Here is a 144,179-nt window from a genome sequence, read left to right on the forward strand (position 1 = left end):
TATTTGGCTCAATCTCTATACATACGGCTCACTCTCTTTGTACATCTGGTTCACTCTCTGTACATCTGGTTCACTCTTTGTACATTTGGTACACTCTCTGTACATCGGGACTACTCTCCGTACATTTGGCTCACTCTCTGTACATCTGATTCACTCTCTGTACATCTGGCTCAATCTCTGTACATCTGATTCACTCTCTGTACATCTGGCTCACTCTCTGTACATCTGGCTCACTCTCTATACATCTGGTTCACTCTTTGTACATCTGATTCACTCTCTGTACATCTGGCTCACTCTCTGTACATCTGATTCACTCTCTGTACATCTGATTCACTCTCTGTACATCTGGTTCACTCTCTGTACATCTGGTTCACTCTCTGTACATCTGACTCACTCTCTGTACATCTGACTCACTCTCTGTACATCTGACTCACTCTCTGTACATCTGGTTCACTCTCTGTACATCTGATTCACTCTCTGTACATCTGGTTCACTCTCTGTACATCTGGCTCACTCTCTGTACATCTGACTCACTCTCTGTACATCTGACTCACCCTCTGTACATCTGGCTCACTCTTTGTACATCTGACTCACTCTCTGTACATCTGGCTCACTCTCTGTACATCTGGCTCACTCTCTGTACATCTGACTCACTCTCTGTACATCTGGCTCACTCTGTACATCTGACTCACTCTCTGGCTCACTCTCTGTACATCTGGCTCACTCTCTCTGTACATCTGACTCACACTCTGTACATCTGTACACTCTGGTGTACATCTGGCTCACTCCTCTGTGTACATCTGGCTCACTCTCTGTACATCTGGCTCACTCTCTGTGTACATCTGGCTCACTCTCTGTACATCTGGCTCACTCTCTGTGACATCTGGCTCACACATCTGGCTCACTCTCTGTACATCTGGCTCACCTCTGTCTGGCTCACACATCTGGCTCACATCTCTGTACATCTGGCACTCTCTGTACATCTGGCTCACTCTCTGTACATCTGACTCACTCTCTGTACATCTGGCTCACTCTCTGTACATCTGACTCACTCTCTGTACATCTGGCTCACATCTCTGTACATCTGGCTCAATCTCTGTACATCTGGCTCACTCTCTGTACATCTGGCTCACTCTCTGTACATCTGACTCAACTCTCTGTACATCTGGCTCACCTCTGTACATCTGGCACTCACATCTGGCTCACTCTCTGTACATCTGACTCACTCTCTTTGTACATCTGGTTCACTCTCTGTACATCTGGTTCACTCTCTGTACATCTGACTCAATCTCTGTACATTTGGCTCACTCTCTGTACATCTGATTCACTCTCTGTACATCTGGCTCACTCTCTGTACATCTGACTCAATCTCTGTATATTTGGCTCAATCTCTATACATACGGCTCACTCTCTTTGTACATCTGGTTCACTCTCTGTACATCTGGTTCACTCTTTGTACATTTGGTACACTCTCTGTACATCGGGACTACTCTCCGTACATTTGGCTCACTCTCTGTACATCTGATTCACTCTCTGTACATCTGGCTCAATCTCTGTACATCTGATTCACTCTCTGTACATCTGGCTCACTCTCTGTACATCTGGCTCACTCTCTATACATCTGGTTCACTCTTGTACATCTGATTCACTCTCTGTACATCTGGCTCACTCTCTGTACATCTGATTCACTCTCTGTACATCTGGTTCACTCTTTGTACATCTGATTCACTCTCTGTACATCTGGTTCACTCTTTGTACATCTGACTCACTCTCTGTACATCTGGCTCACTCTCTGTACATCTGGCTCACTCTCTCTGTACATCTGACTCACTCTCTGTACATCTGGTTCACTCTCTCTGTACATCTGGCTCACTCTCTGTACATCTGGCTCACTCTCTGTACATCTGACTCACTCTCTGTACATCTGGCTCACTCTCTGTACATCTGGCTCACTCTCTGTACATCTGGCTCACTCTCTGTACATCTGGCTCACTCTCTGTACATCTGGCTACATCTGGTTCACTCTGTACATCTGATTCACTCTCTGTACATCTGGTTCACTCTTTGTACATCTGACTCACTCTCTGTACATCTGGTTCACTCTCTGTACATCTGACTCACTCTCTGTACATCTGACTCACTGACTCTCTGTACATCTGGCTCACTCTCTGTACATCTGGCTGTACATCTGGTTCCCTCTCTGTACATCTGGCTCACTCTCTCTGTACATCTGGCTCACTCTCTCTGTACATCTGGCTCACTCTCTGTACATCTGGCTCACTCTCTGTACATCTGGCTCACTCTCTGTACATCTGACTCACTCTGTACATCTGACTCTCTGTACATCTCTGTACATCTGTACATCTGATTCACTCTCTGTACATCTGATTCACTCTCTGTACATCTGACTCACTCTCTCTGTACATCTGGCTCACTCTCTGTACATCTGACTCACTCTCTGTACATCTGACTCACTCTCTGTACATCTGGCTCACTCTCTGTACATCTGACTCACTCTCTGTACATCTGGCTCACTCTCTGTACATCTGGCTCACTCTCTGTGTACATCTGGCTCACTCTCTGTACATCTGGCACACTCTCTGTGTACATCTGGTTCCCTCTCTGTACATCTGGCTCACTCTCTGTACATCTGGCTCACTCTCTGTACATCTGGCTCACTCTCTGTACATCTGGCTCACACCCTGTACATCTGCTTCACTCTCTGTACATACGGCTCACTCTCTGTACATCTGGCTCACTCTTTGTACATCTGATTCACTCTCTGTACATCTGGCTCACTCTCTGTACATCTGGCTCACTCTCTATACATCTGGTTCACTCTTTGTACATCTGATTCACTCTCTGTACATCTGGCTCACTCTCTGTACATCTGATTCACTCTCTGTACATCTGGTTCACTCTTTGTACATCTGATTCACTCTCTGTACATCTGGTTCACTCTTTGTACATCTGACTCACTCTCTGTACATCTGACTCACTCTCTGTACATCTGACTCACTCTCTGTACATCTGGTTCACTCTTTGTACATCTGATTCACTCTCTGTACATCTGGCTCACTCTCTGTACATCTGGTTCACTCTTTTTCTACATCTGATTCACTCTCTGTACATCTGGCTCACTCTCTGTACATCTGGCTCACTCTCTATACATCTGATTCACTCTCTGTACATCTGATTCACTCTCTGTACATCTGGCTCACTCTCTGTACATCTGACTCACTCTCTGTACATCTGATTCACTCTCTGTACATCTGACTCACTCTCTGTGTACATCTGACTCACTCTCTGTACATCTGACTCACTCTCTGTACATCTGACTCACTCTCTGTACATCTGGCTCACTCTATACATCTGACTCACTCTCTTTACATATAATTCATTCTCTGTACATCTGGCTCACTCTCTATACATCTGGCTCACTCTCTTTACATCTGGCTCACTCTCTATACATCTGACTCACTCTCTTTACATCTGGCTCAATCTCTGTACATCTGGCTCACTCTCTGTACATCTGGCTCACTCTCTATACATCTGACTCACTCTCTATACATCTGACTCACTCGCTTTACATATAATTCATTCTATGTACATCTGGCTCACTCTCTTTACATCTGGCTCACTCTCTATACATCTGGCTCACTCTCTTTACATCTGGTCACTCTCTGTACATCTGACTCACTCTCTGTACATCTGGCTCACTCTCTATACATCTGGCTCACTCTCTGTACATCTGATCTGTACATCTGACTCACTCTCTGTGTACATCTGACTCACTCTCTGTGTACATCTGACTCACTCTCTGTGTACATCTGACGCACTCTCTGTACATCTGACTCACTCTCTATACATCTGACTCACTCTCTTTACATATAATTCATTCTCTGTACATCTGGCTCACTCTCTTTACATCTGGCTCACTCTCTTTACATCGGGCTCACTCTCTATACATCGGGCTCACTCTCTGTACATCTGGCGTCATTCACTGTTCATCTCGCGTCATTTGCTGTACATCAAGCTCATTTTCTGTACGCCAGTAATCTTGAGTCCCTGTCTTTAAGTCAGATACCATCTAACATCGTTACATGTAGAGAAATACTTCTGAATTACTAGTATTATGGATCGATCATGAACCCGCTGTGCCTAAACAGGACATTAATTATACAGTCCGTGTTGGCTGAATGATACACTGGCGTGCAAACCGCGTTCGACCTGACTTACTGCCAAGATCTAGCCTTGTCATACTTTGTTGACACGTCCAACCTGACTTACTGTCGATATTCAGTCTTGTCATACCTTGTTGACACGAAGAAGAAGAAGAAGCAGAAGAAGATTTTATTTATTATTGTGTCACATGCTAATATGCGGTACATAATGACACGTCTGACCTGTAGACAGTGTCCCGGTTACATAACTGGGCGGCCACTATCTCCCTAGCGCTGTTCTGGCAAATATGCCGTTTTAGATCCAAAATAGTTGAACTGATAAGTTAGATATGCGAGATTTGAAAAACTGTTCTCACCACGAATAGAGTTGTTTCGGGTTTATCTTTGTTTAAACACCCTGGTTATTAGCAACAGTATACTTTACGATGGAAGCTTTAGTTTTGACAATAGTGACCGGGTAAGCTTGGGAGGATACTGGAAGTGATGAAGATGATACCTACCACGTTGGTGAACTCCACGAGCACGACCACAAACATATTGGGAATCTTCATGATTGGAATAACATTAATTGCAAACATTTTAACTGTCAAGTTTTAACTCATAATGGAAAGAAATATAATTAGTGAATTGTTAATGTGTCAGACAAATTTCTACAGTCCTGAAATACCTGAAATAAATATTGCCAAGAAAGCCAATGTAAGTCTAGAATATGTGGCAAGTCTGAAAATGAAGAAAGTCTCAGGGCTCCTTTTCATTATATTTTATCTGTTTTTATTATGAACGGTTTTATCTATAAAATATGTTTATCTCAGACACTTAGTCAAAAATAACTAGACAAGGACAGCACATAACCAGTTCAAAGGGAGGTAACTCCCAACTGATGTAAGGCAGTGGGTTAGGGTGAGTGAGTGAGTAAGTTGAGTTTGAAGCCGTTTGAATAGCATTTCAGTTTAAGACTTGTGTTAGCTTAATACTGACGGAAAACTCCAAGTAATACACTTAGCACCAGATACATTTACAGTAATGATTCCCACAATACCATGTCCATGTCCAATCTGGGAATTGAGCTTGTTCACAGGATCCTGGCACGTCAAAGTCAAGCAACTCTGGTCTGCAAATAAGGACTCAAGATCATCCGTAAAACAGAAACAAAGAAAAGGACACGCATGTTCTTTTGAGTTAATGATACTTATTACGACGTTAATAATATTCACGCTAGGCGTTAACAGACAGCGTCTGGGTGAGGTTTGTATTCCATATGTTTGTCTAAATACCTAGGATTGCTGCAAACAACAAACAAACCAAGGAACAGTATGAAGTCAAGGCATAAGCTAACTACACACTTGGCGTCAATACTACATCATTTTCTACGTGTATGAACTCTTCCCCAACACAACTTGACATGTTCATTCGTGCCTAGAGCTATCTTATCTTCGTCCTAATGTAATAGTTGTATAATGAATGCAGCTTGTAGCAATAACGTTACGTAGTCAAAAGCAAACAAATGTTTATCTCAGACACACACAATAGACATGCAGTACACTGGAGCAAACGACGTGTTATCCTGTTAACGTAATCTTTGACTAACGCTCAGTCTCTGGATATATATGATTTTAACTGGTTGGTTGGTTGTTTTTTTGTTTAACGCCGCACTCAGCAATATTCCAACTATATGGCGGCGGTCTGTAAATGATACAGTCTGGACCAGACAATCCAGTGATCAACAGCATGAGCATCGATCTACGTAATTGGGATATGATGATATGTACCAACCAAGTCGGCGAAGCTGACCCCCCGATCCCAGTAGTCGACAAGCATGGGTTACTGAAGATCAATTCTAACCCGGATCTTCACGGTTGATTTTGATAGAAACATATAATTAGTTTTAAATTGAAAAGGAGCCCCAGTGAGATCTAGACCTGAGGAAATCTAGACTTTAGGGCTTTAAGCATTGCAGAGAGGGATGGGCGGAAGGGAGTTACGGGACGATGAGACAGGCTAAGTTAATCTCTAATCTCAGTTCTAGGTGCCATTAACATTCAACGCAATAATGTCAGAATACCACACAAGGCACACGAGTTATAAAGGGAACAGAAGACTTACACATTTATATAGTGGACTGGAACATCTCATCTAAACGGATTTTTGGGTTCGAAGTGTCTGTAAGGATCTAAATGCCGATACAGTTTCGAAAGTATAGTCTGATTGCGGTTTCATTAGGACAGCCAAACCCTGTATCGGTTTCCGATTTCAGCTGGAACCCCATTCTCTTCCGATCTTTCGTAGGAAGATATGACAAGTAACCTCTGTGGGAAGAGAATGCTGGAACCCTTATTCACGGTAAAGCAAAGTAAGGAAGAGAGTTTTTGTGGATGTCAACTTCGTTATTATGAGGCCGCTGGTTTACGCATGAACGAAGTACAAAACTGAAAGTTATTTGAGCAGTACTCAAGTGACATTAGATCGTGATGTATTGGTAGTGGAGGGAAGCCCAAATAATGCTGGTGACAGATATTTACCACTTTGTACACCTGAGGGGTACAAACCTCGAAACAACGCGATTCGAACCCGGAATTCTCGCACCCCTATGAGACAAAACTCCGCACACAAAGGGAGATCCGAGTCAAATATGGTAGAAGTGCTATGCAGAGGTATTCTTATCGGTATAATTATCCACTGCGTTTGTTCCGCTGGGAGTGGAATGTTTATCTAACGTTTTATTACAACCAATTCTCTTTTGAAAATCCTTCGAGAACAATCATACACTACCACAAAGTGCTACTGTAAATGCCCCGGGCACACAACAAGTAGATCGTGAACAGCTGTTATCAACAGTGTGTCAAGTCAACAACACTTAAAACAATGTACTGAGGGGGTACACCTAATGGCACCCAAATTGATTTTTCTCGAATGTGATATCTTTCGTGTTTGTTCAGTGAGTTTAAGACATCTACAGTAGTGCATCACTCTTTGTCAGGTGGAGATACGTTGTTTCATGACTTGAGACTGGGTCTCACCCGAGATGTCTTCACACGACATCTAAACATCATCTGCAGGGTACCACTGAGTGGCCCGGGAACTTACAGCATCACAATTCCAGCGCAGAGCGGTAATTTACAAATCAGCAAGACACTCGTGTCTAGGTGTTATTTATGACAAGGTTATTATAAATACAGCTATGATATGATAACTGCAGCCAAACGTCTGAAAATAGCGCCAGACATCACGCTGGTTCGTCCTTACTACATTATGTAGTCAGACAACTTCAATCACTTCTTGAGACTTTGTTATAGCAGATAACATTATATCACTGCAGACGTGTAATGTAACACTTCCTGCGAGAATCTATTTTGGTTTGACATAGATTGATAGGCAGACACATTAATTTCGCATGTGTGGCATGGGTCCAAGATTCGTTGGGGTAAATATGGTTTTGAAGCAGCATTTGAAGCATATTGTCCATTTGTGGATAAACGAATCCATAACTAGGTTCTCAGTCCAGTCTACTTGAAGTCGCTGTGGAAATGTGTCATTGTCTCGTAGACATCATGGTAATCGTCATTCCTGTTGGGATTCAAGGTCAGCTTATATGACCAGTATCTCACCAAGCCGTTAAAACGGGGATCGGATGGTCTGACTTTGCGATATGGCGTATCGTCCAACGGGGATCGGATAGTCGGACTCTGCGACATGCAAGGCGCACCGTCCAACGGGGATCGGATGGTCTGACTTTGCAGCATGGCGTATCGTCCAACGGGGATCGGATAGTCTGACTTTGCGACATGGCGTATCGTCCAACGGGGATCGGATAGTCTGACTTTGCGACATGGCGTATCGTCCAACGGGGATCGGATGGTCGGACTCTGCGACATGCAAGGCCCACCGTCCAACGGGGATCGGATGGTCTGACTTTGCGACATGGCGTATCGTCCAACGGGGATCGGATGGTCTGACTCTGCGACATGGCGTATCGTCCAACGGGGATCGGATGGTCTGACTTTGCGACATGGCGTATCGTCCAACGGGGATCGGATGGTCTGACTCTGCGACATGGCGTATCGTCCAACGGGGATCGGATGGTCTGACTCTGCGACATGGCGTATCGTCCAACGGGGATCGGATAGTCGGGCTCTCCGACATGGCGTATCGTCCAACGGGGATCGGACGGTCGGACTCTGCGACATGGCGTATCATCCAACAGGGATCGGATGGTCGGACTTTGCGAAATGGCGTATCGTTCACAATGACGAATCAGCGTGAAACAACTGGAATATTGCTGACTGACAATTTAATTCAAGACTGCGTAAAGAAACGTACATAGCACCTCTTATACAAAGTACCATGTATTATTGTTTCATATGAAAAGGAATTCAGACGAAATACATAAAAAAATCCCTCCATAAAGGTATTGCCCCTTTAAAACTTCACACTGTAAGCCAACACCGACTGCCCTTCTTGTTCACAGATTCACAGAAAGGTTGCGTCGACATGGGTGTGAATAAACTGCATGTAACCGCCCGCGGTCCTTGACCTTCCATATATGTAGTCACGTTGCCTGGTTACCTTTGGAACTTGGTAAGATGGCTACATTAGTCGGACATGTCTTATCATAAAGATATGAATAGTCTCACCCAATGTAGAAACATGCCAGGAATTAAACAGCTGACTGAAGCGCATTTCCTTCTTGTTGCGACACAAACCAATTGCACAGCACGATAGACACTGTGTCAAGTAGTCTGACCTTGAACATGTAAGGCATTTACGTAAACATATGCCTATACATGTTTCCTGTTTTTCACACCCGTGACGATTTTGGAAAAGAATATGTCCCTATTGGTGTGCTATTTATCCTCGAATCGACTGAAATGGACAAGGACCCAGATCCACAAAGCGATCTTAGCGCTGCGAGCGTAGTCAGCTAATGTTTAAGTATGGGGGCTACGATCACCTTAGCTTCAGCTCTATCGTGCGATCTCACGGTGCGACTTGTAGTCAGCCAATGTTTAAGTATGGGGGCTACGATCACCTTAGCTTCAGCTCTATCGTGCGATCTCACGGTGCGACTTGTAGTCAGCCAATGTTTAAGTATGGGGGCTACGATCACCTTAGCTTCAGCTCTATCGTGCGATCTCACGGTGCGACTTGTAGTCAGCCAATGTTTAAGTATGGGGGCTACGATCACCTTAGCTTCAGCTCTATCGTGCGATCTCAAGGTGCGATTTGTAGTAACAATTGGTTGTATGCATCACACTTGCAACAACACAACAAATTAATCGTAACGATTAACGATTAATTCCCACTACAAGTTGCAGTCTCTCGACCAATCAAATCGTTTAAAATTGTGTCCACTCCAGAGTAATGTCCCTGTGTTGCTGTTGACGTCATGTCTGAGACAGTCTAAGTAAACTTAGACTCAGTATTATTCGTTACACTGCTGAGTCTAACCAAACTTAGTAGAAGGTCGCGTCACAGAACACAAGTTTGTAAGAGAAAGAACATTGAGATGAAAGTTTATCCTGTTTTGCCTTTACATGTAGGGACCGCCTCCGTGGTGTAGTGGTTAGAGCGGCCGCCCAGAGAGCGGAAGGTCGCGGGTTCGATCCCCGACCGCGTCATACCAAAATACGTTAAGATATGGTACTTGTTGGTCCCTGCCTGGTGCTCGGCATTAATGGGTACAACAAGGACTGGTCGGCTTGGAGTCAGTATACTGTGTTTGAGTGGGGTATTCATGCTTTACTGCGGCATGGTATCTCAGTGAGCTAGCACTATAAAACCAGCTTAAGTATTGACTAGTACAAGCAGCCGCACATACACACGCACACACACGCATGCACGTCGTCATATGAGCGAAATATTTTCAAGCACGACGTTAAACCCAATTTCACCTCACCTCAACTTTACATGTAGGTGTATAATATGAGTGACTGAATGTCGTTTATCGTCACCACGACCTGTAATTTAGCACAGATATATTCATGAAGGGTTTTAAAGCGTGGTTCAATCTATTTCTGTACAGAAATGCGAATTTCCGGTGTGTAGTGATGACATTTTGGTGACAGGTTTACCATGATGACCCGTCCAGTTTCCACAAAAACAGAAACCTCAGGAATTTCGCACTGAAAGAGAAGTATATATTGTACTGCTGAACAATTACATCCATTGGTGAATACAGGCCACAGCAATCGATTAAAAAATGAGGAATTTAAGCTAAGAGTTTCTAAAATATTATTTCTTTATGTTCTTTTCATGATGAAATGTAAAGTGTTTCCATGGCGCTAAACTGTCTTCGGAACCGAACTCTGAGCCAATCGTCCTCAGTGGTCCCCATCTCGCTCCAATTCGCTGCAACCACCGTTGCAATTTCCTGTTAAAGAAATAAATTATCTCATATCCTTAATCTTAATCAATATTATGATTCCTTCTTTTGTTTGTCCCAGAACATTCGTTAATCTTGATAAAAATAATTATTATTGGGTCGTATCTAGATTGGTCTGATTTAGGGTTTTAACTTAGCTTTCGTTGTGTGGATGTTGTAAGCTATGCCAAAATTTAAAAAATCCTCAAAATTTAACCTCAGACAATATTCACTGAACTTGAGAGTCTCTTGCAGCCACCAGTTGTAGTTTTGTCTGATGGGAATGGTTATTATCACAAGGCCGAATACGTTATCTCCAACCTTGCCACGTATATACAATACACGTGGGTCACTTGCGGCCCCTTGATTGTGTATACTGACCGATGGTAGCTATGTGAAATTATCTTGACCACTGTGTCGCACCTTGACCTGATCAGCTGTCCAGTTTCACGTTTCAGGATAGTATACAATGACTCCAGTACTGTCACGTGACAAAGATTTTATCCGAATGGCCTCCAGACTACCGTCAGAAGAGACAAGTTGCTAGGTTTCATAGCAACCAGCTTTTAACAGATCATAATGTAACATGGTTTAAATAAAATTATCTGCCAGTCTCTTAACAGTGTTCTTAACGTGAAAAGAGGATTTGGGGTAACGTCCTAGCTTCCAGAATTAATTGCAGATTCCGTGATAGTATAGACATGAAAGGACACGAGAAATTGGATTCACACGTTGTGCCGTTGTCTGGGATCGAACCCATGCTTTCGGCAAGAGGAATGAATGATGTTACACCTAAACCCCAACCGAGCTGCTGGATATGAATGGAATTGATATTGTAAAGACATCGTATTGTCTGCGTGGTTGGACAGTCACTTATGTCCAACAGCCCACGCTCCGGTACTGAAAGGACAGCGAGAAAAATACTCGACTGGCCAAAGTGACTCTTGAATATGTGTAGCTTGAATATGTTATTCTGTAATGTGTGATATTTGCCTGTGTTGTAGTTTGTTCAGACTGAAAATCCATAGCAAATCGCAAAGGACATAACGTTGAATGTAAACTTCGTGATAAATCGATTAATCACGTCCACTGATTTTACGGTGGGCTAGCCTTAATGTATAATGTTTGCAAACACGGGAATTGGAATAAGTATTGTGAGAATACTTCTTTGAGTGACATTTAGAAGTTGGTGGGATGAACAAGTGAGATGGTTCTATGGACATGCAGCTCCTTTATATGCCACGTTACTGTGTAGACGCTAACATCATTATTAAGCAAGATTGAATACTGTGAGAAAGCAAGGCCAAATATTGACTCCTTACGACATTTAGGACATCCGGGTATCTTCATCCTGGTATCTTCATCCAAAGTGGGAAAAAGCATGAAAATGTGGCTCAAAATGATACTCAGATCCAGCCCTATAGATGTGAAGTAATCTTTGACTTCAAAGTCAATATGCTGGTCTGTTGGAAGGTACACTTACAAGTGCATATTTTGCAAGCACTGAACAGGGTTTTGATAAAAGATCTGCTTCAGAATCCACTATTGGAAATCTGGGAAATGGACAGTCACAGCTAACATTGACAAATGCAAACGGTTATTTCTTTCTCGTTTCAGCAACCTGAACTGTGATAACTTTGCAAAAATTATTTTTGTACCTGTGTACATATGTTCAATATGGCACTTTTCCTCTAAGGCTGAAACTAAAATATATATAATCGACACTATTTATGCTCTGGCGTTGATTTTTATACATTAAATTATTAAAATAACCTTTGACATTTGTCTCAATGCTAGCGGTTAGCTCCAATCCATGTTAGCTCCAATATTTTGTTGACAGTTCATTGGCTGGGTTTAAGACACGTACAGAACAATATGCCACAAACGAACATATTCCACAGATCCTTCGTGACAATTCGTGCACTTCCGGTTTCGGCCAGGGGTAGGTGATGCCGAACGCATTTCATCGGACACATGCATTCCGCCCTTGACACAATGAAGTTCGTGGTAACGCATAGCAGTGACGTCACTGACGCAATGACCCTCAACACGACTGCATTAGTCTGCAGTCAGAAAACGTGTCATTCCCGTCAACAAAACATGGCAATGTTATAGTCACCACCTGTCTGGACCTATCCCTTACCTCTGTAGTCTCAAGGAGAGTGACGTCAATAACACAAAAAAGTTATGTACACTTAAAGGATATGTTCGAGATTGTTTTGATATTTTTATGCATAATGTTTTTACGGATTTTTTATACTTTGTGAACAACCATTTCTGGTCCTGTCCTCAGTTCGGCACTGACCCTACAAACAGACCTGGGATGGTATATGGGCAGTTTTACTTCCAGGCTGACTGAATGTAAACAAAGTTATTTACCAACGTATGTACGGGATCATTTTCCTTACGGAGCATTCATTTGGGAGTTGAAAATGTTTTAAAAAGAATGTTTTTGTCCAGAAATATGTCTAAAAGGAATAGTTTGTTGTCAGTGGAAAAATATAAAGTTTTTTGTGGAATATACCCAAACGTTAAAATGTTTAGTTAGAAATGAATAGATTTCGTGATAGTGCGTTGTTATAGAAACCAACCGTTCACCACCACCATATACACAACACCATACAAGTCACATGGATACTAAAGTCATTCCGGCAGAGCTTTATATCAGCTCATCTTAGACCGCTGACTAACTGGCATCCAACATATCCAAAGTTTGGTAATGCTAGAGAATGAAGTCCCGTCACAAATGATAAAATGATGAAAATGTCCTAACACCACCAGTAAAGGCAATGTTTCTACAGAATTTCCCTTTTTTCACCTCAATATAATTAATCTTACCCTTTTATGTATTCAGAAATATCAGCAGTAATGGTGGATTCGTCTAGACAAGAACACCTGTGTAGCGTGGGCTCTGTGAAACACCAGCCTGTTCTGCACTGATTGTAAACGACTATTGGCTGATGGACAAGTAAAGATAATGTACGATGAAAAGGTTTGTGTTACCTCTGATCCTTATCTGACTTCAGGACTGGAAAAGAAGCAAACCACGAGAATATTTCGAGTGCTTTTATCGAGCATAAGTTTCAGTTTGGCTACACATATGAGAAGCATAGGCGTTGCGGGGAAATTATATGGTTCAGGGACTGTGAGACAGACTTAGGCCAAAGCTGCGGTCTTCCTTCGACAAAACATGGCATATCTGGACTTGCCTCTTTATAGGATAGAATTACTATACACCCACGGGCTTAGCATTCAGTTCAGCCTTGGAGCAAGCCTACTGTAGACACACTGCCAAGAACGATCATCTTGAATTGTTTCGTTTCGGATGCAGTTTCGTTTTTTGTGAAAAACATTCCTGTTTTCTAGTAGTTCCAGTAATATAAACATGGCCGTGACAACCTGGTTTGGTTGTTTGTCCTGGACTGTCAGGTTTCTGCAGGTTTCTGGGTATTCGTTGAGTAACATCCTGGTTATATATGGACATGACACAGAGAAATGAAACACACTTTCCCACGTCGGTCCGCCAAACCGAGGATATTCGTGATTAGGAATGCCCGTAGGTTATGACGTCACCAGGATGCGAGCAGACGACAAACATGAGTTGCTTGCGTTACAGCGATGGTGATGAGATATCAAGGCTGTCAGCCTGGGTAGGGGTGTTTAATGTTGAGCTGTGTAACTCAACGACGTATGGCGTAGCTGGTGCTGTTACAGTTGAGGACTATACACTCAAATTAGGTTTTGTTTCACATGCATGGCTTTGCTCTTTATTTCGCATATCGACAATCATCAATTGAGTTTCTGTGGGCCGATGGAAAATATATGCAGCAGACGATGTTTCCACGTTACATCTGACTTGAGCAATTGGGCAACATGCCGCAGTGAGAAACGTCGGGGAATCCCCGAATACAGGCCGTCTGACCTTCAGCATACTGTTGACAGATCACGCTGACCCAACACAAGCTGGGAAAGGTCAAGCCTTAAATTATCACTGTTCTAAAACACCAATTTCGTAACTTACGTGATACGTCTCACATCCGTCTATCAACATCAATCAGAGAGGAAAAAGCTTGGATCCGACACAGCACGAGTATAGCGCATGTATTGTTGGAACCACACCACACACATGTGTCGCACCATACATGTACAAACAGACCGGTCAAAGACGACTGCATTTTATGGAGGACTTTAGATCCAAACGCAAAACTTGGCGTCTAAACATGTTTAACAGCTAATCGTATTAAGGGTCTAATGTGTTTAACGACTGAACGTATTTTGGGTCTAACGTCTTTAAAGGTTACACGTATTTTCGGGTGGAGTTTAGACTTGTGTGCCAGTATTATCATTTGCTTGATAACGGTGTTAGTAGCTACACCGAAACGTCGCTCATATTATATTAAAGAAGTTGTTTATCCATAGAACTCTCCTCGTTGTTAATTCAGAATTTGTGTTTAAATGGTGATTAGGGGGTGAGATGACATTGTTTATAGTGTTTAACACGTAAACGTGTTTAGATTGAACACTTGTATTCCATGTAGGGTTTTAATACATTCCTAAACATTTTAGATCTAAAGATGTATTTTGTGTATTAAAATTGTAAACACTTTATACTGTATGTTCCTGTCATATAGTAGCTCTATATCCCGTACAGCTTGACATTTTAGACATTTTAGGGCATATCGACATAACCATATGTTCAGCTTGAACACGTTACACGTAAGATGGAAAGGTTGGATTTAAAGGATTATAATGTCTAGTAACTGTAATTTGTAGAATTCTCTCACGTTTAATGTTCATTATTTAATGTCCATCAGAGGAATCCATTTCACAATATATACACCTTTTGTCGTTTTGACATACGAGATACAAACTATCTCATTGTTTCATCACCTCTGATTTTCAGTTATCCATTGATATACTTTTCACCGCCTTTTTACGCCGAATGGAATCTGTTTCGACTGATAATTGACACTGGTTACTGTCTTGCGTTGACGTTGACACACGTAACTATTCGTACCATCGCAAGGATAATCCCTGTGTTCTGCATGAAAAAAAAATCCTCTTCACCGTCTCCTTTATCGACACACTCTGGCCCTATTTTCAGGTCCCGATCCTGGCTTAAACGTTCGCCCAAATTATTATCCCTGGTAATCCAGTAATCGTTATCGTGACTTTCAACATTTCAATAAGACAACTGTTTATGGTAAATGTACGGTAGTTCGAACCTTCTTCATCACTTATAAGGTGAGTGAGTGAGTTAAGTTTTACGCTGCTTTTAGCAATATTCCAGCAATATCACAGCGAGGGACACCAGGAAAGGGTTTCACACATTGTACCCATGTGGGAATCGAACCTGGGTCTTCGGCGTGACGAGCGTATGCTTTAACCACTAGGCTACCGTCCCTCACTGATAAGGAGTTGACATTATACATCGCAGCAAATGTTGGCATCAGTGATGAATTTCATTAGTAGACATTCAAATCAATTGCACTACATGTTGCAATCGACAACTAGCGCTGGCTTCGTGCCTAATGTCCGAGACATCTGTCACACATCAATGATGTTTATCGTTGCGGTGAATGCTGTCAATTACATTTCTACGAAAACACCATTCAAAGTCCAGTCTTTAGTGAAACTAGCCATTGATTCCTGAACAGTCTCCATATTACGTAACGATTTAACTCTCTTTATTCACGCACAGTGAATGTCTTTTTTCTCAACAGGATCTAACATGTTTACTGAATAGATGCACCGGCCATCTTGTTGATACCAAGGCTTCTTTCCATGATGTCAGGCTGGGATTTTCCATCAGCTAATCTTGAAACTTCCCATCTGAAGGGAGAGGGGTGTGACCCAAACAATACAACGTAGATGTTTGACTAGGACAAAGACGGAATATTTGCGACAATAATACATCATTGAAGGAAGCTGTCTGAAGGCGTGTATGGTAGTTAAATAGATTGGCGCTGAAGTACTTACAAAGACGAAAGACAGATAAAATATCTTTTCTTGTGTTTTCGTTGGAACACATTTTGATAGGTCAAATCCTCTTCAGATCTTACTGTTAATAAATTTAAATTAAAACATATTTTGTGTTCTGATCAAGAGAGCCAAGTACCCTCTGAACTTAGGGTCATGTAAGAACCATGTTCATGTGCTGAAGTCCCCGTGTTTCATCATAAGTTCAGCAACATTAAATTTGGCATCAATACAATGTGTGACCCGACACATCAAAACTGACCCCTACTGTATCTTCCAACAAATGTACTTTCCAATGAATCTCTGAACTTCAACACAGAAGTCATAATTCAAATTTCACAACTGGATTTTCTGGTTTATCGATCACTTGATTGTCTGGTTTGCTAACAGTCCGCCGTCACATGCCGGGAGTGCTGCTGCGGAGAATCGGGCTGTAAATACTCTTGTAGCCAAATTGTGGGAATGGTGGGTGCTACCGGTAGGGCAGGACATGCTTACCCTTTTCGCTGATATTTTAGCAATTCATTGATTTATATTTCCACAGCTATTCCCCTTTACAACACATGGAATCTGTTTGTGAAAATAGTCAAGACTCTTTGGTCTCTTGCAATGACGTTTCACATGCCCAGGTCGGGGTGACCTCGCATTCCCACTGTTTAGGCAAATAAAACACAAATTTGTAAGAGTGAGTGTGAGTGAGTTAGTTTTACGCCGCTTTTAGCAATACATGTATTCCAGCAGTGTCACGGCGGGGGACACCAAAAATGGGCTTAACTCATTGTACCCATGTGCGGAATCGAACCTGTGCCTTCGGCGTGACGAGCGAACGCTTTAACAACAAGACTTACCCACCGCCGCCCATTTGTTGAAAACCTGCAAGTGAGTGAGTATTGTTTTACACCGCTTTTAGCAATATCACTTCGGGGGACACCAGAAATTGGCTACACACTAGAAACCTGTAAACATGACACAGAAGTATCTATAGTCATTTTCTTATGAACCATATACTGGTGATGATGTTTGTGTTCCCCTCTGAACTAATCTCTTGCAGCGCATGTAAACTGAATGACACCATGAATAATGTTTTACGCCACGGTTAACAATATTCCAGCTATATCCAGCGGCATGTAGGTAATGGAGACTAACTAGTTACCACATTCCATGGTGCCAGATCACCCCTTCCCTACATCACTCTGCTCATGGGACGCTGGGACGGGTTTGTGCCAGATCATCCCTTCCCTATATCAGTCTGCTCATGGGACGCTGGGACGGGTTTGTGCCAGATCATCCCTTCCCTATATCAGTCTGCTCATGGGACGCTGGGACGGGTTTTGACTCGTAACGACGCTCCGGGTCATATATAACAGAGGAAATACTGAAGTGTGGTTCAATGTCGTCATAAACGGTACTCGGGATCTAATATGACGGCAGGCGAGTTTCGGTGTGAGAGGAAAGTCAGAGTGACCCAGTATAAACTACTCCTTCGACAGTAGCTACGAACAGGGCCTGTAGCGGACAGCACATGTACAGCCCATAGCCAGGGTGGTCGAAGCCCGTCGTTAGGACAAGGTCACAGCGCTAGTGTAGCGCTCTGACTAGCGTTGCTCCAAGGCTGTACTGAATGCTGAGCCCACAGATGTATAGTCATTCAATCCTCCAGAGAAGCAACTCAAGATAAGCGGACAGTACATCTAAGGACGCCAGTCTGTTAGAGGAATATATATATTTTTTAGAAATTATAATGTAAACTATTAATTATAGCCTTAAAGACTTGTGCAAGTCTACGCTCGGACTAAAGTGTGTGAGCTAGATGTAGACTTGCACAAGTCTCTAAGGTAATATTTAATAGTTTAACTGAAATTTCTGAAAAAAATATAAGTAACAGACTGGCGTCCTTATACGTCTGTCCGCTTATCTAGACTTGCCTATTTAAAGGATAGAATTACTGTATATCCATGGGCTCAGCATTCAGTATAGACTTGAAGTAAGGTTAGGCTAGATGTAGCGATGCAGCTAATATTAAAGTATGGGAGCTAGAACAGTTGCATTGCTGTGACGTATGTTATAGTATTGGTATGTTACGACAGATGTAAACGTATACACAGCTATGTAGTATTCAAACATATTGTCAATATTCAGTTGAACTACTTCACAGTTTCCTTTGCTTTTGAGTGTATGCATTGTTTGTTAGCACTGGACTTATGTGCACATGGAAATGGTAAAGGAATGAAGTGCTCCATACAATATCAGAGAAATGAAATCAGTATTCACTTCGTTGCTTATATTGTTGCGTGTGTACTTGCAGACGTTCAATGCACCTCTTGAGGCAGAAGTAGGACCATTGACTCACAGATAATTGTGAACTTTGCGTCGTCGACAACCCTTCTCAACATGTAAACAGGCCGTTACGACACTTCACGTCTCATTGTTAAGGTGCAAGCTGGTCTTACACGTACTTTCTTAAAGGGGTTTTGTTTCTGTCGTAAAGCTCTAGACGGGTCTGCTGTGTTGATGTACCTTACACGAACAACAAATTTTCACTTTGTTCGCATATCTTCAAAACAACTTAGTTAGTATAAAACAAATTTATTAGTATAATTAGTTTATTTAATTATTTCTCTGAGCAATATATGTACATTGCATTATTCTGTTGTGAAGGAATGCCGGTTTCTGTGGCGGGATTATTTTTATTCTTATATAAAGAACTGAGCAGCGTGTATCTAATGCAGTCCGGGTAATGCTGCATGCTATGGCCATGTTTATAAGTTCCGCCTTTTAGGGAAATGAAACAGTTGACATAGATCTATCAATCGGTCTTGTGGATATCACTTGCCATAACTCTTGCGCATAGAGAGGGACGGGAACTAAGTATCTAAGGTGCCGAAATTCGCTGTGCAATCTTGCTTCTCTTAGATGTGGCAGGATCCTCTTATCATACGTTCGTATTCCTGATTCGCTCTGACTATAATTCAAATTCCTGATCTTTCACTTTCGTCAGTGTAGACTTCGATAACACACTACTATACCAACACGCCATGGTTTAGCTTAGATGATGTTTTAGACAGACAAACAGGCATCAGTCAGTATTTCCGGTTTTAGGCTTGCAATACACCATGCTCGGATTGTACATGTATGTTTGCAACCATTTGCTGGCTGAGAGTGCAAGCCCAGTTTAATGCGGATTACGATTTTTTTGGAATCAAGTTGTCGGAGCGAAATGAACAAAGTTGAAAATGTCATTATCTTTACACCCTTATTCATCTCTCCGAGGTGATAGAAACGAAATACAAATGATGTCACTGTCCAAATAAATTGACGTTATATACTACCCATCAAAAGTTTAGACTCACTTAAAGCACTCACTATATGTTATGTATATATATGTGGTTACATCGAAGATGAATTTCTCCACTAACTTGGGGGAACTGCACAAGGGTCATGCATCAAATTTCTGAAATGCATGTGCAAATATCGTACATGTGAACTGCTGTGTTTTGGTGTAAAGATTTGTTAAGAATTCGCCAATTTTCACTGATTTTCATCATGTATTGAACTCATGATAATATTCTTTTCAACGTTACGAATTTGTGTTACAATACATCAGTTCATGTTTAGACAGTACCTTTAAACATTAAGGAATATTTTGCAAATCTATATAGTTTAGAACAGTTGCGTGAAGTGAGTGACTACATTTACACTAGTGAGTCTAAATGTTTGCTGGGGAGTAAATGATACTAATGACGTTCAAGTTTGGGCGAACGTCGTCTTTGTACCATGAACACGAGACAAAAACGTCGTGCCGTTGACCTTGACTTCCTGACGAAACGAGGAGACCTGAGTAATAATATGGACGTGCACTTCTTATTCCTTGAACGACATCATTTCCGTGAAAACTGTCTACAGTCGGAAAATGTTATGAATGAGTAAACGCCAGCTTAGAGCCCATCATGCCCAGGCTGTCTCATGGTGGCCTTGGAATCTCGACATAGTCGCCTACATACCTAGTGACCTGGGAGAGTCTTCAACAAACATTCCAATCTATTTCTGTTTGATGCATTATAGTCATAATGTCTGTACTATTGTATTACGTTGTTACAGTGAGCTGTGTTTCTTTCACATCACACAACGTATACCATTCATCGAGCTATGACGGCGCATAATAAACTAGGATCAGCTTGCAGCGGCACTCAGGCGGACAAGGATCAGTCATTTCTACTGCTTCGGAATGTCGAAATCTCATAAAATGTCTACTGGTGAAATGGTATTGACGAAAAGCTATTAACATTTGACGACGAGGACCAGAGCAGATATACATGAATACAATGTCCAGGAGTTCCCAAGACGGGTTTTATGTGTGCGAGTACAATCAGGCGTGCTGCTAGGAGTGTATGTATAGTTGAAAGTTTCATGCTCAGTCATTAGAGTGATTCAGTGACCTGTAAACAATGTAGTAACAGTTTTACTCCGAATTCAGTATTGTTTGCTCAGGTATGTGATCAGAGTGTATGGCGGATCATCACATGAGAGTTTCACCGAACTTGTGTCACGATCTGCGTTAATGTGCCCTTTCGTCCAACAGAAATCTCCTACACACTCATACACACTCACCTATACACACACACTCTCTCTCTCTCTCACTCATACACACTCACACACACTCAGTCACTGATTCACCTACACACTCACCTACACACACACACACTCACTCATCTACACATACATACACATTCACCTCCACACACTCATACACACTCACCTAATAACACTCATACACACACACTCACAATCACCCACACGCACAAACATACTCACACTTATTCACGAACGCACACACATTAATACACACACGCACGTAAGCTAAATCATGTATGCACACATATATATATACATTCATATATACAAAAAAAGCTGACATGAATACACACATTCATATCCACACACGCACTCACAGAATCATATGCACACGTACATGCACTTATATGTGCAAGTACACACACATTTATTTACACAGATACACTCAAATGCATACATACACACAGGCATCCACGCACAGTCAAACCCTTATACACACACACATAGTCACACACATACACACACAAACTCATGACACACTCAAAATATATACGGACATATACGTACTCATTCTCCGCACACCATCAAGTTTCGAAGGGATCCACTCGGGCAGCCTAGGGATTGTCTGGTCGCACTCGCTCACTCACCTCATTCACCCAGCCACTCACTCACCTCATTCACCCAGCCACTCACTCACTCACCTCATTCACCCAGCCACTCACTCACTCACCTCATTCACCCAGCCACTCACTCACTTGAACATTGATCCTTCAATGTGATCGCAGCTGCTACTTTACCCTTTCAGTAACTGAAGTGAAATATGAAACGTACTGCAACTGTTTACACTAGATTTGTTTACCTTTGCTCAGCTACGTGAGTGATCAGCATGCCAAGATAGATATGCATTGTGAACATGCTTTGAATAGATTCTTATTTACCAGTTGGTATTCAGTTTCTCGACTCTGTCACGAAACACATTGTATAGGTTGGCATTGTGTTGTAAGTCGGGGTCTTGTGTGACTTGTCATTCTATTTATCATACATTGAGTTAACTTGAATAATCAGTGTACGTCTAATCAACTGATGAACATTTTGAAATGCTTTCTCGGCCGGTCATTATTTGATTACCGGTGGACTGATTGATCGGTTTATTTATAAGTTCCTTGTTCCTTCCTTCCTTCCTTCAATACCTTCCTTCCTAAGTTTCATTACCATATAATAAAATACTTGTATTTCTGGGGAATGTCTGTGGAGAGTTTCAGCGTTACGAAATACGCCACCAGGGTCGATACGGGAGGCAACAACACAGGACCATATAAGTGGATAGCAGTAATAACAGCCCATTTACGTTCAGACATCGTTATAGTCGCCATTAACTTTGATTTCAGGAGCCAACAGGGAAATACATCATGGTGTCTCACGACCAGGAAAACACCGACATATTGACCCGCAGTTAATACACACAAACAGGAGAGTGCAAAGAAATACACAATCACGATCATTATAAGACTCCTTATGTTATTTAACAATGAAAAATATCATGAACATATCATGAACATATCATGAACATATCATGAACATATCAAAAGAGTATGTTCCATGTCAGCTTCAAAGAAGTTAATTTACGTGTATCTTAACAAAAAACAACGTTTATGAAATTACATCGGAGTACAACTAGCCGATGAATATTTGTAATTTCCCTGTACTCCATGAAAGAGTCGCCTGGGAAACCGTCGCTATGGCTGACTGAAAGTCGGTGAGGCGTGGAAAATACGGCGTTATGGCGGCCATATCTTTGCCATTATAATATTTGTCACTGGACTTGAAATAGCTCGCGCGGAGAATCGCGGGGAATCCCCGTGTGGTTCACAAACACATTGCGATGTTGTCATGGTCTTCAGACATCACTGATCACACACCCTACGTCAGTCATGGACGATTAAGCACCGGGGGGTTGTGATTTTCCGTGATGAAATCTTTCTTGTCATCATTCTACGAATCATACCTTTCAGAGTTGCCTCGGGCTGCTTTCATGTGTTTGATAAGCGCAAGTGTAAAGCACACATTTCACAACATTATCTATTTATGTCTGGATGCCCTTGGTATTTCGTACTTGCGTAATTGTATATGAATGTATTTCACATCTTGGTGCTGGTGATCTACGTTCAGTTGCTGGTGATCCATACCCTATAATGTATTGTCCCGAATAGGGCTATCATTTTAACGTTACACACTGGCTTCATTCTATCTTTGATACTCTAGTTTTTTTACTGTCCATTGACGACAGGTTTAATGAATACCTTATCGATGTCAAGTTTGTTCTCGTCACTATATGGCTAAATATAGTGCCGATGTGACGATAGTAAGTACTGACTCACTCACTCAGTATCTTAGTGCTTTGGAGTCGAGGGTACTTACCCCGCCGGGAGCCAGTGATACGGGGAAGGGGGAGAGGGTGCGGGTTGGGAGATGTCCGGAGGGATGCACATGTCGAATATGAGTGACTGGTGTTGTAATCAAATAGTATAATAACATACTCACAATTCTGTACTGTGTCATTACCTCACAAACAGATGTGCCTTTGAAAACATACACGAGCAGAACGGTGGGGTAGCCTAGTGGTTAAAGCGTTCGCTCGTCACGCCGACGACCCTGGTTCGATTCCCCACATGGGTACAATGTTGGAAACCCATTTCTGGTGTGCCCCGCCGTGAGATTGCTGGAATATTGCTAGAAGCGGCATAAAAGCATATTCACTCACTCACTCACTTACTCATTCACATACACGAGCGTGTACATCTGTTTTAAATGTATTCATACACACTGGATGTACTGCTTCAACATTCCTAGTTAAAAAAAGAGGACCAGCCAACACTACAGAGCTGGAGTGTCCAGGCAACAAATCATGCTCGGCATCAGATGAAAGAGTCACCTGTGTATGTATTGTGTCATACATGTACAAATGCCAACAATCAGTTGGTCTGAGTGTAAACGTGGTTAACACTTGTGTATGTCTATGCCACTCTGATCGGAGTATTTAATGGACGTGAAAATATAACGAAGGTTAGAAATAATGAAAAGTGTAAGATTGAAAGCGATGGGGAAAAACTGCTCTACAACACACGCCTTAAAGCAACCAATGATGTTCGTCCATGCACGTACAATCCACGACAGGTTACAGGGTATGAAACTGTTCATTCAATATGTAACTGAACTACACTGTTGGAAGTTCAAAATGCGACACCTTAGTGTGCCATATTGACGTTGCTTATATATAGACTGAGTGAGTGAGTTTAGTTTTACGCCGCTTTTAGCAATATTCCAGCAATATCACGGAGAGGATACCAGAAATGGGCTTCACACATTGTACCCATGTAGGGAATCGAACCCGGGTCTTTGGCGTGACGAGCGAACACTTTAACCACTAGGTTGGCCCACCGCCCCCATATATAGAGAGTTTCAAGGTTGGAGGTCTACAGCCTATAGTGATCATGTTTACGTTTGTATCACATTTCTTATGCTAACATCGGCGTCAGTATCTCCCGTAACACAATACTCCTGTTTGTACAGCTGAAACATTTACCATATGAGATGACATATAATACAATACCGGGTAAGAATAGTCTTCAGACACCCATGCTCGTCGTAAGAGGCGACTAACAGGATCAGGTGGTTAGGCTGTCTGTCTTGGTTGACATGTCATTGTATCCCAGCTGCGTAGGTCGATGCCCATGATGTTGATCACTGGATTGTCTAGTCCAGACTCGCCACACAGCTGGAATAGTGTAGCGTTCAACAACAAACAAACAAACAAACAAACACATATACACAATTTCGTTGTGAGGCAGACATCTATATCACAATGACTTGCCTCAGCACCATCACCCCAGGTCCGAACACTAGTATAAAACGTGACAAGCAGACACTTTCCCCACTGGACTAACACACCCTATAATATTTACAGATGACAGTTACATTTCCGACTGACGATCCCATGTCGGAAAGTAACCCTTTTAAATATACCCTTCCAGAAAAGGAAACGCATAACCCAGAAATCTCCTGCGAAAATGTTGTATTTTAAAGCATGTATAACTCGTCCACAAATAGTACATGAATTTTTACATCAGGTTAGAAGAAGGAAATGTCTATCTAACCAAGTGAATGATTTTAGTTATCGGAGACGATGAGCGCGATGGCGACGACGTAGCACGGTCCCGACGTCGGGTCTCCTGGCTCTCAGTCCAATCTCTCTCAACCTCTTCCGTACCGTTTGACCGGATATCCTCCGAAGTCCAGACAATTGCCGATTTCCGAAAGTAATCTGGATTTTATAGCCAGACAGCGTATGCTCTTTGCTGCACAATTTCAACTGGAAGGTGATTTCTGTGAGTTGTGGCGATGCCTTTTTAATCCTTGTAAGAAATGTCATCAAAATCAACATTTTCATGTCAAGTTGTGCAAAATCATGTTATCAACACTTTTGTTACATATTTTGACGATTGTTTGAACACCTAGGTAATTAATAGATTTTTAAAAATACCAAATTGCCTATGCGTTTCTTCTTTTGGATAGTATATTACTGTAACCATCCCTTGCTCCAAGGCTGTTCTAAATGCTGAGCCCATGGATGTATAGTCACTCTATCCTACGAAGAGGAAAGTCTGGATAAGCGGACAGTACACGCTAAGGATACCAGTCTGTTATTTATTATTGTTTAGAAATTATCATTTAAACTATTCATTTTTACCTTGGAGACCTGTGCATGTCTACCATACTCGGGTCCCTTCACACTCTAAGGATACCAGTCTGTTATTTATTATTGTTCAGAAATTATCATTTAAACTACTCATTTTTACCTTGGAGACCTGTGCAAGTCTACCATACTCGGGTCCCTTCACACTCTAAGGATACCAGTCTGTTATTTATTATTGTTCAAAAATTATCATTTAAACTATTCATTTTTACCTTGGAGGCCTGTGCAAGTCTACCATACTCGGGTCCCTTCTTTTATATAATCCGTGATGGAGATAACACCACGTAGTCTGTAAACATGTGTGTATAATGAACGGATCACAGTGAGGTGTTCAGTTAGTTCAGCGTTATCACAACAGTTTGTGTTGTTACTAAACTCTGCATGGAATTAAATATGTCAGTGAAAACAGACTGTCGAAGTAGCAGTCTAACACAAAAAGAAAATAATTCATTGGCCTGTAAAATGTAAACTTTGACAATATTGTCATATCTTTTTGTTTAAAAGTATTTTGTTCATAAAAGAACATGATTGGAACAAGCTGTGAAACTTAGCCCTTTTACAGCAGTTGCATTCATATATTTTTGCAGTATACATAAACATAATGTTACAAAAAGGAAACAGAGAGTAAAGAATAAAAGGATACTTTTTATGTCATATTATATAAACAATTACTGGCAAAAAAAAAAGAACATTAACGCGGAACCCTGTAAAATTATTGATGGGGCACGGTGGCCAACGTACCAGAGGCAACGCAATTGCTATCCATGCCCAGAGTTACGTCCCTTAATCGTGACAGGATCAAATGGTCTAGTACGAATCCCAGATTCGTCTTGATAACGACTGTTTGCTATACCCGCTCTCACTAGGTTCACCAAATGTGAAATTTTAAGACCTGCACAACTTTTCCTCCCATATCCTGCGTGGACCATCTCTGACTAAGCTCCCTTACCAATAGGTCAACCACAGTGGGTGAACGGGTCCATCAGACTTCAAGAAAAAAAACACTTCACTCACTGTATTCAACGTCCAGAAACATCTAATTTACTGTATTCAAGTACATGTAACTAAACAACGTTGAAACTGTGTACATGTGTAGAATAGTTCCCATTCAAATCGGTTCACAAAATGTGTAAGTTATTCATGTTATTGAATGCACTCTCAGATCCAGGTGAACACTGCTAACCCTTGTACTGTATCTTCACCCACGCTGTACTGCACCATTAGCATGATTAGAGTGCTTGGCATAATAAGTACACAACCCAAGTTACTGCTAATATACCTGCCAGTTGATCATTTGCCATGTTGGAACCATTTGGCAGGCATCAGATTCAGTGTAGCGCATGATAGTCACTCGTGAAAACAAAGCCCAATTTGCAGCATGTGCATCCGACCTCCCTGAATGATTCCTCAGCTGTTTGTTGTACTATTGCCAGTGACAAGTACAGGTATAGTACATTGTGATCATCTATCAGTAGTAGCACGACGATCACAGAACAAGCAATGAAAGTATTTACGTTACAATGTCCACTCTACATCATATGGCCTGACCTGACACAGCCTCATCCAACAGAAGACCCGTGAAGATCCGGGTTTGAATTGATCTTCAGTAACCCATGCTTCTAAAAGGCGACTAATGGGATCGGTGGTCAGGCTCGTTGACTTGCTTGACACATGCCATCGTATCCCAGTTGTGTAGATCGATGCTCATGCTGTTGATCACTGAATTGTCTGGTCAAGACTCGATTATTTACAGACAGCCGCCATAGAGCTGGAATATTGCTGAGTGCGGCGTAACACTCACTCACTCACCCAACAGAACATCAGCCTCCCACAATAGAGGATCAGCCAACACTACAGACCTGGAGTTCCATACAGACCCAGGATCATACAGCATCATCCCATACAAACCACTCTATAGTCTGTTTGCAGTGAAAACGTACCAATGAATTTCACTTTAAACAAAAAATGTAAATCGAATAAAGTGAATAAATCCTCATAATTTTACCTTGCCAATTGAACATTTAGATCTCAGAATTTCATTCAACTGAGAATAAAAGTTGTTTAACAAACGATAACAGATTCAAATCGCTAGTATTGGTTTGTACTAGAAGGGCAGTAGTTGGAACAGTGAGACAAATGCACGTGCGGTACGTGATGAGCGTTGACTTAGACTAACCCTATTTGTTCTCGGTGTTTCATTTAATATGCATGCCCTCTTGTAATACAAACTAATAATAGCGAATTGAAACCATGATCGTTCGTTAAACAACTTTTACCCTAAGTATCAAATTCTGAGATTTAAATGTTCAATTGGCACTATAAAATTATGAGGATTCGCAATCTTAATTTCACTTTTTACGTTTTTGTTTAAAGTGAAATTCATCGGTACGTTTTCAATGCAAGCAGACGTAAAGATAGTTATAACCAATATTCTCACTTCCAGACATGGTACGTTGTCTACAGACAGAGTTCCAGACAATATCCTCTGTCTACAAATTGGCAAACAATCTGATTTCTCTAGTGTACTAAAACTACAACTTGGGATAAATCACAAGGTAACAATCACAAGTGTAGCCCCATGTATATATACTAGTATAATATATGCCATCCCTCGAGACGTTGTCGCTGCTCCTCCTGTGTGCGTTCAGGTTATTACTGGACAGAAGCGGCGTAAGTCTTCAGCTGACCACGCGGCCGGTGGTCATAGCCGACAGACAACATCACTAGCCACAGCAAGGTCATCAGTCCTCTAACAGTCCTCTAACAGTCCTCTAACAGTCGGATACATGTAACAATCAGTTATCTCCTAATGCATGTCATGTATAAGCAATATTTAGGACCCTATGACAAGATAGGCGGGATAGATTGCTTAGTCCAGCCAATCTGGCACTGGCAACTGGCCACGGACAGGCATTTAGCTGAAAGTTGGTGGTTAGCTGACTCTCGTAAGACCTATTCTGTGCAGGACTATATGCTACGGACAGGTTTGCGTGTGTAAACGCAGACGTCTGTTACATATGACTACACTTGCAAAGTTAGTCATAGCGGAAATACGTTTTAAACCTTGTCTCGGATAGTCATGTTGTGCCACGATACAGTGTCAGGCTGACATGTTCTGGATATCTACATGTTGGAAGGATATTGTGTTGAAGTTGCAACCGGAAGTAGCTCTTAATTTTACAAGTTATCGTCTGACGTCACCGGAAATTGTGTGCATGAATGCATGGTAGAGGTCTAATTTAGGAGTCTGGCTGCAGGTTCATCTGCCGGCCCCTTAGAATCCAGCTGGTTAACTTAGAAGAGGATATATTTTAAAACTCTCTAAACACATCTCTGCTTACAGTCACACAGATGAGTGAAATAAAACTGTGTTAAATGTCTACATCACACACACATGTTGTTAACTATCCCATATGCCACTACAGAGACCGGGAATTACCCAATATATCATACACAGAGGCGGGGAACTATCTCATATATCACACACAAAAGCAGGGAAATATCCCATACATCACACACAGTAGCAGAGAACATTCCCATACATCACACACAAAAGTAAGGAACAATCCCATACATAACTCACAAAAGTAGGGGAACTATCCCATATCCTATCTTATATACAGACACAGAGGCAAAGAACTATCATATGTACACACACAGAGGCAGAGAACTATCCTACGTACAGACACAGAGGCAGAGAGCTATCCTATATACACACACAAAGGCAGGGAACTATCCTACATACACACAGAGAGGAAGGGAACAATCATATTTACAGACACAGAGGAAGGGAACAATCCTATATACAGACACAGTGGCCGAGAACTATCCTATATACACACACAGAGGAAGGGAACAGTCCTATATACAGACACAGAGGCAGGGAACAATCCTATATCCAGAAACAGAGAACTATCCTATATACACACACAGAGGAAGGGAACAATCCTATATACACACACAGAGGCAGGGAACTATCCTATATACAGACACAGAGGCAAAGAACTATCCTATATACACACACAGAGGAAGGGAACAATCCTATATACACACACAGAGGCAGAGAACTATCCTATATATACACACACAGAGGCAAAGAACTATCTTATATATACACACACAGGCAGAGAACTATCCTATATACAGACACAGAGGCAGAGAACTATCCTATATACACACACAGGCGCAGGGAACTACCCTATATACACACACAAAGGCAGGGAACTACCCTATATACACAGACAAAGGCAGGGAACAATCCCATATGTCACATACAGTAGGGAACTTTCCCATACATCACTCACAAAAGCAAGGAACTATCCCATACATCACATATTGAAGTATAGGGAACTTTCCCATACATCACTCACAAAAGCAAGGAACTATCCCATACATCACATATTGAAGTATAGGGAACTACCCCATACATCACTCACAAATACAAGGAACTATCCCATACATCACATATTGAAGTATAGGGAACTACCCCATACATCACTCACAAAAGCAAGGAACTATCCCATACATCACATATTGAAGTATAGGGAACTACCCCATACATCACTCACAAATACAAGGAACTACCCCATACATCACTCACAAATACAAGGAACTATCCCATACATCACATATTGAAGTATAAGGAACTACCCCATACATCACTCACAAAAGCAAGGAACTATCCCATACATCACATATTGAAGTATAGGGAACTACCCCATACATCACTCACAAAAGCAAGGAACTATCCCATACATCACATATTGAAGTATAGGGAACTACCCCATACATCACTCACAAAAGCAAGGAACTATCCCATACATCACATATTGATACATAGGGAACTACCCCATACATCACTCACAAAATACAAGGAACTATCCCATACATCACATATTGAAGTATAAGGAAGTACCCCATACATCACTCACAAAAGCAAGGAACTATCCCATACATCACATATTGAAGTATAGGGAACTACCCCATACATCACTCACAAAAGCAAGGAACTATCCCATATTATCACATATTGAAGGGCATAGGGAACTATCCCATACATCACTCACAAAACAAGGAACTATCCTATATATCACTCACAAATACAGGAACTATCCCATACATCACATATTGAAGTATAGGGGAACTACCCCATACATCACTCACAAATACAAGGAACTATCCCATACATCACATATTGAATACATAGGGAACTACCCCATACATCACTCACAAAAGCAAGGAACTATCCCATACATCACATATTGAAATACAGGGAACTACCCCATACATCACTCCACAAAAGCAAGGAACTATCCCATACATCATCACTCATTGAAGTATAGGGAACTTTCCCATACATCACTCACAAAATACAAGGAACTATCCCATACATCACATATTGAAGTATAGGGAAGTACCCCATACATCACTCACAAAGACAAGGAACTATCCCATACATCACATATTGAAGTATAGGGAAGTACCCCATACATCACTCACAAAAGCAAGGAACTATCCCATACATCACATATTGAAGTATAGGGAACTACCCCATACATCACTCACAAAAGCAAGGAACTATCCCATACATCACATATTGAAGTAACTATCCCATACATCACATATTGAAGTATAGGGAAGTACATACATCACTCACAAAAGCAAGGAACTATCCCATACATCACATATTGAAGTATAGGGAAGTACCCCATACATCACTCACAAAAGCAAGGAACTATCCCATACATCACATATTGAAGTATAGGGAAGTACCCCATACATCACTCACAAAAGCAAGGAACTATCCCATACATCACATATTGAAGTATAGGGAACTACCCCATACATCACTCACAGAAGTAAGTAACTATCCCACAAATCACTCAGAAAAGTAGGGAACAATCCTATATACACACACAGAGGCAGAGAACTATCCTATATATACACACACAGAGGCAAAGAACTATCCTATATATACACACACAGGCAGAGAACTATCCTATATACAGACACAGAGGCAGAGAGCTATCCTATATACACACACAGGCAGGGAACTACCCTATACATCACTCAGAAAAACAGGGAACTATCCCATACATCACTCAGAAAAGCAGGGAACTATCCCATACATCACTCAGAAAAACAGGGAACTATCCCATACATCACTCAGAAAAGCAGGGAACTATCCCATACATCACTCAGAAAAGCATGGAACTATCTCATACATCACTAAATCACAGAAATCAACACATCCGAGAACATTGTTCTCTGTTCTTTACGCACAATGCACCGCTACGTGACATCCTTGTGTTGCCTTCGTCTGGCACACTGAAGCACACTTGTACACAGCGTGTCTATGCATTCCTGGTTACTAAATGGCGTCAGCTTTCAACGGCGTGCTCGGCTAATGTCACCAGGAACAACGTCATAATCAAACCTGTACGTGGTTACCGTGCTTTAACGATGATCCTTACCTACCTTACCCACGTACATCTTAGAACAGGTTGATGATGTCATAGAACATGAACTTTCAGTACGGTTAACAGGTGAAGAACGTAACACGGTGTTGGTAACGAGACCTGAACTCTCGCAAATTATATTCAGTGCATATTTTATTACACAATAAACCTCTCTCTTCTCATTATTTCCAATGCTGATTTCGTTGATTGCTGCATTTCCTGGTTTCACCTTTTAGACCGGTTTGAACAAAATGAAGATATTCCGCACTCTTTCAGAACTATGGGACGTAGAACAGCTGATCAACCAAAGCTGCCATTACTCAGCATCAATATGCAGCGACAGAAGGATGCGGCGATGATATGTCGGCCAGACTTGCCCCATTTCTATCTCGGTCAAGTGACACTCACTTTATCACTTCAATGGCTGCTTTGCAGGCTTTCAGGAAAGGATATTAGGAAGCCGTTGTAAACATAACGATCGAGAAATGCACTTCAATCTCTCGTAAATCAAGTATAGATTACCTTTTATCGGGATGATTTATCTCACCTGACAAACCCATTAGGAATTACTGTATTGTGTGCCTTGGATAGATTTTATGTTCTGTCAACCAAAACTCTACAGTAAAAAGTTACTGTGATTACATAAATGTAATTAAAGCTGATGACTTATAGGGATTATAATGATTCTGGTGGTGTACACAAGAAGTCACTTGGTGTGGAAGACCAGGGGAGCGTGATGCTGTTTTATAGGTAGTTGGGCAATACAGAACGTCACAACATAGATAGTCACGCCTTATTTCTTTCTCCTTGACGCAGATGCATATCTCTACATTGAGATAAGCAGACATTTTACATGTACGTGTGTAACAAATACACTGTTTTGTGTATGCGTGTGTGCGTGTGTGTTTTGGAAAGCGTGTGTGTGTGTATGTGTGCGCGCGGGTCCTCTGTGTGGTTTGGGGAAGTGTATGTGCATGTGCGCGCGCGCGTATGTGTTGAGGGTATGTTCAAGGGGGAGGGGGGGAGCTGTGTCTAGCCATTTATGTGTGTGCGTGTGTGTGTATGTATGTTTGACCTGTGATCTTATCATTCATCTGTATTTCTTGTGAGAGGTCATATATGAATACATCACACGTTTTATGGATAACAACTTATGTCTATTCTTTACACGACGTTTCCGAGCTAATTCTTGCTCCTTCATCAGGTGACTGCGGAGTCAGTACTGAGAGTGAATATATGTGTAGATTAAAACATGTTTACACAACACAAACAGGGAGCATGTACAAAGACTTCAAAGGCCACATCTGAGTTAAGGCAGAACCAAATATAACATTTATCTGTAAAATCATGTGTCGGCAGCCGAAAACTGATGAAACATTTTTAATGTAATGTCTTTGTTATTACCCATTTATTCAGTCCAAATGGCATATAACCTTTTCGTTTCTCATCAAAGTATAGTAAACAGTTTGATTTGACGTTTGGAGACGCGAGCCGTTCTTCTCAATATACGCCTCCTTACAGATGGACATACTATTCAAACGTCACGAGACCAAGCGAGGTTTCAGAAGCGACATACATTAGTGATTGATTAATACATAACATTATGCCTACATAAATTTGTAGTTATATACGAGACGTTGAATGTATTCATTGCTAATCGATATTTCATTAACTTTGCGTTGCTATGCTGCCATTGATTCAATTTGCTGAGAGATAAGAGGATCAGCACAATGCATGCATTTTTACTTTTATCACTGAATACATCATCATGAGACATGACACTACCTGGACACCCCACCACGCGACATAACACTACCTGGACACACCACCACGCGACATGACACCACCTGGACACCCCACCACGCGACATGACACCACCTGGACACCCCACCACGCGACATCACACTACCTGGACACACCACCACGCGACATAACACTACCTGGACACACCACCACGCGACATGACACTACCTGGACACCCCACCACGCGACACGCCTGGACACACCACCACGCGACATACACTACCTGGACACACCACCACGCGACATAACACTACCTGGACACCCCACCACACCATAACACTACCTGGACACACCACCACGCGACATAACACTACCTGGACACCCCACCACGCGACATAACACTACCTGGACACCCCACCACGCGACATAACACTACCTGGACACCCCACCACGCGACATAACACTACCTGGACACCCCACCACGCGACATAACACTACCTGGACACACCACCACGCGACATGACACTACCTGGACACCCCCACCGCGACATAACACTACCTGGACACACCACCACGCGACATAACACTACCTGGACACCCCACCACGCGACATAACACTACCTGGACACCACCACGCACGCACACTACCTGGACACACCACCACGCACTACCTGGGACACACCACCACGCGACATAACCACACACCACGCGACATACACTACCTGGACACCCCACCACGCGACATAACACTACCTGGACACCCCACCACGCGACATCACACTACCTGGACACACTACCACGCGACATGACACTACCTGGACACCCCACCACGCGACATGACACTACCTGGACACACTACCACGCGACATGACACTTCATGGACACAAAACATCAACGTATGTTCACCACTTCATGCACAGAAAACCACACAATATGTTTACCACTTCACGCACACAAAACATCACTGTATGTTCATCACTTCATGCACTCACAAACATGACAAATAATTACTAGGAAGTATGATAAACAGTGTTGATGTCACCAGATGGTATGCCCAACCTATTTGATGCCACTGTAACAACCCTCACTTCTCAACTCAGTCTACAACAGCTCTATGTTTGTGCAGAGACACGTGTCGTGCTACTGATAAGGCAGTCGATCTATCATCTGGTCTGACACAGCGCCTGCAACACCTGATACAGTGTTGTGATCAATCGCCATTCGTCTGTGTACAGCATGTTGACCTCTGCCCCGTTCATCATTACAACTCAGTCACTCATAACACCACTCGTGTGTCACTGACGTAGTCAGATAATAACCAAGCGTCTGTACTATTAGTGTTTCGTACAAGTGAATATATGTTCTGAGACTGAAATAGAATCTTTTTAAATAGACTTTAGGCTGATAGGTGTAGCAAAATAGTCTCAGAGAAAAATCTTATTATACGCACAAAAATGCAATGGCGTCCATTGAAACCTATCTTACTTTCATATATACGAACAAACCTTCTTTCTTTTAAACACGGTAAATGGGTATCTTCACCAGTGCTGTGCACCAGAGGTGAACTTCAAAGAAATAACTGAGGACCCACACTCTGTGACTTACCTATAACTGTGATGAGACATTTCAAATGGCAACAGCCTTTTGGCCTTGCTGGGCGACAAGACGGGTGAATTCAATTTTCGAACAGAATACCATTAGTTGACACTTCAGACGTCTAGATTGCTCTGTTATCTTGGTCATTTAGAGCAAGCCACTTAGTGTTCAAATTTCATGGAAAAAACGTTTTGCTTACAACTAAGCTTTTAATTAAAGGTTACGTCATCTGTCAACTCGCTGCGGGATGCTGTGGCAAGTATGACCTTTCCACAATCACTTTATATCTCCTTTGTCACTGGCTCTAACATTCTAACTAAAACACTGTGTTAAAGGTGGGTGTTACAGTACATGCTCTTTCGTGAACACCCGGTATCCTCACATAACCTTTCATCACTATTTAGCCTCCGTCCGCCATCAGAAACCTGTTTCAGCCGATACTCGAGACTTCATCTCCGGAAAATGCAGAATTGCCTTATTGTTTTATTTCTATTACAGAGGGTTGTCCATGGTTTTAGAACTATTCATTTTCACATGAATAAGTAACATGTCCTCCTATCTCTGAAGTTATTCAACTATTAAATGTCTTAAAAGATGTTTTTCTACTAACAATGTATCTATTTTTTGTTTGTTTTATATATAATGCAAAAAATACCAAAATTACAACTAAATAATAAAGTTATTTCTGATCTTTACTTTCCCTCTACCCTTACTTTGGCACACTTCAAACGTTCTCCTATATCCTAGGTATAAAACAAGAAATAGAAGTCAACCATTTCACTGTAGCCATCTGCTCTGTGGTGGTAGTGACAGGAATGAGTAACATTCTAGGAAGGGTCATTCTAGTTAAACATGGTAGCCTCATAAAATGGCCTGTTTCTCCGAAATCAAGAACCCGTGTTACTAATAGAATAAAGATAGGAATGTTCTGCCTGTACAATCAACTTATACTTATTCTTTAAAAAATTAGCTGAAAGTGGCAAAACTGAAGAGAACTATTTCAGGAAAATGAATATTTTCTTGAAGCTATGGAATCAAATTGTCGCATTGTCGCACTTCAGACACTATTTGTATGAATTAATACGGGCGACAACAGTTCTGGAATTCCATACAAAGCTGATGTTGATAACTCTTGAAATATCACTAACTGTCTGTCCAAGAGAGAAATTCAAAACAACATCTTCACAAATGTAGATGCTTAGATTCCGGCAAACAGAACTCTCTTCAGTGTGGGGCGGTGAGTTAGCCCAGTGGTTAAAGCGTTCGCTCGTCACGCTGACGACCCGGGTTCGATTTCCCACATGGGTACAATGTGTGAAGCCCATTTCTGGTGTCCCCCCGCCGTGATATTGCTGGAATATTGCTAAAACAGCGTAAACCTAAACTCACGCACTCACTCTATTCGTCGTGGGCTACAAATCACCTTTCTCCAGTTTTAGCCCCGGTGTGGAATATGGATTCATTCCTAGGAGGAATGCACAGCAAAATATGGGAAGGCTTCGCTTCATAGGCTGCAGTTCATAATTTCTCTCGGGTCGTTGTCGGACAACAAGAACACATCTAAAACATAGCAGCTCGATTTGACGCAAGACCCTACCTTGAGAACATAAGAACATTTAAATTTCCTTCCATTTATAATTATATGTGCAACCTGTGCATTTCGTAGACTACTGTATAAATGTGGGAGAAAACGAGTGACACAGTTATGTGTCGTCTTCAGCGGCCTAGTTATGTAGGAAGGTGAAGCAAGCGCCTATGGCATGGCCACACCTTCCCTGTCAGGTTAACCTTGATACAATCGAAATACCTGTACTTCACGTTAAGGCTTGTTTACCCCTTTCAAATGCTTGTTTGTTTTGAAATCACATCTGACACAATATGCGTTGGAATTACTGAATGCATTTGTATCCCCTAACATCTTTTGACAGAGATACACCTGTCACGTTAATTATCCACAGAGCAGGATACATTATTCAAGAGATATTTCGAGCACGCGGATATAATTCAAATGTTAGTGGACTGAAACAAAAATAAGTAATAAATACGTGATATCACAGAGCGTGAAATTATCTATGAATATTCATTAAAATTAATAAGTATGTTTAGCTGTATTATTCGCCTGACGTGAAATGTAAATGAATACAAGCACACGCCATGTTTAGCACTACTCAGACAGTCTTTGTATTCCTCCGCACGAGCAGACAGACACAGCCAGGGCACACGGTTACGCCGAGCTATATAGTTACGTCATTAAACATTGCAAACATCGTGAGTCAGACCCAGACATCGATAAGACAGAAACAACATCCAGGACGGAGCTAATAAACAACCCTGTGCAGATTTCTGCAGCTAGCAAATTCATATTCCGGTAGGGCTCCCCATGTCATATGGAACAATACAAATGCACGCATGCATGCAAGTGCTTGTTTGGCGAAGGCATAAAGGGCATCTGTTCTTTTCAGCACACGGTGGATAAAAAGTGGTCGGTGCTTTTAGTAGGCCATTGAAACGGTCCTTTTTTCGAATAGAAATTATTGATATTTAAGCCCGGTGTCATGTCATTAAAGGCACATGAAATTTAAGCAGATCTCCCTAGTCTAACGACATGTAAACAGGTCGAGAAGTGAGTGTTCGGAGGATCATTTCTATTTGAACTAAAATCAGTAACTGAATACCTAGTAAACGTGAAAACAGGTGTCTTAAAATTAGTAATTAGAACCTGACTGTTTCATGCCTAAGGATACTAATCGCATGGCAGTGGTTACACTCGGTATATCTGTAAAGGCTGACGACAGTGCGGACTCAAACTAACATTTGACAAATAAGGCCACACACAAATTGGTCATGCTTCTCGTCACGTTTTTAAAACCTACTTTGCAAGTAGGTTGATAAATGTTTTTCTCATTTAAATTTTTCCGAAAATCTCTTCTTAATTTCATAATTGTTTTTAGAAGAAATGTATAGTGTAAGTTTCATTCAATACGAATTACGTATTCCTCATGGAAGGTATGTTTTTTCGTTTGCACGAGGTACATTAACATTTACGACTTCGTAACGAACAATAATCCTAAATTGATAATAGAACTACATTTAACATAATAAACTGAAATAAATAAAGTCTTGAGTCAGTGTTTAGGTTGTTCGGAGATGAAAAACAATAGCATTTGGTAAACGTGGCATAAGTTACCGTTATGTTCAGACCCCCTAGGTTACGCATTTAGTCCTCGAGAGGAGGTAATACCAGGGACAAAACGAAGCTGAAGAGGAGTGTTAAACAGTATTCCTGACATTTATTCCTGCTCGCAGTCATTTTATCAGAAAATGCCGAATATATAGTATGTCTTATAAAAACAGTTGTATCAATACGCTGTGGTTTATAATTTATTCAAGAAAAATGTTGTTGTTTTTCCTTTGGGATATTTTACAAGAGACGTCAGGAATATTTCGGACAATGGTTACCGGAAGTAGCATACTGTTAAGAACAACTGGCAGGAATATTCTGGACAATGGTTACTGTAAGTAACATACAATCATTCAACAACTGGCAGGGATATTCTGGACAATGGTTACTGTAAGTAACATACAATCATTCAACAACTGACAGGAATATTCTGGACAATGGTTACTGTAAGTAACATACAATCATTCAACAACTGACAGGAATATTCTGGACAATGGTTACTGTAAGTAACATACAATCATTCAACAACTGACAGGAATATTCTGGACAATGGTTACTGTAAGTAACATACAATCATTCAACAACTGACAGGAATATTCTGGACAATGGTTACTGAATATTCATGGACAGGAATATTCTGGACAATGGTTACTGTAAGTAACATACAATCATTCAACAACTGACAGGAATATTTCAGACAATGGTTACTGTAAGTAACATACAATCATTCAACAACTGACAGGAATATTTCAGACAATGGTTACTGTAAGTAACATACAATCATTCAACAACTGACAGGAATATTTCAGACAATGGTTACTGTAAGTAACATACAATCATTCAACAACTGACAGGAATATTCTGGACAATGGTTACTGTAAGTAACATACAATCATTCAACAACTGACAGGAATATTTCAGACAATGGTTACTGTAAGTAACATACAATCATTCAACAACTGACAGGAATATTCTGGACAATGGTTACTGTAAGTAACATACAATCATTCAACAACTGACAGGAATATTTCAGACAATGGTTACTGTAAGTAACATACAATCATTCAACAACTGACAGGAATATTTCAGACAATGGTTACTGTAAGTAACATACAATCATTCAACAACTGACAGGAATATTTCAGACAATGGTTACTGTAAGTAACATACAATCATTCAACAACTGACAGGAATATTCTGGACAATGGTTACTGTAAGTAACATACAATCATTCAACAACTGACAGGAATATTCTGGACAATGGTTACTGTAAGTAACATACAATCATTCAACAACTGACAGGAATATTCTGGACAATGGTTACTGTAAGTAACATACAATCATTCAACAACTGACAGGAATATTTCAGACAATGGTTACTGTAAGTAACATACAATCATTCAACAACTGACAGGAATATTTCAGACAATGGTTACTGTAAGTAACATACAATCATTCAACAACTGACAGGAATATTTCAGATAATGGTTACTGTAAGTAACATACAATCATTCAACAACTGACAGGAATATTCTGGACAATGGTTACTGTAAATAACATACAATCATTCAACAACTGACAGGAATATTTAAGACAATGGTTACTGTAAGTAACATACAATCATTCAACAACTGACAGGAATATTCTGGACAATGGTTACTGTAAGTAACATACAATCATTCAACAACTGACAGGAATATTCTGGACAATGGTTACTGTAAGTAACATACAATCATTCAACAACTGACAGGAATATTTCAGACAATGGTTACTGTAAGTAACATACAATCATTCAACAACTGACATAAATATTTCAGACAATGGTTACTGTAAGTAACATACAATCATTCAACAACTGACAGGAATATTCTGGACAATGGTTACTGTAAGTAACATACAATCATTCAACAACTGACAGGAATATTTTAGACAATGGTTACTGTAAGTAACATACAATCATTCAACAACTGACAGGAATATTCTGGACAATGGTTACTGTAAGTAACATACAATCATTCAACAACTGACAGGAATATTTCAGACAATGGTTACTGTAAGTAACATACAATCATTCAACAACTGACAGGAATATTTTGGACAATGGTTACTGTAAGTAACATACAATCATTCAACAACTGACAGGAATATTCTGGACAATGGTTACTGTAAGTAACATACAATCATTCAACAACTGACAGGAATATTTCTGGACAATGGTTACTGTAAGTAACATACAATCATTCAACAACTGACAGGAATATTTCAGACAATGGTTACTGTAAGTAACATACAATCATTCAACAACTGACAGGAATATTTCAGACAATGGTTACTGTAAGTAACATACAATCATTCAACAACTGACAGGAATATTCTGGACAATGGTTACTGTAAATAACATACAATCATTCAACAACTGACAGGAATATTTCAGACAATGGTTACTGTAAGTAACATACAATCATTCAACAACTGACAGGAATATTCTGGACAATGGTTACTGTAAGTAACATACAATCATTCAACAACTGACAGGAATATTCTGGACAATGGTTACTGTAAGTAACATACAATCATTCAACAACTGACAGGAATATTCTGGACAATGGTTACTGTAAGTAACATACAATCATTCAACAACTGACAGGAATATTCTGGACAATGGTTACTGTAAGTAACATACAATCATTCAACAACTGACAGGAATATTCTGGACAATGGTTACTGTAAGTAACATACAATCATTCAACAACTGACAGGAATATTCTGGACAATGGTTACTGTAAGTAACATACAATCATTCAACAACTGACAGGAATATTCTGGACAATGGTTACTGTAAGTAACATACAATCATTCAACAACTGACAGGAATATTTCAGACAATGGTTACTGTAAGTAACATACAATCATTCAACAACTGACAGGAATATTTCAGACAATGGTTTCACTGTAAATATTTCAGAACATACAATCATTCAACAACTGACAGGAATATTTCAGACAATGGTTACTGTAAATGTAACATACAATCATTCAACAACTGACAGGAATATTCTGGACAATGGTTACTGTAAGTAACATACAATCATTCAACAACTGACAGGAATATTCTGGACAATGGTTACTGTAAGTAACATACAATCATTCAACAACTGACAGGAATATTTCAGACAATGGTTACTGTAAGTAACATACAATCATTCAACAACTGACAGGAATATTCTGGACAATGGTTACTGTAAACATAACATACAATCATTCAACAACTGACAGGAATATTCTCAGACAATGGTTACTGTAAGTAACATACAATCATTCAACAACTGACAGGAATATTCTGGACAATGGTTACTGTAAGTAACATACAATCATTCAACAACTGACTGACAGGAATATTCTGGACAATGGTTACTGTAAGTAACATACAATCATTCAACAACTGACAGGAATATTCTGGACAATGGTTACTGTAAGTAACATACAATCATTCAACAACTGACAGGAATATTTCAGACAATGGTTACTGTAAGTAACATACAATCATTCAACAACTGACAGGAATATTCTGGACAATGGTTACTGTAAGTAACATACAATCATTCAACAACTGACAGGAATATTTCTGACAATGGTTACTGTAAGTAACATACAATCATTCAACAACTGACAGGAATATTTCAGACAATGGTTACTGTAAGTAACATACAATCATTCAACAACTGACAGGAATATTCTGGACAATGGTTACTGTAAGTAACATACAATCATTCAACAACTGACAGGAATATTTCAGGACAATGGTTACTGTAAGTAACATACAATCATTCAACAACTGACAGGAATATTTCAGACAATTCAACAACTGACAGGTTTTCTGTAATGTAACATACAATCATTCAACAACTGACAGGAATATTCTGGACAATGGTTACTGTAAGTAACATACAATCATTCAACAACTGACAGGAATATTTCAGACAATGGTTACTGTAAGTAACATACAATCATTCAACAACTGACAGGAATATTCTGGACAATGGTTACTGTAAGTAACATACAATCATTCAACAACTGACAGGAATATTTCAGACAATGGTTACTGTAAGTAACATATTCTGGACAATCATTCAACAACTGACAGGAATATTCTGGACAATGGTTACTGTAAGTAACATACAATCATTCAACAACTGACAGGAATATTCTGGACAATGGTTACTGTAAGTAACATACAATCATTCAACAACTGACAGGAATATTCTGGACAATGGTTACTGTAAGTAACATACAATCATTCAACAACTGACAGGAATATTTCAGACAATGGTTACTGTAAGTAACATACAATCATTCAACAACTGACAGGAATATTTCAGACAATGGTTACTGTAAGTAACATACAATCATTCAACAACTGACAGGAATATTCTGGACAATGGTTACTGTAAGTAACATACAATCATTCAACAACTGACAGGAATATTCTGGACAATGGTTACTGTAAGTAACATACAATCATTCAACAACTGACAGGAATATTCTGGACAATGGTTACTGTAAGTAACATACAATTTATTCAACAACTGACAGGAATATTCTGGACAATGGTTACTGTAAGTAACATACAATCATTCAACAACTGACAGGAATATTTCAGACAATGGTTACTGTAAGTAACATACAATCATTCAACAACTGACAGGAATATTTCAGACAATGGTTACTGTAAGTAACATACAATCATTCAACAACTGACAGGAATATTCTGGACAATGGTTACTGTAAGTAACATACAATCATTCAACAACTGACAGGAATATTCTGGACAATGGTTACTGTAAGTAACATACAATCATTCAACAACTGACAGGAATATTTCAGACAATGGTTACTGTAAGTAACATACAATCATTCAACAACTGACAGGAATATTTCAGACAATGGTTACTGTAAGTAACATACAATCATTCAACAACTGACAGGAATATTTCAGACAATGGTTACTGTAAGTAACATACAATCATTCAACAACTGACAGGAATATTCTGGACAATGGTTACTGTAAGTAACATACAATCATTCAACAACTGACAGGAATATTCTGGACAATGGTTACTGTAAGTAACATACAATCATTCAACAACTGACAGGAATATTTCAGACAATGGTTACTGTAAGTAACATACAATCATTCAACAACTGACAGGAATATTCTGGACAATGGTTACTGTAAGTAACATACAATCATTCAACAACTGACATAAATATTTCAGACAATGGTTACTGTAAGTAACATACAATCATTCAACAACTGACAGGAATATTCTGGACAATGGTTACTGTAAGTAACATACAATCATTCAACAACTGACAGGAATATTCTGGACAATGGTTACTGTAAGTAACATACAATCATTCAACAACTGACAGGAATATTCTGGACAATGGTTACTGTAAGTAACATACAATCATTCAACAACTGACAGGAATATTTCAGACAATGGTTACTGTAAGTAACATACAATCATTCAACAACTGACAGGAATATTTCAGACAATGGTTACTGTAAGTAACATACAATCATTCAACAACTGACAGGAATATTTCAGACAATGGTTACTGTAAGTAACATACAATCATTCAACATTTTACTGAATATTCTGGATGTTTCCTGATGAAATTATTGAAGCATGACTTCCATGACCTTTGGGCATATACATTAAATACCAAATCTAAATGTTTTTTACTTTTCGAAGGGATAGGCCATATCTTGAGGCTATCCTACGTTACTATCAGAAATCGCCAAAGAAACTCTTCATTTTTAATATCTCCATAGATCATACAATAACCGTCTGGTGGTTCGAATGGGAAACTAAATACCCAGTAAACAAAGCTTCTCCCAATAAACAACTAAAATGTATGCAGGCTTCTCAAACTGTGTATCGTTGCTCGTGTTATCAACCACTGGTTAGCCGAGACCAGACTCGATCATTTCCAGGCCGATATATATATATATATACTACCCATCAGAAGTTTAGACTCACTAGTGTAAATGTAACCACTTACTTCAGGCAACTGTTCTAAACTAGATTTTGCAAAATACTCCATAATGTTTAAAGGTACTGTTTACACATGAACTGATGTATTGTAAAACAAATTCGTAACATTGAAAAGATTATTGTCATGAGTTCAATAAATGATAAAAATCAGTGAAAATTGGCGAATTCTTAACAAAACTTTACACCAAAACGCAGCTGTTCACATGGACGATATTTGCCCATGCTTTTCAGCAATTTGATGCATGATCCTCGTGCAATTCATCTGCATAAGGTTTGGAGTTGGTTCCCCTAGGTTAGTGGAGAAATCAATCTTCGATGTAACCATATATATATACATAACATATAGTGATTGTTTTGAGTGAGTGGAAACCTTTGAGGGGAAGTATATGTTGGAAGACTGGTGACCGCGACTCAACACAGCATTTTCTTACCATTGTAATACGAAAATCACAAAACATCTTTATCATGCATCGAATATTTAATTACTTGACAACTTGGCAAAGGCAGTAGCACGGCTTATCTGTGTTGGAAAGGTGCGTGGAAGTGATCTGTTCTGTGCCGCCTCCGAAGCATGCATTCAGCATATAACATTTGCAAAACTATCTTTCCTTGCAATGCACTTCTCACCCACCGGTATCTTTTGATAACCGTATGTTTTATGTCCAGGCTAAATTAAGCATATGCCATTTCTCCAAGCTGTGCAGAACATATAAGTTGGCGTGGCGAACGAGGTGCACAGCAGCTTCCTCCATTCGGAACCACTCGTAACATTCCGACAAGTCGAACTATTACGGATAGATACGAGTGATGCCGACTACCGATTCTGCCCCGGGTCGACCATGGCTACGGTCGTGCTCGGTGGGAGCTGCTGGGCATTCCGACATCCCACCTCCCATTTTCTCTTTCCCCGATGTCTGTGCAAATGTTTAGCCACTACTGGCCCTGGATGTAAGGCGCCTGTGTCAACATGATAAGTATTGTTAAATGTCATGCCTCGCCTAAGCCTAGGATGTGGTGTATAGAAAGGCAGTAGGTACATGGCGAACCCTAGTGTTAGGTGATACGGCTGTAAAACTGTGTTGATAAAATCATTTGGATGAAGGTTGGGTTTAGAGGTTACCCAGCCAAGTCATGCGTTGGTGAGAGATATTATAGGTATACCTACAAATTTATAATACAAAACATACGTGAATCTTTACATGAAGCAATTGCAAGTTGCATTTTAATGTTTTGAAAATGCGTTGAAAAGTATGAGAATTAAGTTGAATTAGTGGTTGCTTTGAGTTTTTCTTTCGTTAAATTCATTTTTTGTTATCAATATCTTCGAAGTGGTGAGGGGGTTGTGAAGTGTGTGTGTGTGTGTGTGTGTGTGTGTGTGTGTGTGTGTGTGTGTGTGTGTGTGTGTGTGTGTGTGTGTGTGTGTGTGTGTGTGTGTGTGTGTGATGTAGTGTGGTGCAGGGTGTTTGTGTGATGTACGCGTGTGGGGGGTGGAAGGGGGACATGTATGTATGTGTGTGTTTGGTGGGGGTTGTGTGTGCGCGCGCGTGTGTTGTTGTTGAGGGTGGATGTGCACAGTATCCAAGAAACTCACGGCTGAGAATGGCCCTACGTTTAAACACATATGACATAAATAACTGTACTGTAAAAAGGTTCACTGTTCCCCCCAATAAGATCGCCAGGGCAGTGATATTTCTGGTGACCCACCTGCTGAACAGTTTGACCCTGACCCTATAACAGATGAAAGTGTATCGGGGTCTGATGCACTGTATCTTTGTCGGAAATTTGGGTTCTGGTGTTACGTCCAAACTGTGATTTCACTGATTTGTTTGTTTGTTTGTTTGTTTGTTTTTAATGCCGCAACCAGCAGTACTCCAGCTACATGACGACAGCCTGTAAATAAATAAATCTGGTTCCGACAGTCAGGTGATCGATATTACAAGTATTAATCCCCGCGGTCAGGGTACGATGACATTAGCAACTAAATGCAAGTCACCGATCCTGACGACCCGACCCATTTCTTCGCCATTTACGACCTTTGGAGGTTGTTGGCGATGTAGTCAAACCCGGAACGCCGCGGAGTCTTCTTTTGAATCATTCGTGACCAACTCGTGTTATTCCGGGACAAGCCGAATACCGAATATTCTTGCAGGTTACGGAAAGGGGCGAGTGGTGACGAATGCTTTTGAATGTTTGCGGTGAAGGAAATGTAACTTGCAATATATTAATCGATTACAGATTTCTCAGAAACCTGGATGACTGCTGGAATGTGTAATACTGAGTTCGTCATTGAAATTGCTTTGAAATGTATTTCGACATGTGTGAAATTAACATGCGGAGAAAAGTGAACGTAATAGGTGTGATCAGGGATACGAACCCCTGACAAGAATAACTGGCAGGTGTAAACCCTAAACTGTCATGTACACAAGTTTCCTTATATTTTATCATGTGGCTCGATGGGTGGCGTTTCGCTCGTTATGGACTAGATGAGGGTTCGGATTTGTCACAACCGAGATACCCACATAAGCGCTGAGAAAGCTCCACTAAGAACCTTGAGAACTTAAGTTCTGATTACATCCCAGTTGCGTGGATTGATGCCCATGATGTCAGTCACTGGATTGTCTGGTCCAAGCTCGATTATTTACAGACCGCCTCCATATAGCTGGAAGATTGATGAGTGTGGCGTTAAACAACTAACAAACACACGTTCTTCACTGAATATGTCGGTTCATCCATTCCATTTACAAGTCACCAGTCGACCGTGACAGTACAACCACAGTGGCTGTCAAAGTAGAACTTGACATCGGTCTGCTGTATCTAAGTACTTTACACGTTGCGTGTCATGTCGAAGCTGCAGTTAAGCTATGTCACGAAGGCCTGAAAACAGCCGTCTTCGGTTATAGATAATCTTATGTTAAATAATTAAGCACACTGCATTCTACTTGTATGCAGCCTACAACAGCGAGTGTTGTACATTGCGTCATGACACTCGACGTTGCAAAACAGTGTCATGTAAACTATCAACTGATGTCTCAACATTTCATATTTGTCTTTTCAGGTAATGTGTATGTAAAATACAGACTTGATTGCGTTGAACATGAAAATCAATAACCTACTGCGCATGACAGTTCTATTTTTCCAGTTAATGGCGTGAAGGTCTTTCCTTGTTTAAGAATAAGGTGCATCATTCTTTGAACAGAACTAAGTCTGTCGGAATTCCTAAACATAGGTTTACCACTGTCTTTACTTTAATATCACTTGGAATAATGCTTCTTTCAACAGAGCAAACATAACGAGGCGTCTGTGAGACCCCCAGTGTCTAAATGTAGGATGTGGTGGTTGAGAAGAAGAGTGGTACGAGTCAACAGACCCTTGGTCCGGTGTGTCAAGGCCAGCATTGCGCCACGACTACCGTAATGGCAATGCTTTAACATGGACGTACGATAATCGCAACATTGAATGTTGCCTTCTTTTCGCAACCAGAGGTCAAATAATCTATATCACTTTGACCCGAATGCCCATGCGATCGGAACTGGAGTTGCTGTTCTGCAGTCATGGTATCGATCTTAGAAAACGCTGACTGGCAATATACTGTCAACGCGTGCAGACGGCATCCAGACACGATTAGCTTCTGGTGGTGACGCCAACTTATGACACTGGCTGTGTAACCTACACACAATACACGTTATATCTCACGGTGATATTCGATGTCAAGGACGGGACACATCACTCTATCTTCAGATAACGTGATTCAATAAACAGTTGTCGACACATTACGAAAATGGGTATCACTACTGACTGTCACAGGGATCGCCAACAATGACGTGCTTCCAGCCCGGCTGAACAGGGTCAGGCGGCTTCAAGCTTTTTCAGCGTGTAGACTTGGTTGCATCAACACAATGAACGTCAATGCCGCATGTTTGCTCACGACCTCATTGAAGTTGTGATGATTTTCCGTTGTATTCTTCCACAGACCGTCTGTTCTCGCCCCTTGAAAGCACTGATCAATATGTAGCGTTGTAGTACCGCCGGTCAAGTGATGTCGAGTGTTACAGTCCCTTAGGGGGTGTTTCAGTACATGTGTATACATCTCTGAAATATGTATAGATCTCTGAAGATCCGTAGTAAACTTGGTCTTCAGTAACCCATGCTTGTCATAAGAGGCGACTATCAGGACCGGGTGGTCAGGCTGGCTAATTGATTGGGTGGCCAGGTTGATGCATTTCATCGATGCTTATGATGTCAGTCATTGGATTGTGTGGTCCAGCCTCGATTATTTACAGGTTGACATCATATAGCTGGAAAATTGCTGAGTTCGGCGTTCCACAACAAACTGATCCTGATCCTGTCAACTAGAAGCTATTTCATCAGTAGCTGAGTTCAACAAAACAATCTTAAATCTACGTCACCTTTAATTCGCCGACTCTATCGTAGATTTACGACTGTCGCAAGTCTATGTTGAGGTATGGAACTTACGATCACCTTAGCACTCAGACTGTCGCAAGTCTATGTTGAGGTATGGAACTTACGATCACCTTAGCACTCAGACTGTCTGCGCAAGTCTATGTTGAGGTATGGAACTTACGATCACCTTAGCACTCAGACTGTCGCAAGTCTATGTTGAGGTATGGAACTTACGATCACCTTAGCACTCAGACTGTCGCAAGTCTATGTTGAGGTATGGAACTTACGATCACCTTAGCACTCAGACTGTCGCAAGTCTATGTTGAGGTATGGAACTTACGATCACCTTAGCACTCAGACTGTCGCAAGTCTATGTTGAGGTATGGAACTTACGATCACCTTAGCACTCAGCTCAGACTGTCGCAAGTCTATGTTGAGGTATGGAACTTACGATCACCTTAGCGCGAAGGTTGTTTTGAACAACAGCCCCCAGCTGTCTGATTTCAAATAACACTAAATTGAACAACACTTAGCTCAACAAGATGCTAGTAATATGTGGCGAGGACAATGCAGACTGCGGCATTAAACAAAATGAATTCAGTCAACGACAGAGTCCCGTGTGAGGCCACGTCAGTGACGTCACTGAGAAGGATACCGAGCAGCAACTGGTTCCGGTGCCCCGGGGCTCCACATCTGTACAGTCTCTATACACTGATGGACCACTGATAGCCGGCATCCGTGACCACTCGTGCTAAGCAACAAACAGGTATGTTGCAATGACGTCTGTTGGAGCGGGGATATCAACATGGTGCTGCAGACGAGGGACAATACTTACTTACTTACTTAATGTCGTGTATGAAACAAGAATGACGCGATCTGTGGGAAACGCCTATATTACTTACAGTGACAATAAAGCTACCCATTTTGCAACAACAAATAAAGCAAAATACACCATTACTTGGTTTATTATATCTGCTTACAAATACACATGAATGATATTAAAAAACACCAAAGCACAACACAATTAGCCTCGACTACCTTATGTATCCGACCCGTGAACATCCGGGTTAGAATTTATCTTCAGTAACGCATGCTTGTCTTAAGAGGCGACTGATGGGATCGGGTGGTGAGGCTCGCTGACTTGGTTGACACATGTCATCGGTTCCCAATTGCGTAGATCGATGCTCGTGCTGTTGATCACTGGATTGTCTGGTCCAGACTCGAGTATTTACATACCACCGGCATATATACTACCCATCAAAAGTTTAGACTCACTGAAAGCACTCACTATATGTTATGTATATGTATGTGGTTACATCGAAGATGAATTTCTCCACCAACTTGGGGGGAACCAACTGAAAACCTTATGCAGATGAATTGCACAAGGATGATGCTTCAAATTGCGAAAGGCATGAGCAAATGTCGTGCATGTGAACAGATTCGTTTTGGTGTAAAGTTTTGTTAAGAATTCGCCAATTTTCACAGATTTTAATCATTTACTGAACTCATGACAATAATCTTTTCAATGTTACGAATATGTTTTACAATACACCAGTTCATAACTAAACAGTACCTTTAAACAGTATGGAATATTTTGCAAAAAGCTAGTTTAGAACAGTGGACAAGTAAGTGGCTACATTTACACCAGTGAGTCTAAACTTTCGATGGGTAGTATAGCTGGACTATTGCTGAGTCCGGCGTAAAACTAAACTCACTCACTTATGTATTCTTTCCAACGTGGGTACCAAATATGTCCGTACAGATTTTTACTTACTGGTGGAATGCACGCATCAATATCAAACTCTGTTGTAAACAACTGCTTTTGTAACTATATGATTGAGTGAGTGATTAACTTCTTTGAGAGGCATAAAGACGTTGTTCACCAATATACTGTTATCCTTCTCTGAATGAGTAGTTTTACTCCGCTATTAGCAATATTCCAGTAACATCACGGATCGAACACCTGATATGGGATTCACACATTGTACCAATGGAGATTCGAACACTGGCCCGGCTTTTACCACTGTGCTACCTCACCGCCCCTTTGTCATTAAGTGTAACTCGGACACATATAAGGTCGACATGCAAATCAGGGCCTAGATTTTGAAGCTCTCTTAGCGCTAAGATAGTCGTAAGTGCCATACATTAACATTAAGTTACGACTATCTTAGCGCTAAGACAGCTTCCAAAATCTAGGCCCAGCTGCTTTGTTCAGCTGACTTACTAGTATGTGTACATAGTTAAGCTTATCCGGAGATGAAAAGCCTCACTTATCAAGACATAATCCTATGGGCTTTCGCCTTGTGAATGTTTTTATACTATATTGTGTATACAATAAAGAAGAAGTTGATATCCATAATATTTTGTCATATACTTGAATACCAACTTCCTGAGCGATGAAACCTCTTAGGATGTGTTCGATCTGAGTTACAGTGAAGATAATGACCTTGGCCTCCTTTCACAAAGCAATAAGGTGATCGGAAGTTACTAAGGTAACCTTAGTGCAATGTTAAAGAATGGGAGTTACGGTTAACCTTAGTAAAGGTTGCTTCGTGAAAGGAGCCCCTGGTCCAAGCCACTAGTGAGGCAAGAAAGTTCATGAATAGTGTCACGAGATTTATGGAAGCCTTGCAGGTGCTCATCCCAGCAACATGAACACGTGTTCAGATTTAATGGATAAAATGTGATAAAATATTAAGAAAAACAAAAATCACTCACTACTACTTAAGGGGAGCTTTGGGGACAATAGACAGACGCAGCATATGAAGTTCACAAGAATCTAAGCAAGCGTTGTAACGCGCCAAAAGGACAAGGTGTGATGGGAGGTCTTTTCGACCCACTGGAAATGTCAGATTTTATGTATGTACATGTATAAGTATTAATAATATGAAACTGATCACACATGTTCCCAAGGCTGGAAACTGACCTTTCTCCCCTTTTACTCTAAGAGTTCCCCGCAGTTTCCACATCTGACGTAGTCATGTATACTAACCAAAATAAGTACAGGGGCGTTTAGAAAGATAATTGTCCGAAATTGCGCTTCTACAAGAAAATATCCTCCAAAGATTCATTATCCCTATGTTCTTTTGTTCAGTACATATGCGGCTAACGGCTAAAGGAATCCAAAGTGAGCCACTCCGATGCTTAGACCCATGTTTTACCGTCACTATACACACTTGAGGAACACATCTCACTGGGTCCAAGACATGCCCCTTTTGTGAATTTCTAAAATGAAACAACTTTGAGAAATGTGGTCCACTTATATGTGCAAAACACGGAGTATTGAAATGAATGAAATCTAATTCCTATTCCTATGAATACATAACTCGCTAGCCTCTTGTCAGTTTGACAAAGGTTTCAACAGTGTCAAGATTCGCGCTCGAGCATTCAATGCATGAAATAGGGTCAAATCTCGTTGTTTCGAACACGTAGAGACTTGGAAAAAAGTTAATGTGACCCCGGGTTCGAGACAACCCAAACCCATGAAAACAAAACATCCTATTATTCAAGATCGTCACATGTGATCTCGTCATCTTTAATGTGTTGTCTATATGAAATAAATAAAAACGTGGTGTAGGAGAACATACATTGTTTTCAAAGGATATTTTCTTAATGCATGCATTTGTATATGCAAACCAAAGTACTGAACATGATGGAATCGCAACGACCAGATGTCATTGATTATAATGTGATTCTCAACGAGCACTACTGAGATATTTTGTTTATTTTGGGTTGTAACTACCTGGGCCCCGTTTCACAGAGCAATTGTAGCGCTACGACTGTCGTACCTCCTATACTGTAACATATATACTTACGACAGTCGTAGCGCTACGACTGTCGTACCTCCTATACTGTAACTTATATACTTACGACAGTCGTAGCGCTAGGCCCTGGGTCTATATTTTCGAAGCTCTCTTAGCGCTAAGATAGTCGTAAGTTAATGTATGGCACATACGACTATCTTAGCGCTAAGAGAGCTTCGAAAATATAGGCCCTGGTTTCAGAAACCTGTCGTACCTCCTATATTGTAACATATATACTTATGACAGTCGTAGCGCTACGATAGATTTCTGAAACCGGGGCCTAGATTTTCTAAGCTCTCTCTCTCTTAGCGCTAAGATAGTCGTAGGTTAATGTATGGCACTTACGACTATCTTAGCGCTAAGAGAGCTTCGAAAATCTAGGCCCAGGGCCCTGACTAAATTAATAACAAAAAATGATAATCGAAAATAATAATAATAGAAAATAATCTTCAACTGATGATGAACATAGTCCGAAGAACAATTATTAATTTGGTGTGCCCTATAATCTGTTGTGACATATGACCCAAGTGACTATATACATGTCAATACCATTGCCCACTTAATGGCATGTTACACCGCGGAACCCCGCGCTGCACTATAGCTTGCAGATGTACTCAGTACCCCGTACCTCCACCTTACAGCATGCTGACATGCAATGGGCCAAACATGTCACCGTCTATCCATTGTCGGTGGCTACACACAAAACTAATTATATATTTGACCTTGCGTCTGATATAAATAAACCCACCGACTAAATTTTATCAGCGGAACAACAATTCGCTCTCGGGAACATTTGGCCGCCAAATGTTACTTGGCAAAACGACCGTCGCGGAATGTCGGTGAGGCTTAAAATACCTCCCCAAGTGGTATAGGTCTCAATAAACATTTACCGGTAATTGGCTATGTCTGCGAATGAAGAAAAAGTTCATTTTCCCATAAATTGCGTCAATAAAATCGCACAAACAGGCAGTGTTGTTTTACAAGCATGATGTTTTACTTCCAGTGGTGAATGGATAAACCATTACGACATGGAGATACTATAAGCCTGCCTTCCGTCAGTCGACTGTGTTTTCTTCATAAGGCGGTCTGGCAGTGTTCTCGTGTATAGAGACGCAGACATGCCACGCGGAGAAATCATTACATAAACTAAACCGCCACACGAACAAAAGAAGTTTAGTTACAGGAACCATGCACAGTCAAAGATATACATGCATAGGCTTTGTTACCTGTTGTGAATAATTAATACTTACCTTGCCCGCTGTAGTCTCTTCGTCATGGTCTGGCGTGCATTTCTCATTAAATATAACGGCATATAAGATGGAGATGCTCTATAGGTGCAAGGTTCGGAGCCAAATGAACAAAATGGTTTCAGTAAATGCCTGCATATATACAATTACTTCGTTTTATCCGCTGAAAGAAGTTTTCTCATTTCAACACGACTGATGCCAAGTGTTTAAAGTGTTACTACGTTGATAATGTGTTTTATATACTGCACAAGAGATGGAGATCAGGAAGAAACGCGCGAAGGGTAAGAGTTAACGATTAACCGGCAGGTACTGATGTTATACTGGATTAACGCAATGAAAAGTCCTCATGCATTCGGGTCTATGATGCTGAATCTGCCATGTACAGAACAGATCGAACAGCAGCTGATATCAATGAATGAAGTAGCCCATTCCCTTGAGGTATAGTTCGCAAACGACGAGAAACACTGGTTACAATGAACTGAAATTTCCTATAGATTCTACAATCATTTAGGCGGTGTATGCTGGGGTAACGACTGCGCCTGCCTGTGTTGTGTAATGGGATAGTAACGTGAACGAGTAAAACTGTTGAATCAAGGTACTGTGAATTCTTCCCAATGCTTAGACATCAGTGTGGCAATTCATTGGAATTACCTCCCCTGTGAACAAAATCGTTATAGTTATCTCCCTTTGTGTTTTCAAATGCTCAGTGTAACTTTATAGGTTTCATTTCGTTGTTCATTGACAGCTACATGGGCGGAACACTATATTTATTGTTTCGCGTCTGGCGGTCTCCAAGGCACATCAATAACACAGGACATATGATACAGGCATAATGTTGTGTGTGGTCATGCATCGAAACATATCTTAAACAATGTATTCTACTGAATCACTCCACGTGAGCTGTGTCCTTACTAGACTGTGTAAAACGTGGACTCAAAAGCACTTCACTCCAAACCTGTAAGATACCAGAGAATGAGATGGACTAATGATAATGATGATGGGCTGTACAACATAGCGATGCTCCTCCTGCCAAATCAGCCATGTTTTATCAGACATCTATAGACTCCTTGTACTGATGGAGTACTGATAGTCGCACGTCGTGACAAACTCAAGTCAAAATCGCGTCGTGCACAGACAGCTGACTGTTGGCCAGGGGGTGGAAGGGAGTGTGTCACCTTTATGGAGACATTATATATATTTTTCAGCTACAGCTGCTGAACAAGATATTTTATATTAAAACTGTAAGTCAAGTATTTATTTTTTAAAATCATCCATTTTGCAACGGTGACAGACCGGGAAAGCCACATTTCAAAAATGACTATTGCCGGGAAGGCCACATTTCAATTACATGGCTGTAGCCGGTAAAGCCACATTTCCATTAGATTAATTAATTAATGGATTACCGTAACCGGTAAAAGAGTGTCCCCATGTATAATATTGTTTACACAAGAAACGAATAATCTTTCCTACTCACAAGCGCGGTGTTTAGCTTCTTCACTCGGAGTTTATTACTCAAAATGGAACCACATCCGGTGGTACATGAGTACATAATGCAGAATATACAAAGTATGCAAATACGTGACAGAGAATATACGCAGTGATTACTGAAAGCTAGAACATATGTTCATCTGATAAATTTAGATAGGTGTTTGATTGTTGAAATTTTAGTACTTGACATCCATTTTTTATATGTAGAGAGATTAGGGAAGGAACAAGAGCTATCTTCTAGGTGAGAGATGCGTTGTTGGCTAAAATATGAACATCTAAAGATATAATGGAATTCATCCCCAGCTAACTGCGGTTACAAAGGTCACATCCTCTTTCATTTCTTGCGAGATTCGTCCATCTCCCACTTTCTACTGGCAATTTATGGTTAGATGTTTTAAAATATAGAATGGGTTTCCAAATATTTTCAGATAGTAGTAAGTATTTGTCGAGTGAGAGTGAGTTTTTAAAAATCTTATAATATGGTCCTTCCGATTTTGATATGATCAGGATTGGGTATAATGAAAGGGGTTTACAAATACATCCGGTAAGCCGCATTTACAAAATATATGTTTCTCATGATTTAGCCAGGGAGCATCATCCATAATATAATGTATAATGAAAGCTGCTATTTTGTTGTTTGGATGGAAAAATTTCAATTTGCACCAATAAGTAATTAATCGTTTTGGAGATTTGGAGCTGGATAGGTTGTCTTCAAAGTTCTCTATAAACCATAATGTTCGGGGTGTTATATCTAAGACTGGTAGCTAATTTAAGGAAATTAAGATGAACACGTTCAATTATGTGATATTATTATTATATGTAATATACCTATTAGTATATCATATTGTGCTAATTATAGAAACAAAACCGTTGTGATCTGAATAAAATTATGAGGAAACATGTCTTGTTTTGTTAATACGGTAACACGTTTGAATCACTAAGCATGTTTTGACAGCATAGCCGGGAGAGCCACATTCCGTGTTCACGCAACCGTAACTATTGTCGGGAGAGCCACATCAATTTAGGCTATCTGTTTCGGCAATGTGGCTCTCCCGGCCTGTAACCTTTGCAACAATGCTAGTTTAAGACACACAAATTCTATTCTTTCTAGTGTAACTTCGCAAGTATCTTTTTTTTTGACAATCTATTCTTTGTCATCAATCTGATTCAAAACATTTGAGCTATGTCCAGTTGAGCAAAGTCTTCTTGAATCAAGATAGTTGAGCTGATTATCCACAGTCAACTTTTGGCTTATTCCACACAGTTGAGCGGATGATGAGCCATAGGTATTCGTATGGCTGATTCCAGAGATCTGAGCTGATGACCCTCAGACACCTTCTGGCTTATTCCAAACAGTTGGGCAGATCAAGAACCATCTTCGTATGGCTGATTCAAGAAATCTGAGCTGATGATCCTCAGACACCTTCTGGCTTATTCCACACAGTTGGGCAGATCAAGAACCATCTTCGTATGGCTGATTCAAGAAATCTGAGCTGATGATCCTCAGACACCTTCTGGCTTATTCCACACAGTTGAGCGGATGATGAGCCATAGGTATTCGTATGGCTGATTCAAGAGATCTGAGCTGATGACCCTCAGACACCTTCTGGCTTATTCCACACAGTTGGGCAGATCAAAGAACCATCTTCGTATGGCTGATTCAAGAAATCTGAGCTGATGATCCTCAGACACCTTCTGGCTTATTCCACACAGTTGGGCAGATAAAGAACCATTTTCGTATGGCTGATTCAAGAAATCTGAGCTGATGACCCTCAGACACCTTCTGGCTTATTCCACACAGTTGGGCAGATCAAGAACCATCTTCGTATGGCTGATTCAAGAAATCTGAGCTGATGATCCTCAGACACCGTCTGGCTTATTCCACACAGTTGGGCAGATAAAGAACCATTTTCGTATGGCTGATTCAAGAAATCTGAGCTGATGATCCTCAGACACCTTCTGGCTTATTCCACACAGTTGGGCAGATCAAGAACCATCTTCGTATGGCTGATTCAAGAAATCTGAGCTGATGACCCTCAGACACCTTCTGGCTTATTCCACACAGTTGGGCAGATCAAAACCATCTTCGTATGGCTGATTCCAGAGATCTGAGCGGATGGCCCTCAATCAGTTCCTGGCTTCTTCAAGACAGTTGGGCAGATCAAGAACCATTTTCGTATGGCTGATTCCAGAGATCAGAGCTGATGACCCCCAGTCACCTGGCCTATTCCAGACAGCTGAATTGATGGACCAGCAACCTGGATCGTCTTAAACAATCGTACTATTTGTTACTTACAGGTCGCCCTTTACAGCTTGAATAGTGCTTCATCAAACATCAAACACATCTGACCGTCCACCCGCATGCCTGCTTTCACACAACGGCATCCGCTGCAGCGGGTAGAATTCATGAAACAGTGTCGACTCAGGATGCACGACCACTTGGAATAAACATTTTGAAGCTCTGCATGAAAACACATAACCAAACTACAGTATACACACACGTACATATGTATTTTCAGTGACAAAAAATATGTGTCAATATTCGCATATATAGAGAGAAATGTAGAAACAAGGCTCTACAATCAAAGTATAGAAACGTTATAAATATAATCAAGTGAGAGTTCATTATCCATGGAATGATACGTTCACCCAAAACCTTACGTAGTCAATTTGCAACAAGCTTTAATTGATACAGTCCTAGTATTTCATTTAAATCAGATTGTATACGTTTGCCACTCTCGAGATACCCAAGAATATGGACAAACTACCTGACAGACAATTAATCACAAACGATAATTACATTCCAACGATCAGTAGATCCTGACACAGCTAAGGGACACAACAAATTTGTGCAACCCTTGATCACGATCATCAGGGGACGTAATATTCTTGGATCCCAAGTCATTTCACTTCCTAAAAATCAAAGTTTGGGTTGAGACTTTGTGTTTTCACACATGTATAAGAAGGAATCTTCTAGATCCTTCACCATGGCCCGGTCGATCCGCTGTTGCTGAACACTGAGACACTGATTGTTTCTTGATAAACTATCGCAGCCAGCAATACACATATCCATGCTGTTACCCCCCATACAGAAACCTCCCCTCTCAGTCTCGCACGGGAAATGGTAAACCAGCAATTTTAGGCCTAACAAAGTCGTTTCAGTGGTCGCGAAGTCTTCCTGTAGAAACCTCGCTAAAGGAACGGAGGACACAAACTCAACTTCATCTGGAACCGGCTTGAAACCATCTGGTATAAAACCAACTACTGGGAATGCGGAATAATTTGGTTGGAAGAAGGTTGGGCCCAAGCAGCTGACCACCTCTACTTGTGATGGGGGAAGTCCTATTTCTTCCTCAGCTTCTCGCATCGCTGTTGCAACGTCATCCACATCGTCTTCGTGTTTTCTCCCGCCCGGAAAGGCTACAGTCGAGGCGTGATGACGTAATATGACTGAACGAAACGTCAGTAGCACATGTAGGGTGTCGTTCCGAAAAAAACAGAGGTACGAGCACGCTGCTCCGCCGGAGATGATCATGCACAGAGTCAGGGAAGGTTTGGGAGGCCCGGATGTCGTACTTTTCCAAACGAGCTTTTACTTGATCGACAGTCGGTGAACTCAGTGCGTAACTCGCCATCATCGACTTCCAGAGCAAAGTCGTTTCAGTTTCCTCCAGTGGCATCTAAATATAAAGACGGCCAACTGATATCTCACTAAACATAACATCTCACTGTAACAGACAATGACTGTTATCTGTTCAAACACATGGTCTTTATCAACATGTCAGTGTGACTATCTTAAAACTGGGTCTGATAAAGATGACGACTGAGTCATCTATCGACATATTCCATATCGAAGGCTTGGAACACCTTGACTTATGTTGTAATATTAATACATTCACATCAACAACGCGATAAACTCCACAGAGTTTCGACAGATGTAATGAAATAAATCAAAACAGAGGAATACCTCCAGCTATTGTCTACATGAAAAGGACATTAGGTATGTTGCCAAATAAGAATGATGAATTGCAAAATAACTCAAACTCGGGAGTAGTCCCTTAAATGTCAATACAGTATACGGAAGGAACCCACCCCAACAATATTTGGGGGGTGGGGAGTGTAGGGGTGGTTTATTTTTATACCAATCTCTTGAAATGTTGTTCAGTTTAGAAACCGTTATGTTATCATTATGACTGACTGACTGAGTTTGGTTTTACACCGCTTTTAGCAATATTCCAGCAACATCACGGCGGGGAACACCAGAAATGGGCTTCACACATTGTACCCTTGTCGGGATTCGAACCCGGGTCTTCGGCTTGACGAGCGAACGCTTTAACCACTAGGCTACCCCACCGCCCCTATCATTATGAGTACAAGTTGACATCTTTAAAAGAAGGAGGAACAACTGTTATGAGAGCGGGTTTTTTGTAATTTGTAATATAATTGATTAAGTTATAGTTATTATTGGGTCACAATGTTTAACGTTTTGAGTGTGGGTTGTGGGTCACATTTCGCATCATATATGTTCAATGGCAATAGTAATTTAGCGGTACGCCTTTTTGATAGCGCTCCAGAGTTGCCTCCCTTGGCTTTATTTTGTTTTAAATGCCGATCGCATGTTCGACGAATTTCGATAACTGAGTGGATAAAGATGCAGCCTATCTATACTAGAATGCTCGAGAACTGTGACAGAGCTATATAAAGGCTGGTTGTTGTGTTGTGCCACACGGAATCATACACGGACTTTTCATATCACTGGGGTTGTGTACATCTGTCTGCCATTGTTAATCAACATCGTTAAGACTTACTGTCCCTGCCTATTCGTCTACACTCATTGTATACAACCTTCAATCAATATATCTGCTCTCACTGTAAATGTCAAGACTCTGGTGAGTTAATATTTTATATTTGTGACCCAATATTATAGATTTGTGACTCAATTGCATTGAACTAAGTATCAGTATTGTCATTCATTGTAGCTTGCTCATTGTTTGCTCAATATATTATTGAATATTTTAGACTTGTCTGTGTTCTATTTTGCTGGTTCAAAGTGGCCTCTTATACCTTTTGTCATGGCAAATTGTTAACCATAACACAACGCAAACACACACAAGCTGCACAATACTGAGATTAATATTCGTCTCATAAAAATTGTTTTCTTAATCAGAGATCTGAGCTGACAATACTCAGTCACCTTCTGGCTCATTCCAGACGTTTGGGCAGATTATGAACACTATTCGTATGGGTGATTCCAGAGATCTGAGCTGTTGACTCTCAGTCACTTTCTGGCTTCTTCAAGACAGGTGGACATATCATGAACCATCTTCATATGGCTGATTCCAGAGATCTCAGCAGATGACAGACCCTCAGTCACCTTCTGGATTATTCCAGACAGTTGGGCAGATCATGACCCGTCTTCATATGGCTGATTCCAGAGATCTGAGCTGATGGCCCTCAGTCACCTTCTGGCTTATTCCAGACATTTGGGCAGATCATGACCCGCCTTCGTATGGCTGATTCCAGAGATCTGAGCTGATGGCTCTCAGTCACCTTCTGGCTTATTCCAGACATTTGGGCAGATCATGTACCATCTTCGGAAGGTGATTCCAGAGATCTGAGCGGATGGCCCTCAGTCACTTTCTGGCATATTCCAGGCAGTTGGGCAGATCATGAACCATCTTCGTATGGCTGATTAAAGAGATCAGAGCAGATGACTGACCCTCAGTTCCCTTCTGGATTATTCCAGACAGGTGGGCAGATCAAGAACCATCTTCGTATGGCTGATTCCAGAAATCTGAGCGGATGACCGACACTCAGTCACCTTCTGGCTTCTTCAAGGCAGTTGGGTAGATCAAGAACCATCTTCGTATGGCCGATTCCAGAGATCAGGGCGGATGATCCCCAGTCACCTTGCTTATTTCAAACAGCTGAACTGATCAACCAGCAACCTGGATCGTCTAAAACGATCGTCCTATTTGTGTGGTCCAAGAGTCCGTTACTTACAGGTCGCCATTTACAGCTTGAATAGTGCTTCATCAAACATCAAACACATCTGACTGTCCACCCGCATGCCTGCTTTCACACAACGGCATCCGGCATCCGCTGCAGCGGGTAGAATTCATGAAACAGTGTCGACTCAGGATGCACACCCACTTGGAACAAACATGTTGAACAAAGCTCTGCATGAAAACACATAACCAAACTACAGTATACACACACATACATATATATTATTTCAGAGACAAAAATATGTGTCAGCACCCGTATATATAGAGAGAAATGTAGAAACAAGGCTCTACAATCAAAGTATAGAAACGTTATAAATATAATCAAGTGAGAGTTCATTATCCATGGAAGGATACGTTCACCCAAACCTTACGTAGTCAATTCGCAACCAGCTTTAATTGAATCCTAGCTATCCATAGTATTTAAATTAAATCAGCTTGTATACGTTGGCCACTCTCGAGATGGCGAAGAGTATGGACAAACAAGCCTACAGAAAATTAATCATAAACGATAATAACATTCTACCGATCAGCAGATCCTAACACAGCTAAGGGACACAACAAATTTGTGCAACCCTTGATCCCGATCATCACGTGGCGAAATATCCTTGGATGTCAAAAGTCATTTCACTTCCTGAAAATCAAAGTTTGTGTTGAGGCTTTGTGTTTTCACACATGTATAAGAAGAAATCTTCTAATTCCTTGGCTAGATCCTTGCTCGCGTTGCTGTTGCTGAAAAAGGAGATACTGAATGTTTCTTGGTAAACAATGGCAGCCAACAATACACATATCCATGCTGTTCCCCCCCATACAGAAACCTCCCCCCTCTCAGTCTCGCACGGGAAATGACAAATAAAGATCTTTCGGCCTAACAATGTCGTTTCAGTGGTCGCGAAGTCTTCCTGTAGAAACCTCGCTAAAGGAACGGAGAACACAAACTCAACTTCATCTGTGTTTGGAACCGGCTTGAAACCATCTGGTATAAAACCAACTACTGGGAATGCGGAATAATTTGGTCGGAAGAAGGTTGGGCCCAAGCAGCTGACCACCTCTACTTGTGATGGGGGAAGTCCTATTTCTTCCTCAGCTTCTCGTAGCGCTGTTGCAACGTCATCCACATCGTCTTCGTTTTTTCTCCCGCCCGGAAAGGCTACAGTCGAGGCGTGATGACGTAATGTGGCCGAACGAAGCGTCAGTAGGACATGTAGGGTGTCGTTCCGGAAAAACAGAGGTACGAGCACGCTGCTCCGCCGGAGATGATCATGCACAGAGTCAGGGAAGGTTTGGGAGGCCCGGATGTCGTACTTTTCCAAACGAGCTTTTACTTGATCCACAGTCGGTGAACTCACGTAACTCGCCATCATCGACTTCTAGCAGCATCAGAGGAATCCTGCAATGACATCAACATATTAAGACGGCCAACTGATATCTCGGTATACATAAACTGTAACCGACAATGCCTGATATCCGTACCGACACATAGTCTGTATCTCCATGTTAACATCAACATATTAAGACGGCCAACTGATATCTCAGTATACATAAACTGTAACCGACAATGCCTGATATCCGTACCGACACATAGTCTGTATCTCCATGTTAACATGACTATCTACAAATAGGGACTGATAATGATGACGACTGAGTCATATATCGACACATTCCATATCGAAGGCTTACAACACCTTCACGTCATGTTGTAATATTAATATATTCACATCAACAGCGCAAAAAACTATATAGAGTTTCGACAAATGTGATAAAATAAATCCGATGAATACCTCCAGCTATTGTCTACATGATAAGTATATTCCGTTTGTTTCTAAATAAGAACGATGAATTGCAAAATAACTCAAAAACGGGAGTAGTTCCTTTAATGTCAATACAACATACTACAATGAACACCCTGGGTTTATTTCTTTGTGTTGTTGTTGTGGTGGTGGTTTTTCAGTTAATTTTATACCAATCACTTAAAATGTAGTTCAATTTATAAACCGTCATGTTATCATTATGTGTACCAGTTGACATCTTTAACGGAAGGAGGAACAACGCAAACACGCATGCGCTACACAACGGTACTGGGGTTGATAATTGTCTCATCAAAATGTTTTTCTTAAGCCGACTCGTTTGTCGTCGAAATTGCTTGAGTCACTGCTGATATCACAACAGCAGGTGGGACTGTCGCTTGCTGAAGTCTATCATATGATACCGCCTCCGTGGTGTAGTGGTTAGAGCGTCCGCCCGGAGAGCGGAAGGTCGCGGGTTCGATCCCCGACCGCGTCATACCAAAAGACGTTAAAATATGGTACTTGTTGGTGCCTGCCTGGCGCTCGGCATTAATGGGTACAACAAGGACTGGTCGGCTCGGAGTCAGTTTAATGTGTCTGAGTGGGGTATTCATGCTTCACTGCGGCATGGTATCTCAGTGGGCTAGCACTATAAAACCAGCTTAAGTCTGGGCTAGTACAAGTAGCCGCACATACACATACACACGCATGCACGTCGTCATATGAGCGGAATATTCTCAAGCACGACGTAAAACCCAATTTCACATCACATCACATCTATCATATGACCATAATTTTGACTCACGCAACGCTGCCACGTCTCCACTGTTACCCTACCAAGGGAGTCATCTACTAGCTTTTCAATATCCCAACGTCGCGTTTAACGACACCCCATATGATCTCTATCGGATTCAGATCGACATTTTAAGGCGACCTTGACCTTTGATGGAATCGTCAAAGATACACACGGGCTAATGTTTGTTAGATTTGATGGAGTTGTGGTTTTGTAGCCGTGGAAGGAAAAGTTACCGTTACCACGTCACCATATGTCCTTTAGCTTTAGGGCGATTATACCTCGGGACTTTGCTGTGTTAGTCTCGCATACTGTGATCTGTTGCATTGTCCGTGATAATGAGGGATGTGGCAGGCAATACAGGGACCAGTGTATTTTCACCCAATCCAGTACCCGTGAAGGTACGGGTTAGATTCAGCCTTCAGTAACCCATGCTTGTCGTAAGAGGCGACTAACGGAATCGGGTGGTCAGGCTCGCTGGCTTGGTTGACACCGGTCATCGGTTCCCAATTGCGCAGATCGATGCTCATGCTGTTAATCACTGGATTGTCCGATCCAGACTCGATTATTTACAGACCGCCGCCATATAGCTGGAATATTGCTGAGTGCGGCGTAAAACTAAACTCACTCACTCAACCAACCAATCCAGAAATATCTTGCCGTTCTTTTCTGTGTGGTTGGTATTTCTTCAAAAGTCTTTCACTGCCAAGTATACCGTATTGACATTTAATATACTATTCTCGATTTTTATTTATATTGCAATTCATCGTTCTCATTTCGAGACAAACGGACTGAAGGTCTTGTCTGTATGCACCATTTTCGCTCATTATGTTTTATCAGACATTTATCAGAGCTATCTTCCTTAACTCCAGAACAACTTCCTTAGCAATCTGATAAAACACAGAACACACTGGCCGCGTTATGCTTTGAGGTCACAACAAGTGAGGGACTTTGCCATGTGGATAGAAGGTAAGAATCCGGTCTCAGTCAAACCTAGTATTTGACATCTGTTACTCATTTTATTTAATAGGTTGTTTGATGTAAACAACACACTTTGTGACAGGGCTATAATTTTAAGTAATATCATGCCTGGCCTGTTTCTGTGGTCACCCCCGCACTGACGTCCGAAGCTAAATCAATCAAAGAAATATCCTTTCTTATTTTCCCGACACACTCTTTCGTTGAATTTCAATTGGAATGAGGTGAGGTGAAATTGGGTTTAACGTCGTGTTTGAGAATATTTCGCTCATATGACGACGTGCATGCGTGTGTATGTGTATGTATGTGCGGCTGCTTGTACTAGCCCAGACTTAAGCTGGTTTTATAGTGCTAGCCCACTGAGATACCATGCCGCAGTGAAGCATGAATACCCCACTCAGACACATTATACTGATTCCGAGCTGACCAGTCCTTGTTGTACCCATTAATGCCGAGCGCCAAGCAGGGACCAACAAGTACCATATTTTAACGTCTTTTGGTATGACGCGGTCGAGGATCGAACCCGCGACCTTCCGCTCTCTGGGCGGACGCTCTAACCACTACACCACGGAGGCGGTCCTCAATTGGAATGAGTGAGTGATATAAGAACTGATGAGCTATATAACAACGGCCTTTGAACAATCGGATACGGACCAGACAAACTGTAAGGGTGAATAACAAAATACGGTTCCTTAATCCTGACCTCTGAATCTTATTCAGTCCGGTGTTCTGACAAGCATGGGGGCGAATCCAGACAGTGACTCAGCAAAATTCTGCATATATGCCTGACCTAATCGTGTGTCAGCACAAACCATAACATGTCAGGCTAACGTGGACATATCTTTACTAGCTCATTGGGAATACCTGACCCGTGAAGATCCGGGTTAGAATTGATCTTCAGTAACCCATGCTTGTCATAAGTGGCTAACGGGATAGGGTGGTCAGGCTCGCTGGCTTGGTTGACAAATGTCATCGGTTCTCAATTGCGTAGATCGATGCTCATGCTGTCGATCACTGGATTGTCTGGTCCAGACTCGATTATTTGCAGATTGATAGCTGGAATATTGCCGAGTGGTGGCGTTATACAACAATCAATTAATCATTGGGCATATCTAAAACTGACGCGTGTCACTAAGTTTACGTCGGATGCAAATCCTACATATAATTTGATTTTGTGTGTTTAGAGTTAACAATTGACTTGACTTTGCATATGTTTGTGACGGGTGACATAGGAGTTATAGGTCATGCTCACCTTCTCGCTAACAACTGGCATCACCGTTGATTCAGAGAAAATCATAAAGTTACGTTCGGGATACGGACGGAATCGTACGTTGTCTCTGAGTTCTGCGGAGATTTCCTACGATTCTGGAAATTGTTTTGTCGAGTTTAAGTGGTTTTTTTCTATAATCAATGACATACATCACATTAGACAATGCGTAGACAATGCGTTGTCCACGCCATCATGTCGCTCACGATTACTGTGTTAAACTTCAGCAATCAGTGGCCGTGTGTCGTCTTCCTAACGCTCGATGGTGCAACAGCTCTACGACACTGAACTAGGTGATCGTCGGTCATTACCGACAACACACCGATATTTTTCATGTTTAACCGATGTGCAGTTGGCCCATTTGGCCCAATAGGCATAGGCGCGGGTTCGAATCCTGTTCACCCGTGATGAGTAATGGTCTGTGAGCGTTGTAGCCGCGCTTGTGGTTTCACCAATGGGATACGCGGAAAGACATTTGTCTTTGTATATTAAACTGACATGCTGTGATATACGTAAAACATAAGCGGCAGTTAAACCATAACTCGGAGTCTGTGAACTGCACGTTTTCACTAACGTAACACGTGTCAGGCCAGGTTACTTGGTGACCTTTGACCCACTTTGTCCCGTTCAAATAACGGTATAGTTCAGCCACACGAGTGTTACTCGATAAGATAGGGGGACCTACTGTTGAATAATTAGATAAGATGGTGCAATACCAGATTAGTACTACTTATAATTATCACATCGGCTCGGCGTATTATGTAATAATCCGGCTGTATGTTGGGGTGAGCGGAGGGGGGAGGGGTGTGTGGTGGAGTGGAAGGTTGGGGAAGGCTAAAATCCCTATCCACGTTTCAAACTAACACATGACAGAAGAACTTATTATTATGATTATTTATTATTATCAACTGTCACGCGGATTCAACCCCTGAAGAAGCACGATGTAAGAACAATTCTGGTCTTAACACTCGTTCGCAGAACAGGAAGTTGTTGGTCCAGCTTACCACCAATTGAAAACAATTGATCGCATTGCTAAACGATACTCATTCATTGGTCCTCAACATGCGGTATGTTTACATGAAACATTACCCAAGCTTCCAGCGACAAAAACGTGCCATTCATTTCGGTGCCCTGTCATTATTTCCCAATGACATATATGAATTTAACCTGCATCGGAGATCCAACTGTATGAAGGCGCCATGTGTTGTCTGCATATGTATGCTTTTACACGCTGAGCTTTGCAGCTGACAGTAAAAAGCAGTTACGGATATAGTGCCTGTACCTAGCGGCACTCATGTGTGCTATTAAACATTACGTACACATTTATACACGTAAATTGAGATTATTGAAGTACATTATATAATAGGGGCGGTGGGGTAGCCTCGTGATTAAGCGTTCGCTCGTCACGCCGAGAACCCCGGTTCGATTCCCCACATGGGTTCAATGTGTGAAAACCACGACCTCGCCGTGATATTGCTGGATTTTTGCTAAAGCGGCGTAAAACAAAGCTCACTCACATTATATAATATATTTACAAGGGATGTGAACATACTTTAATGCTTTTGTCGGTTTTGTTTGTTGTTTAACGCACCACTCAGCAACTTCCCAGCTATATGACGGTTGTCTGAAACTAATTGAGCTGGGACCAGACAATCCAGTGACTGGATATATTACTGTACGAACCTTCATTAAGAGCATATGTTTACTTCAAGGACTGTATATATACATGTTAATTTCAGCGGAAAATCAGTTATGGTCCACGTGTCGATTTACACAGACTTCATTATTTATGCATATCCAGATAATAATTATGTACTATGCTTCGGCGTTTACTTTGCCAAAAGAAATAGTATAAAGTTAATTTACAAACGTGTAATACAGATTCACTGACGGGGAATCACTGACATTTTCCTTTTGACGAAGGGACAGGATAAAGAATCATTACATAATAGTTGGGAAAGATTCCGAATTATCTACTTAAATGTTAAGTGTGAAGCTCCCCCAACTTAACTGTGCTTCCATATACAGAGATAGTTCCACAGAATGTCCCTATAAATAAAGAGTGACGTCATGGTTACATTATTAGTGCCATCTGAGTATCCACCAGTAGGATATAGGGTATAACAACACGGGAAGATTTCAGCCAATGAAAATGCTGGTTACTTGTAGTTAGGCCGCTGTGTTCGCGATAGCGTATTCAGAAACGACTTGACGAACAACAGCTCACATGACCCTCCGCAATAGGGAAAAGGATTTTCAATTGGACAATTAAAATTTGGAAAGACAGTATTGGATTTAATCATCCTGGATTAAAGGAATGTTAGTGGAACGTTTACAACAATAGGAAATTGTACAAATGCAAAATAAGAACCCTTTTCTCCCAAAACAAGGTACGTGAAAATATTCAACATGGCGGCTGCTCATGAATTAGACTCTACGGTACGGCCTCGACCTACTGACTGACTTTAAGCGAAGCAGACGATTTTTGTCTTCTGTCTTCCAAATAATATTGTCATCGGTAATGTGTTATTTGAGTAAGTAATAGAGGGACATTAGACACGGAAAAGCTGATAAGTAAGTAGCTGATTTTTACTGCACGATGGAGTCACTGTCTGCGATTGGTAGATCTCGCCACATCCACTTACGAATGTCTGGTGGCAGTAGATATAGTACATTGATACATGAAGGCATGACAGCTCCGATTAGTAACAGAAGAGTTCTTTGCCTTTATAATGTGACATTTCTTATGCTGTTTCGTTGACAATTAATCATACAGAACGCTCGTATATCTTACCGATATGAGGCCCTTTCGGGGGGTGCGACGGGTCACAGGTCAAGGCCGTCATAGTGCCCCGTCTATTAATAGAAACACGTAAACAAGATTCACTGAACGATCGATCTTGCCTTGATTAATATGTAATGTATTAGAAGAATTTAACATTCGTTGCTTTAATTTTTAATGGTGTAAAAAAATTAATTAATTGCAATCATATGAGGAAGTATTAAATATTTTTTAAGTTAAGGTGTGTAATACATAATTAGATCTCTATCACAAACCTATCAGTGTGTATGTAATTTATGTATTTACAGTGGATAGGTTGGATAATTTATCTGTTTGACACAATCGTTGCATACATCTGTAATATTTGCATATTTACCTGAGTAAAAATAATGTAATTATTTTTAGATTTTAAAAGCTTGTTTTTTAAAAGCTTTGATTGACACTATTATGCCACTTAAGCATATTACCTTTGATACAAAAGAATGAAGTTCGATTCAGAGATAAATATCTTAAACGATATAACTTGAGTGGTACTATGAACATTATATAAATACAAAACCTTTTATGCATATGTTATGAATATAGTTAGCCGTTTCATTTTCATGTTGTCTTGTAGGGTTGTTTCAAATAGGGCCCATGCAATCAGTGCTCCTCATAAGAGGCAACTGATGAATCTGGTGGTCATGCTCACTGATTTGGTCGATTACATGTCATTTTAGTCATTGAGGGACATATTGAGTGAGTGAGTTAAGTTTTACATGGCACACAGCAATGTTCCAGCTATATGGCAATGGTTTGTACATAATCGAGTCTGGACCAGACAATCCAGTGATCAACATCATGAGCATCGATCTGTGCAATTGGGAACAATGACATGTGCCAACCAAGTCAGCGAGCCTGACCACCCGACCCCGTTAGTCGCCTCTTACGACAAGCATGGGTTACTGAAGATCAAATCTAACCCGTATCTTCATGGGTCTCGTACACTTTGATGGTTCTTAAATAATTCTGTGTGCATCAAAGGAACAATTCACATCCTGTAGATCATGATAGATGCGATAGATATGCTTTGGTAATTGATCTGTGGATGGTAGGCCCCTATGGCCTGTGTTTATCTTGAGAGGTCACTGAATTGATTGGGAGGTCAGGCAAAATGACATGGCTGTTCTCTTCTCAATGTATCTGAATTGCAAAGATAGATTCTCATGTTGTTAATCACTTGATTGTCTGATTCAGATCTGATTATTTACAGCCACCCCATAACTAGAATATTGCAGAGTGCGACATTAAACAAATTGAAATGTTTGTGCAACCTCTACAGGTATACCAGTTACCACAGCCCATACCTTTAGATATGATTAATAGCACTGAATTTGAATTGCAGAACTTGTATTGGAAATTTCACAGCTTTCGTGTGACTTACCCCTGAATTATAATTGTAGAAATACTTTGTTGTGTGAAATAGTTGAAAGTTGCTGGCATTTTGTCCTACTCAGGACAAATATGACTCCAGTTCCCTTGCTACCCATCTTCGACCTAATATAACCTTTTGAACAAGAAATGACCTGCCGTCTTTTGTGTAAGCCATGATTAGTGTTACAGGTTCCTCTGGGGAGGTGTCCCCCGCTGTGATGTTGCTGGATTATTGCTAAAAGCGGCATAAAACCATACTCACTCACACCTGTGGTTTGATCAGTTGAATGTTGAATCATTTTATATGCATATGATGCGTTTCTTCACGACCAACAGGATCAAAGATTACTCATTGTCCCATACACATATTCAGTCTTATCATCATAAAATACACGTCTTAATCATTTGTATGAAACTGAAATCTACTACATGGCTTGTCAGAGCTCATTACTGACCAGCTTAAAATTTAAGTTCTGTGATTATTTAATTTAGGGTTCATTGAACAGTATTATTATACCCCTGACCTTGACCTGTAAAGGTAGAGCTAGGTAGGAGGCCAGGTTATTGCAGAATTCTATACAGATTATAATAATATATTTTGAAAATAAACAGACATGATAGAATGAAAGCCTGAATTGTGCATTGTATCATCAGGGTTGAGTGAGTATAGTTTTACGCCACACTCCGCAATATTCCAGCTATATGATGTCAGTCTGTAAATTATCAGGTCTGGACCAGATAATCCAGTGATCCACAGCATCAACATCAATCTACACATTTGGGATACGATGACATGTGTCAACCAAGTCAGTGAGTCTGACCACCCGATCCCTTTAGTCACCTCTTACGACAAGTATGGGTTACTGAAGATCAATTCTAAGCGGGATCTTCACGTGTTTGTATCACGGGGTGTACATGTGCATCAATATCTGCACATCCCTACCTTGTCCACTCTATACAACATCTGTGTCTAAAAACATCATTGTGTTAAGTCATCCAACATATTCTGTCTCATTATGTTTAAGGGCTTAAACTTGTTAACATAACAGTAATGGGAACTTATGGTGAGGGGAACTTTAGAGAGTTATGTTCCTTAGTAGTATCAGGATCTGCTGATCATTTAGTGGTCTTGTGTTATGGTGTTGGATTTACGCAAGTTTTCTTCTGTACTCATGCAACTGAGTTGAAATTATTTGAGCTTTGCTGCCATGATTAACTGACATACTTTGATGCAACTGAAATACTGTTCAATGTGGCTTTAATCGCTGTTGAAGTACTTAAACCCATCTTACTGGTAATATTGTGATGACTAATTTAACAGTGCTTGTCTTATATCCTCCTAATTTCAATCATGTTGAGTGATAAGCTCGCCTGTGACATGTGTCTATCAAATATGGAGGGATGGTAGGCTAAATTGATGTTCTGTGGTACCTTTTGTTAAATCTGTTAAATTTATTGGTCTCTTTGTGTTATTTGATTTAATAAGTAATTTCAATCTAGCAGCAGCCATTTTTCACAAAACTTTATCTGTTTTGTCCACACCCAAATATATAAGACAGGTGACGATCATGTCCTACTTTTGAGTGGACAGATGTTCATGTAATGATGGCACAATTAGTCTGAGAACATGTATGCCGGAGAAATAAGATAATGGCACTATATACCAGCCTAGGGAACTAGGACCAGGTGTATGGCCATGGTTGTCACATTCTTCCAGTCAGGGTATCTCATCAGCTGATCGTGATGCCCTACATAGAGACTAAGATAAGACTTGTCATGACTGCTGACCCTAGCTTCATGAATGGTGACCTCCGCTCAACTGGTTAAAACAGGCTTTCTGCAGAATCTGTGTAACACATGCATGAATACGAGAAATAACCAGTCTTTGGTATGTACAGGTGTTTTCAGCTTATTAACGCACCAATGTCCACATAAACTTTTGTAGTTAATGTTTATATTCAGATGGATCATCTTGAAATGAAGGACAATCTGTTACTGAAAATAAGTATATAATATGAATGTATCAGTTTTTACTATATCATTTTATGGTCCAGGTAATTAGTAGGTAATCAAACTGATTCATGGTCTGTTAGCACCAGTTATATGAAGAGCTGACTAGTTGATAAGGCTGCCCATACTATAGTATTATGTTATCATGTAACTATTGGTTGACCTATTATTTCAATGTAGTATAGTTTACTTTTATACTATGTGCAAAATGTGATCCTGATTATATCAGATGTAGGGGAAGTCACTAGAGTAGATGACGGAAGTGTTCAGGTCAAATAAAGCCGTAGGGAACATAGAGATGAACACACACACACTTCTAGGGCTGCTACCCAGAGCTACAGATAACTTTTTGGGTCATTGAGTTATGTACCCGCTTGTCTTCATCTCAGTTGGGTATCCTGATTTTCATTTGAGTAACCAAACAAATTGTACTCACCTCACTCAAAATCTATTGGGTATTTTGCCATTTTCCATTAATTGTAAAAATATAATAAAGTTTAAATGTTAGTGTTTGTTATTTATATTTGATCTGTAATATGAGAAACGATATGAAAGACTGCTAGTTGAGTGTTCATGTGCCGAAATAGAATCTCTCAATATACCTCAGTTGCTTTATCTATCCACCGGTACGCAAGCTGAGATTTGACATTTTTGTGTGTACGCATGTACAATCAAATTTATTGAGTATTTACAAAAATACAAGCGTACTTGTACGCAACAGACGTAATAGGAATTGAGTTTTCACATAAATATTTGCGTAATTTACGCAGATACGCAGCTTATCTGTACTTCTGCTGCTACCGAAGCAGTAATTTAGTTATTGTTATATGTTGTCATAGATACTAGTATTAGTATCGTAAACATGTACATGTATCTTTGTTAATAGAATGATAATAGTCATTTTGATCTTGTGAAATCTATTTTTCAGCCTGAGTGTTTTTCATGAAGGGGGATGATAATAATGGTGTGTATGTTGTGTATGACTCAGATAGCAGGCCTACATGTATCATGTTGTTATGCATGTATGACCATGACGAATCATTAATGACTGAGTGTGAGAGTGTGGTCAGTATCGGGTTTCTCTCATATCAGCAAGTCTTTGCTTGTTTGTTAAATGTCATGTGACTATGGGATTGTTTCTAAGTATATATGTTTGGATTGAATATGTGATGAGTGACATAATGTTTTCATTCCAGAATGACAATGACACCTATATCGAACAGTGAAATGCTTAATCAGTTCCTGGAGGACCAAGTACAGAATGGAAGCATCAACCAAAGTGACAACACCCCCATCCCCACAAACCTACCATCACCCATACAACAAGGTAATTGTGTATATTGTATCCCATGCATGTCCCAATATCAGGGAGGTACAATACAGATAACCGCAAGCTATAACCCTGGTACAAGGGAGATAGGATATCTTAGTACCCTGTATAGACCCCAATACTGGGAAGGTAGGGTACATAGTACACCATCACATGACCCCAATACTGGGAAGGTAGGGTACATAGTACCCCCATCACATGACCCCAATACTTGGACGGAGTCAGTATAATGTGTCTGAGTGGGGTATTCATGCTTCACTGCGGCATGGTATCACAGTGGGCTAGCACTATAAAACCAGCTTCAGTCGGGGCTAGTACAAGCAGCCCCACATACACATACACACGCATGCATGTCGTCATATGAGCGAAATATTCTCAAGCACGACGTTAAACCCAATTCCACCACCACCACCACCACCCCAATGCTTGGAAGGTATGATACATAGTACCCCATCACATGACCCCAATACTGGGAAGGTATGATACATAGTACCCCATCACATGACCCCAATACTGGGAAGGTATGATACATAGTACCCCATCACATGACCCCAATCCTGGGAAGGTATGATACATAGTACCCCATCACATGACCCCAATACTGGGAAGGTATGATACATAGTACCCCATCACATGACCCCAATACTGGGAAGGTATGATACATAGTACCCCATCACATGACCCCAATCCTGGGAAGGTATGATACATAGTACCCCATCACATGACCCCAATACTGGGAAGGTATGATACATAGTACCCCATCACATGACCCCAATACTGGGAAGGTATGATACATAGTACCCCATCACATGACCCTAATACTGGGTAGGTATGATACATAGTACCCCATCACATGACCCCAATACTGGGAAGGTATGATACATAGTACCCCATCACATGACCCCAATACTGGGAAGGTATGATACATAGTACCCCATCACATGACCCCAATACTGGGAAGGTATGATACATAGTACCCCATCACATGACCCCAATACTGGGAAGGTAGGTTACATAGTACCCCATCACATGACCCCAATACTGGGAAGGTAGGTTACATAATACCCCATCACATGACCCCAATACTGGGGAGGTAGGGTACATAGTACACCGTCACATGACCCCAATATTGGGAAGGTAGGGTGCAAAGTACCACCATCACATGACCCCAATACTAATAAGGTAGGCTGTATACTACCCCATCACATGACCCCAGTACTGGGAAGGTAGGCTGTATACTACCCCATCACATGACCCCAATACTAATAAGGTAGGCTGTATACTACCCCATCACATCACCCCAATACTAATAAGGTAGGCTGTATATTACCCCATCACATCACCCCAATACTGGGAAGGTAGGCTGTATACTACCCCATCACATGACCCCAATACTGGGAAGGTAGGCTGTATACTATCCCATCACATGACCCCAATACTGGGAAGGTAGGCTGTATACTAGTAACTACCCCATCACATGACCCCAATACTAATAAGGTAGGCTGTATACTAGTAACTACCCCATCACATGACCCCAATACTAATAAGGTAGGCTGTATACTACCCCATCACATGACCCCAATACTAATAAGGTAGGCTGTATACTACCCCATCACATGACCCCAATACTAATAAGGTAGGCTATATACTACCCCATCACATCACCCCAATACTAATAAGGTAGGCTGTATACTACCCCATCACATGACCCCAATACTGGGAAGGTAGGTTGTATACTACCCCATCACATGACCCCAATACTATGATACTACCCACACATGACCCCAATACTAATAAGGTAGGCTGTATACTACCCCATCACATGACCCCAATACTAATAAGGTAGGCTGTATACTACCCAATCACATGACCCCAATACTAATAAGGTAGGCTGTATACTACCCTATCACATGACCCCAATACTGGGAAGATAGGCTGTACACTACCCCATGACATAATCCTCAGTTATGGCAATTTTCCGCTGATCCACGGATTGCCGTCGATTTTATTTCAAATGGATCAATTCTGTGAATTGTCTTAATCCCTTAATCCCCCTTTCGATGAAACAATGTTAAGTTTGCAGCTGAAAATAGATTTTCCTGTTGCCATCCCTGAATCCAAGTGTATCCCTTCATAACCAATGATGACTGTTTATTGTGATGTGGTGTGCACTAGTGTTGGGAATTGGTTAAAATCTCACAATTCGAGGGTTTGGAGCAGCAAGGTACCAAGTGCACATTTCATCATTCCGAGAAAATCGCATTTGAAGTTTTTAATGCTCATATCTGTTGCACTGCATATCTTAGCTTAACCAATACATACATGTTCAATAGAGGTGGTGTGCATGTATCAAATGCTTTGATGTCATTCCTAATGAAGCTTTAATTTCTTAATTACATCAATTATTGTAGATGGTACCTTTTGAATGAAGAGAATTTGTTCAAACATTCGGACAGCAAGGTACCAAGTGGCACTTGGTACCTTGCTGCTAACTTTCACCAATGTTCACGTAAAGTTACAGAGCTGCAAAGGACCACGTGGCACATGGTACCTTGCTGCCCCAAACATATATACAGTCATTACAGGGTTGCAATGTACCAAGTGGCACTTGGTTCTTTGCTGCACGAACCATTTTACAGTAAATATAGGGTTGCAATGTACCAAGTGGCACATGGTTCTTTGCTGCACGAACATTTCACAGTAAAGATAGTGTTGCAATGTGCCAAGTGGCACTTGGTACTTTGTTGTCCGTAGCATTTGTACCACAAAGTTTGATTTAAGGAGTACCTAATGACGCAAGATTCATTGTTACTTAAGCATTTGACTCTATATCTATTTAATATGGACATTTGACACTTAGCAAACTGCTGCTGGTGATGTTAATGAAATATGTTTGTCTAGAAAATAATGTTGTATTGTCAACTGTAACTTGTTAACCTTATATCTGTTTGGTGGAAATGTGTGATTTGTTGTTTTATCTATTACATATCTCAGTTGTTATACATCAATTCATTGAGATGTAAAATATTGGGCACAATATGACAAAACAGACCTTCAAGCTTTATAAAGATAAAACTATTTACCATATTAACACCATAAAAAAAATAAGAGATGATAGTTTTTATTCAGAACTAAACTATTTTTGCAGAGATTAAAATGACATGCTTTCCATTCAGTTTGACTTGATACATATTATTTGAATTTCTTATAATACAGGATATAAAAGTGATATTATTACAGAAATCATAAAGTGACTATGTTACATAAATTTGTTAGGGATTTAATACATTGTGTTCTGCAATCACTGAAATAATCAGTCTCTCGTGCTACATAATGGTCACTAATAGTCCTAATCGTCCCACTCCTCATCGCTGGCAGGTCCCGGAAGCCGATCAACAGATGTTGCTGATGTTGGTAGAGATTCATAGTAAGGGTGGAACTCTGTCGGGATAATTTCTTTTCCACACAGAGTTAATAAGTCCAGCTTCTTTGCAACAGAAACTGACAGCTTGGAATTGTAAGCAGGTGTTGGAGCTTTTTGCTGCGCTGCTGTTTGACATTTCCTCCTAGTCCCTGGGATAACCTTGATCTCCAGGAAGTCCTCCTCCTGAAAACCATAGTTGACAAAGATTGAGTTCACAGCTTCCCGTCAGACTTGAATCCACTTGATCTTCAGCCAGTTGATCCTCTCTCCTCCAAACGAGATCTTCATGTTTGGATAGGAACTTTTTACAAATTCCTTGAAATCAAGAACATCTCCGAATTTCAATGGAATGGTAATATATATCTCTTACCTCCTCTGGCCAGAGAAGTCACCGTGCTCCATTGCACAGGTGCAAATACCTGGGTTCTTTTCTTAGCCGTTTCAACAGCCGAATGGATCAAATCCCATTCCATTTGAGAATGACCTGATGTCAGAAATTTGTGATTTAATTTGTGTAAACTTTTTGAAGGCTATAGAGCAAGGAGCCTGCAACAAATTGGTTTCCATTTTGCCCGCCACACGAGTCCGAGATATATGTCACTTCCTTCACAGTTTTCTTCGATTGACATACGGAAGAGGTGTTTTTGAATAGGCATGTGGCAATTTCGTTGGCCCCTCTTTTTCCATTTGTTTCATCCCACAGGTGACATGTTCCTTGTTGGTCCCCAAGAGAGTAGAAGGAAAGGTTATAGACAATTTTTTGGATAATACAGCTCCCCAACAAGACTGCATGGAGTATTTAGAACAGCTTGCAAGTCAAACGTTGCCACATAATGAGCTTTTAATTTGGCATCGGCTTTGTCTCGTTCCTTTTCATTTCTGGCTTCTACCTTTTCCTTCTGATGTTCCTCATACTTACTGATAATTTCGTTGTCAATGGTACCAACCAATTTCTTTGCCTCGTACAGACTGCATTTTGAACATTGATCCTTTTTCGGTTTTAAGAATCAAATATTATATTCTGTACAGAAGATTTCCCTATACTTGCTCTCTTTGACATAGTTTGAACCTGATTCTTGACATATTTGCTTGTAAAGCATATACATTTTCTTTATATTTAAGTCCTGCGAGAGGTATTTCTTCACAGTGTCCTTCCGTGCATAGTGTGATTCCATTTGTGGAAGGGAGATTATGTTGTTAATTGTTTCAAGGTCAATTTTGTTCCCAGATGCAGTGACACCTCTTCTGTCTTCGGCTGTAAACACACCATGTTATTTCATTTCCAATGCATGATCCACAACCTTCCTCCAAATATTGAGTGTTGCAAGAAAAAATTCCCAGCACACACAGATTTTCTTCCCCTCATAGACAAAATGATACTGTCGAGAAGTTGTTTTCTTCCCCTTTGATCTTACTGGTGACACAGAATCCACCATCTGACACACAAAGTTTCTTTGCCTTTCATAGGATGGTAGTTGGTAATAATTCTCAAAGATTGCCTGCCTTGTTCGCAAATCTATGTTTTGGAGCATCCAAAAACGGCACCTATCACAATTGATATCTTGCCCGTGGTTTTCTTCTACAAGTTTCCCTCTACAGGATACATAGGTTTCCCCTCTGCAGTGCTTTGCCTTTCTAATATTTTTCTTCCATAGTTCTGGAGCTTTGAGCTTCTTCCTACTTGAAGGCCTTTTCTTGGGGCTTCTGTAGTCTGCCCTTTTGTGAGGAGCTACAACTGGGAATGGCACTAATGTAGATGCTGAGGCTGTACATGTGTCCCCTTGAGTTTCCATAGGTCTTCTCTGGTGTTGCAGGTGTTGCTTTCAAAGGAACTATGCCCTGATAATGTTCCTCATCGGGCACAGCAATATAGCCAAGATTGCGGCAGCTATCTTTACTCTGTGCTATGTCTAGTTCCACATATTGACAGCTTAAAAAGTAAACTACCGTACAAACGAAATGCCACCAATGCTCTGCTAACTTTTAAACAACACAAACAAACACTACAGGACATTTAAGTTTTTTTGTATTGATCAACAATGACTGTTTGACACATGGGCAGGTTTACATAGGGAAAATGCTATTTTTATACGATAAAAGAGATAAATAACACAAATTTACCATTAATGAAGTAAATAATGTCTCTTGTCATACAATTTTATGGATATTTACACACTAAGTAAAATGGCTCCATAATTAACAAGATTTAAATGTTTGTTTTCTGTTTAAAACATCAGTTCCCCGGTGAATAACACGTACTTTTACTTTGTCCATGTGTTCCTCAAATCGTTGTCCACGTATGAATAGGTCTACAACCATGCCAAGTTTAGGTTCCCTTCCCTAAGATGGGTGTATCAAGTAAACTAACTGTCAATTCTAGTATTTTATCATGAAATAGTACTTCACAGCAGTGCCATGTGTAGAAACCTCAACAGCAACATAGTACCCTTAGTGGCGCAAAGGCCCAAGTGCCACATGGCTAAAAATAACCAGGCTTGATGCGTAAAAGAGTGAGCGCAGCAAGGAGCCAAGTGGCACATGGGACCTTGCTGCCCCAAGCACATAGCACTTGGTACCTTGCTGCCCTAAACCCACGAATTGATGATTGGTTCATTACAACCGACCAATCATAAAAAATAATTTGGTTTGCGTCATTTATCAAATGTTCCTGTTATCTTTGTTAATGCACGCACAAAAAATAAAGAAAAAACGTAGTAATTTGGGTCTTTTGCAAATTGCACAAAATCCATTGGCAAATTTTGCATATTTAAAGTATGATTAGTATGTTAGGAACACAGACTTCCTGGATTCTTTAAGATAAATTCAATCATGACTTGGAACGAGCTTGTAGTGCTTATGAAATGTAAATTTAATGACACAGACAAAACCAACCTTGTGTAAAATATTGTTGATGCAAACAAGTGTTCCAAAATTGGTTGTGTTCGATTATGAGAAAACAATCGATTGCTTGGTCGTTTAGGCACTGCGACCAATCTTCGATTATTTCAATTAATTGGACCACCACTAGTGTGCACTGATGTTATGTTTGTTGTTTTTGTTGGTACAGCTGCCCCCCAGACTCTCCTCGAGCAGGACATCATCACAAACCTACTGCAGCAGTCTAACGGCGACCAGCTGCCCCAGCAAATCAACACCCAAGTTCTCAACTCGCAGCCCACGAACTGTGCAGGTACAGTGATAATACTGGGCAGCAGTTGTGTACTTGTTGTATTCTTGTTTACACATAGTTTTGTCTTTAAAGAATTGTTTATCATGAGACACGTGAAGATCCAGGTTAGAATTGGTCTTCAGTAACCCATGTTTGTCAAAGAGGCGACTAATGGGATCGGGTACCTGTGGTCTGGCTTGCTGTCTTGGTTGACACATCGATGATCGATGCTCATTATGTTGACCACTGGATTGTCTCATCCAGACTTAATTATTTACAGACAGCCTCCATATAGCTGTACTATTTCTGAGTGTGGCTTTAAAGATCAAACCAGCCAACCAAAGTTTATCGTCCTTCTTTTTTTTCACATTTTTTTACTAGTTTCCTGTACAAATGAATTGTCGCAAATCTTTGTATTCACTCTGTACATCTGTTTCTGCTGAAGAAAGCTCAGATTTGTTAATAATGCACATACATTCTTCCCCGTTTAAAATCTTGCTTTATCACTAAGAAGTTGTGTCTAAATCTTCTGGTATCGAAATAGGTCAGTTGTATTTGACAGGTTCCAGTATGACTTGCATCCTGAAGATTCTGTTCAAAAGAATAAATTTATATTAAACTAAAAGAATTTGTTACCTTATTTAAAGGTTTACAAGGAGGAAATCAGCTGTTCAATAACCTGTTGAAGCCTCCTGATGCTAGTGCTTCTCCCAGTAACACACCCATACAGTCAGTCAGTGAGTACCACATTCAGTCCTTTACTTACTGAAGCCCCCTCAGGCTACTACCCTGTACAGTAACAACGGTGAGTCCATTACTTAATGAAGCCCCCTTCGGCTCCTGCCCCATACAGTAACACCTGCACAGTGAGTCCATTACTTACTGAAACCCCCTTCGGCTCCTGCCCCATACAGTAACACCTGCACGGTGAGTCCATTATTTACTGAAGCCCCCTTCGGCTCCTGCCCCATACAGTAACACCTGCACGGTGAGTCCATTACTTACTGAAACCCCCTTCGGCTCCTGCCCCATACAGTAACACCTGCACGGTGAGTCCATTAGTTACTGAAACCCCCTTCGGCTCCTGCCCCATACAGTAACACCTGCACGGTGAGTCCATTACTTACTGAAGCCCCCTTCGGCTCCTGCCCCATACAGTAACACCTGCACGGTGAGTCCATTACTTACTGAAACCCCCTTCGGCTCCTGCCCCGTACAGTAACACCCCCATACAGTCAGTCCGTGAGTACCACATTCAGTCCTTTACTTACTGAAGCCCCTTCGGCTCCTGCCCCGTACAGTAACACCCCCATACTGTCAGTCCGTGAGTACCACATTCAGTCTGTTACTTACTGAAGCCCTCTTCGGCTCCTGCCCCACACAGTAACACCCCCATACAGTCAGTCCGTGAGTACCACATTCAGTCCTTTACTTACTTAAGCCCTCTTCGGCTCCTGCCCCACACAGTAACACCCCCATACAGTCAGTCAGTGAGTACCACATTCAGTCCTTTACTTACTTAAGCCCTCTTCAGATCCTGCCCCACACAGTAACACCTGCACGGTGAGTCCATTACTTACTGAAGCCCCATTCGGCTCCTGCCCCATACAGTAACACATGCACGGTGAGTCCATTACTTACTGAAACCCCCTTCGGCTCCTGCCCCATACAGTAACACATGCACGGTGAGTCCATTACTTACTGAAACCCCCTTCGGCTCCTGCCCCATACAGTAACACATGCACGGTGAGTCCATTACTTACTGAAACCCTCTTCGGCTCCTGCCCCACACAGTAACACCCCCATACAGTCAGTCCGTGAGTACCACATTCAGTCCTTTACTTACTGAAGCCCTCTTCGGCTCCTGCCCCACACAGTAACACACCCATACAGTCAGTCAGTCAGTGAGTACCACATTCAGTCCTTTACTTACTGAAGCCCCCTTCGGCTCCTGCCCTGTACAGTAACACCTGCACGGTGAGTCCATTTCTTACTGAAGCCCCCTTCGTTCCCTGCCCCATATAGTAACACCTGCACGGTGAGTCCATTACTTACTGAAGCCCCCTTCGGCTACTGCTCCATATAGTAACCCCCGCGGGGTGAGTCCATTTCTTACTGAAGCCCCCTTCGGCTACTGCCCCCTACAGTAACACCTGTATGGTGAGTCCATTACCTACTGGAGTTAAATTTCTGATTTAATTCTAATTTTGAGAATATGTAACATGTTAATACTAAGCAGCATTTTGTGTCATTGTCATCCAAGCTGACCATGTGTTTCAGATCTCTCTGAGCGGAGTATAACTGAAGTGCTGCAGCAGATGTTGTCCTCCAGTCAGCCCAAGATGCCCCAGGAGACAGCCCAGGCAGAAACTGTACCAATGATAGCCACCACCTATTCTTGTACCAATACAAGCAATTCAGGCTTGTTAAATAATGTGTTTTCTACAGAAGCTGTTACCATGGTGACAACAAACAGCATCACAACTGGAACATTCACGGCCAATCCACCGACATCTGTGCCAATTACAAATACATGTATGGTTAATGTGCTTTCTGGGGATGGTAACTTGATTCCTGTGAAAACTGAGCCTGGTCCAACAGGATGCCAGGTTGCTTGTGATTTTCCTGTGGAAACTTGTAAGGCTCCTCATCCATCATCAACTGAACCTGGGAACCAGAGTCAGCAGACGACTATTACTACCGGAATTGGTAATAATGTGTCGTCAAACGACATGAAAGTGGTTACCAGTAAGTGAATGTGTTTGAATTCATGTTCTATCTCAAATGTATTCCTTCTCCTTAAATTTGCCTTAAATCAAGATGGCTGCTGTTCTTGAAAGGCATTTAGAAGTTGAACAAACATTAATAGATGACACATTTGTATGGATAACAGTTTCCTTTTATTTTTTGTATGATGTTTCAGAGCTAATTCTTGCTCCTTCATCAGGGACCGCCTCTGTGGTGTAGTGGTTAGAGCGTCCGCCTGGAGAGCGGAAGGTCACGGGTTCGATCCCCGACCGCGTCATACCAAAAGATGTTAAAATATGGTACTTGTTGGTCCCTGCCTGGCGCCCGGCATTAATGGGTACAACAAGGACTGGTCTGCTCGGAATCAGTATAATGTGTCTGAGTGGGGTATTCATGCTTCACTGCGGCATGGTATCTCAGTGGGCTAGCACTATAAAACCAGCTTAAGTCTGGGCTAGTACAAGCAGCCGCACATACACATACACACGCATGCACGTCATCATATGAGCCAAATATTCTCAAACACGACATTAAACCCAATTTCACCTCACCTCACCTCACCTCCTTCATGAGCTGAATGCTGAGTCAGTGCACAAAGTGAATATATATAACACACCCCACACCCACTCTTGGCTTTGTCATTCCAATATATTGTTATTTTTGTACATTAATCCTATCTTATCAGCTTCATAATGATATTGTCATCTTTGTACATTGTCCCACCTTGCATTGTGTAAACAAGTTATAATCTATATATATTCGCTTTGTGCATTGACTCAGCATTCACCTTATGAAGGAGCAAGAATTAGTTCTGAAATATCATACAAAAGTTAAAAAGAAGTTGTCATCCATAAAAACGTCTCATGTATTCAAGATGGCTGCTGTTTGTATTTTGAGTCTATGATTCAACAACCTGATCTAAGGGTGTTTGTTCAATTATGTCAGTAAATATGACAGAAAGAATAGCGTTTTGAGAAAGGAATAGTTTGCACACCTTTCTTAGGTTTTGAAATAGGAGGACTGAGCCTTTTATTATCTTCTTCCTAGGTCCGATGTCAGGGCAACAGCCACGTATGGACCTTCCCGCTGACCTGGCGAATGTGAAACTACAAATGTTCTCACCTGTCTCCTCCTTGCCACCAGGTAATATAGGTCCACAATCTGTCCTTGAGTCCATCACAAACAGACAAACCAATACGGAGGCACCGGCATCAGATCCACCTGCCTCCTTCAACCAGAGTCCGTTTTACAGGCAACTCCACCCTAGTCACGACTAACACCACAAGCTTTCTCAATGTGGAGATCCCAGACCAGCAACAAGCTGCTGTGTCCAGTGAAATTCGGGAGATTCTAATGATGGACACAAGTAAACAAGATTTATCGCTACAAATGAATCCTGGCCGAAGTGAACATTCGATGTTGAGGCAAATGTTGACTAATAATGAAGTTGACAATAGTAGTCTGAGCCCAAGCCCTGTGTCGAGCCCTGAAGAGAATGTCCCAGAATCAGCTTCCTCAATATCGTCTCCCAATAGCGTTTTCCATGACGCTACCAGTCAACTGACACTCATCAACAGGTCAGCGGAACTGCATCTCCAAGACGACGATACTGCCAATGACTTGTGGAACACGGTAACTTTCAAGCAGGACCCTGTTGAAGCAGACGTCCCCAACAAAGTCCAGAAGTCCACTCACAACTCTGATGCGCACACAAATCTACAGTCTGAGATATCCGTGGAGAAGCTGTTTGATGCAGGAGGGGCAGAATCCACGATGAACTTTAAGTTTACTAAGTTTGGGCAGGAAAACCAAGCTTTGTTTACTTTTGGTTCGAACAATCAGAGTGTTAGCTCGAGTCCTGCAGACCCCAGGTACTATAGGATTGGACTTTGTTGAGGCATTGTTTGTGTAGAGTTATGTAGTGTAGGATTGCAGTAGCACCATAGTCCGCCTCAGGTTGTATTAACTTAGTAGTTTGCGCTATAAACCTGTTGAATATGTTCATTTGTTCTGTTATTGTGTTGTTAGTTGATGTAGTGAATGGGGTAGCAAGTAACAGATAGATATAGTTTTGTAACTCATTTAATATTTAAAGAAGTCATATGCTCAACTATATGGATGACGTTATAGTTTGGTTTGGTTATTTCTAACAGCATCTTTGCCTCTTATAAGCCTGATAGAGGAACTGGGAAAACTAAATGAACTCATGTCACAGATGGCTGGTTCCTCACCACTAACCTTTTGCTCCTCTTTTGTCTCTGTAGGCCTGCTCAGCACCTCCCCACTGCTACTGAAACTGGATCCCTCAAGTCCATGGCCCCCGCCCATACAGAGACCTCGCAAGGTGAAGGACACTGGGTTGGGGGCGCAGTTCTCTGCTCGTACCCAGCAGTATGAACTGCGGATTGTATCGCAGCCAGAGGAGCAGCACCGAGCACGTTACCTCACGGAGGGCAGTCGTGGGGCCGTCAAGGATCGTTCCCAGCAAGCTCATCCTGTTATTAAGGTTTGGCTTATGGGATATCTTGAGAACTTTGGCATAGATTTTGTTCAGATTTTGGGCCAAGGGGTATGCAGGGTGTCTGCAGACATCATCATTGTGATCATGACCTTATTTTTAATAACATCTTTAATGTTGACAGAGTCTTTATTAACGGCAATGATACAACATTCATTTATGAGGTCTAGGACATGAACCTTGAACCTTGAACTTTGACCTTTCAGCTTATTGGCCACAGCGACACTGTGTGTCTGCAGGTGTTTGTGGGTAATGAGACTGGGAGAGTGAAGCCCCATGGCTTCTACCAAGCCTGCAAAGTGTGTGGCAAGAACTCCACACCCTCCAAGGAGAAGGAAATAGATGGCACTGTCGTCATAGAAACGGAAATGACACCATCAAGTGAAATGACAGTCAGGTAATAAGTTTGTTTTGTGTTCAATAGATATGCCAGTGTTGACTGAGGGGCATTTGTAGCCCATTGATGTGGGGCATTGCTCATAACATCAACCACTGGTTTGTGGGGCCCAGACTTATGTAACAGGTTGACATTATGCAATATATAGCTGATAGTAAGCCTATTTACCAAAACAAAACCAAATTTTCAGGTATAGTTAAACTGAAAGTAAGTTTCTCGTGTTGTAAATAGTTGTAATGGATATGTACAAACCCAACTCTCTTCTCTTAAGTGTTGATTGTGTTGGCATCCTTAAACTGCGTAATGCTGATGTGGAGAAGAGAATCGGAGTTGCCAAAGCTCGGGCAAAGAAGAAAAACAGCACAAGGGCACGGCTGATATTCAGAGTTACCTTCCAAAAACCTGACGGCAACTTCCAGACGCTTCAAGTGGCTTCATCGCCCATCATCTGCAGTAAGTATAGGTGCCTCTTGCATGTTCACACCTGTGAAGATCCGGGTTAGAATTGATCTTTAGTAGCTCATGCTTGTCATAAGAGGCAACTAACGGAATCGGGTGGTCAGTAAATATAGCCTAGACAATTCCGCATCTGAGCTATTGTTTGGATTTTGTAAGAGTTATTACAGATACCATTATGAGCAGCTGTTGTTACTTGATGTGTATGTGAGATCTTAGTAAGTCAGGGGTGGAAATAACTTTAAACTTGCTAGGGTATTCCGGTACAGTGGCACATGTAAAGTCACTTGCCCTGATAATTTTTCCACTATACAGGCTGATTTTCCTGTTCATTTTTTAAATAAGCAACATAATTAACATTGGAAAGTCAACTGGACAGCGGTACACCGTGCTATACAAATTTGCTTGCCCGACAGAAAAAAGCACTGGACGGGGACGTCGGGCAATGGGTTATTTCCACCCCTGTAAGTCAATGGAGTGTGTTGTTGTTTGTGTGTTGAACCCATTTTTGGACAGTCTTAGTCTTTGTGAGTTTCAAGTGATTACCCTTCCTAAACAGGTAAACATCGAAAACATTTATCACTTTGGTCTTTATTCCAACACTAAGCTGATGTGCTGAGATTTTAGTAAAATATTTCCATTTTAACTTAGTCACTATGCAAATGTCTGGGTCAATCTCAAATTGTTCAGATGAGTCCTGTATGAGTGATCTGCGTTTGAGTGTTATGTGAGAAGTCCTGCTGGATCTTCAAGTTCTAAATGAGATGTTCATGTGAATGATGTTTGATCAGCTCAGCCAGTGGGTCAGCCTGAGATCAGCCGGATGAGCCTGGAAGAGACACCTGCAACTGGTGGGCAGGACCTGTTCATCATTGGGAAGAACTTCCTGAAGGGCACCCAGGTCAAGTTCCAGGAGATCTCCGTTGAGAACGGCAAGACGCTGTGGGAGAAGGAGGCTGACATTGACCAGGAATATTTCCAGCAGGTAGGCACAGGAAAAACAGATTATCTGTCACTTATATTACACAGTGCTTGTTGATAAGAACGTTTTAGGAGCAACAACAACTGTGCCTGTCTGTCAATCCTGCACAATAATTGCTCTGGTTTGACACGGCTGAAGGATGCTTCCTGTGAATCGAACCATGTGAAGCAGCTGAACAACATGAACAACATGTCATCGTATCCCAGTTGCATGGAACAATGCTCATGCTGTTGATCATTGGATTGTCTGGTCCAGACTCGATTATTTACAGACCACCGCCATATAGCTGGAATATTTCTGAGTGCAGAGTTAAACAAACCAACCAACCAATTGCAAGCATCTTCCAGTTATGTGGATCAGTGCTATGATATTAATGATTGGATTGCCTGTTCCAGACTTGAATAATTACTGACGGCAGTCTTATGGCTCAAACAATGCTGTGAGTCTTTCACAAACCCATGTTTCTTATAAACATCAGTCATGGCTGTCAGCTCATCAAGGCAAAGTGCTCCTATTTATTTAAATCTGATTGCAGACACATTTAATCTGCAAAATTCCTGAGTATCAACAGAAGAGCATCTCGAAACCCATCCTGGTGCAGATTGTCATCCACTGTCGAGGGAAGATCAGCGACCCCCAGGAGTTCTATTACAACCCATGTAAGTACGGCAGTTACCTCCCCTTGTTCTTCCCAGCCCCAACTGGCCATAACCTCCTTCATACTGTGAGCGGCTTGTTGTCTTACCTTTTAAAATAGATCTAAAACATATCTATCTATCCACAGTAAATCTAAATGTAGTGCTGATCAGCCATCCACTCAGCTCTATTGACCATTCAACGATGAGCATATGTGATAACTTACATATGTATACTATCCTAGCTATGTGACAACCTTACCCCACTGACTTTTCAATGAATTGTTTTTCAAATGGTAATTTGTAAATCATGGGGTTTGAAATTGGAATGAATTCATGTTGGTATCTATGTGCTGTGAAATTCCCCCCTTCTATATCTGTGTGTGGGGTAGGATCGGTTGTCGACACTTCCATTGCTACCCAAATTACAGGCGTTGTCCATAGCAACAAACTACTTTTGCCATACAAGCACTTGATGCCAAGATGAATCCATTCCGAGACAGCTTCTTTTAGACACATCTATGCCCTTACAGTATTAATGAGGGATGCTTGCCATCACAGCATTACAGTATACAAGCATGAGCTTTTGCCCTATGGCGCTGAATACCGCCATACTTTGGCTCCAAAGTAATCCTTCTGCAATGTTTTCCTGCACAAGGACAACAGTTTGGCATCGGAATTGGTAAGATTATGCGTGTGTCGGCAAGGTCAGTCTGTCCCAGCTCAGGCTCAGGCAGGTTCTACGTCATCGAGATGTAAGCTGACTAGAAGTAGGGCTGCATCCGTCGCGGGGTAGGTCTTCAGCATGTGTTGTGGATGTAGAACACTGTATGCTTGGGTGTGGTTTCACTGGTTCGGAACTTAATCAGATCTTGAAACAAGTTGACCGCACGGCAGTTTGAAATAGGAAGGCGAAAAGTGCTTCATAAGCCCTTGTAACTACTTTGATTTGTGAATGTATCTTATCTCAAGATATCGGTTGTGTAGTCTGCTTGAGCCTTAGCTGTTCCTGTTTACCCAGACAAAATAAAACTGGCATCCATTGCTTAAGCAATTCATGTGCTCATGTTATACAATGTTAACCTGAAATGTTAGATTTCAGCCTGTTAATTCTAGCTGCTGAGTACCTCCCTTGCTGTTAACATAACAAACATATCTCTGGTACCTAGGGATCTGAACTAGGGAATTGTTCAGGAAGAAGGAGCATGTTTTGGCCTTAAGGTTCACAAATTAATCAATTTCCCGAGCAGTTCCTTGGTTTCAGTACTGACAAAAAATTTGCCATAAATGGAAAATGAGAACTCTTAAAATGTTTTATCTACATTATTGTTTTTTCAAAATCAGTTTGACAGATTGACATGTTCAACAGTAACTGACTTTATTTCGTTCGGCACATTTGCCAGTTGGATAATTGTAAAGAAAAAGGGAGAGACTTGGCAGTCTAGGTTGCTGAGCTCTTGGATGCCTTGATCTGATCTTATTAAAAGATCGATAATTGGACGTTGATGTTAGCATCATTGGAGAGATGGGAGTCTCATGCTACGGAGGTACTGTAAGAACAGATTTTGTTGTTTATTCTTTATTTGAAGCGTGAGACATGTGGGTGGGCAGGGGACTCTAGGAGTTCGGTTTCCTCCTCAAAAACAATCCTCCTGGTCTCACCCATTGAAAGCAATTTCTTAACCCTGGAATCTCACCGATTGTCACTCTGTGGTGAAGCAGCTTTAAGTCAGTATAAAAGGTTGCTTTCCATATAAATGTGACTCGATTTTGAAAAGCAAAGTGATGTATGGAAAATCTTGTTGGTCAAGTGTACTGAAGCAGTGGTCATTATGGAGAGTGATACCTGTCCTGATGATTCCGAGCCAAGGGTAACATTGAAGCAGCTCAACTTTCCTCCTGAGGGCATGAGAAGGGGAAACACCTTATATACATGCATGACAGATTGTCATTCTATGGCCCTCACCACATCTTGTTTTTTCTGTTTTAAACACATCACTAAATACTAAATGGAAGCATGCAGAATGTGGGTAGTTAGGGGTTCACCTGAAGCAAGGTTTCATCTCAGCTGTTAATACAAATATATCCTATGCTTGACATGGGTATCTAATAACCAGATTTCTCCCAACGTGTGCAAAGTTTATTCTACTTGTCTGAAGTTACTAAACATTCCACGTAGTACTGAGTCAGTCAAACCCCATAGTATTCTTCTATATCTACCCCTTGTTTTCAACTTATTGTAACTGCTTGGACATTTGACAAGTAACCGCTCATGTATTCAAATGTCAGTCTAAATATTATCATCTCATAAACATGTTCATAGAATAAGACAGCTGGATTTTCATGCTCTAGACTGTACTACAGTGATTGTTCAACTCTAAACTATACTACAATGATTCTTCAGCTCCAAACTCTAGGACAGTGTTTGTTCATCTTTAGACTGTATGGCAGTGATTGTTCAGCTCTAGACAGTACGACAATGATTGTTCAGCTCTAGACAGTACGACAGTGATTGTTCAGCTCTAGACAGTACGACAGTGATTGTTCAGCTCTAGACAGTACGACATTGATTGTTCAGCTCTAGACAGTACGACAGTGATTGTTCAGCTCCAGACTGTAGGGCAGTGATTGTTTATTTATAGACAGTATGACTGATTGTTCATCTCTAGACTGTAGGGCAGGGATTGGTCAGCTCAAAACTGTATGACAGTGATTGTTCATCTCTAGACTGTAGGGCAGGGATTGGTCAGCTCTAGACTGTATGACAGTGATTGTTCAGCTCCAAACTGTATGACAGTGATTGTTCATCTCTAGACTGTAGGGCAGGGATTGGTCAGCTCCAGACTGTATGACAATGATTGGTCAGCTCTAGACTGTATGACAATGATTGGTCAGCTCTAGACTGTACGACAGTGTTACCTGTAGATTTATCTGGGCTGACAGTAAATATTTCATTAAAGGTCTTGTGCAGATACTAAACAGTAAAGGGTATTGCTATTCGATATCCTTCAAGTATGTATGAGGACGTATTTGGTTTTAAAGTCTATAAATTCACAGCTGCAATCCACTCAAAACACTGGATTCAACCCAAGATTTGTAGAATTCACATACACATACACATATGTACTTACAGTGTAGAACTATGTAACCTGTTTGATGATGTTTAATTAACATTTGAAAACTCGGTTTTAAAAGTTCAATTAGCATTGTCAAATTTACAGGTAAGATAGCTGTACATGGCAGTACAGCAAGACTGGTTTGCATGGCAAGGAGCAAGGGAGATAACAAATTACTCACTTTTCTGATCAACCTGAACTTGTTTCACAAAATGATGTTATCGTACATGAGATGAGGTTGTCTTAGTACTGAGGAACACCAACCTCATGAGGAGTTATGGGGTTTGACTGTCAAGGTGAAAATTGATACACTGCAAGTAACTCTAAAAATTGATGTCCAGGGAAATTTTGTTATCAGCATGTGAGCGCATTTGAATCCCAAACACTGAATGTGATGTTCTCTGAATGTCTGTTGTGGCATGTTGTAACCAACTAACATGCTGTGTTCACCCAAACTACTCAGAGGTAATGGTTCCAGCTGATCCTGCCAAGTACAATGCTATGATGTGACTCTGCTTGCTACACAACCTGCCCCTGCCCCCCCACTGTGTTTCATGCTACTTATATATCCAAACCTTTGTATATCGGGGGGGTAAAGGGGATTCTTAATTATCTTGTAATCTTCCCTTAGACTTCCGGATCCCAGGCTGAATTGCCTTTGTGTTCTGACCTCTCGAGGTCAAAGGTCAAAGTGCAAGTGTTCGTTGTTCTTCTTCCATGTGAGTCTCCTCACTCGGATGCAGGTGGATCACTAGAGATGCTACCTTCTCACATGCCCTAGTCCATTGCCTCCAAACCTGTACTAACATCACCTCTTTATAGCAACGCAGAGAAAACCCGATGAATACTTACCCAGATAAATCTGTAATCACGGGAAACAAACACGATTTAGTCTATCAGGCCAAACTGTTTTAACCAAATGCCGTTTTGAAAACTGAATCCAAATCATTCCTTCTCATCTCGTCTTTCTGACCTAAGCTTCTGTGGTTGTGAACTATCTTTCTAGTCAGTCTTTTTACCTTTGGCTTACCTTCGTCTGTGCTGGTAAAGGAAACAGGTTAATTCATAGAGGTGCTCCTGCTGGAACCAACATGATGCAAGTCAGGACATGTAGGATTCCGTGTCTCAGAGATTTGGACAGCTGGCCCCTTCTACAACAAATTCTCTCTCCCACCCACCCACCCACTCTGCAGTACACCATTGACCAGTCATGTGACAAAACACACGTTGTACACATTACAATGGTATTTCCAGAAATTATTGAGAATTTGTGGTATTGTTAGTGGTACATATTCAAAGAGTAAGATACAATAACCGGGGTTATCTCCCTTATCAAAGCAGCTCAGGCCATAGAATATGTGGGAATAGATTTTAGCATTTGAAGGAACTGATAAAGTTTTGAAGTGAGCTATAACAAGTGGGCAGTCTTCTCTGAATGCACAATATAGTTTGTTCACAGAGATTGCACAGAATTCTCAATAATTTCTAGGAATGCTGAACATGCTACAATTGACACCAACACAATTCTAATTGATTAATTGTGTATCAGTCCTGTCTCATGAAGTTGTCCTTGATTATGTGTTCCTATGGTAACAATGACAAAGTTTGACATTTACATTTGATGTTACAGTGGTGTGACTTCGTTTGGTTGGAAAATGATTTAATACTCTTAGCTATTTTTTCTTCTTCTTTTAATTTGAGTGTTATCTTTTGTCACATGTCAGAATTTTTTAATTATTGGAAACAAGTTCCTTGTCTTTATGACTCCAGCATGGCCAGTTTTAACCAGGCAGTGGTCAGTAACACAATGTTTCCTTGGTCAGTTTTACTGCTTTGTTGCTATGTGAGTTCCAATAACTCTGTAACTAATTTTAACAAATTCTTTTGTTCATTTGCGTTTGATGAAATGAATTTAATTTCATGAAAATGCAAATATCAAACTTTGTATTCATTGTTACAGCTGGTTGTTTGTGTAGTCATTGATCAGGGAGCAGTTCTTTGTTCAGTTTGAGAATTTTGAATAGTAATTACCGGTACACAATGGAATTTTCAAATTCTTGATAAAATGATTAAAACAACAAAGAACTTTATTGAAAATAGTTTTGTATCATCACTGTATGTTTTACAAAAGTGATGGGCATTCTTCTGTAACTAGCGTGAAGCCAGCACTCACACAACCTACCCAGCAGGAGAAACAGGGGTGGGGTGGGTGGAGGTGTAGGAATGGAAGTCAATTGGGAGACAGGTCTTTCAGGCTAGATTGTCCTATATACTTCTTCAGTCATTGTTGTAAAGATATGTAGGTAGGGGCTGGGGAGGGGATTTCATATTGTATACAGCTTGTGGGAAGTTGACAGGGAAGGGGATCTCATGTCTGATGCAGCTTGTGGGTAGAGGTTATGGAGGGGATTTTGTATAGGATGCAGCTTGTGGATAGAGGTTAGGGAAGGGATTTTGTATAAGATGCAGCTTGTGGGTAGAGGTTAGGGAGGGGATTTTGTATAGGATGCAGTTTGTGGGTAGAGGTTAGGGAAGGGATTTTGTATAGGATGCAGCTTGTGGGTAGAGGTTAGGGAAGGGATTTTGTATAGGATGCAGCTTGTGGGTAGAGGTTAGGGAGGGGATTTTGTATAGGATACAGTTTGTGGGTAGAGGTTAAGAATTGGATTTCATATGGGATGCAGCTTGTGGTAGACGTTAGAGAGGGGTTTCATTTGGGATACAGCTTGTGGGTAGAGGTTAGGGAGGGGATTTCATATGGGATGCAGCTTGTGGGTAGAGGTTAGTGAAGGGATTTCATATGGGATGCAGCTTGTGGGTAGAGGTTAGGGAAGGGATTTCATATGGGATGCAGCTTGTGGGTAGAGGTTAGGGAGGGGATTTCATATGGGATGCAGCTTGTGGGTAGAGGTTAGGGAGGGGATTTCATATGGGATACAGCTTGTGGGTAGAGGTTAGGGAAGGGATTTCATATGGGATGCAGTTTGTGGGTAGAGGTTAGGGAGGGGATTTCATATGAGATGCAGCTGGTGGGCTGTGTGAGGGGACACTTCATCAGCTCCTGCCCCTTGATCCTGACTTTTGTGTGATGATTACCATGGCAGTCTGGGAACCTGCACTAATCTGTTTCTTTGTCCACTTGAAGTGCCGACCCAACAAGTGGAAGTTCCAATGGAAACAGATCAGAGTCAGAGCAAGAACGCCCTGCCCTGTGTTTCACCAGGTGAGGACTCCTGACATTCATTGATAGAATTTGTAGTTTGGTCTTGTACAATGTGGGTATTGTTTTTAAACTGTGGTGGATCCTGTTTTCCTTCCAGTAGCATCCCATTAATTCTTTTTGTGCAAATGAGGAGTAAATAAAAGTATTCCTGAGAGATCCCAAACATTCCTGCTTGTTATGCATGTCATTGCTTTATTTGCATTATACGAACAGTCTGACCAGTTTCATCAAAAAAAAATTGAAAAGAAAAATTTCCAAAGAACATTCTCCATTCCTTATAGCATTTTTTTAGCCATGTTGAAGCACAGGCCTTCGTGTCTTTGCGAAGATTAAAGATTTAAAAAAATATTTTTTTGAGATGACCCCCGACTTGAAATGCTACACAGTACAATACATTATGACAAGGCCGGACACTTTGGTATACCCCACCCGCCTGCTGTGCCGATCACTACGCTACCATCGCATGCGATCGATTAAAACTTAATGTAAACATAATCAAGGATGATTGGCACCCGAGGACTGTCCGCGACCAACGTTGCTTAACCTCAACTGATTGTGACCTGAGCTCTACGCACAGGACCACACACCGCCACTCATGACACCTTCTAATTCTTTATTGCTATTTCTGCAAGTCGATTGAAACCCGATTTTGACTCTCAACTAAACGATCTTGACACAAATGGATGGCGATATGACCGCACAAAAGGGGGGGTGGTTGAAGCAAGCACTCTGATTGGTCAACGCTTGCAAAATCTGCAATTCTTTATAAATTCGCTTGATTTTTTTTTCTTTCATCGACTGCTTTATGTAAGAATATTTTTCGAGCAATGGCTTCTCAAAAGAAAGCATCAGTTGTAATATCTCCTAAACAAGGATAAACCAGTCAGAGGGCTTGCTTTGACCACACACCCGTTTTGTGTGGACACATTGTCATCTATTTTTGTCAAGATCGTTTAGTTGGGAGTCAAAATCGGGTTTCAATCGACTTACAGAAATGACAATGAAGAATTGGTAGGTGTCATGAGTGGTGATCGATAGGCCAATCGTCCATGATTATGTTTACATTAAGTTTTAATCGATTGCATGCGATGGTAGCGTAGCGATCGGCAAAGCAGGCACGTAGGGTACACCAAAGTGTCCGGCCTTGTCATAATGTATTGTACTGTGAAGCATTTCAGGTTGGGGGTCATCTAAAATGTTTTATGTGTTTTTAACATCTTTAATTCTCGCAAAGACACGAGGGCCTGTGTGTTGAAGCTGTATTTTTTACTGTAGTTGCTCTGGAGTTGAACCGACTGGTGGAAAGGACTCAGAGCAGCCCATCTCCCAACACCAGCCTGTTCCAGCTACCCCCAGGGACTGTTGATGGCATCACCCCCATGGCAACTGTCCAACAGGGTATCCCCACCCAGGCTGTACAGCCATTTGTCAAGCAGGAGATAGTCTCCACACCCATGGAGACCTCACAGCAGCAGCAGCCCCAACAGCAGCAGCCCCAACTGCAGACGCCACAGCAGACCCAACTGCAGCCACAGCAGACGCCACAGCTGCAGACGCCACAGCAGACGCCACAGCAGATGCCACAGCTGCAGACGCCACAGCTGCAGACGCCACAGCAGCCACAGCTTGCCAATAATGTGTTTGGCAAGACACTGCTTGATTTATTGAATGCTTCAAACCAACAGGTTCCCCAAAGTAAGACATTTCTGGTGACCCTTGATGTGATATTGCTAAAAGCAGCATGAAACTAAACTCATTCATTCACCTCAAAGTACGAATCAGGCCCTTTTTCTTGAAATGTTCATAGCCCTAAGAATTCTTAACTTTGATCGTAGCCAATGTGTTAAGAATTGGCTTAAGAAGTTTGTAAGGCTACGAATGTTTCATGAATAGCTAACCTGTTGTCTAAATTGGAATTCAAGAAAATATCATGCATTGTAGCAATAAATATTTTATACAAAAAATTTAACTTTCAAAGGAAATGTTCAAATTTGTATGTTGTTATTTTCTAATCTTGTAATCTGATCTGTCCTCCAGCTTTGCAGACAGGAGTGAACCAGCCCAACTCTCAGATCATTCTTGTGAGCAACAACGGCCAAACTAACTCCACCGCTGTTGCTACAGAGGCAGGTGTAGCCAACCAGCAGATACAGGGCATGATGCAGTCATCACCAATGATTGTCATCCTCCCGGGAAACACCACAAACGCAACAGGCCAAGTTCAAGCACAGGCTACAGTGAATAATATACCAAGTGAGTCAATGTCCACCATCTTTCAATAAGACAGACAACACAATCCTAGTATAGTAGGAGAGGGCCCAGGTATTTCATGATGGTTCTTGAAGGAGGATGTGGGGTCAGTTATATTGAACTGGACTTTGTGCACAACATTTATCATTGCTTTGGTAACTGTGACTGGTTTGCTAGGTCCAGATGCAAGAAACAGTTTGGTAAATATGCAGTGACAGTCCTATGTGCCCCAGTCGTCAAAGACATCTTACATGTAACTCACATGAATCTAATAACATAACTTACAATAGTGATACTTTATGTATGGAAATCTGTAAATTGTTTTGTTTTATGAATGTAGTTTATTGTACATATATAACACATTGATGTTAACACTTGTTCATGGAGGTGAGGTGAAAGGGGGTTAATGTTGTACTGAAGAATATTTCGCTCATTTGACAACGTGCACACATGTGTATGTGTGGCTGCTTGTACTAGGCCAGACTTAAGCTGGTTTTATAGTGCTAGAGATACCATGCCACAGTTAAGCGTGAATACCCCACTCAGACACATTATACTGACTCCGAACTGACCAGTCCTTGTTGCACCCATTAATGCCGAGCGCCAGGCAGGGACCAGCAAGTACCATATTTTAAGGTCTTTTGGTGCAATATGGCTGGGGATCGAACCCACGACCTTCCGTTCTCCGTGCAGAGTCTCTCACCACTACACCACGGAGGTGGCCTCTTGTTCACAGAGACTTTATGTGCCAGCTGGCAGTTTATCCTCTGGAAGAAAAACAGTACATTTACAATTTAAATGTAACAGTGAGTTAAACATCTTCTATCATAACAATGTGTTTCAAGCTCAAATATGCATTTTATCTACCCATAATCTCATTTGTGATTGATCTTATGCAAAACGTGTGAATGCTCTGATTTAAGAAGTGGCTCTTGTTTTGACAGTGGAGTCAATCCTGAAGTCTCTTCTTGGCCATCAGACCGGTCCGACATAAAGATTACCAAGGTTCCAGCCCATAACATGGCTGACCGACAAGTGACCATGGTTTGGAGGAGAATCCTGGTGAAGTGGGTTAAAGCAGCCCACAGCCTGCCTGTCCAGGGCAAAGCCTGTCCAGGGCAACGCCGCTTTGTTGCATATTATATAGAGGGCTCGGTACTGCCAGCTCTCTGGTCATAGGCAGCTATGTTTTCAGCATTTCCTTTTATTTGTAATGTGAAGGGACCTTGAGTTCATGTTAGGGTTGTTGAATGTGCCATGTTTGTTAATGCTTTATCACCAGTTCGTGACTACATAACAAAGAATGCCATCAATGCAGTCATGTGGTCATCATCATATCATATCCAATTAAACGTTCATAGCAACTGGGAACATAGCCGGAGAATGACTCTTCAGTCAGCAGAGTGCAAAGCTTTTTTGAGATGTGAGAATGGCATGTATTTTACCTGGTAACATTTCATGATATCACTGCCAAAGACACATTTCGGAGACAATTACAAGGGGATTAGACACTTGTCTTTACTTAACATTGAATCAGCTACCCAACAAGACTGAAACACTGTTAGAGGATACAGGCATGCATGCATCAGATAATAGTGTTCTGTTTAAACCAACTGAAGAAGTGATGAAGATGAAATTAACTTTCAGTTTCTGGCAGGTGATCATGTCATAATCCTGACTGACTTGTATTGGAATCATATCAAATGGATAACATCTGAAACATTACTAGTTTAATCATATCATGCTTAATAGACTTAATGCATAATTGCGTAGATTTCTGTTGGTGTGTTGGTGTGTATTTGTCTTTCAACACAACCATTGCTTAACACACATTTGTATTTTTGTCTGTGGGAAACAACTTTATATTTTGTAGTGCTGGAAGTGCATTGTGCTTCACTTATTAACTTTGTTGCTTTTGTCTTATACTTTCTATACAATATTTGTATACTTGTTACCAAGTTTTGACAGTGTATATGGAGCACTGTCGGTGTAATACAGTCAAAGAGGGCTGGTTACATGTCCCTGCTGCAGCTTTATTTCATATGTTGTGACATAACTATGTAATCCTATACATGATTTACGAACCATACAAAAACATCACAAGTGATGGTAACACTGACAAATTCTTATTAGTCAAATTACTGTTTGGGCTGGTGACTGACAAAGTAAAGATACTCAAAATATTTTTTCAATGCCTGGATTCAAATGGATAACATTTGTCCTTATTTATACAACATTGATAAAAGCATGTCAAAACATGAATGTTCGTTTTTTCGTATTCCTAATTGTGTTTGTGTATCATTTCATTTTGTTCCCAAAACTGTTCATTGAACTCATTCCATATAATATTGTCCAGTTGTGTTGTTTTTGTGTTGTTTTTGTGTTGAAGTGCTCTTCCTCTGTCAGGTGTTGTCAGGGGCACATTTGTATGGGAGTACTTGGGCATGATTTGATATTAGTGAATGCAGTAATGTTTTGCCATATTTTTATATGTCCCAGTGACACAAAGTTTGGTTTAATACAAGTATTTGACCTGTTTGTAATACTGTAGTTTTCTACAAACATGTGAACTGCTCTTTATATGGGAGCTTTTACCCCTGTCGTTTTTTCCAGTATTGTTTTTTAATGGTCACAATGATTCAGTCAGTTCACCCAACATTTCACATCACACATGGTAATTTCACCTGTTTTATGTTTCTGACAGTTTCTTGCCAACTTTTCTATTTGAAAGCACAAACAGATATTAGTTTTTCATTGGGTGTCTTCTATGTTGTCAAATTGGTCACTGCTGACATCTCTTATATTAAAATGTCGTGTTCCTAACTGTTTCTAGCAACGCTGGAAATTTGAAATGTCTCTGGGGACTGACACATCAACATTTCTTGTTTACTTTGGTTGATTTCCTCTACAGAAGATGCTTTGATTTTGAGATTCATATTTTGAGTACTTCTCGAAAATAAATGTTGTCCTTTTTCTAGATATATTTGCACATCCATCTCTAAGATAATTGCTCACAATCCTTATCATGAGCTTCATTTTGTATGGGAAAGCATTGTGTAAATAACTTTAAGAGGAATGGAAAACTTCACAAATATTTTTCTTTGTGTCTACTATGAAACTGGGCATTGTGTAATGAGTTTTCCTAAATTTGACTAAAGTGTCAAGCTTTGATCAGAATACCACAGCTAAATAGAAAATACTTGATACTCCTTCAAGGTACTGTTATGTGATCTGGATAATAGCTAAACAGTTATAGCTAAGGAAAGTGAGGTCTATCTGAAATGATGAGATCACCACTGCAACTGTTACTTACTGTTAGTTTTATCAACAACGAACTAATTAAGAGCAAATCATTCAAATATTAAAAATACCAGTGTAAACCATCAACAAGATCACCACCAGTACTGGTATTATTTTATTGCAAATTGGTATCAGTTTCTGTCAGTTCACATGTTTTTTGTACATTTTCAAAGCTGGACTATTTCATTTGCTGCTGTAGAATCAAAACTTTTTACTAAATTACCTTTAATTATCTACTTTTAATAGCAATGTGATCTATTCTTTTTTTAAAGTTCACTCTGGACTGATTAACTTTCTTATCTAAATACTTTATACCTGGAAAAACCTAAAAAGATGAATTTATTTCGATTACAAAATAGCAGCCATTGTGAAATTTCTGTGTGTCACAATGTGAAATTTGATTTACAGCAATCCAAACTGGCATGTGCAAGGACAAAGACAATGTTTCTTCTCATTTATGTTTATGACCTTTAACTTTCATATGAAATGTACCCGAAATGGATATATTCCTGTGGTTGCTATGGCAACCATGATGGAAAATTTTAGAAATCACTACACCAGGAAGTATTCCTTTATTAGAGTATAATGTCACTCACTTGGTATATTTGGTAATAGCTGCAGTTTGCATCAATACAAAATACTGTATTCTTCTATTAAAGTGAGCTACAGAACCTAATATCAGTCAGTATTTTATCACAAGTTCACAATATTCTTTGAATAGTTAAGCCAATGAACTTGATATAGAAATAAGAACATTTGAATTAAACCCCATAGTGGACAGTCTTTGATTGACATGTAGATATATGTAAATGAGTATATATAGAACTTGTATATATTGTACATAATGTTGCAGTAAAGCATATAGAGGGATGCACTTTTGCTTAATTATATGTTCTGGATACAATATTTGGCAAAATATAATGTTTGATCCAATTACGAATAATGTATGTGTTAAAGTACTGTCGGAATTAGAAAAAAACTAAAATTGACACAACTGCAAATAGCATATGTTGAAATAACCCACTTCGGCCTAACTTGGCATTCAGTGGGATGCGTAATAGGATATCCAGAAAAGCATGTTTACTCGTAAAATCGGGCAAAACGTAGACAAAATACGAATAGCTGCTGAAAACAATAGATCAGACTATAGATGGCAATTAGGTCGCTCAGCCAGGTATGACGACGGACCGTCGACTCACCTGACATGAAATGCATGTGCTGCCTACAGGCACAAGAGGCCATCTCAAAGATATTTTGTGCTTTTTCATGTGTGTTGACTATGTCTCATCTATTGATTAACATCTTACGTGTCTTTCTTTCATATAGTTTATGTTGAGATATGTAAAAGAGTATGATACCTGATAACCATATAAATGCATCGTATCAAATGTCTCAAAATATATAGGTGACATGACCACCCGATTGCAAAGATCGACAGGGCTGGATATTATTTGTAAATTGTTATAACATGCCGTGTACTTCCCCAGTATAATTCCCCAGGATTATCTTATCTTAGCTGATATCTCTATCCCCAACCCCGACCTCAACGATCGTCCAGGTTTTGCTTTTGAGACGAACCCTCCTATCTGTTTCTTATTATAGTGACAGTGAGACTCCATGGTAGCTACATCCTTAATAGTTTTAGCATGAAAGTTATTATTTTTTACGTCAGCTATCGTTTATAATTAAGCTACGTCTAATTTCAAATTGGGCATTTGAAAAGTGTCCTTTGTAATACAATATTGTCGCACACTAATTTGCATAAAGCCATGGTTTGTTCCAAATAAATCGTTTTGGACTTAGAAAAAACCGCATTGCTCATTCCTGCACTCATCTCTCCTCAGTAAAGTCCTTTTTCTCCGTTTCCTATCTCCCTACCACTGAGACTGTTGTTAGGCCAAACTTAGTTTAACAGATATTTCACACTTGCACATATCTACTACATAAATTGTAGAGATAACTGAGAAAATACCATTTTTTTCTATTTCCGACAGTACTTAAGTTTTCTGGTGAGTCATAGTTGATAGGAAGTAGTATGTGAAGAAAGTTCCATGTATAATACAGTTTGTTATGGTAGGATTAAAGATATTAGTATTAAGAGTTCAGTAACTGGAGAGTTATGTATGCTTTAATATTCTGAAATATAACGACTATATAGGTTTGAAAATAGCACATTACCAAAGAGATTTTATTATTTTACTCAAACATACTATGTAGCAGCAAAACGGTGTTTACCAAACCTGTTTTTTATAAATGTAAATGAGAATTTATGTTCCATCATTTAATTATCATTATTGTAGTATATCTGACCAATCGTTATCTAATCACCAAAGATGGGATTGGGGGAGTGATTAGTTAGATCAATGATAACTAACAATTAATAGTAGTTGGTTTAGACGACTGTATTAGTTTTTAAATATTGGTTGAATCATGAAACATTTAGATAATACTTAATTGGAAATGTTTAGATGCACATTCTGTGTGGGTTTTTCATTCATAATTTATGCATTTTTTCATAGTTTTTTATTCTTAATTCATTTTTAGATGATTCGCTTCTTCAGATTGACAAAGTTTTTACTGAATGTTTGACTGTACATGTGTGTTACATTTTGTGATACAGCAATGCTATTGTGAATGTGAGTGTTGCCTTTTAATCAGTGAATCAGTTAAGCTTTCAAACCCAGAAATTTATCAACACTAAAATGTCCCTAACTGGAATGAAACAATTCCAGCTATCTGTTTTGAAAGCGTTTTGCAAATGTGAATTCTGAAGGGAAGATTTTCTAAAACTTAATTCTCCTCAAATGCATTAATGCATTATCAATACCTCTGAATTTAGGAAAATATGAAAAATTTGGGGACAAAATTACGCTCGTCCTCGATAAATTCCTGAAACATTTTCAGCACGCAAAATATATATTGCCGTTACAGACCTTATGGGTCGAGGTTATGTGCTGCTAGCTTACAACTGTGATTGTGTTGTTTTTGTAATGTGTATACTCTCTTGGTTTGCAAATAGTTAAACTTGAATCTCATATTCTTTATAATACGAGTATTCGTACATGTTGAGATGTCTCCTTCTGTAAAGTTGGGGTAGTTTTCTGGTCAGTTAGTAGATGTGATAAGGATATCTCTCTGTCTCTCTTCATTTGCTCATAACAAATTCATGAGGTTTTCTTAATTATTCCTTGAGTCATTTGACAAACCTAATGCCATTTGTAAAGTTTGAATCATATAATCATTCACAACTTCCTGAATACTCAAGAATAAGTTTTTAATTTTTCAGTTTTGGTGTTTATATACAAAACAAGAGAAATATGACTTTTTTAAGATTTCTGTCATGTTTGATGGCTGTTTTGTATACATAGCTTCAGGCAAATGTCCCATCTTTCTCAAGCAAGGGAGTCTCTGACTATGAAAGTACAGTTTCCAATTTAGGAGTTATGTATTGGTTGACTAACGAGTCTGCAGAGTCCAATCACAATTAAGTGTCTGAATCGATATCCAGTATGTAGACTGACCTGCAGACTTCATGTCAACTTGCAAAGTATATGTACCATCCACTTGTCGTCAACAAATATTGTACAAAACATTTAATGTTTTAATCAAGGTGTTCAAGGAAGTTGATGCACTTATAAAGTTAAGACCCGTTTTATTACAAAATCAGTATTGATCTTGATTATCACTGAGTTTGGGTTGACCAACCACCTTTTTCTTTGAAGAAAATGTGAGTAATATGATTGGTGGAATCTGATTGGCCAGTTGGAGAGGACATGGAAGGGGCATAACTTTAATAGCCACTGGTGTAACTATGATCGAACCATGAAATTCAAGCCTAGTTCACCAAGGATTGGAACAGGACTTTTGTAGTCTGTTAACTCCCCACAGGAAGATTGTCAATCCAGGAACTGACATACTGCTCATGAAGGAAAAATATATCTCAAAACTAACATCATATTTCATAGGGTGCTACAAACTTTAGGGCAGATAAGAAATTAAAATTGAATTATGTAAATAACCAACTGTACAGCAAACTGATGATTTTGTTGTAATATTTGAAGAGTTTTTAGATCTTTAGGAAAGATGTAGTGTACATAGCAACATGCAACAGGAATTCTGTCTTCCGACAGCAAGTATTGACTGTAGACAATGTTTAGAAGGCTGCAATGAGCAGTACCATTTTCTAGTCCAAAGGCGCCGTTCTTGTAGTGGGCACTTTCAGATGTAGTCCTGTTGTGTTGTAGACATTTCCTGTGTTAAAAACTGGTAAGGTAATCTGGACTATGAAATGACGAAAAATATTATCAAACATATCTGAAAGTGGTCAAAAACTACATCATCAGGCAGCCATCTTGAATTCCATGTAATATTGTATGTACAGGTGACCATGTTCTTTTCCAAATTTGGTTAACTAATGAATCAGGGTGGATTTCAGTTGTTTCGAAAATGTCAAAATCATTGAAATTTAAATAAGTGGTGTTATGTGTTGTGAAACAATAGGTGGAACATGGTTACCTTGGCATGGAGCATAGCCACGCTTGTGTACAAATTGATGTGACACTATTTATATTGAATATGAAGCACATGCTAAGTATTTTAGCATGTGCAGCTTTGTTTTCTACAAGTGAACGAGTATTACATGTTTGACATGGGACTATACTTTTAATGCATTATCTGTGATGAATTAACTAATGAGGACAGATACAAACATGACTGGCTAATAACTAGTGTGCCTTATTCCAAAACTACAACTCTTGTGAAGCCATTTTCATCTTCAGAATAACTGGCGAGTGATCATAAACATCATCATATCCGGTATTAATCAGCATGGCTTGGTTTGACGTGGTGTCAACTAGCTTGGTTTGACGTGGTGTCAACTAGCTTGGTTTGACGTGGTGTCAACTAGCTTGGTTTGACGTGGTGTCAACTAGTTTGGTTTGACGTGGTGTCAACTAGCTTGGTTTGACGTGGTGTCAACTAGCTTGGTTTGACGTGGTGTCAACTAGCTTGGTTTGACGTGGTGTCAACTAGTTTGGTTTGACGTGGTGTCAACTAGTTGATCACAAACCTAATTTGAGACTTGTGTCATTTGACATGAAATATGTAACCTTTGACCCTTGTTCCATTTAGTCGGCCTAGATGTTTTATCATCCATGACACATTTTCAAAGATTGAACTCATTAATGGTTTAGTTATTTGTGTTTGTATCTGTTCATGTGTAATCAAAATATGTGTGCATACATTGATCACATCATCTGATCATAGCATTAGATTTGGCTGGTTACTGTGTAAATATATATTTGAACATTTGAAAACGAGTGACAAATGTGTGCAAGCTTTGATGTCTACCCTCTGAAGAAAAAATTAAATACTGTTTACTGGAAAACTTCTTACAAGAATGTTAAAAGAAGACAATATCTGATTCAGTTCAAAAATAATATAAAATAGTTAATTTATTTACAGTTTCACCAACTGTGTGAATACCATGTGTTTTTCTGATGATTGATACAAGTTCTGTACATTCAACCCCGTGGAAAGTGTAAAGGTTGTTTTGTCATGTTATGGACATGTCATCTGTTCTGTGTCATCACGTCTTCAACAAGTGGGCTCAGACATCAAGCACACAACATTGTCAAAAGCTCTATGTGAATATAACCAAATCAGCATGGCCAACTCGGTGAGATAGTTCCACGAAGGAGTTAAACATAACAAACCAATATTCAGATGCATCAGAGACATGGAAAGGGAAGTTTTAAAATAACCCGTTGTTTTATCTAGCTGTGGTTGAGTATACCTAGGTGACACTGCTTGTACTTCCACTGCGTTGTTGTTACACGTGTTGTGATTGGCTAACTACACCAAGGTGTTGTTAATGACGTGTGACATCCGTCTCTGATCACGTGACAGGGACTTGTGATTACAATGGTTATATCTGTGCGACATGCAATCCATGTCAGATGGAATACAACCAGTGAAACTTTGTTAAATTTTGAGATTTTTATTTTAAATAAAAGAACTTTTAAATGTATGTATAGATATATTTGTTAGCTGTCAGATTTGTCAAGTTAACATTAGAAGGAAATTGGTATCTAAATAATTTGCAATAGCCTACTAGCATAATCCCAAAGAATACTTAAAACTCTTAGGATTCTTGTTTGCAGGGTGAAAATTGTACACAGCTTTTTGGTGAAATATTGACTAAGCATTATTACAGTGATGCAAAACTGTACAGAATAGTGTTTGCCAAATACTTCTCATTTATGGTATTCATTCATACATATGTTGCAATTTTTTTTATGTTATGTGTTGTCCAAGCTAAATAAAGAAAATATTGAAAAGAAACACACCTTGTATTTTCTCTATGCAGACAAAGTGGGATTAATTCATTTTATTACCCATATGGTGAATCATAACCAGTGTCATAATTATTCATCATCCAAAACTGTGGTCCACAGGAGATATTGCTTGTGTGAGATCAAACGGCTTTGACAGTAGATTTTGTACAATACCCTGACAATGCTATGACGTCATGAACTTGATGACGTCAAAATGCTATGACATCACTTCGTTGCAAGCCTAATGGCAGTACTGTGTTCAGAGATGTACATTTTTCATTGTAAACCAAAAGTCACTGTGTTCTTTAATCTGATTGGTTGAAAAACGTGATCAAATGGTATTTGATTCCCGGAAATTCTCTGCGTATTAATACATACAAACATCGCTCACAGCATTGTATTGTTTCGTCGTCAGCTGTGATGACGTCATTAAAATCATATTGTGACGTAAAGTCCGAATGACGTCACAAATGAGCAGTTCCAGATTCTACCATGGGAGACAGCCGAAACGGCCGGCTGATGACATTTCACTGCTGTACCCGTACTCGATGTCAATGAGAGCAGACACAAAAACGTGTGTGGACCTTTCGGTTTACTTTTGTGTTTACAATGTCGATAAACATCATGTGTTGGCGAATTTCCGGGTGTTATTGAGTATTTGAAGCACGGGAATATCTCATTTGAAACCTCCGGCTGACGCCGTCGGTTCCAAATGAATTCCCGTGCTTCAAATACTCAATAGCACCCGGAAATTCGCCAACACATGATGTTTATCTCCTAATTGAAAACTAATGAAGAGTGATTTTGGATGATAAATAGAATCTAACCCTCGTGTCTTCTGATATCAAATATATCACCACTCGTTGATAAAAGTTAAGCCTCGGATATTTGTAACTTTATCAACTCGTGTTGATATAATTGATATCAGAAGACACTAGGGTGAGATTCCCTATATATCATTTGTGCACATATCACTTTTGCCAAGCAACCATTGTTTCTGTATTTCGTCGTCTGTGACGTCATGAAACAATTGTACGTGACGTCGATGAACAGGGCAGTCACACTTGCTTACCGTGTTTTACTGCACAAATGTACATGAATAAAATGGATAATAAAGAAATTATTACACTCGCAAGTGTGCCACACGACTTATACGAAATTCATGCAAAATTTTGTATTGCCCTCGCTCTCGCTCGGAAAAGTTTACCCTCGTTTCGTGTAAGTCGTGTGACACACTAGCTCGTGTAATAATATCTATATCTTCCACAGCACGCAGAACTATTTCAGCTAATGACGACTATCTGTAAATAACGCTGGTTTCGACCAGATAATTCGGTGATTACAGATCCTCGCAGTTGCAGCATCTGTGAGTGAGTTTAGTTTTACGCCGCACTCGGCAATATTCCAGCTATATGGCGGCGGTCGCACCTATGACAGACACAAAGTCTGACCACCTGGTCCCTTCGTCTCTTCCGACCCGCATAGGTTGGTGGAATCAATGTATGAGTCCCAGTGTGGAGATGGTCCTATGGGTGTGCTCAGTACTAACACTTTTGACGGGAATGAGATTAAGCATGTTATTTTGTATGTAAACGGTTGAATGCAACAAAATATACACACAAGCATCAATCTAGCAAAAGTATATAAATATGAAAAGACAACATGTATATGCTTTGAAAATGGTAATTCTAACACATTTTACTAGCATTAAAACAAAAATAGAACTGAAATTGAATTAACTTGCAGTCGAGAGGAATAAACGAAAACGTAATTCCAATCCCGTGAGTTGCTTCTTACGGCAATTAAACATGGGCTCCTGATGACCAACTCTTACCTGGATCTTCATGAGGAATTTGACGATGAGAGCTTTTCCTGCTTGTTGGCGTATGGGAAGTATCTGTCATTTGGAGATTTTGATATTTGGCACACTGATAGAGTATTCTAAACTAGCTGTGGCTTCTACTTGCTTCCACTTCTAACTGTCTAAATGCTGAATCACTTTCTTCAACCATCCCATAAACATGTATATTCAGTATATATGACAGGTATCTTTACTGGCCCTTTCGCCATGATCTGTTCGCTCTCCCAAGTTATCACACCAGGTGTCCAGTCTCACCATTACACCAATAGTATGCTCTTCCCGACATATCTTGAAACGTAGATGACCAAACTGAAACATTCATCTTTTACACTCAAAACATCTAGTAATCCGAGGAAAATCTTGACTTGATTCATTTAGGGCTTTGGGTTACATCAAAGACGGGAAGTTAAATAGTATGGTTCAGCTAATTAATATTGTTTTGGGATCAAGTCCTTATGGAATGAAGGATTATCATTGTTGAGGCAGTCATGGGTGATAAAGCAGATCTTGAAGATGATTCGAGAGTAGATTGGAAGCCAGTGCAAGGTTTTGAGATCAGGAGTGATGACTAGAACTTTGCTGATGTTATCAAAGCAATGAAAACATGCTGTGCGAGGGTACGTAGCCTAACTATATTCCCGATGTCCAATGTTTGATGATCTTCCATTTTATTTTGAAGGAATCGTTAGCAAAGCCATATCCAAAATTTCACATGTGTGGGTAATGTGGTTAACCAGATATGTGTCATCACAACAAATTGGGGTACAAAATTGCAGAAAATGAAAAACGATTTGTCTTTTGGTACCTCTTGATTATGTCATATAAAATATGTTCAGTATAGTATTGGATGACTTCCCGTCATGATCAACAGTCAAAGATTTGGATTGTCTGATTTATATTTAGTCGGGGGCTATTTTTTAAGGACACCCCATTTTAATCTTTCAAAACCATTGTGTCGATATTTAAACTGGTACTGTTTACAATATATTATTGGGGATCGTGAGACTGGAATAAAGCAAAAGAATTGCTTGAGCTTGACAGATAATATGTAGCAAAAATAAAACAGAACAATGACTGCATCTGTGTCGTTTTCTTGGTGATTCTACATACTTTCTGATCGCCCCTCGTATGAGTGAGATGTGAGTGTTCATAGTCATTGCTAAATCAAAAGTGACTGCAAGATTACGAGCGCTGGCAGTTGGAGGAACAGTAAGTTCACCAGTCCGATGATAAATGGACCCACGATTAAGTTTTCAGAGCTGTTGCCTGGACCTGAGCATCAAAAACTCTGTCTTCTCATCATTCAGTTTGAGGTAATTCAGACTCATCCAGTGCCGTATGTCATCAATGCACTGAGTCTTGCGATGTTGACAGAGAGTTCTGAAGTTTTGAAGGATATGTACTGGTGATTATCATCAGCATAGAGGTAGAACTTCAAAGAATGTTTCTTGATAATATCTCCGATGTGCAGAATGTATAAAGTAAATAGAAGTGGTCCGAGAACAGAACCCTGAGAGGAACACCATATTGACTTTTGAATGTGATAGAAAGTTTATCTTGAACTTTAACGGACATGGTACAGTCAGAAAGATAAAACTTGATCGACTGAAGAGCTGTGCCACAAATGCCAAGGCGTTCTTTGAGTCTGTGTAGCAATCTGGTATGTCAATAGTGTCAAAAGCCGATGATAGATTGAGGAGCACAAGAAGCGTAGCTTTCTCTTGCCCCATGGATGTAATGACATCGCTGTGGACCTTCGCAAGTGTTTCAGTAAGATTAGTATGTTTTAAATGTTGCTCTCGCTATGAAGGTATTATCCTCTCAAGACACTAAGTCACAAATGAAAGATTAGACACAGGACGATAGTTATATGTGTTGTCTGGATCCAAACCCGTTTTTGGAGTAGTGGAGCGACAATGGCATGTTTACGTTCTCTTGCCGGGTGATATTGAAGTATTGATGATGTCCCAAACAGCAGCTGTTATATGATCCATAGAAGCCTTGAATAGGCAAGTAGGAACAGGGTCAAGGAATGAGAGCATTCTTGACAGTGTCATACACAGCATTCAAAGAGACATAATGAAATTTATGCATTTCCCCACCAAAAAATGTGTCCGCATCCAAGCAAAATCCTGATTCGTCAAGATCATTTGTCTTGTGTTCAAGAGTGTTCCTAAGTTTCAGTATTTTCTCATTGAAGAAACATCTAAATTCATTTGCCAATAGAACAGAATTATCTCTTTAAGGTAGTACTGTTCTTGTGGTTCCTTTCAACAGACGGTTTATAAATGAAAATAATCTATTCCTCTTAGTTTGCTTTATGTTGTCCAAAACGTATTTTGGCATTTCTAAGAGCAAAATTCACCTCATTGCGACGCTTGGAAAGCAGGCCAGATGTGTCTGTGTATTAGAAACGCATCACCCTATTATCATTGAACATGGGATATGCAAAACGAATTTTGAACCTTACTCTGCTTGAAGTAATCTGACTTTGATAGATAAACGTGATGCACGCTGAGTAGGATGTGCATCCCTGTGTGATCACATGGCCCACCATTTGCAACAAATCACCTTTTGTTCTTGCAAATCTCGTGAAAATGAAGAAAACGAGACGGTTTCACAACATATTAACAGATCATTCAAAATCACACATTTTACTATCTGTAACACTATTTCGATTTGCGTAGCGATCCTTTGTTTACATAGGTTATGAGGCACGTGACATGCAAATTAGCCTGTGGCAGTGGTGTTATGCTAAGTCATCACTGCGCCGGAGTGTGTCTACTGGCATGTTTTACATTGATGCTACATGCTGAAAACTATTTATGCGTATAGCGAACCTCTGTTAGCTATGATCTGAAGTACATTTCACCACAGTTGGGTTGTTGCCACACTTTCCACCCGTTCCACAGCCCTCAGCATACAGTATTGCGGTTGGGACTTACGGCTTTCTTCTTTTCAGCATTTTGTGTTCCTGTGTACACATCCACCCTTTGATATTATATGGTCGATTCCAACGAAAAGTGTACACAGCTGGGTACAAGGTGTCCAAAATAGAATTGCTTGCATCTCGTAATTCTTTTTACCAATGTAAAGTCAACATATTTGCCTCTTATGAAAATCAGTTGCCATCACTAATCTCTAAAAGTGACAAGTTGGTGGATCAGTGAAGTTGAAGGCTCATTTTCTGAATTACCTACAAATACCAACATCATACCTGGTATATCCTGTGACTAGATGGATTGTATGTTGCCTAACATCCAACTTCACTGTTGCTCTGCATGCACAATATGTTAATGACTACAGAAACCCTGAAGCCATATCTGGTTTCTTTCATGTTTTATAACCTCAAGCTTTACGAAAATAGAACCATTTTGGTACCTTTGTTTGATGCTAGTGAGATAGCACCACTTATAGTTTGGCATGAAATGCATGTGGACCCGTTTTTTAGTAAATATCTCTTCATCCAATGACCCAATCGATCTCAAACTGTGCAGGTGGATGTTTTGTCAGACAACCTAATCACATTGTAAATCACCGATTTAATGCATTTGTATTAAAGGATCTGTCTATGTAACTGTCAACAAAATAAACAGCAGACCGCAGGCTGGAGGGAAGGAGCCAATGACCTGTAACAGCGGCAGTGTTGGGTCATAAAGGTCAACGTTCGTCAATGTAGGTCAGCTATGTACGTTTCATGTAATCCGACACCTTATAAATCGGTTTGCTACGTTTGCTCTCTTTTTAAAAAAAATTCAACACATTTCTAATTAAACGTTTAGCATCATCTGAATAAGCTTTCATGATGACAGCTAGAAGTAGTCAATGTGAATGATCCAAACGGTCTATCACTGTGCAGTGCACAGGTAACTATCATGAACTGCACGTGCATTTACCTTTATGACCCAACACGGCCGCTGTAAAAAGGTCATTGGCGCCCTCCCTCTGCAAGCAGTCTGCGGTCTGCTGTTTATTTTGTTGACAGTGTATGTCGGAAAGTAGCAATGTCATTTTAACTGATGGAAATATACTTCTCATCAAAAGTTTCGACTCACTAGAAACACTCACTATATGTTATGTGTGTGTGTGTGTGCGCGCGCGTGCCTGCGTGCGTGCGTGCGTGTGTGTGTGTGTGTGTATGTAGTTACATCGAAGATTGATTTCTCCACTAACTTTGGAGGACCAACTGCAAACCTTATGCAGATGAACTGCACGAGGAACATGCATCAAATTGCTGAAAAGCATGTGCAAATATCGTACATGTGAACAGCTGCGTTTTGGTGTAAAGTTTTGTTCAAAATTCGCCAATTTTCACTGATTTTTATCATTTATTGAACTCATGACAATAATCTTTACGAATATGTTTTACAATACATCAGTTCGTGTGTAAACAGTACCTTTAAACAGTGTGGAATATTTTGCAAAATGTAGTTTAGAACAGTTGTCTGAAGTAAGTAGCTATATTTACACTAGCGAGTCTAAACTGTTGATGGGAAGTATAGAAATTGAACTAAAATCATTACATCTGAAATTTAATTTGCCAAATGTTTCAACTGACATTTGTATTCAAAGAAAGCACATCACAAATGTTTGAACTATTACCATATACCATATATAATTATGCACAGATAAACATGTCACTAAAACAATCAATACATTATACGTCCTACTGAACTATAACTCTGCTTTAATGACCCATATTTTGCAATGACAATTGCTATTAGATAGACATTTACTGAATGTTTTAACTACAAAAACGAGTTACCTACGAATAAGACATACCTTTGACAAATCTAATTACTAAACCCATGCAACCCATGTTCATTGGACACGGAAAACATTTTGTAGGTGTGTTTTAGATTAATGATACAGGTGATTAAAGGGAGGATATGTGTTTGTTGCGCACTTGTAAATTCATCCTTTATTAGTATATATGGCCATGAGGCCAACAATACAACACGTGTAAAACAGTAATGTTTTGTGCACTTGTAAATGTTCAACTGAAAGGGACTTGTTGTGGAAATATTGTTGAGTGGGTGATACTGTGTCATGTAGACTGTGTACATTATCAGAATCATCTAAACAGTTATGGCCTGTCTCTTCTGGTAATTATGACCAGTCGAACGTTGAAAAGACTGGTATATATACTGGTAGATCCAAATCATTCTGCTGATATCTGACGTCGAGCTTTCGAATCTGAAGGCATTTCATGCAATTGTGTGTTACAATGACACCACCATGCAATTTGAAAAAAAACCCACCTCGATTGTAATTGGTCAGTCAATGGTTTGAAACCACAATCATCATCAATGACTGAAACATATACTGCCATGATCGTGTCTCCGCGGAAGCTAACATAATCAGTGTAGGTATTTTGAAATAATACTATGATCTTTACATATATCTAGTTAGGTCATGATCATCAGTGTCTGCCACGGCATCCGTCTGGGACATCAGTCCAATGCTTGTGTTCCCTGACTGTCCATCTGCCTGTTCCTTACAGCGATCCTCCACAATCAGGGGACTCCATTCTGATGTCGGTTTGCTGGCGAGGCGCATGCGCTGTAAAATACATCTCTTTTGATAATCCACTTTGATAGCTTCCCAAAGAGTCACACTTAGCAAGTTTCAATATTCTTTCTTTTGATTACAATTTGTGACTAAGGTGTGAGCATAACAATGTGTAGAATGCTGCGTGAAATTATTCCAAATGGTGTTCTCTCATATCGAATCTGAAACATAAGATCGTAAGTGTGGAATGTAATAATGTTTGCATTTAGCATGCAAGAAAAGCAAAATTTAACGTAGTAGTTACACATAATCCAGGGGTAGATAGGACGGGCAGTGAACCTCATCCCCTAAAAAAATACAATAAAAGTGATTACCACAAGCAGTTTTCTAAAGATGAAACTGACGGTAGAGTTTACCATACCTGTCGTAAACCTCCCTTCCGTTTGAGTGTCTGGTAGATGAACATGAGCGGGATTGGCACAGAAATCCCCACTGCCAGTAGAATTCCTATTATTTTAGCATATTCCGGGTACATGTATTCCCCATAGCTGGGTGGATCATACTTAAACAGGGACAGGATGAGGGCAGCCTGCCAACACGGATATAGAGATATTCACAGCGACGATGTAAACAGTTTGAACAATTAATCAGGTATAGAACGTTAGTGCCACAGAGACGGAACAACTGATGGTTCACCTGCGATCGAGTAGAACAACCTGTTTTACCATTTTTAATCTAATCAGATTCACGAAAATGATTTTGATTAATATAAACAATGAAATAAAACATACTGACATCATTTGGAAGATGGTAGGCGTCAATCAGTTGCTCAGTCTTCATGGAACCATCATGTGTGTGCAAAAACATATCAAGCCACAGAATACTTTTACAGGTTGCTACAGGAATGACTGGTATTTTAATTTATACTGTATAAATAATCAAATTTCATATATTTGCATTACCCCTATTTCGCCAAACGAAAGTCCCAGATGTGATTCATTCTATGACTTGTACAAGGTTTTAAAAGAGATGTGTTGGACAAAGCAAAACGTTGCTAGTGACGTTGTTACATGTGCAAGTTTCGTAAGAATCTTAAGCATGGCACTGGCATAGTCAACCACTGGCCAAAATCACTGCAGGACAGCATCTGCTCATGTATGCTCATGTATGCTCATGTATGTTCATGTAAGAACACTTCACATGACATCTGATGAACTGGCAGTCCATCCTTCCCTTAGAAGATAGAGCTGATGGTTCTCCAGATGTTCCAGACATATTGTATATTGTCTGGAAATTGGGTTTATGTACTCTAAATCCGCTGAAGCTTCTTAGTGCACTTATGTAGTACCACTGTTACTTTAGTTGCATATGATATTTTAGCAATCTTAACAAACAAACAGTACATACACAGAGAATGACGGGCGTAACATAAGACGACACAAGTCTCAGGACAAGTGGAGGACGACGACCCGTCATCCTTTCAACATCTTTGCTGAACTTATCAGAGCCTGTAAAAAGAAACAGTCTACTGTATACATGTAACTTTAAGGCCTTTCTCTGTTGACTTACATTTTCTACTTGTTCGAATGTTATTTCTCACAGAAAACATCACTAGAGCATGAAATACCATTCTTGACACTATGGGACAGTAAAACTATTCTCAGGCGTTGATGCATAATATACTGAACAGCAAATGAAACACAAGTGTAGCTTATTGTTGAACACATTTTAGAATATCAAACTTTCAAAACAGAAATGAGCAAGATTTGAAAACATTGCAGAACCCTATAGAGCCACCTCCTTTGTACTATTTTCACTGTCAATGTAAATAAAAATAGAAGCATGTCCATTGTTTGTGGCTTGCGATCCAGCATGGCCAATATGCTCTGGTATCACCCAAAACAATTTATCACGATTTGGGAGCAGCACTGATCAAGTGATGGTCCCCTTCTGTTTGCCTAGTATTTACTTCACGGGAATGTCAGCAGCATGTGCGGCAGGCCCAGCAGTATCAACTCAGGGAGGTTAGGCTGCACCACTTGTACATCTGCCCGGGGAGGTCATCGCGTTACTGACGCTGCACGAGCCATTGTGAAATTGATCTGGTGAATATGGGATATCCAGTGAACATTTACACTCTTCAAAAAAAGAGACGCACAGGCGTTTTCAGCAGTTCATTTCGTTATAGTTTGACAGCAATCGTCATTAATACAATTCCTATGTTTGATTCCCGTTAATCGTGTCGTTGTTGCTGTGTATATAAACAATAGCGTGTCGGAAACATGAGTAGAGACATCGACTATAAAAGACCAAATCAAATTCATCATTTCATTACGAAATGTACGACGTACTACTGCTACTGACAGAAATGTCGCCAGTGGACGTTTGGAAGCAGGAGAGTCAGTTGCAAGACATTTCAACGTCCACCACAACACGGTCAACACAATATCTCGATTATGGCATCGATATACCCGCTTGAATTTTATGCCGACAACGACCTGTGTACAAATTGTGCAACGGAGTACAGGCGTGGAAACTGGGGTACTGGCGACGGGTTTGGTTCAGCTATGAATCGCGTTTCCTCCTGCAAAGACGAGATGCATGGGAGTTAACTGCGCCGAACTGCGTTCAACAGGTAGACAGATTTTGTCATGTGGTCATGGTGTGGGGAGCCATGTCATACACGGGTAGATCAGAGCTAGTGGTGGGTCAAGGCAATGTTACAGCAAATCGCTACATCGACCAAATCCTGCGACCTCACCTCCTCCCACTTGTTACCCGCCAGAGGGAGCTGCTTCAACACGACAACGCTCGAAACCACACAGCTCGTGTTACAAGTGCCTGTCTCGCCAATGCAAACGTGAACGTGCTTCCCTGGCCTTCCAAATCGCTTAATCTGAACCCGATCGAGCATCTGTGGGACAAACTTGATCGACGCGTCCGTAAACGTCACCATCGTCCTCAGACACTTGCAGAACTTGCCAACGCGTTGCAGGAGGAATGGCGAAGAATTCCCCAAACAAAAATCCGACAACTTGTGCAAGGCTGCAAGGGGTGGTGTCACCAGGTACTGACCTGAACGCCCCCTTGTGTCCATACATGTGCAGTGAGTGAACTGAATTAAGCTGACAATGACAACAAGACATATGTTCATCCGTGTGTCGAATTTCCTTCATCTCTGTTCAAGTTTAATCGACTTCTGTACACTGAAATACGTTTAATACATTTCTTCATTTCTGGCTAGTGCGTCTTTTTTTTTTGTCTTTTTTTTAAAGAATATTTATTACAGTGAAATATAAGCCCTCAAAGTATGACCTGACAGACAAATGAATTCAAATGTATGGATTATTTATGCCTTACGTTAAGTATTGCAAAATGAATCTCAAAGATTGCGTTTCTTTTGTTGTTAATTACATTTGCATAATAATTGGCTTGATACGTTTTTGGGGAATCAAGTTAGGAGCTAGGTTTAACGCTGAATTAACAGAGAGAATGTCGTTGCTGTATAGAGTCACTTACCATAGATCCAGTAGATGACCACACATTCGAGGACGCCAATCACAAGAGAGTTAAAGGAACCGGAGTACCAGTCCAGCAGCTGGACGAAGTACACTCCGCTCTGAACGGTACAAGTCGTCATGTCACTAAGGGGATAACTATTTAAATCTAAGGGCTTATGTTGAACTAGGCAGCCGATATTCAGTTAAACATTGTCTTCTTATTGTAGTGATGTTTATGTCAAGACTGTAATTATCGGATACGTAATAGTAATTGAACTGATACACATGACACGTTGTATCAAAACAGTAGATGGCAGCGATAGCAGCGCAAAGGTTTGGGTTTTTTGTTTGACTTTCCTAGCCAGACATTGCTTCCAATATTGTTTCATTAGACACAAACATTCCTACTTTCAGGGACACTTACCCCAGTTACCAAGGGAACAGTGAGCAGAAAGCAGACCAGGCAAACACCCAGGGTGACTACCACGCGCTTTTGTTGATTAGTCGAAGGAAATGCTTCTAAAATAGCCGAGATTAAAGTTTCTTCGAAACTAAACTGTAAGAAAATATATTAAGTTTATGATACTGCATTTAGACAACAAAATCAGGAGCATGTAAAACATATCATGATAGGTATATATTTATCCCACTTTTAACTATTAAAATTTGATACAGAATAAAACAATTAACCTGCGATTCCATTTGTCACTGAAATATTATAGTTCGTCACATGAAGAAATGGGGAAAACAATCGTATGGGGAGAGGAAAACGCCTTCAAGCAAGTTGACGTTGTCAAAATGTTTCACAATGAACGTAATGAAACTTCTCATAGCTATAACCAAATAATAGCATTGGTTACTGCTGTAAGTGTGCAGGAAACCTAGTAAAATGGTATGTGGCAATGCATTTTGCGATCAAATTCTACCTTTCCCCTTCTTCTACTCACCATAGAGTCTATGCCAACGATGAGCAGCGTTGAGAAGAAGAGGACTGCCCAGAGTTGAGGAAAGGGCAGCTTGGCTATAGCCTCAGGGTAGATGATGAAGCCAAGTCCTATCCCTGGTAAGGTACACACACACTTGTTAATCATCCATCATGTTTATCTATCTACAATTGTGGTGTTCGTCCACCTGCTGCTAAACAACATAGGAAGACACGTAGTTAAGTTGTTGATGCTGATATAGATGATCAGTTACAACTGATTACAACCCTCTTACTTGCTCCCAATCAACCACCCTTGTTAAAACCTCCCTTACAGTTTATTCAATTTATGAAGTTTTGAGGTCGAGATTTTAATTACGCTGTACCATTATCAGCTATTCATTGGTCAGGAAATTAAACGGTTACCGTAAATCTATGTTTAGCACACACAGATTCCATCATCAGACATGTCCTCAGTGCTGCAAGTGGAGATGATGATACAGAGAGATGATACAGGGGTACGAACCTGAGGTTACTACGTCAGATATTGGTAGCTGAGCCTCACTTGCCATGAAACCTAGAGTAGAGAACACCACCAGCCCACAGAAGATACTGCTCAGCTCACCGATGATGAGTATAATCATCGTGTCCCTTAAAGATAACAAGCCATGTATGAGTTGATCTGTTATACCAGGTCTTGTGTTTTTGTTTATTTAATGTCAGGTAGAAGGGTTGTGTCCTACTGATGACAAATCAAATGAAGCATCTCACTGATATGTATAATGCATTATGTATAATCCTCTAATGTATTATGTATAATCCTCTAATGTATTATGTATTATCCTCTAATGTATATTGTATTATCCTCTAATGTATTATGTATAATCCTCTAATGTATTATGTATAATCCTCTAATGTATTATGTATAATCCTCTAATGTATTATGTATTATCCTCTAATGTATTATGTATTATCCTCTAATGTACTATGTATAATCCTCTAATGTATTATGTATAATCCTCTAATGTATTATGTATTATCCTCTAATGTATTATGTATTATCCTCTAATGTACTATGTATAATCCTCTAATGTATTATGTATTATCCTCTAATGTATTATGTATAATCCTCTAATGTATTATGTATAATCCTCTAATGTATTATGTATTATCCTCTAATGTATATTGTATTATCCTCTAATGTATTATGTATAATCCTCTAATGTATTATGTATAATCCTCTAATGTATTATGTATAATCCTCTAATGTATTATGTATTATCCTCTAATGTATTATGTATTATCCTCTAATGTACTATGTATAATCCTCTAATGTATTATGTATTATCCTCTAATGTATTATGTTTTATCCTCTAATGTATTATGTATAATCCTCTAATGTATTATGTATAATCCTCTAATGTATTATGTATTATCCTCTAATGTATTATGTATTATCCTCTAATGTATTGTGTATTATCCTCTAATGTATTATGTATAATCCTCTAATGTATTATCCTCTAATGTATTATGTATAATCCTCTAATGTATTATGTATTATCCTCTAATGTATTATGTATAATCCTCTAATGTATTATGTCTAATCCTCTAATGTATTATGTATTATCCTCTAATGTATTATGTATAATCCTCTAATGTATTATGTATAATCCTCTAATGTATTATGTATAATCCTCTAATGTATTATGTATAATCCTCTAACGTATTATGTATAATCCTCTAATGTATTATGTATTATCCTCTAATGTATTATGTATAATCCTCTAATGTATTATGTATAATCCTCTAATGTATTATGTATTATCCTCTAATGTATTATGTATAATCCTCTAATGTATTATGTATTATCCTCTAATGTATTATGTATAATCCTCTAATGTATTATGTATAATCCTCTAATGTATACTACCCATCAAAAGTTTAGACTCACTAGTGTAAATGTAGCCACTAACTTCAGTCAACTGTTCTAAACTAGATTTTGCAAAATATTCCATATTGTTTGAAGGTGCTGTTTACACATGAACTGATGTATTGTACAACAAATTCGAAACGTCGAAAAGATTATTGTTATGAGTTCAAAAAATGATGAAAATTGGCCAATTCTTAACATCACTTTACACCAAAACGCAGCTGCTCACATGGACGATATTTGCACATGCTTTTCAGCAATTTGATGCAAGATCCTCTTGCAATTCATCTGCATAAGGTTTTCAGTTGGTTCCCCCAAGTTAGTGGTGAATTTCATCTTCGATGTAACCATATATATAAGCCTAAACCTTTGATAGGTAGTATATGTCATAGGCATTCTCGATAATCTCCAGGGTATACGTTCTGATAAGTGGAAATTTATCGGAACGAAAACCCTGGAGATTATCGAGGATAATGTCATAGGCTAAAATTTGTTTTTGTCACTAACTTTTCACCATACTTTCCAGCATACTCTCTTATGTTGGCGTAAACAGTCCACCTTACTTGTGGTCTGACAGGTACATCGTGAGCTTTGGCACATGCAGTCTCGAAGGTTGGCCATATGACTGTCCTCTATAAGACCTGCACGTGCCGGGGCCCAAAACCACATGTATGTTGAATAAATGCTGCGTTATATGGTAAATAGGAAAGTATTATTTTTATTTCATTGTGCAATAGGTATTTTTCTCACAAGAATGGATTATTTCATGTGTAATTGTCCAGAATGTATGTTAGTAACGTCTACTTTATACGTGGTTAAAAGAAACCTGCATGGTCTGTGTGACGACACACCACGTCCTACAACTATAACATATTATCATAATCCACAAGTTCTTTGGGAAAATAAATACATCAGTCAGTTAACCTCATTGAGAGGCATTTATAAGCTGGATCGATAAGTGTGGTGTGGTGTGTGTGATAATATATGGATGACCGACTTCTATATTACAGAGAGAACAACTGCAATAAAGACGTTGTTCATCCATATAATGGATGGAAGGATAACATTATATGGAGGTTCTTCAGCCATAAATTGGATGGAAGAATGACAATATATGGAGGTTGTTCAGCCATAAAATGGATGGAAGAATGACAATTTATGGAGGTTGTTCAGCCATATAATGGATGGAAGAATGACAATTTATGGAGGTTGTTCAGCCATTTAATGGATGGAAGAATGACAATATATGGAGGTTGTTCAGCCATAAAATGGATGGAAGGATGACAATATATGGAGGTTGTTCAGCCATAAAATGGATGGAAGGATGACAATATATGGAGGTTGTTCAGCCATATAACGGATGGAAGGATGACAATAACTAGAGCTCGTTCGGCCATATAATGGATGGAAGGATGACAATAACTAGAGGTTGTTCAGCCATATAATGGATGGAAGGATGACAATAACTAGAGGTTGTTCGGTCATATAATGGATGGAAGGATGACAATATATGGAGGTTGTTCAGTCATATAATGGATGGAAGGATGACAATATATGGAGGTTGTTCAGCCATATAACGAATGGAAGGATGACAATATATGGAGGTTGTTCATCCATATAATGGATGGAAGGATGACAATATATGTAAGTTGTTCGGCCATAAAATGGATGGAAGGATGACAATATATGGAGGTTGTTCGGCCATATAATGGATGGAAGGATGACAATATATGGAGGTTGTTCATCTATATAATGGATGGAAGAATGACAATATATGGAGAATGTTCAGCCATATAATGGATGGAAGGATGACAATATATGGAGGTTGTTAAGCCATATAATGGATGGAAGGATGACAATATATGGAGGTTGTTCAGCCATATAATGGATGGAAGGATGACAATATATGGAGGTTGTTCAGCCATATAATGGATGGAAGGATGACAATATATGGAGGTTGTTCAGCAATATAATGGATGGAAGGATGACAATATATGGAGGTTGTTCAGCCATATAATGGATGGAAGGATGACAATATATGGAGGTTGTTCAGCCATATAATGGATGGAAGGATGACAATATATGGAGGTTGTTCATCCATATAATGGATGGAAGGATGACAATATATGGAGGTTGTTCAGCCATATAATGGATGGAAGGATGACAATATATGGAGGTTGTTCAGCCACATAATAGATGGAAGGATGACAATATATGGAAGTTGTTCAGCCACATAATACATGGAAGGATGACAATATATGGAAGTTGTTCAGCCATATAATGGATGGAAGGATGACAATATATGGAAGTTGTTCAGCCACATAATAGATGGAAGGATGACAATATATGGAGGTTGTTCAGCCACATAATAGATGGAAGGATGACAATATATGGAAGTTGTTCAGCCATATAATGGATGGAAGGATGACAATATATGGAGGTTGTTCATCCATATAATGGATGGAAGGATGACAATATATGGAAGTTGTTCAGCCACATAATAGATGGAAGGATGACAATATATGCAGGTTGTTCATCTATATAATGGATGGAAGGATGACAATATATGGAGGTTGTTCAGCCATATAACGGATGGAAGGATGACAATATATGGAGGTTGTTCAGCCATATAATGGATGGAAGGATGACAATATATGGAGGTTGTTCAGCCATATAACGGATGGAAGATGACAATAACTAAAGGTTGTTCAGCCATATAATGGATGGAAGGATGACAATATATGGAGGTTGTTCAGCCATATAATAGATGGAAGGATGACAATATATGGAGGTTGTTCAGCCATATAATGGATGGAAGGATGACAATATATGGAGGTTGTTCAGCAATATAATGGATGGAAGGATGACAATATATGGAGGTTGTTCAGCCATATAATGGATGGAAGGATGACAATATATGGAGGTTGTTCAGCCATATAAAGGATGGAAGGATGACAATATATGGAGGTTGTTCATCCATATAATGGATGGAAGGATGACAATATATGGAAGTTGTTCAGCCATATAATGGATGGAAGGATGACAATATATGGAGTTTGTTCAGCCATATAATGGATAGAAGGATGACAATATATGGAACTTGTTCAGCCATATAACGGATGGAAGGATGAAAATATATGGAGGTTGTCCAGCAATATAATGGATGGAAGGATGACAATATATGGAGGTTGTTCAGCCATATAACGGATGGTAGGATGACAATAACTAGAGGTTGTTCAGCCATATAATGGATGGAAGGATGACAATATATGGAGGTTGTTCTGCCATATAATGGATGGAAGGATGACAATATATGGAGGATGTTCAGCCATATAATGGATGGAAGGATGACAATAACCACAGGTTGTTCGGCCATATAATGGATGGAAGGATGACAATATATGGAGGTTGTTCAGCCATATAACGGATGGAAGGATGACAATAACTAGAGGTTGTTCAGCCATATAATGGATGGAAGGATGACAATAGCCAGAGGTTGTTCAGCAAAATAATATATGGAAGGATGACAATAACTAGAGGTTGTTCGGTCATATAATGGATGGAAGGATGACAATATATGGAGGTTGTTCGGACATATAATGGATGAAAGGATGACAATATATGGAGGTTGTTCAGCCATATAATGGATGGAAGGATGACAATATATGGAGGTTGTTCAGCCATATAACGGATGGAAGGATGACAATATATGGAGGTTGTTTAGACATATAACGGATGGAAGGATGACAATATATGGAAGTTGTTCAGCCATATAATGGATGGAAGGATGACAATATATGGAGGTTGTTCAGCCATATAATGGAAGGAAGGATGACAATATATGGAGGTTGTTCAGCCATATAATGGATGGAAGGATGACAATATATGGAGGTTGTTCAGCAATATAATAGATGGAAGAATGACAATATATGGAGGTTGTTCAGCCATATAATGGATGGAAGGATGACAATATATGGAGGATGTTCAGCCATATAATGGATGGAAGGATGACAATATATGGAGGTTGTTCAACAATATAATGGATGGAAGGATGACAATATATGGAGGTTGTTCAGCCATATAATGGATGGAAGGATGACAATATATGTAGGTTGTTCGGCCATAAAATGGATGGAAGGATGACGATATATGGAGGTTGTTCGGCTATATAATGGATGGAAAGATGACAATATATTGAGGTTGTTCATCTATATAATGGATGGAAGGATGACAATATATGGAGGTTGTTCAGCCATATAATGGATGGAAGGACGACAATATATGGAGGTTGTTCAGACATATATAGGATGGATGGAAGGATGATAATATATGGAGGTTGTTCAGAAATATAATGGATGGAAGGATGACAATATCAGCAATATAATGGATGGAAGGATGACAATATATGGAGGTTGTTCAGCCATATAATGGATGGAAGGATGACAATATATGGAGGTTGTTCGGCCATATAATGGATGGAAGGATGACAATATATGGAGGTTGTTCAGCCATATAATGGATGGAAGGATGACAATATATGGAGGTTGTTCAGCCATATAATGGATGGAAGGATGACAATATATGGAGGTTGTTCAGGCCATATAATGGATGGAAGGATGACAATATATGGATGAGGTTGTTCAGCCATATAATGGATGGAAGGATGACAATATATGGATATATATAATGGATGGGATGACAATATATGGAGGTTGTTCAGCCATATAATGGATGGAAGGACAATATATGTTTCAGCCATATAATGGATGGAAGGATGACAATATATGGAGGTTGTTCAGCCATATAATGGATGGAAGGATGACAATATATGGAGGTTGTTCAGCCATATAATGGATGGAAGGATGACAATATATGGAGGTTGTTCAGCCATATAATGGATGGAAGGATGACAATATATAGAGGTTGTTCAGCCATATAATGGATGGAAGGATGACAATATATGGAGGTTGTTCAGCCATATAATGGATGGAAGGATGACAATATATGGAGGTTGTTCAGCCATATATAATGGATGGAAGGATGACAATATATGGAGGTTGTTCAGCTCCATATAATGGATGGAAGGATGACAATATATGGAGGTTGTTCAGCCATATAATGGATGGAAGGATGACAATATATGGAGGTTGTTCAGCCATATAATGGATGGAAGGATGACAATATATGGAGGTTGTTCAGCCATATAATGATGGAAGGATGACACATATGGAGGATGGAAGGATGACAATATATGGAGGTTGTTAATGGATGGAAGGATGACAATATATGGAGGTTGTTCATACATATAATGGATGGAAGGATGACAATATATGGAGGTTGTTCATATAATGGATGGAAGGATGACAATATATGGAGGTTGTTCATATATAATGGATGGAAGGATGACAATATATGAGGTTGTTCAGCCATATAATGGATGGAAGGATGACAATATATGGAGGTTGTTCAGCCATATAATGGATGGAAGGATGACAATATATGGAGGTTGTTCAGCCATATAATGGATGGAAGGATGACAATATATGGAGGTTGTTCAGCCATATAATGGATGGAAGGATGACAATATATGGAGGTTGTTCAGCCATATAATGGATGGAAGGATGACAATATATGGAGGTTGTTCATATATAATGGATGGAAGGATGACAATATATGGAGGTTGTTCAGCCATATAATGGATGGAAGGATGACAATATATGGAGGTTGTTCAGCCATATAATGGATGGAAGGATGACAATATATGGAGGTTGTTCAGCCATATAATGGATGGAAGGATGACAATATATGGAGGTTGTTCATGGATGGAAGGATGACAATATATGGAGGTTGTTCAGCCATATAATGGATGGAAGGATGACAATATATGGAGGTTGTTCAGCCATATAATGGATGGAAGGATGACAATATATGGAGGTTGTTCAGCCATATAATGGATGGAAGGATGACAATATATGGAGGTTGTTCAGTTCATATAATGGATGGAAGGATGACAATATATGGAGGTTGTTCATACCATATAATGGATGGAAGGATGACAATATATGGAGGTTGTTCAGCCATATAATGGATGGAAGGATGACAATATATGGAGGTTGTTCAGCCATATAATGGATGGAAGGATGACAATATATGGAGGTTGTTCAGCCATATAATGGATGGAAGGATGACAATATAATGGAGGTTGTTCAGCCATATAATGGATGGAAGGATGACAATATATGGAGGTTGTTCAGCCATATAATGGATGGAAGGATGACAATATATGGAGGTTGTTCAGACATATAATGGATGGAAGGATGACAATATATGGAGGTTGTTCAGCCATATAATGGATGGAAGGATGACAATATATGGAGGTTGTTCAGCCATATAATGGATGGAAGGATGACAATATATGGAGGTTGTTCAGCCATATAATGGATGGAAGGATGACAATATATGGAGGTTGTTCAGCCATATAATGGATGGAAGGATGACAATATATGGAGGTTGTTCAGCCATATAATGGATGGAAGGATGACAATATATGGAGGTTGTTCAGCCATATAATGGATGGAAGGATGACAATATATGGAGGTTGTTCAATGACCATATAATGGATGGAAGGATGACAATATATGGAGGTTGTTCAGCCATATAATGGATGGAAGGATGACAATATATGGAGGTTGTTCAGCCATATAATGGATGGAAGGATGACAATATATGGAGGTTGTTCAGCCATATAATGGATGGAAGGATGACAATATATGGAGGTTGTTCAGCCATATAATGGATGGAAGGATGACAATATATGGAGGTTGTTCAATCCATATAATGGATGGAAGGATGACAATATATGGAGGTTGTTCAGCCATATAATGGATGGAAGGATGACAATATATGGAGGTTGTTCAACCATATAATGGATGGAAGGATGACAATATATGGAGGTTGTTCAGCCATATAATGGATGGAAGGATGACAATATATGGAGGTTGTTCGGCCATATAATGGATGGAAGGATGACAATATATGGAGGTTGTTCAGCCATATAATGGATGGAAGGATGACAATATATGGAGGTTGTTCAGCCATATAATGGATGGAAGGATGACAATATATGGAGGTTGTTCAGCCATATAATGGATGGAAGGATGACAATATGGAGGTTGTTCAGCCATATAATGGATGGAAGGATGACAATATATGGAGGTTGTTCAGCCATATAATGGATGGAAGGATGACAATATATGGAGGTTGTTCCAGGATCATATAATGGATGGAAGGATGACAATATATACTGAGGTTGTTCAGCCATATAATGGATGGAAGGATGACAATATATGGAGGTTGTTCAGCCATATAATGGATGGAAGGATGACAATATATGGAGGTTGTTCAGCCATATAATGGATGGAAGGATGACAATATATGGAGGTTGTTCAGCCATATAATGGATGGAAGGATGACAATATATGGAGGTTGTTCAGCCATATAATGGATGGAAGGATGACAATATATGGAGGTTGTTCAGCCATATAATGGATGGAAGGATGACAATATACTGGAGGTTGTTCAGCCATATAATGGATGGAAGGATGACAATATATGGAGGTTGTTCAGCCATATAATGGATGGAAGGATGACAATATATGGAGGTTGTTCAGCCATATAATGGATGGAAGGATGACAATATATGGAGGTTGTTCAGCCATATAATGGATGGAAGGATGACAATATATGGAGGTTGTTCAACAATATAATGGATGGAAGGATGACAATATATGGAGGTTGTTCAGCCATATAATGGATGGAAGGATGACAATATATGGAGGTTGTTCAGCCATAAAATGGATGGAAGGATGACAATATATGGAGGTTGTTCAGCCATATAATGGATGGAAGGATGACAATATATGGAGGTTGTTCAGACATAATGGATGGAAGGATGACAATATATGGAGGTTGTTCAACCATATAATGGATGGAAGGATGACAATATATGGAGGTTGTTCAGCCATATAATGGATGGAAGGATGACAATATATGGAGGTTGTTCAGCCATATAATGGATGGAAGGATGACAATATATGGAGGTTGTTCAGCCATTAATGGATGGAAGGATGACAATATATGGAGGTTGTTCATAATGGATGCATGGAAGGATGACATATGGATGGAAGGATGACAATATATATGAGGTTGTTCAGCCATATAATGGATGGAAGGATGACAATATATGGAGGTTGTTCAGCCATATAATGGATGGAAGGATGACAATATATGGAGGTTGTTCAGCCATATAATGGATGGAAGGATGACAATATGGAGGTTGGAGGTTAATGGATGGAAGGATGACAATATATGGAGGTTGTTCGGCCATAATGGATGGATGGAATGATGGAATATATGGATGAGGATGACACAGGCATGGAGGTTGTTCACCATATAATGGATGGAAGGATGACAATATATGGAGGTTGTTCAGCCATATAATGGATGGAAGGATGACAATATATGAGGTTGTTCAACCATATAATGGATGGAAGGATGACAATATATAATGGATGGAAGGTTGTTATGGAGGTTGTTCACATATAACGGATGGAAGGATGACAATATATATGGAGGTTGTTCAGCCATATAATGGATGGAAGGGATGACACATATATGGAGGTTGTTCAATATAATGGATGGAAGGATGACAATATATGGAGGTTGTTCAGAAGGTTGGATGGAAGGATGACAATATATGGATATAATGGATGGAAGGATGACAATATATGGAGGTTGTTCAACCATATAATGGATGGAAGAATGACAATATAATGGAGGAAGGATGTTCAGGTTTGTTCAATATATAATGGATGGAAGGATGACAATATACTGGAGGTTGTTCAGCCATATAATGGATGGAAGGATGACAATATATGGAGGTTGTTCAACCATATAATGGATGGAAGGATGACAATATATGGAGGTTGTTCAGCCATATAATGGATGGAAGGATGACAATATATGGAGGTTGTTCAAGCCATATAATGGATGGAAGGATGACAATATGAGGTTGTTCAGCCATATAATGGATGGAAGGATGACAATAATATGGAGAGTTGTTATATAATGGATGGAAGGATGACAATATATGGAGGTTTGTTCAGCCATATAATGGATGGAAGGATGACAATATATGGAGGTTGGGATGGAAGGATGACAATATATGGAGTTTGTTCAGCCCACATATAATGGATGGAAGGATGACAATATAGAGGTTGTTCAGATAATGGATGGAAGGATGACAATAACTAGAGGTTGTTCAGTCATATAATGGATGGAAGGACAATATTGGAGGTTGTTCAGCCATATAATGGATGGAAGGATGACAATATATGGAGGTTGTTAAGCCATATAATGGATGGAAGGATGACAATATATGGAGGTTGTTCAGCCATATAACGGATGAAAGGATGACAATATATGGAGGTTGTTCAGCCATATAATGGATGGAAGGATGACAATATATGGAGGTTGTTCAGACATATAATGGATGGAAGGATGACAATATATGGAGGTTGTTCATCCATATAATGGATGGAAGGATGACAATAAATTGAGGTTGTTCAGACATATAATGGATGGAAGGATGACAATATATGGAGGTTGTTTAGCCATATAATGGTTGGAAGGATGACAATAACTAGAGGTTGTTCAGCCATATAATGGATGGAAGGATGACAATATATGGAGGTTGTTCAGCCATATAATGGATGGAAGGATGACAATATATGGAGGTTGTTCAGCCATATAATGGAAGGAAGGATGACAATATATGGAGGTTGTACAGCCATATAATGGATGGAAGGATGACAATATATGGAGGTTGTTCAGCCATATAGCTGATTGAAGGATGACAGTATATGGAGGTTGTTCAGCCATATAACGGATGGAAGAATGACAATAGCTAGAGGATGTTCAACCATATAATGGATGGAAGGATGACAATATATGGAGGTTGTTCAGCCATATAGCTGATGGAAGGATGACAATATATGGAGGTTGTTCGGCCATATAACGGATGGAAGGATGACAATAACTAGAGGTTGTTCAGCCATATAATGGATAGAAGGATGACAATAACTAGAGGTTGTTCGGTCATATAATGGATGGAAGGATGACAATATATTGAGGTTCTTCAGACATATAATGGATGGAAGGATGACAATATATGTAGGTTGTTCAGCCATATAATGGAAAGGAAGGATGACAATATATGGAGGTTGTACAGCCATATAATGGATGGAAGGATGACAATAGCTAGAGGTTGTTCAGCCATATAGCTGATTGAAGGATGACAGTATATGGAGGTTGTTCAGCCATATAACGGATGGAAGAATGACAATAGCTAGAGGATGTTCAACCATATAATGGATGGAAGGATGACAATATATGGAGGTTGTTCAGCCATATAGCTGATGGAAGGATGACAATATATGGAGGTTGTTCGGCCATATAACGGATGGAAGGATGACAATAACTAGAGGTTGTTCAGCCATATAATGGATAGAAGGACGACAATAACTAGAGGTTGTTCGGTCATATAATGGATGGAAGGATGACAATATATTGAGGTTCTTCAGACATATAATGGATGGAAGGATGACAATATATGTAGGTTGTTCAGCCATATAATGGATGGAAGGATGACAATATATGGAGGTTGTTCAGCCATATAATATATGGAAGAATGACAATATATGGAGGTTGTTCAGCCATATAACGGATGAAAGGATGACAATATATGGAGGTTGTTCAGCCATGTAAGGGATGGAATGATGACAATATATGGAGGTTGTTCGGCCATAAAATGGATGGAAGAATGACAATATATGGAGGTTGTTCGACCATATAATGGATGGAAGGATGACAATATATGGAGGTTGTTCAGCCATACAATGGATGGAAGGATGACAATATATGGAGGTTGTTCAGCCATATAATGGATGGAAGGATGACAATATATGGAGGTTGTTCAGCAATATAATGGATGGAAGGATGACAATATATGGAGGTTGTTCAGCCATATAATGGATGGAAGGATGACAATATATGGAGGTTGTTCAGCCATAAAATGGATGGAAGGATGACAATATATGGAGGTTGTTCATCCATATAATGGATGGAAGGATGACAATATATGGAAGTTGTTCAGCCACATAATAGATGGAAGGATGACAATATATGCAGGTTGTTCATCTATATAATGGATGGAAGGATGACAATATATGGAGGTTGTTCAGCCATATAACGGATGGAAGGATGACAATATATGGAGGTTGTTCAGCCATATAATGGATGGAAGGATGACAATATATGTAGGTTGGTCGGCCATATAATGGATGGAAGGATGACAATATATGGAGGTTGTTCGGCCATATAATGGATGGAAGGATGACAATAGCTAGAGGTTGTTCAGCCATATAATATATGGAAGGATGACAATATATGTAGGTTGTTCGGCGATATAACTGATGGAAGGATGACAATATATGTAGGTTGTTCAGTCATATAATGGATGGAAGGATGACAATATATGGAGGTTGTTCAGCGATATAATGGATGGAAGGATGACAATATATGGAGGTTGTTCGGCCATAAAATGGATGGAAGAATGATAATATATTGAGGTTGTTCAGCCATATAATGGATGGAAGGATGACAATATATGGAGGTTGTTCAGCCATATAATGGATGGAAGGATGACAATATATGGAGGTTGTTCAGCCATATAATAGATGGAAGGATGACAATATATGGAGGTTGTTCAGCCATATAATGGATGAAAGGATGACTATATATGGAGGTTGTTCAGCCATATAATGGATGGAAGGATGACAATATATGTAGGTTGTTCGGCCATATAATGGATGGAAAGATGACAATATATGGAGGTTGTTCGGCCATATAATGGATGGAAGGATGACAATAGCTAGAGGCTGTTCAGCCATATAATGGATAGAAGGATGACAATAATTAGAGGTTGTTCGGTCATATAATGGATGGAAGGATGACAATATATTGAGGTTGTTCAGCCATAAAATGGATGGAAGAATGATAATATATTGAGGTTGTTCAGCCATATAATGGATGGAAGGATGACAATATATGGAGGTTGTTCAGCCATATAATGGATGGAAGGATGACAATATATGGAGGTTGTTCATCCATATAATGGATGGAAGGATGACAATATATTTAGGTTGTTTACCAATATAACGGATGGAAGGATGACAATATATGCAGGTTGTTCATCTATATAATGGATGGAAGGATGACAATATATGGAGGTTGTTCAGCCATATAACGGATGGAAGGATGACAATATATGGAGGTTGTTCAGCCATATAATGGATGGAAGGATGACAATATATGGGTTGGTCGGCCATATAATGGATGGAAGGATGACAATATATGGAGGAAGGATGTTCACATATAATGGATGGAAGGATGACAATATATGGAGGTTGTTCAGCCATATAATAATGGAAGGATGACAATATATGTAGGTTGTTCAGCCATATAATGGATGGAAGGATGACAATATATGGAGGTTGTTCAGCCATATAATGGATGGAAGGATGATAATATATTGAGGATGTTCAGCCATATAATGGATGGAAGGATGACAATATATGGAGGTTGTTCAGCCATATAATGGATGGAAGGATGACAATATATGGAGGTTGTTCAGCCATATAATGGATGGAAGGATGACAATATATGGAGGTTGTTCAGCCATATAATGGATGGAAGGATGACAATATATGGAGGTTGTTCAGCCATATAATGGATGGAAGGATGACAATATATGGAGGTTGTTCAGCCATATAATGGATGGAAGGATGACAATATATGGAGGTTGTTCAGCCATATGGATGGAAGGATGACAATGGATTGGCCAATAATGGATGGAAGATGACAATATATGGAGGTTGTTCAGCCATATAATGGATAATGACATATATAGAGGTTGTTCAGGATGAAGGATGACAATATATTGATGTTCGGCCATATATGGATGGAAGAATGACAATATATTGAGGTTGTTCAGCCATATAATGGATGGAAGGATGACAATATATGGAGGTTGTTCAGCCATATAATGGATGGAAGGATGACAATATATGGAGGTTGTTCAGCCATATAACGGATGGAAGGATGACAATATATTTAGGTTGTTTACCAATATAACGGATGGAAGGATGACAATATATGGAGGTTGTTCAGCCATATAATGGATGGAAGAATGACAATATATGTAGGTTGTTCAGCCATATAATGGATGGAAGGATGACAATATATGGAGGTTGTTCATCTATATAATGGATGGAAGGATGACAATATATGGAGGTTGTTCGGCCATAAAATGGATGGAAGAATGACAATATATGGAGGTTGTTCATCCATATAATGGATGGAAGGATGACAATAACTAGAGGTTGTTCAGACATATAATGGATGGAAGGATGACAATATATGGAGGTTGTTCAGCCATATAATGGATGGAAGGATGACAATAACTAGAGGTTGTTCAGCCATATAATGGATGGAAGGATGACAATATATGGAGGTTGTTCAGCCATATCATGGATGGAAGGATGACAATATATGGAGGTTGTTCAGCCATATAATGGATGGAAGGATGACAATAACTAGAGGTTGTTCAGCCATATAATGGATGGAAGGATGACAATATATGGAGGTTGTTCAGCCATATAATGGATGGAAGGATGACAATATATGGAGGTTGTTCAGCCATATAATGGATGGAAGGATGACAATAGCTAGAGGTTGTTCAGCCATATAATGGATGGAAGGATGACAATAACTAGAGGTTGTTCGGTCATATATTGGATGGAAGAATGACAATATTTGGAGGTTGTTCAGCCATATAATGGATGGAAGGATGACAATATATGGAGGTTGTTAAGCCATATAATGGATGGAAGGATGACAATATATGGAGGTTGTTCAGCCATATAACGGATGGAAGGATGACAATATATGGAGGTTGTTCAGCCATATAATGGATGGAAGGATGACAATATATGGAGGTTGCTAAGCCATATAATGGATGGAAGGATGACAATATATGGAGGTTGTTCAGCCATATAACGGATGAAAGGATGACAATCTATGGAGGTTGTTCAGCCATATAAGGGATGGAAGGATGACAATATATGGAGGTTGTTCGGCCATAAAATGGATGGAAGAATGACAATATATGTAGGTTGTTCGGCCATATAATGGATGGAAGGATGACAATATATGTAGGTTGTTCAGTCATATAATGGATGGAAGGATGACAATATATGGAGGTTGTTCAGACATATAATGGATGGAAGGATGACAATAACTAGAGGTTGTTCAGCCATATAATGGATGGAAGGATGACAATATATGGAGGTTGTTCAGCCATATAATGGATGGAAGGATGACAATATATGGAGGTTGTTCAGCCATATAGTGGAAGGAAGGATGACAATAACTAGAGGTTGTTCGGCCATATAATGGATGGAAGGATGACAATATATGGAGGTTGTTCGGCCATATAATGGATGGAAGGATGACAATATATGGAGGTTGTTCAGCCATATAACGGATGAAAGGATGACAATAACTAGAGGTTGTTCGACCATATAATGGATGGAAGGATGACAATATATGGAGGTTGTTCAGCCATATAATATATGGAAGGATGACAATATATGGAGGTTCTTCGGCCATATAATGGATGGAAGGATGACAATATATGTAGGTTGTTCAGTCATATAATGGATTGAAGGATGACAATATATGGAGGTTGTTCAGCCATATAATGGATGGAAGGATGACAATATATGGAAGTTGTTCATCCATATAATGGATGGAAGGATGACAATATATGGAGGTTGTTCATCCATATAATGGTTGGAAGGATGACAATATATGGAAGTTGTTCAGCCATATAATGGATGGAAGGATGACAATATATGGAGGTTGTTCAGCCATATAATGGATGGAAGGATGACAATAACTAGAGGTTGTTCAGCCATATAATGGATGGAAGGATGACAATATATGGAGGTTGTTCAGCCATATAATGGATGGAAGGATGACAATATATGGAGGTTGTTCAGCCATATAATGGATGGAAGGATGACAATTACTAGAGGTTGTTCAGCCATATAATGGATGGAAGGATGACAATATATGGAGGTTGTTCAGCCATATAATGGATGGAAGGATGACAATATATGGAGGTTGTTCAGCCATATAATGGATGGAAGGATGACAATAGCTAGAGGTTGTTCAGCCATATAATGGATGGAAGGATGACAATAACTAGAGGTTGTTCGGTCATATATTGGATGGAAGAATGACAATATATGGAGGTTGTTCAGCCATATAATGGATGGAAGGATGACAATATATGGAGGTTGTTAAGCCATATAATGGATGGAAGGATGACAATATATGGAGGTTGTTCAGCCATATAACGGATGAAAGGATGACAATATATGGAGGTTGTTCAGCCATATAATGGATGGAAGGATGACAATATATGGAGGTTGTTCGGCCATAAAATGGATGGAAGAATGACAATATATGGAGGTTGTTCGACCATATAATGGATGGAAGGATGACAATATATGGAGGTTGTTCAGCCGTATAATATATGGAAGGATGACAATATATGTAGGTTGTTCGGCCATATAATGAATGGAAGGATGACAATATATGGAGGTTGTTCGGCCATAAAATGGATGGAAGAATGATAATATATGGAGGTTGTTCAGCCATATAATGGATGGAAGGATGACAATATATGGAGGTTGTTCAGCCATATAATGGATGGAAGGATGACAATATATGGAGGTTGTTCAGCCATATAATAGATGGAAGGATGACAATATATGGAGGTTGTTCATCGATATAATGGATGAAAGGATGACAATATATGGAGGTTGTTCAGCCATATAATGGATGGAAGGATGACAATATATGTAGGTTGTTCAGCCATATAATGGATGGAAGGATGACAATATATGGAGGTTGTTCAGTCATATAATGGATGGAAGGATGACAATATATGGAGGTTGTTCAGCCATATAATGGATGGAAGGATGACAATATATGGAGGTTGTTCTGCCATAAAATGGATGGAAGAATGATAATATATGGAGGTTGTTCAGCCATATAATGGATGGAGGGATGACAATATATGGAGGTTGTTCAGCCATATAATGGATGGAAGGATGACAATATATGGAGGTTGTTCAGCCATATAATAGATGGAAGGATGACAATATATGGAGGTTGTTCATCGATATAATGGATGAAAGGATGACAATATATGGAGGTTGTTCAGCCATATAATGGATGGAAGGATGACAATATATGTAGGTTGTTCGGCCATATAATGGATGGAAGGATGACAATATATGGAGGTTGTTCAGTCATATAATGGATGGAAGGATGACAATATATGGAGGTTGTTCAGCCATATAATGGATGGAAGGATGACAATATATGGAGGTTGTTCTGCCATAAAATGGATGGAAGAATGATAATATATGGAGGTTGTTCAGCCATATAATGGATGGAGGGATGACAATATATGGAGGTTGTTCAGCCATATAATGGATGGAAGGATGACAATATATGGAGGTTGTTCAGCCATATAATAGATGGAAGGATGACAATATATGGAGGTTGTTCATCGATATAATGGATGAAAGGATGACAATATATGGAGGTTGTTCGGCCATATAATGGATGGAAGGATGACAATATATGGAGGTTGTTCAGCCATATAATGGATGGAAGGATGACAATATATGGAGGTTGTTCAGCCATATAATGGATGGAAGGATGACAATATATGGAGGTTGTTCGGCCATAAAATGGATTGAATGATGACAATATATGGAGGTTGTTCGGCCATATAATGGATGGAAAGATGACAATATATGGAGGTTGTTCAGCCATTTAATGGATGGAAGGATGACAATATATGGAGGTTGTTCAGCCATATTATGGATGGAAGGATGACAATATATGGAGGTTGTTCTGCCATATAACGGATGGAAGGATGACAATAACTAGAGGTTGTTCGGTCATATAATGGATGGAAGGATGACAATATATGGAGGTTGTTCAGCCATATAATATATGGAAGGATGACAATATATGGAGGTTGTTAAGCCATATAATGGATGGAAGGATGACAATATATGGAGGTTGTTCAGCCATATAATGGATGGAAGGATGACAATATATGGAGGTTGTTCAGACATATAACGGATGGAAGGATGACAATATATGGAGGTTGTTCAGCCATATAAGGGATGGAAGGATGACAATATATGGAGGTTGTTCAGACATATAACGGATGGAAGGATGACAATATATGGAGGTTGTTCAGCCATATAATGGATGGAAGAATGACAATAGATGGAGGTTGTTTAGCCATATAATGGATGGATGGATGACAATATATGTAGGTTGTTCATCTATATAATGGATTGAAGGATGACAATATATGGAGGTTGTTCGGCCATAAAATGGATGGAAGGATGACAATATATGGAGGTTCTTCATCTATATAATGGATGGAAGGATGACAATATATGGAGGTTGTTCAGCCATATATCCGGATGGAAGGATGACAATATATGGAGGTTGTTCAGCCATATAATGGATGGAAGGATGACAATATATGGAGGTTGTTCACCCATATAGCTGATGGAAGGATGGCAATAACTAGAGGTTGTTCAGCCATAAATTGTCACCCTTCCTTACATCAGCAAGAGCATGGACTTTATAGTTCCTGTGACATTTATATTGTGTGTTTAATCCTATGATAAAACAAGATGTGAGTGTGAGAATAGATTACCTGAACACATCATTGTGGAAAGAGTTGAAGCTGCCCATGGTGATGAGGCCTCCGTAAGTTGTATTGACGGAGAAGAAACACTGCAGCAAGGCCTCCAGCCACACCTTGCATGGAAATAAACTAGGTGATGTCACTGCACATTACTGAATCAGTGTTGAACGTTTAACATTCTCAGTCACACTCATCTGAATATTCCTGTCTTATTCCAATGATGGTTTTCTTTTCTACTTATTATCTCACATCATGTTTATTTAACGGATTATAACCGTTCAGTATCTGTGGACATACATTATGGAGTGTTTGTTTTTGTTTGTGTTTGTTATTGTTTTACGCCGCACTAGGCAATATTCAAGCTAACTGGCGGCGGTCTGTAAATAATCGAGTCTGGATCCGACAATCCTGTGATCAACAGCATGAACATCGATCTACGCAATTTTGATACAATGATATGCATCAACCAAGTCAGCGAGCCTGACCACCAAATCCCGTTAGTCGCCTCTTACGACAAGCATGGGTTGCTGAAGACCAATTCTAACCCGGATGTTCATGGGTTACTTTATCAAGGATCTTTATCAGCATTACACATGTCCCTTCTTGGAATGCACAGTCAAGCATTTACATGCATTTAGTGGAAAATGGTCTTACGGAATATGAAATCTAAAAACAGATATCGATCCTTCTCCCTTAATCATACAACATCTCTGCTGAAAGCATAGGCTATTGCTTCTCGTATAACCTGAATCGAGAGAAGATGTGAGAAATCAGGTTTCAGGAAATAGAGAACGCCGTCTTCGGATCCCGGCATCATGCACGACCTGATCAGCAGCACCGTCAGCAGGAGGTACGGCATCACCGCTGTCACATACACAACCTGTACGACAATTTGCATTGTGAGGGACTTCGCATCTGCTATGCTAGGGATTATTAACGTTTCTTTAAAAAACGTGCCTTGAAGAAGACGTCTTAAGTCAGATACACAGAGTTTGCAAATATTGTTTGAAGTCTGACCACTTGATCCCGAATTTTACGACAGACATGGGATGCTGAAGACCAATCCCGTTAGTCGCCTCTTACAACAAGCATGGGTTGCTGAAGGCCAATTCTAAACCGGATCTTCACGGGTTCGCTTATATACAAACATTTCAAGTTTCCACAAACACAAATGCCCCCCAAAAAGGTATCCCAAACCGTTTTCCAGCCCGTTTCCCAGTCGGTTGGTCTTCACTGGATGTGGCGCATTGGGTCCGTGGTACCGACTATTTAAACGCATCCTGTTTCAAATATCAGGTGCTGTATAACACATATGTAGAACAGGACATAGTGATTACACAATACACCTACCTTTCCAACTGATTTAACTCCGAACATCAGACACAGAAACAACACGGCCCAGGACAGAAAAACACATACAACTAGGTGGACTTGGACTGGACCGAACTTGTCGATGCCATTTGACACTCTCAGAGCATTGTATCTGTAGAAAGAAAACAAAATTATCTACCCAAATTTGTACAATTCAACTGATAATAATTTCGGATTTTATTCAGCCTGTTATGTTTAGGCATTGACAAGTATTTTGCTAGTATTTGTCTCAACAGTGTTGTCAAGTTACCATCCATGGATAACACAATCCCGCTCAATCAATCAGGTCCACATGACCTTCTTAGCGCAAGATCCAGACATGCCCAAGCAGATCCAGAAGGTTCTGAGTGAATCTGAATTTTTAAAATACTACACCTGACCTTCGGAGATTCCTCTAGTTTCTACACGTGTTACTGTTGGTAAAGAAAATCAAGAATACTACTGGCTCATATACCCCCAACCGCAGTCCTGAAATCCACACCTCAATTAATGATGCAAAGGTTGCGGGCAGCCCATCGGACAGATGATTGGTACCAGAATGATACACCTGTTTACATATGGTTACAACAACCCTTAATAAATAAGATGGGGATTCCAGGGCAATGACATAGAATACCCGGAACAATAACTGAAGGCATATTGTACAATACCTAACTAACAAACAAAAGACTAAATTAGAAAAAGGATTGCATTCAATCCACATGACAAATTGACCAAACCTGAAGATATCATGTATATGATGTAAATTCCACGTGCAGTTTCTGGACTGTCAGCTGAATTTAATAATACAACTACTGTATATTAATACTTAAACTGAACATAATACTTGTTTTACATATATACAGATGTCTAAACATATTATAAAGTTTAGTTCAGAACATTATGTACAGATGCTACAATTTTGAACAAAAGAAACATTTTTAAAAACATGAAAATATTTAGTCAAACGTAGCAGGAAAAAATAATATTTTATACAAAATTGGAGATTGCACAAATGGTGTCATTTTACCTTCAGAAAGGCAGGAAATTGCATCTGAGAGAATCTAATTTTCACAAATCCATGAGGAGCGTGCCCCCGGACCCCACAAGATCATTGGCCGATCCGCGGCCTCGAACGTGGATAGTGCCCCTCCGATTAAGAACAGTTAACTACGGCCCTGGAAACACCCAAACTCTAAGTCGTAAATGCAATAGCAAATATGTATAAAAATGGTGATCGGCTAATCAACGTTCCATCCTACTCTATGGGAATGATAGAAACTGAAGCTGAGGATAGAGCTGAACATTATTCCCGCATTTCAGGTCTCCTTGTTGACCGACATATTACAATTACTTGCAACAGCCGTATGTGGCAATGTCGAAATTTGAAGTCATATTTCAGGACAATATCGCCAGTGTATTTCAAACCTTCAATGTAGAAACCATGGAATGAAATCAGAATTGTCAGACAGAACGTGGACCGTTACTGTATTATCCCTTAAACATGCACATGTTCGTGTACATGAACCAATGCATGGAGTGACATATAGTAACTGGAAAAGTGACACAGACTCACTGCAAAAATTCCTCGGACGCTGTCAATGTCTCGTTTGGCTTCCTCCAAGCACCGTCAGCGCCGGGACCAGTGCCTGTAGTGTAGTTCAGATAGGGGTCGCTGTATGTGATGTTGCTGCCGAGATCATGGACACACAGACCGGTGTTCCACCAGTTGATGCAGGTTGTCCACGGCAGCGGTGAGCAGAATGACTTATATAGGTAGTATACGGTCCAAGCAATAATGAGATTGTAGGAAATGGAACTGAAGAAAGAAACTAGAGCCTGCGAGATTCCAATACCTGCAAAACATATAGAAATTGAATGAAAAAATCATAAAAAGTCTCATTCAAAGACTATACGAAAACCAAAACCTAATCCACAGAATGTGTACATATTCATGGCAGATCAAGCGCTGTTGTTTGGATTGACGGCTCTTTTACATGCATTTTAAGTAGTTGAATGAGGAATACACACAGATTCGAACCTTTAAATAAAGGGCACATGACCCACACATGGGCAGCGCTCCTGCTGGAGAACTGACCAATGGAAACCTCCAGAAAGAAGATAGGAACGGCACAGAGCAGAATTCCACAAAAGTACGGGATGAGGAAGGCACCTGTAGACATGAATGAAACAGTGAATGGTTATTTTGAACATATACCTTCAAACATCACAGTTTTCTTGACAACCAGTGGTATGTTCCCAAAAGATATTCTGTCCAAGTTTTACACGCACGCGCGCGCGTGCGCGCGCACACACACACGCACACGCATACATACATACCTCCTCCATTCCTGTTACAGAGGTAGGGGAATCTCCAAAATGTCCCAAGCCCTACAGCAAAGCCTATTTGAGACAAAATATATTCTCTTTTATTTGTCCACAGTTCTCTTTGTCCACGATGACCCGCCTTTATCCCTCTCCGTTGCTGAGGCATGATCACCAAAGTTGCCGGTACCTGTCAAATTATATATATAAGCCTGCATTATGAGCTGTCAGTACAAGACAATATATGTATGGGTTCGTTTTCAAGTTAATTGAAGAATGACAAATACGTGTCTACAAATGTACACCATATTCATGCGGTGAGGGGTACGAGTAAAAGCTAAAGTGGAGGGTTTTTTCTGACACATGTGGTCAGTTATATTTGCAATACACTAGTCCGTACATTGTGTGCGAATGTTATCTGTATATGATATAACAAAGGCAATCTCTGTATTACTACTCCTCAATATCTTTCTGCAATGAGTCAACATTAGGTTAGACCAAGTCGTTCACTCACTCACTCACTCCCACGTACTGAAGTATCTTATACTTACCTAACAAGGCAGCCTTTAGTTGAATGTTCTCTTTATTTTTCAAGTACAACCTTCTCGGAACGTATGTTGTCAGTATCAGCGAATGCCCGATAGAAGTGTCAGGGTCTCCTACACTTGACTATTTTGAGCCGGCAGCTTAATTGATTTTCTCATTGTTGTGTAACTGTAAAACTTCTTGTGTCAACATAATCGTTTAACGTTTTTTACATTTTGCATTTTTACAGTTTCGTAAACTAATTTATTCATGAGGAAAGGCACTATGTTTCTATACGCAACATGTGCATGTGTAAATGAACAGAATAAGATAAAAAATGAATGAAAGCAACATTTACAGGATTTCTATAATGAAAACAGTCGACCACTGTTATAATAGCTTGTGTTTTATATTGATAATTAAATCCGTAAATGTCTTTGATAAATGTACCATTTAAACTGTATTGGCATTCATATCTGAAAATCAAATAATGTCTATATTTCTATAATGAAAACAGTCGACCACTGTTATAATAGCTTGTGTTTTATATTGATAATTAAATCCGCAAATGTCTTTGATAAATGTACTATTTAAACTGTATTGGCATTCATATCTGAAAATCAAATACTGTCTATATCAAAATATGATATTTGAAAGTTAAGGACAGACCTGACTATACATACATATGTATAGTAATGTTGGTACGAGGTGTTTGTGATTGAATCAATTCCTTCTGCACATCAAAATTACAAGTAACATTTCATTGAAGGGATACATTTTGTTTATCTGTGCTCAGACGATTTCATCAGATAAAGCTCTTTATTCATTTCACTTAACCTTCTTTTTGTTTCCATACCACTGAATTCCATTTTTCAAATTCCGAGTATTCTTAAACTTACCCTTCACGTCAACAGACATTATCTATGAATATTTGCTTGGACTGTATCTGTATATTGATTTACACATGCATGACGTTTCAGAAGCTGTTGTCGATTTGATGTTTATGCATTATACACTTATTATTTGGGGTGCCTAGTGGTTAAAACCGTTCGCTCGTCACGCCGAAGACCTGGGTTCGATTCCCCATATGGTTACAATGTGTGAAGCCCATTTCTGGTGTCCCATGTCGAGATATTGCTGGAATATTGCTAACAGCGGCATAAAATTGAACTCACTCACTCATAAAGGTTTATTTTAGGTTTAAGGTTTGACTATGGGTGTGCCTATGCCTACACAGCGAGTGATTCACAAATCGTGCATATGTTCGTGTTCACTCACTCACTCACAAACTCACTTAATATTTGTGGTCACTACAGATGCTACCGTGGCATCAGAGTGAGCAGTCAGTTAGACAAGGTTAAAACAATACCTGCCAGTGCGTTGTGTTCCTAGGAAAACTAGATACTTTGACAGTAATTCGTGTAGATTTGTACAAAAGGAATGACCATTCTATATCATTAGGGTATAAAGTCCGGATTTTATACTTGATTTCTATGCATTGAGCATTTTTTGTTCAAACGTGAAAGTTGATATTTTTATACATTTCAATTTCAATCTGTGGAAAGATTTAATAACTGTACAGA

At 40.0% G+C, this 144,179-nt stretch overlaps 5 protein-coding genes and 2 long non-coding RNA genes across 9 annotated transcripts; 2 read left to right on the forward strand and 5 right to left on the reverse strand.

The window, feature by feature from the left end:
- Window positions 1-10,165: 10,165 nt before the first annotated feature.
- Window positions 10,166-13,608, reverse strand: LOC124263097. The gene is made up of 2 exons (XR_006894768.1): window positions 13,546-13,608; window positions 10,166-10,303 (listed from the first exon to the last, which is right to left on the reverse strand). It is a non-coding gene; the product is annotated as an uncharacterized LOC124263097 (long non-coding RNA).
- On the forward strand, window positions 13,533-32,353 carry LOC124263086. Its single transcript, XR_006894767.1, has 3 exons — window positions 13,533-13,821; window positions 16,381-16,388; window positions 32,344-32,353. It is a non-coding gene; the product is annotated as an uncharacterized LOC124263086 (long non-coding RNA).
- A 25,964-nt stretch (window positions 32,354-58,317) lies between these two features.
- On the reverse strand, window positions 58,318-59,485 carry LOC124262016 (uncharacterized Nudix hydrolase NudL-like; the record flags this gene model as incomplete). Its single annotated transcript, XM_046696435.1, has 2 exons — window positions 58,318-59,317; window positions 59,377-59,485. Coding segments are annotated over 2 exons (681 nt in total), but the record flags the coding sequence as incomplete, so codon positions are not given.
- A 2,550-nt stretch (window positions 59,486-62,035) lies between these two features.
- LOC124262635 (nudix hydrolase 11-like) lies at window positions 62,036-69,498 on the reverse strand. The gene is made up of 2 exons (XM_046697145.1): window positions 69,450-69,498; window positions 62,036-63,220 (listed from the first exon to the last, which is right to left on the reverse strand). Exon 2 carries the CDS (start codon window positions 63,192-63,194, stop codon window positions 62,472-62,474), a length of 723 nt encoding a protein of 240 aa, XP_046553101.1. The 5' UTR covers window positions 63,195-63,220; window positions 69,450-69,498; the 3' UTR covers window positions 62,036-62,471.
- On the forward strand, window positions 68,854-100,058 carry LOC124262612 (nuclear factor of activated T-cells 5-like). Of its 3 annotated transcripts, none has more exons than XM_046697127.1 (16): window positions 68,854-69,045; window positions 74,057-74,187; window positions 80,682-80,804; window positions 81,431-81,520; window positions 83,064-83,531; window positions 84,579-84,674; window positions 85,796-86,037; window positions 86,256-86,446; window positions 86,718-86,899; window positions 87,694-87,887; window positions 88,420-88,543; window positions 94,781-94,858; window positions 96,134-96,398; window positions 96,438-96,553; window positions 96,896-97,111; window positions 98,053-100,058. In XM_046697127.1, the coding sequence occupies exons 2-16, from the start codon at window positions 74,058-74,060 to the stop codon at window positions 98,100-98,102; spliced, it is 2,565 nt and encodes an 854-aa protein (XP_046553083.1). In that variant the 5' UTR covers window positions 68,854-69,045; window position 74,057; the 3' UTR covers window positions 98,103-100,058. The 3 variants fall into 3 exon arrangements, with proteins under 3 accessions (XP_046553083.1, XP_046553091.1, XP_046553077.1); XM_046697135.1 differs by having other exon boundaries at window positions 96,134-96,392; window positions 96,447-96,553; XM_046697121.1 differs by having other exon boundaries at window positions 96,134-96,553.
- Window positions 100,059-113,581: 13,523 nt separating this feature from the next.
- LOC124263108 (sodium-dependent proline transporter-like) lies at window positions 113,582-116,219 on the reverse strand. The gene is made up of 3 exons (XM_046697677.1): window positions 115,523-116,219; window positions 114,537-114,704; window positions 113,582-114,166 (listed from the first exon to the last, which is right to left on the reverse strand). The coding sequence occupies exons 1-3, from the start codon at window positions 115,589-115,591 to the stop codon at window positions 113,999-114,001; spliced, it is 405 nt and encodes a 134-aa protein (XP_046553633.1). The 5' UTR covers window positions 115,592-116,219; the 3' UTR covers window positions 113,582-113,998.
- Window positions 116,220-117,626: 1,407 nt separating this feature from the next.
- LOC124262025 (sodium-dependent proline transporter-like) lies at window positions 117,627-142,694 on the reverse strand. Its single transcript, XM_046696448.1, has 11 exons — window positions 142,623-142,694; window positions 142,087-142,261; window positions 141,788-141,919; window positions 141,323-141,602; window positions 139,747-139,879; window positions 139,142-139,276; window positions 138,406-138,509; window positions 119,064-119,188; window positions 118,563-118,675; window positions 118,040-118,171; window positions 117,627-117,734 (listed from the first exon to the last, which is right to left on the reverse strand). The coding sequence occupies exons 2-11, from the start codon at window positions 142,238-142,240 to the stop codon at window positions 117,627-117,629; spliced, it is 1,416 nt and encodes a 471-aa protein (XP_046552404.1). The 5' UTR covers window positions 142,241-142,261; window positions 142,623-142,694.
- Between the last annotated feature and the right edge of the window lie 1,485 nt (window positions 142,695-144,179).

The sequence above is a fragment of the Haliotis rubra genome, unplaced genomic scaffold, assembly GCF_003918875.1.
Source record: "Haliotis rubra isolate DU_JTF1 unplaced genomic scaffold, ASM391887v1 Scf12, whole genome shotgun sequence".
Classification (NCBI taxonomy): domain Eukaryota; kingdom Metazoa; phylum Mollusca; class Gastropoda; order Lepetellida; family Haliotidae; genus Haliotis; species Haliotis rubra.

Bases quoted from the DNA above. Each gene is read 5' to 3' on its own strand.
- LOC124262635 (XM_046697145.1), bottom strand. From the start codon at position 63,194: ATGATGGCGAGTTACGTGAGTTCACCGACTGTGGATCAAGTAAAAGCT.
- LOC124262612 (XM_046697121.1), top strand. From the start codon at position 74,058: ATGACAATGACACCTATATCGAACAGTGAAATGCTTAATCAGTTCCTG. The intron at 94,859-96,133 runs GTGAGGACTCCT...TTTTTACTGTAG, and splicing joins CCTGCCCTGTGTTTCACCAG to TTGCTCTGGAGTTGAACCGA. The intron at 96,554-96,895 runs GTAAGACATTTC...TCTGTCCTCCAG, and splicing joins AAACCAACAGGTTCCCCAAA to CTTTGCAGACAGGAGTGAAC.
- LOC124263108 (XM_046697677.1), bottom strand. From the start codon at position 115,591: ATGACGGGTCGTCGTCCTCCACTTGTCCTGAGACTTGTGTCGTCTTAT. The intron at 114,705-115,522 runs GTATGTACTGTT...CCGTGTTGGCAG, and splicing joins TTACGCCCGTCATTCTCTGT to GCTGCCCTCATCCTGTCCCT. The intron at 114,167-114,536 runs GTATGGTAAACT...TGTATTTTACAG, and splicing joins GGAAGGGAGGTTTACGACAG to CGCATGCGCCTCGCCAGCAA.
- LOC124262025 (XM_046696448.1), bottom strand. From the start codon at position 142,240: ATGCCTCAGCAACGGAGAGGGATAAAGGCGGGTCATCGTGGACAAAGA. The intron at 139,880-141,322 runs GTGAGTCTGTGT...TTCTTTCTACAG, and splicing joins GCGTCCGAGGAATTTTTGCA to ATACAATGCTCTGAGAGTGT. The intron at 119,189-138,405 runs GTAATCTATTCT...GTTATCTTTAAG, and splicing joins TTCCACAATGATGTGTTCAG to GGACACGATGATTATACTCA.